Genomic DNA, 109622 nt, shown 5'->3' with positions numbered 1-109622 from the left:
AATAAGCAGTCTGCAGGATTAACCTGTAAAGGGAAGTCAGACCTGAGGGGTGTCAGGATTTGGCAGATGAGGCTCCTGGAGGCCACATCTGGCATGGAGTGTGGAAAGTAACAAAGAAGTGGATGAGGGGGACATGGCTGCAGACTGGCAGCTGCTACAGTTTGGAGATCCTCAGCAGTAGTGGGTGGATTTGTTTATGACCTATTTGCCAGTGCAGAATAGAAAGGAAAGGCAACATCAAGATTACCCCCCATGCTTCTTGCTGTTAACAACTTGGATATGGATCTGTAAAAAAACTTATCTAGAGAAGGTTTCTTACTGCTTAAAATGAGGTCATTGTCAATTAAACGGTATAAAAGGCTTGTTTTCTAGAAAAAAATGTTGGCACTGAAAGTTGCAAGAGGCTCCCTTTAAAAATGGTGATCCCATCCACCTCCACAGTTCTTCTCTGACATTTTAATTGAGCCAGACCTTACACCAGATTGCCACTGACTTTCCGTGTACCTCAGCCACTCCCGCTGTTTCAGCCTGTTGAGGCAATGCATCTTAAGTGAGGGCTATTTCAGGGCTTCAGCCTTCCACGCCGTACACTGTCTCACCTCCTCTCTGCCCCAGGCTCCCTCCTGGGAGCGAGGAAAAAGCCCAGGCGCGCAGGGGAGGTGTGGGTGACATGGCCCTAGTAGGTGGCTGGAGGTGGGACAGAAGGCAGCGGAGCTTTGCGCCCTTCTCCGCCATGGAAGCAGCCACCGACGGGGTGCGTGTGTGTGATTTCACAGGCGTCTCCTACACTCCTCCCAAGTCCAAGCTCTCCTAACCCATCGTGTGTGCGGCCCTGGGAGAGAGGTCGTGCCAAACGGGCACGTGAAAGGTGACGGGGCAAGCATGGCACAACGAGTGGTTAGCTCAGGAGAAACATTTCAGGAAGCCTCCCTTGCCCCTGGATCTTGTCGGGGAAGGCAGATCGAGTCGGGTCAGACGGGAGAGCGCTGCCTGCCCGCGGTGCGTGGGGTGCGGTGGTGCCCGGGTAGTGGTGCCCAGCCCCGCTTTCCCCGGGGAGGCCTTGCCCCGGTGCGGGTTCTCTGTGCCCAGGGGTCCCTGCGGCCCTGTGCCGTGCCGTGCCGTGCCGTGCCGTGCCGTGCCGTGGCGATCACGGCGAGGCTCCGTGGGCGAGCGCAGTGCGGGGCTGGGGGAGGGGAACCGAGGGACATATTCGGGTGCGAGGCGGAGCCTGAGCATTTTATGAATGGGCTCATATGACGTCAGTGAGGGCGGGAGGCGAGGCCCCCTCTCCCACCAATCCTGTGAGGTCCCCGTACCGTGGGACCAATCAACGTGCGGTCTCCGGGTGACGGCCATGCTCACCGGCCAATGGCGGCAAGAGAGCGGTGCCGACCACGTGGGGCGCAGGCCGCAAGTAGTACGGGGGCGTGTGGCCGCTCGCTGCCTGCCCCCCCTTCCCGGCGCGGCGGGGCCGGGCGGCCCCAGGGCGGGCGGGCCCGGCCGCGTTGCCGGGTTACCCGGTGGCTGAGCGGCCCCTCCGCCAATCGCGGCGGGGCGGGGGCGGGCGCCGTGACGGCTACGGGGCGGCGGTGGCCGGGAGGGTTCAGTCCGGCCGCGGCAGCCTCCGCAGCATGGTGGCTCCCGCCGCGCTCCCGGCCGCCGGCCTCCTCTACTGGGTGGGCGCGCTGGGCGCTCTCTACGCGGCGGCGCTGGCCTCGTACCGCCTGCTGTCCGGGCTCCGCGTCTGGGTGCTGGGCAGCGGCGCGGTCGCCGTGGGGCCGGCTCTGGGCGCCTGGGCAGGTGAGTGCGCGTCCCGGCCGCCCCCGCCGCGGCTCTTTCCCCAGTGCGTCCCCCCGGGCCGGGGCAGCGACCTCGCGGGGGAGCGGGCTCGGCTCGGCGGGAAAGGGGGGCGGGTGGCGGGGAACGGACCTCGGCGGGACCGGGGCAGTCTGGCGGAGCGCCCGGGGGGCGACAGCCGGGTCCGGGGCGGGCCGGTATGGGGCAGCGGCCGAGAGGCCGGCGGGTTCCGCTGCTCTGCCGGGCGCTCCCCTGCTGAGCCGGGAGCCGGTCCCAGGCTCCCCGTGGAATCTGCGGGGCCAGAGCGCTCCGGTTGGATCGGTCCTGAGAGAAACGCCCGCGGCTGGGACTTGTGCGCGGGCGGGCGGGCACGGCGTGTTTGAACTTGGTGTCTGCGGGGCGGCCGGGCGCGCAGCGCGGCTCCGGGGCCGCGCAGCCGGGGCCGCTCCGCAGTTCCCAGCGCGGCCGGTCGGTGCGCGCCGCCCCCTCCGCGCCGGCCTCGCACCTCATCGCTGACGTCAGGCCCGCCCCGTCCCCGCCGCCCCCGGAGCAGCGGCCGCTCCCGGCGCGGCGGGATTCGGCACCGCGCGGCCCCTGCCCGGCTCCGGGAGCTGCGGCGCTGTCCCGCGGCCGGGGCGCGGGCGAACGGCGGCGGCCGCGGGTGCTCCGGGGGAAGCGGCGGGCTGGAGGGCGAGGGAAGAGCCCTGCCGAGAGCGGCGGGCGAACAGCGGAGCGGCGCGAAACTTGTGCCAGCCCCGCTTGCCCCTGCTGCTCGGCCCCCCGTCGGTGCCCGGCCGCTCTCGGGAAGGGGCTGCAGCACGAGTGGCCCTCCCTGTGGAAGGGGTGACAGTAGCGGTGGCCGGGAGGGGGTGGCGACAGCATTTTGCTGGCATCTCAGAAATACAGGAGCGCTGAGGAAGTACAGCAGAGGCTGTTACCAGGGTATTTGCAGTGCTATGCTGCTCTAACTTTTCTTAGTACTTCGATTCCTGGTCACAGGAGCCACGCTGGGGAAAGACAGTTTCTTCTATCTGAGACTGCCACTGCCACTCAGTAGCCTTTAAGTAATGGCCTTTAAGTAATGATGAGGTATTAAAAAGGGCGTCTTTGCTGGTGTAACAGATCAGGACAAGGGAATTTTCAAATCCTTTCTTGCCCCAGGCAGAGGGGAGCCTGATCGGGAGTTGATAAGGTGGTCCACAAATATAATTGCCAGGTGTAAGAGATGTGAGTTTAAGATGAGTTGATGGTTTAAAATTCTGTAAGAGGTACTTCCTTCCCTCAAGGGGAGTAGGAGGACATCAAGCACTCAGCTGCTGCAGCTGCTTCCAGGTGTCAGACCTGTAGGTAGAGCAGCCCTGCAACAAGCTGGTCTGTTGCTGGGCTTATGACTGTGCTCCCCCATAACCTCTGCTGCAGCCAACACAGAACTTGTATGTGAACATATGGTTGGGTAGCTGAATGTCTGCTTGTGTGAGACACCAGTAAACCAGCACTGCTACTGGCAGCATACATAATGCCAGAGCACGTAATGAGTTCTGTGTGCCCAGGCTTGAAACGCAGCAGCAGTGCCTTGGACAAGCTACAGCTTTATATACAAGTGACTGAGGCTCAGGTCTTCCTTTCGGCTGGAGAAACCTTATGCCTGTTAAAAATGTGGTTGGCACAGGATACCCAAACCCTCTTTGGCTTTCTAATGCTGGTTTTGAATACATTACTGTATTATTAGTTGCCTGCTGACTTGTGGTGCATCACAGAAGACTTGATGGCCACTTGCACTTGTTTTGCACTGTTTCAAACATGGAAGTTGGCAGAGCTTGAGCAAAATGCTGGCTTATCAGCTGGAACCACGAACTGTAGATAACAGATCTTCCCACAGTCACATCCTCAAAGATCCAGAGAACCGTAGTGCAAGTGTCCTCTGTCACTGTTTTGTGCAAGTGCAGGCAGCAGCAGCAGCCCAATGTATGTAGCCAGTGGCTGCTCACAGAAGTGGTTCTTTCTCTGCCATGATGGTGATCCTCAAGGCAAGGAGGAAGAAGAGCATTGGCAGCACAGCTGAATTCCCTGTTTATTGCTCTGCTCTAAAGTGGGAGCACTGCTGCACTGTCAAGGAGAATGGAGAAACAGAGTGATGGTGCCTGCTGTCACTGTAGGAACACATGTGGCCATCATGAGTTAGCTGTTGTGTATCCTCTATGTGCAGCTGATGCAGGTGAGGTGCTGCTTTATTGGGACAGCTGCTGTAGCCTCCAGCTGAAATGAGGAGAGGTTGTCAGTCTGAAAACACATTGAAGGGAGTGGTTTGCCCTGAAGTACATTGTGGCACCAGCAACAGGCTGGGCAGGCTCTCTGTTTTCTGTCGTGGAAAGGAGGATGGAGGCACAGCTGCAGACATGTTGGGTCACCTTGAGAATTAGCAAATTACTAAGTTGTACTGTAGGAAGAAGAGCATTTCCTCTTTTTCTGATATTTTAAAAACCAGTGGTTTTGATGCTAATTGGCTGCTGTAGTTATTGTGTCAATGTGTTCTTTCTAGTGCACAGCTAGAAAGCATCTTTATAAAAACCCTAAAGCACAAGTCTTTTTGGAAGGAGTTCTTACTGCCCTTTAACTGTTCTGCATGTCTGAAATTGGGTTGCAAATTCTTAACTTGTTTTCTCAGAGGTTTTTTGGATATGTATATGCAGTTGCTTCTGTCTATGCTCTATCTAATTTCCTGGTTTTCAGAAGGAGAGGATATAAGGAGGAAGAACAACTATGTGAACTGGTAATGTACTCCAGGAAAATTAGGTTTGTACTACTTGAAATAGCATCTCTTTTGACAAAAGGTTAGTTTTTCAACAGTCACACTTATGTGTGAAGGTCCATATGCAGCTTTTCTGGTTTTCTGTCCGTATAACTTGCGACTGGCTTGTTTTTTGGCTACTGTGCAGTGAAGTACAGTGTGGAAGTTGAGTGGTTGTCTCGGTGTGAGATTTCTGGGTGTATCTTGAGAGAGTATACAGTGAAAACTCCTGAGTTGAGTGTTTTACCTTTAATGCTACTTAATGCTACTCATAAATCAGTAAAAGATGAGAATAACAGCTTCCTTGATTTAAACAAATGGCGCTAAATAAACCACAGACTCAACAGGACCAGAGTGCCAAGGAGTCATTCTGAAATCACCAAGAATACAGCAAAGATGTGGCTGCTCCCCTGCCTTCCTCTAGGCAGACAGTTCTGTTGCTAGTGCTGATTGTTGTGATCCATAGTGGTATTTCCTTAGCTTGGATGAGACTCCTGTTCTTCTCCCATTGATGGTAGTGGCAGACAGCCACCTTGCTTTTCTGCCATTGAAAATTTGGTGTATTCTGGAGTACAGAGTGTCTGGAGCAGGGAACTGTCTGCTGCTGTTATAGCTCCCATTTGGAGAGTTGCCGTGTCTCCTATTTTAGGAAGCTGCCTCTTTTTCTGGAAAACATGAAATTGTTTTTCTGCTCCTTCGCCTCAGTAATTTGGTGAAATGAATTCAGAATCCCATGGTAATTTAGACTAGGAGGGACCTCAGGATGCTTGTAGTCCAACCTCCTGTTTGGAGCAGGGTCAGTTGTGTGATCAGACTAATTCAATATATGCAAATAATTAACTATATTCAAAACACTGTGTCAGTGTAAGTTGGATTGATCTGGTGTTGTGAAGCATCTGACATCTTGGTTGTGTCAGTTCTTGGTTATGTGGATACTTAAACATTTTATTTCTTTTTTCCCTGTCTCAACATTGCAGATATTTTGATGATAAATGTGGGTTTTTTCCCAATTTGCTGTAGCTGAAGCAGTGTGTTAACTATAAACAAAGTTTATTTTGGTTGTGTGTTTGGCCATATGACACTAAAAGAAAAGTCCTGTTTTCTTTCAAGCCTCACAGTGGCTTAGAAAAGCATCCACTTCTTTCCCCATGCCTTTGATAGAGTCATGGTTGAATAATCGTACATTGAGTGGGTACAAGATGTCTGATAGTGGTGATGCTTTCTCATGTGGTGAATACAGCTGTACAGTTGTATTTGGGCCAACAAACGTTTGTGAAGATGAGCCTGCCTTAATTAAGCTTCTTGGAGTTTATTCACTAACATGCAAAATTAACTAAATGTGGGCAATTTGCTCTAGATTTCTTAAAAAAGAATTTGTGAGAGGTCATTAATCAGGATGTTAATGGTGCTCTCAACTGCCTCTAACTTTCTGTAATTTGATTTTAGACAAACCCATCTTATTCAGTCTCAAACTGTTCTTTCCCTGTGTAAATATTTAATAAAAACTCCCTTGAGCAGCAGCAAAGCAGGGTGACCCTCTCTGCCTTGTTGTTGTCTTCTTTTACTTAACAAGGGCTATGTGTACTCCAGCATCTGAAAATAGGGGCTTGTGTACCAGGGCCACGGAGGGAGGCACGAAAAATGTATGTAACTGGGTACATGAGTAGTGGAGTAGATACTTACTTGTGTCTGTATGGTCAGGTCTTTAAAAACTAAGAATATGGGTCTGATTCCCAAACTCTTATTGGCTTCTAAGTTAGGGTAATAAGCTCTATAAATCAGACCTTATAAATAATGTTATTAAATTAATAAGATGTGATGCTTATGTCAAGAGAAAGAAGTGACTAGCTGGATTTTGTGCTTGTAAATCATTTGAGTTAGATTCCATTTGTAAGATTATGCTTTCTGTGGTCCCTGGAAATGGTGTTTTATAAAACAGACCTTGATCCTTATGAAGTTCTTACAAGGGTATCCTTATAAGAATATCCTTAAGGGTATCCTTAATGAAATAAGCCAGATGGTAAATTATTTTAATTACAGTTTAAGAACTCTGTACAAAGGATATTCACTTTACTGCTGACCAGGTGCTAAATTGTTGATGACTTTGATCAGCTTTCACAAGTAGTGTTGTTTTTGAAACTCCTTGGCATTGAGTGAAATAGTTGTTATCTTAAAGCTTCTTAGTTTTTGGCAAGCAGGTGTCAAGCTCTGTTGCACAAACTAGTGCAGTTTTGCTTTGCAGGTGTTTCACAATGTGCAGTGATAGATAGTTGACAGACCATGTCACAAATCACTGTTGCAGATTTAAACAGCCATCCCCGAGCAGTGTGTGATGAGGGTGCAGTTAGCAGGGAAATGGAGGAGAAGGGAGTTTCAGCCTCTCTTAGTGTTGCTCTCCCTGCAGTATGTGAGAGGAGAGGCTCTACTCAACTCGCTCTTTTCCCTGTACACGAGTTTTTGGCTGGTATGTGCAGAGCTTTAGGGGGAGTTTTTGGTTATCTCTCATTCTTTAGCTGAATCACTTATTCAGGGATTTATCATCTTCAGCACTTCAGATCCATGGTGAAGGTTTTCTGGCCTTGTTCTCAATTCTGGATGCTACCCTTATATGAAATAAAGCATCGCACTTGTTAACGTAAAAAGTAATGTTGAGAATGTGTGAAAATATGGCAGTTTGCTTGTAACTAACTCGTGATTGTGACAACTCAAATGAAATGTGCAGCCTGAACTCAGAGCATGTTTGTTTTCTTGTATGGCTATTTGCAAAGTGCTCCTGAAGGGTTACTGCACTGAAGAGTGGCTTAGAGAACAGTCTGTTGCAAGTGTCCTAATCTGCCCTGTACTTCCCAGGAGTACTGTGCTCCAGTGTATTATGGCTTTTTCTTTTCTTACTTGCCTTGTGGTGTTTCCAAGTATCTATCCGAAATTTTATCTAGTAAAAAAATTAGCTGTCTGCCTGTAGTCATCAGTCCTACTCATAGCTTGTAATTGAGAAGACTCTTGTCAGTGTATCCCTCCAGCCTGTGCATTGTTGGACTTAGCAAATGATGCTTCTCCAGAGCAGCCCAGGAGAAGTGGGATCTCTGACCCTGTTTCTGTAGGCTCGGCAGCTTGCACTGTGCGGTGCTTGAGGGGGCTGGAACCCCTTCAGAAACCTTGCAGCTCGTGGTGAGTCAGGGAGGCTCTCTAGTATTTTTTACATAGGCTACTGCTATTAACATACCCTAATACATACCCTATATATATATGAATACCCTAAAATCAGTATTGGTTCCTGGACAGTATAAAGAAATGAACCATGCTCTGCTGTTTTCTACAGTTTTTCTCTCTCTCTGGTGCTTGATTTCTTCTTTCAGGTGTTTTCCTTTGCACTCTTCGCACTATGATGTTACTGTTTAAAACCTCTGCTTAGTAGGATTGCTCAACACTTACTGCATTGAGTACTCCTTCTTGCACTCTCTAGTCAAAAGAGTAGAGGGAGAGCAACTGCACAGAGCTCAGATGTCCAGAGTCCCAGTTCTGCTGTGTCCTTGCTGATGGACTTCAGCCCTTCCCTTCTGGCTCGTGCCAGCAAATGTGTATGTGTGGGCATGACCAGCCTCAGCATCAACCAAACTCACAAATCTACAGCTCTGCAGTTTGATTCAGACTATGAACAGACTTTGCCATGTTTAACTGGAGGAGCAGTTAAACTGTGGAGGAGGGTGAAACGCTGTAGTATGGTTTCTCCACCTGCCAGGAAAAAAAAAAAGCTAATGTTGAGTGGAGGACAGATGTTTGCATTAAGGTGAAAAGAATACCCATCTCTGGTAAACAGCCTGAGAGGGAAATGCTTGACAATTTATTAGCCTGGGGGGTGAATAGCTGAGTTATTTTAAGCTAGCTCATTCTCCCGATCTTCTGGGTGTTTTAAAGTTGGAATACTTGTAATGGAAACTGGTTACTTAAAACTAGAGAATTTATACAAGGATGTAGTCTAGAGTAATATGTTGCTCAGGTTTCTTTGTTTTGCTCTTTTGATCAGTGTGCTTCCCTGCCTTTGGGAAGGTTACCTGTGAGGTGCCCTGGTGACAGCAAGGAAAGGCATTGTGTAGAAGCAGTGAGCACACAAGTGCCTTCAGCAAGGAGGTCCCAACTGGAATTGTGCTGGGTGCTAGTGCCAGTTGGGTAAATGTACTCCTGTATAAGGAGCAAGTAAGCTGGTAGGAGGCCGTGAGGGTCTGAGAGCAGAGCTGAAAGTGTCTTTTGGGAAAACTGCAGTAGTTCTCCACCTGGGAATTGTTTTTTGGTAGGCAGGTGAAACATGTTGCTCTTGGTCTTGTGAATATATTAATTCCTAATACTTAGGATGAGGATGACCATCTCTGCAATGGAAGGGATAATAGTAAGAAAGTATATTTCCTGATTATTGTAGCAGAAATGCCAAGTATGATTCTTCAGGCCTGTATATGAACACAACTGTGGGATAAACACTGTAACTATAAGGTAAAGCATCTCACGTGTTGGGCTTGCATGGTTTAATCTCTTACCTAAGTTGCTGCTTCTAGCTTCAGATGACTTCTGATGCTCACTTGCTGATAAGCTTTAGGAAACCTGGGTTCTTAGAGAAAAGCAAAATATTTTTTAGATTCAGTACATTAGTATCTGAAAATGCTAGAATTAGGGCAATTTGAGTTCTTTCCCCTGTAGTATATTTAATTGCATAAAAGAATTCTGCCTTCAATCTGCTATTTTTTGACTCCCGATTTAACCTTAAAATAATATATTGTTTTTCAAATCTGTGCAAGTTCCCAGATTCCTGGAATTAAAGTCTAGAGCAATGCACCATCACCCACTGGGTGAGTCATTATTCGTGCTGAAATCCTGATGCCCAATATAAACATCTTCAGCTAACATGGAAGGAGACCTATATGCAATATTTCCTACTGAGCTTCTAATTCACTCCATTGCCCTCAGCAACAGATTGTGACACCTAAAAGCCTGGGCTTTGGCTGTAGGTTTTGAAAGAAACCTCTTGTTTAGCAGATCTTAAAACTGGAGTTGAGATGTCCTGAGCCTCAGGGAAAATACTGCCTGTCCCATTGTTTCTTGTACTTCTTTTCCCATTTTTGTTACCCTCCCTCTTTCTTTCACTCCTGAGGGTTCTCCTGTATTTCTCTCATGATTTAGTTGCTTGTCAGTTGTGGGAAATGGCTGGGTGGCTCAGGTTTAGGCATGCTCCATGTATGTGCAGAACTTACTGTCTAGTTGACTGTACAGATTTGGTTTTGGTTACGTGTTTGTTTTTTTCTGTTTTTTACACCTCCCTTCTATTTTCTCCTCTTAAGCAATTGTGAGCCACATGTTCTGAAAAGGTGTATTCCATCAGTCATGCCAGAGGGATAGCTGTGTCTCCACTTCTTGAGGAGCTCTATACTTACTGGATGAGAAAGAGCAGACTTCAAGAGCTTACCTCTAGGAGTGTTAATCACAACTTTTCCAAAGGATTTTCATGTATGTTAGAAGACTACCACAGAAGCAGAAAGGAGGAAAGCTGTAGTGAGAGAAGGGGAATGGGAGGTGATAAGCTCAATGGGACAAAGCTTTTTGTTGCTGAGGGGAGGAAACTCTTGTGCAGAGACTAAAGAATCTGGTCTTCTTACTAGGTGTCTAGTCCCTGCTTTTAGATGCAGAGGTTTGTGGATGTGTGGGAGGATGCATGTAGATATGGAAAGTGAAGGCATGGATTTCTCTAATTCTGCAGCTGCCGCTACCCAACCAGCACTTGCTTATGCTTGCATACTGCATCCTTGTTCCAAGAGGCCCCACTTTCATATTGCTCATCTGTGACTGGCTGATCTGTTTCTCCAAAACTCTTCTGATGTTCTGAAGTCTCTGGAAGACCTGTTTCTCATAGGCTTCTGCCCCTTTGCTCCCTTTCCCAGGATTCTTATCCTGGCACCAAACGTGCTTGATCTATAAACTTGTTATTCACTATTATTTTGCATAAATGTCTTTTTTCCTGAAAGAGGTGTATATGCCCAGTATTCCTGGTGTCTCAGTCCCATCTGCTAAAGAGCTCCCCATCCCCAGAGTGTGGATTCAGCATGGCTCACGAGTCAGATCTCTAACAGGAGGGAGAAGTAGCAAGGATAGGGCAGTAAAGGGTCGCTGCATTGCTGGAAGAAGCCACTACCCTGTCTGTGGTTGAACAAGGGATCAGAGTTAGGATGTCTTGCAGTTTGTTCCTACCCTCAGTTGTCCTATGTGTCCAACCCAGTGTTGTATTGCATGGCATAAAGAGATGTGTACTCTTATCAGCTTACAGGTGTGCTTAAAGGCCAGTTACCGGTCCTGATACAAACTCTTTACCTCAGTCTTTTTGTCCTGGTAGACCCAGATCTATGGCAAAACTTGTGGGCCTCTGCAACTTTGTATTTGTTCCTAGATTTTGACCTAGAACACTCCATTTTGTGGACTGGTTCTTCACCTTGGGTGTTCACTTTAACCTCCAGAATCTTGATCGTGTACCTTTGCACTTGAATCAGTTTGCTGACATGCTCACATGGTGTCAGTTTATAAATGAGATGCCTTCAGTCACAAGAGTGAGTTAGTGTGTGTTTTTACATCATGTATTTCTTATGTAAAAGTTTGGTGTGGAGAGAGAAGGGAGATGGGGAGCTCTTGTCTTGCTGTTTTCCTCCTAGGCTGGCACTGATGTTGGTCTGTTTGTGTGGTGGTGTGGTTAAGGAGTGTGCCCTGCAGAAAATTAGTCATTTATGGGGCTATTTATGCTCCATAGACTGCTTTGGTCACATGAATTCCAGTGCTGGTGCAACAGAAGGGAAACTTGGCAGCATTATCAAACTGTTGAAGCTACATTTGAGCCCAGTGGTCAACCTGAGTTGCTCCAAGACCAAACTGCTGCTAAAAGAATTGCTGCTGCTCTGGTCACTGGCTGGGAGCTCTCGCTGCTTCCCATACATTGCCTCCAGTCGGTGGTGGTGGTGAGGTTGCTTGTGTCGCTGACCTCTAACTCTGCAAGGAAGACCAGCTGCAGTCAGCTGGGTCAGCTTCCTTAGCTGCCTGAAAACCCATTGGCAAGCAGATGCTGAGGAAGCAGGTAGGCATGGATGGGTGGGGGACGTCCTGCAGCTAAACTGTCTGTAACTGAGCCTAAAACTGCAGGAGGAGCCTGTTGTCAGTTCTGTTGCTTAGCCCCATCTTGATGGGCTACTCCAAAGTCTTGTTTTGTGTGGTTCTTTGTGGGTCAAGATGGGTGGCATGTACCTCTTGTGTGTTTAAGAGGATTGTTTATGAGCTGTAGAGTATGGTTTTGGAAGTCCCTGCTAACAGGGTTTAACTAATTCCTTTCCTTTTCAACCACTAGGATAGTGGTGTTGTATTGTTTTGATAGCTGGAGTACGAATTTTAAGAAATAAACCTCTTTGTCATTCCTTCTGCAATAGTTCAGTATTCTGTTCTTCCTGTGACCTTGTCCTTGGGGACAGATTGGTTGTGCTTGGCTATATTTCAAACTCTTATTCTGGTAATAACCAAATTCTTGATGTTTCACAGTGTTTGGAAATGATGGGGTGGGAATCTGTTCATCTGAAAGTCTTTGTAAGCCAAGAAGTTTTAGTAAAATGAAAGAGGTGGATTTTCAAGCTGCCAGCTATGCAGAATTTTGGTAGTGTGTCATCCCAGCTGGATTTGTCACTTAGTTGCTGTTGGTGGTTGTGGTTAAATCAAAGTGTAGAATTTCCAATGTAAGACACTGCCTTGGCAACATATGAAAATAATGTATTTGTTCAGAAAAATGTTAGTGTGACATTCCGGCACAGACTAGCTTGTTTCGGTCACTGTTAGTGAGCTTTGGATTGAAACTGCTTTTTGTGCACTAACCTAGAATTTGTCTCCTCAAACTTTCAGCACAATTCTTTACAAAGTGAGGAAGCAGATTTGAGTAACACGATACCTTTTTTCATAAATGCATATTGTTTTAAAATAGCCTTTACTGTAGAAGATGGTTTGTATTTTCATCTTAAAGCTTTACTTCAGGGGGAATTAGTACTTTGGCATGCATGTAAGTAAGGAATACTGATCAAAACTTTTAATGCCCAGTGTGGTACTATATGCATATATTCTTATTAGCTGTGGATATTTTGCAGACTGAAGTTTTGCCCTTATTCCTAAACCTTGGAGCAGTGATCATGTTGTTAAAAACCTTTTGTTTGTTGGTTTTTTACCTCTCCTTCTCTTCTGTAAGGTGTCTTAGTTCCTTTGATGCAAGCTACTTCCTCTAGCCACAATGGCCCATTTTCAGCAGGAAAGATGTACCTAAATTCAGTGCTGTGACAGTTTGCATGTGCAACGGGCTGCTTGGCCTCTAAGCAAGACTATGCTGTGCCCCAGCTGGCCTGTGTGTGTCCTGTACACACATCTTGGTGCTTGTGGGGACAGCAGTGTTTTGGTGAGGTGGCACTGGCTGAACATGTTGTAAGAAAGGTTTACAGAACTTGGAGGAGGGTGGCAGACATGCTGGAACAGGTCCCATTGGCAGCCGGGGAGCTTTGTGCAATTTTGAGGGGTTTTTTGAAAGAGAGGCTAGAAGGACATGTGGATAATAAAACTGTTTTGTCACTCTGGTTCTGCTCTGTAGACTAAAGATGTGGAAAGAACATCCTCCATTGCTCTTTCTAGTGTCTGACTTCTTAAAGGAGGGTTTTATCTTGGACCAGAGAGAGAAGTTAAATAGCTGGCCCCCAGTCCCACTCAAAAGGGGAATTGGATAGCAGTAGTGAAAACCTTTTCTGCTGTGAAACCTGTAAAGATTTCTAAACCAAAGAGTCCTTGAGAAGTTGGGATAGGAGGCCTGCAAGAATGGAATGTCAAAAATGGAAGGAAAGCAGCAAGTAGAAGAGAGATGGGGCAGGAGATACCTGAAGTCAAACAGGTTGTTGTGCATGCTGCTTTCCAGAGCATCCAGGCAATTGGTGGAGGCTGTTCTCCCTTTATAGCATTGCATCTGTGGGTAGGGGCTATTGCTGAAAATTCCTCTGAGCTACCTTTTTTCTGAGTCATAACTGCTTGCTTGGGACAAGCTGTAGACTCCTGTCACCACTTGCTTGAGTGGACTCTAAAGGAAAAAGGCATTGGGGAGATTGCAATGAAGACCTTGGAAAAAGGTTGTGGTGGACCTTGACAAGGGAGTACTGCATTCTTGGTATAACTCTGCATAGAAATCTCCACTTTGCCAGGGACAAGGTACGTGTTAAAGGCAAGGTCAATAGTGCTGTGTCTGTGCTAGTGTTCCCTGATGGAGCTGGGGCTCAGTGGGACCTGAAATGCGTGTGTGGTGCGGGCTGGCGCAGAGGTCGTTCGCTCTGCCGGGCGTGTGTGCCGTGCTGCCTTGTGTTCGGGACAGGAGCACGCAGGGCTGCTGGCAGCGCCTTCAGGGCGACTCCTCTGCTGCGGGTGGATGCTGTGTGCAGCCGGCCGGGGGGACCCGTGGGGCAGGCGGCAGCGAGGGAGTCGTGGAGTGCTCTCGGCTGGCTCTCAGCTCAGCTCAGCTTGGCCCGGGCTGGGCGCGCTGGTGGCTCCGCTCTGGTCCCGTTGGCAGTCAGTCGCTCGGGCATTGCCGGCGGCGGGGATCAGCGCCCCGAGATCGTGCATGCTTAGTGTCGCGCCGTGCGGCGGGCGTGCTGGGATCAGTGTCCGGGAACAGGACGTGCTCCTGGCACGCCGTGCCGGGGCTCCCGCGTGGGCGCGGGGCAGCAGCCGCAGGGCGCCGGCGCCCCCGGGCTGTCTGTCCGTCCGTCAGTCCGTCCGTCCGCCCCCGCCGCGGCGCAGCAGCGCCCCCTGCCGGCCCGCACGGCGCGCCGGAGCTGCGGGCGCTCGGGGCCGCCCCGCACCCCTCCCGGCGGGACCGGCCCCGCTCCCCGCTGCCTCCGGTGGGCGGCGGGGGAAGCCCGCCCCGCTCCCGGGGGATGCGCTGCCCGCGGGGGAAGGCCGCCCCCGCCAAGGGTTAATGCCGCCTCACCTCAGCCGCCCCGGCCGCGGCGGGAGGGGGCGGAGGAGGAGTGGTGCCGTCACTGCGGCGGCTCCCGCGCCGTTACCTAACCGGTGACATAACGCGCTCCCTCCGCTCCGCTTAGGAAGCGCTTGGGGCCAGCACGGGGGTCGGCTTCCAGAGCCTGCGGGGCGGTGGCGGGGCCAGTGTGAGCCGCGCTCGGAGCGCATGGCTTCCTCCGCCCGCATTGCCGCTCTTCCCGGAGCGCCCTGGCTCCCCGCCCCGAGGGGCGGCGGGCTGCCCCGTCCGTGAGCCGGGCAGCCGTCGGCGGGGAGCGCTCCCCGTGTCCTCCTCCTGGAGTTTCCCGGGCGGACAGGGGCTCGGCGGGGCCGCTGTTCATCCCGGGGCCGGGGGTGCGCGGCCGCCTCGCGTGACAGGGATACTGGCAGGGACACTGGCTGGTCCACGTGCGGCCGGGGGGGCCGGGGCAGCCTGCGCCAGCCCATGCAGTGCCCGCAGGCGCTTCCTCTGCCTCCCTGCTCTGCCAGGGAGAAGAAAGTGCATCGAATCAATCGTAGCTGAAACATTTAAGGAGGCTTGATGGGAGCCTCGTTTCCATGGGAAAATCTGGGGAGTTTTCCACCGGGGGAAATACTGCAAGTTTTCAAGGGCTCGGAGTGAAATATAGAAGGCGTCGGTGGGCGTTTCTTTATTTAGAAACGGGAAAAGCAAAGGCAGTGTTGCCCGAGTTCTTCCTTAAATTTTTAAGGCAAACACCTATTGCAAAACAGTCAAGGATTTCTAGAGCGCTTTAACGTAAGAGTCTCCCTAATGCTTGATGGTAATTTATCGAGGGCATTTCTCAAGAGACAACTATTGTCCTCTAAGTTGGTTAACCTAGGCGTGTTAACATTATTCATCTCTTCCCCCCCCCCCACCCCGATGGATAGAAATACTTAATTAAAGCGAATGTAATTAAGAGCGTGGGATGGAAGGGACCTCTGTGGAACAGTAATTACCAAATATGCTCATTTTAGCTAAAACTGTATATATATATATTTAGGGTCAAAAAATAGAGTAGCGTTCAGATCTGCTCGGTTCCCAGCCCTGCACGGTCGCCTTTGAGCGCTGCGCGACCCCCTTTTTTATGAATGGTGGGCTGTGCTCGATTGAGCAGCGGCTCGGCTGGGCTGGGCTCGCCGCGCGGGCTGCGGGCAGAGGGCGCTGCTGAGCGCTCACTGCGGACACGGCGGGGCGCGTCCTGCCCTGCCCTGCCCGGCCCGGCAAGGTGCGGCGGGGCTGGCCGGCTCGGGATGCGCTCGCCGCGGCTGCGGCGCGCCAAAGCGACCCATCGGGTCACTGCCAGCTTCAGCAAAACTGCCCTTCTGTGTTGCCTTCCAGTGCAAAGGCTAGAATGCAAAACGCGGGCTTGAGAAACAGCATACTGCGGATAGCTCATTTGTTGTAGGCAGGGTATCTTTTGAAGATAAGTTCGATGGCTTTTCAACAACTTTAATTTCTGGAGGTTGTTGTTTTTTGTATGAACCTTCTATTTGAGTAGATTGTTTCTCACCATAATTAGGTAACTTTCAAAGATAGTAGAAATTTAAATTATTCTGGTGCTACTTCTCTACATTTTTAAGGCTTGCCTTTATAAGATCTCGACATTTGAATAAAGGCTTGCCAGCTATGGCATCTTTTATCTGTGCTTGTCTTTGCATCTTTTTAAGAAAACATTATCTGCTAAATATACTCTTGAAACCATCTTTGCCTCAAACAATCCAAGAGAAACTATTTCCAGTACATCTGAGAGGATTCCACTTTTTAACAGCAATGAAGGTGTTATTTAAAGTTAGGGCTTCTAAAAGGTTTAGAGCCATTCCTAGCATAGCATAAACATGCTTATGATCTTGGAGTTCGTGCAGTCATGCTTGAACCTGCGAAAGGGGACACCCTGAAGGGTGTTTTGCTCTCTTCCCAAAAGAGCTACTTTAGCAGCTGGTTCGAGTAAGATTGCACAGATTCTTCATTCCAGAGTAGCCAAGGGAAGGGAGGAAGGATCTTATTTGATGTCTGTTTGTGTCTTGGATAGCAACAGGCAGCTTAAATGGTCCAGTCCACCTCTTTTTGCCCTTGGGAACTGAAGGTTTGGGTGACCTGAAATCTTGGATGTTTCCAGTCATGAGACCAGAAGCACAACATTCTACTAGAAGATCCAATATTGTCTCTAAACAACATGATGTTGGTTCTTGCCTAATGTGAACTACTTCGCTAATTAGCTCAGGTGGCTTCTTATTCTAACCCTTCCGTTTTATTATCTATTTTAAGTGCTGCAGACTTGCACCTGTAGCAGTCACATTAGTTTCAGTCTGCATTTACCATAGACAAGCTGACCACAGATCTAGTAAGGGTTGTCAATGTCCTGCAGTCCCACAGTTGTGCAGCCTCAAGTGAGGAGCAGTGGGCTGGGTGAAGTGGGAGCAGCTCTTTCGGCCTCTCATGATGCTAATGTTTCTTACTTTTGTGTCTAACATGACACATATTATGTGGCTGCTGTGCTCTTACTTAGTCTCAGTAAAACCATGAGGAACTGGTGATGGAAACTGGTCTGGTCTGGTCTTCTTCTTGTCATTGCTCCTGCTGTGCAGATGTGAAGCAGATGTACATTTGTACACTTGTTTCCTGCTGTATATAGATTGAAGAGCCTGAATTTGCACTCTGCAGTTGTCATCCTCCTGCTACCTTCACGAGGCCTTGTAAAATTCCCAGTGTGATGCTTCCCATTCTGCTGTTTAGCGGCATGAGATATGGAAGTCTCTGTGCTTCAACTTCCTTACTTTTGAGGAGGTCACACGTTTGGGTATGAGTTTTGTTGCCACTTCAGCTGTTCTGCAGAATCCTTATTTTCATACCTCTGTGTCCCTAGAGCAAATGCTACCTTCTTAGCGTACAGCTTGTTTTAATGTTGCTTCTAGCCAAAATGAATAAAATATCACTGGGTGTCTTCCTGCTCTACTTCTGAGCAGTCAGGATCTCTAAGGGAGAGATAGCTTCTGAATGAAATCTCTCCAAGTCTCACCTCTTTGCAGTTGGATTCCTTGTTCCCAGATAGCCTGGAGATCTTACAAATTCTACTGACATTGCCTTCCCCATGCTTGTGCTGGAGGGGGAGGAAGTGAATACATTGTATTGGTGGTGGGGAGGCAGACCTTTTCTCCTTCAAACAAGAAGTAGAAAGTTGTCAAGCTTTCCTGCTTCTTGAGTGGTATATAGCATGATGAAAACTCATGAAGAGGGAAAGATCACAGAATTATCCTTACACAAAGCAAATGCTTTTGCTGTACCCAGAGCCATCTTTATACCTGCTCTCCCACAATCTGTTAGTGCACTATAGCAGCTGAGGTGTAAAACTTGGGAACATGATACACATATAGGAATTTCTCCTGAGCCCTAAATGCTGGCCATGACTGATAAATGGATGGTCTGAAATAGGAGGTAAGAGCTCTTATATGTCCTCTGCCTGTGTTAAGCAAAGGACTCACATTCTGCAGGGCAGCAGGTCAGGCTCATGGATTTATATAACAGATAAGATATTCTGTTAATGACCACATATTCAAAACATAAAGTCATTTTTAGAGCTGTTTCGTGGTGTCCCCTCCCATGGGCCCCTGGGGGTTAGAAGTTAAACAAAAGCAGTTTCTTGGGTAGTTCTGACTTTGGACTTACCTCTGGCATTTTTGGGAGGGAGCAGGTGGAATTAGAATTTAAAAGGGGGCAGTGCTAAACTTACCAGTAAGCTTGAATCTGTTACATGGGAGGGAGGTCCACATAGCTACTGCAGAACATAAAGGATCTACAGATCCAAAGGGCTGGAAAATCCCTATTCTATTTAAAAAACAATTTTAAAAAGCCCTGGCATTTCAGGAACTCTTCTTGTTTTCTAGAATTTTTTTAGCTGTTGAAACAGTCGCTTAGCAGAAATGTCTTAACAGTTGTCTGTTAGACACAAGAACTTCTAAAAAGATCTCCAAGAATGGAAACAGCTTTGGGAAGGATTAGACGTATTAGCTTTGTGGGCTTTTCAAAGTCTTCACAAAAATTCACCAAGGAAGCCAAGCTGCTTCGTATTTCAATAGAAAATCAAGAGGTCAGAAAAATCTCTATACAGTGTTATATAACTTCCTTGTCGTATACAGTGCAGGGCAGGTGTGTTTGCTGACGGATGTATAGATACAGATTTTCTCTTTACATGTAAAATCTGTCTTTTTCTTGGAAGGTGAAACTTAAAAAAGGAGTGACTTGTGTGGGTAGTAGGCTGGTGCAGAGAATGGGAAGGTCACAGTGCAGGGATATTAAGTATCTTGAAACACGTTTTAGTATGGCTTAGGCTCTTAAATTAAAGGTTCTGGGAGAGCCCTTGCAGCTATTGCATCACTTGCTAAAAATAGCATCTATACTGCATAAGGCAGCCTGTCTGCAGTGTGGATAGTCTTGAGAAATTAGTGCTTCTTGTAAATGATGTTCAGTCATTTTTGCTTCTCAGCTAAGCACGTTTTTAATCTAAACTGTGATAGAGAATGAAGCAAAAGGTTTTATTTTCTGTCTCTGGGGGTGGGATGAGTTTCAAAATAGCATTGTCCACAGTTCTGTCTGCAGCATGTTTCTAAAAATACTTTTTGAAGCTTACTGAAATTACAGTTTAAAGGCACTGATAAATATGTTCTTATATTGTAATTGTCAAGGGAAGGGAAGAAAAAGAATTGCTTTATGCAGCATGAGGTATTATGCTCTTGTCATCAATCACTTAAAATTTAGCAAGGTTTTTTTTTTAATGGCAGTTACACAATGCAAGTGAAGTATAATGCTAATCTGAATCCTTACTAAAAAAACACCCCACAAACCCCAAATCCCTTGTCTTGAAAAGAGAATGTATATTTTACAGTGCTTTTTTTCCTTCTTCTATTTGAAATCTTAGTCAAGATACACCAGCAAAGGAGTGTGTTTGTATTCCAGTGGTGTTGCTGAACCAGACAGGTCTGCAGCACAGCATTTTATTTTTAGACTCTAGGTTGCCATTTTTATCCTGTAAAAAATATTCATCAGCGTCAGGGTGACAGGCCATCAATTTTTTAAAATGTGTCAGACCACGTTTTTTCCACCTCTCTCTATTTCTCCTTTTATGTCCTGCTGTATACATTTCTTATTTTTGGGGAAAGGGAGAGGGGGAATGAGGGTACTGATTTTAATTAATGCATTAGATTTTTCAATTCACAGATCTTTAGCGTCACACGGTTCATTCATCTTCAGTGCTCGACTGCTTACGCAACTTTGCTTATTGTCTTCAGAGGGTGAACTGCTCTGGTGCAGCAGCAAAGGCATGGAGTGGGCAAAACCAGTCTCCTGCTGGACTGCTCACCTCAGCTGCCCTCTCTGCTCACCCCAAAATACCCCCATGTGACAGTGCTGTGGAGAAATAGTTTCATGTATGGTGTTGGAGTGCTGGTCAGGTATAAAATTATTTCCTGGAGAAGCTGTTCAAGGTCTCTTTTGCAATAAATGTATGTAGGCCAGCTGAATTCTAACAATAGAAGGTAGGAGATCTCTTCTGGTCTGGGATATTGAGAATTGTCTAGTGCATGGCAGGAGGGGCTTAAAGCCACACAGTTTTTGGATGGTGAAGCAGTAGCTTGCTAAGTGTGAATCTACAGCACAAATTTCATGGCAGGAGTGCCACATTTCAGTTGCTTTCTAGGGTGCTGGACTTCAGAACCTCCATAATACAGCAGTCCTGTGTATATGTGTAGAAAACCTGAGGCTTTCTTAAAGAATTGTCCTTGAAGAGCCATCTAGATCGGCAGGGAACTGTTCTCATCAGAGCAGTTTGGTACAGCTGCTGGCCCCTTCCTTCTTTCCCTGCGTGCAAACATGGGAATCTTTCTGTAGCAGTGACAGGAACTTGCTTTTGAGTGGCTCTTGGCTGCTTTTGGGGGTGTTGGAGAAGAGTTGTTGCTTGTGGGAAGTGGAAGCCAGGAACAACTTGCTGCTGGAGCCAAGTTGGCTCATGACCCAAGAGGACCTCACCTATGGGGGTGATGGGTTTCACAGTGGTCTGGTTGCTTACTAAGACTTTACCTCAATCATGGGATCTCAAATGCTAGAAGGGGGGTGAGAGAAAGGGGTGCATATACTCTATTAGTAGCTGAAGGTCTAAGACAACCCTGTTCCAACTAGTTTTATTTATAATTTTAAAAGGTTTTGAACTCTTTGGAGCACTGGTACCCAAGATGGCTTGATGGGGCAGGGCCAGGCTTAACTGTTATGATAATTAATAGTAGGTATTCCCAAATGTAAGAGCAAAAAAAAAAATTTAGGATGGTTGGTTACTGATACTTTTGAGGTTAGAAGTGGAGATTCAGTGTACTTAAACTATATATCCACACATGCTAAACCTGCTTTAAGGGGGAGAAAATTGATGGGATTTTGATCATATTTGGAGAGACACTTTAGGTTGAGGCCTTCCTAAGGAAGGTTCTAGGATACAATTGTGCACATTTGTGTATGGGAAGATAATATACTGAGCTTGTGGTGTGACTTGTACCCTCCTTAAATGTGTGTAATTAAAAAGTTGCTTATCAAAGATGGACTTTATCAGTCATATCAAAGATAGACTTAATCAGTCATACTTCTGCTGCATGAGATAATGTAGTACTATGCCTTTCTCAGGGTTAAAACTTGGTTTTCCCTATGCACAGCTAAGTAGCTGTTCTGATTTGTATCATCCCTTCCTAAATATAGTACATTTTAATTTTTGCATATTAGAATTTGGAAACCCCAAGGAAGTGGCTTTTTGGAAGAAAGTACAGTGGTAGGTGGTATTCCAGAAGAAATTAACTAGCCCACATGTTTGATTTCCTTTATCTATTTTGACTATGATGGGTTTGAAACCACATGGTAAATAATTGGTTACGGATTCAAGATTGGACCTAAAATATCATAAATTGTAGTGATATCTGGATTGAAGGGGCATTACAGGAAGAAGGAGGTGAGGCAGCAGCATGTTAGTGACTGCATGAAGTGAGCACAGGCCTGGTGTGGGTGGTCTAGAATGAAAAGGCTTGTCCAGGTGTGGGGCTTGCTCATGTGTGCCTTCATCAGTAAGGTGCAGTGGTGGCCAAGGTGATCCATGCAGACCTAGGTTGGCTAGTAAGCCCTTTTTTTATCCAAAAAAATGGTGAGGAGCACAGGAGTGTGGGATTGGCTCCACCCCAGCCAGCCTGCACCTGGCTGGTGTACTGGCAGCAGGCAGGGTGAGCCCCGCCTGGCTCCCACTTGGGACTGTCTTGGCTCTCTGCTTTCCTTCTCGGGGCTGTGCTGCAAGGAGGTTTGTTGGTTGAGTGCAGGGCTGGGTGAATGTATGACTACAAGGTGTTCTTTGGCTTTTCAGGAGGCCAGAAGGCTCCATACTGGAGGCATCCATTGGTTCTGTATGAGCTACTTAGGTTTGGATGGGCTTGTCAGCTGAAAGCTGGCAGGCTGTGTTATGTAAGAATATACTCCTGAGAGTCTCCATAGCTCCCTTTCTTCTCTTGAGACCCCCTACTTGTCTTCCCTAAAAAGTATAGTATCTTGGGCACAGTGATCCTTGTTGCAGACTTAGAGGCTGCAAATGTTTTTTATCTTTGGCACAAGGTAGAATGCTGATGAGAATGGTAAAGGAGTGTCCAAGCAGTTCTGTGGCTTGGGATTCACTGGAGCTGGAAGTTAAGAACAAAAACAAAACAAGAACGAAAACAAAACAAAACCAAAAACAAAACAAGCCCCCCCCACCCCCTTCCCAACAAACTGTCTCTACAGCATCAGTTTTCTTAGTCTTTCTGTGCTTCCCAGTGTGTCTGGTTTTGGTATATTGTTGATGCAGTGAAATTCTACTCTGTCACTTGCATTTGGAATAAAGATTTTAATTCTGGGAATAGGGAAGGAGCATGGTTTTTCTAATACATGGAATATAGCTAGATAATTTTGGTATTTTAAATGTACTTAATTTTAAAAATCAGTTTGCTGTCTTCAAACCTGTAGTCCAAGGGGATTCTTGACAGAGTCTCTGATGAAGGGATTTCCTAAATATCTAATCTTACAAATTTTGTTATATCTGTTAGATTTACGTTAATTAATGTATAAAATAACTTGAAAATCCACAACATCAATTTAAAGGACAGAGAGAAAGTTAAGCTAAGTGACCAGTGACATTGCTTGCCATGACCAAAAGGTAGTGGGGAAAGCACCAAATCCCAAAATAGCAGATGAAAAGAAGTTCAAAAAGAACAGAAGGAGATGATAGTGTCCCGTGTAGGATGTAGTTCAGCTGGGTGGCTTCTTGTTACAGTCTGTATTACATGCTAAAGGTTTACATGGATTTGACAAAAAAACTAGTCAAAAGTACCTTGATAGCTTTGTTTCCTGTGAATTTGTCCAAAATTGCCAGCTGTAGTCCACTTAATTGCAGAGCTGCAAGCTGGAGACAGGATGATCATCCTGGAGAGATATCACAATACTTAACTTCTTAAAATCTCTCATCAGTATCTCTTGCTGACCACTACCAAAGACCAGTTTTGGGTTGGCTGGATCTGTGTTCTGAGCTGGAAGGTCTGTTCTTCTGATAAAATGGTTACACTGTGAGAGAGCTTGTCTACACTATCTTGGTTTTTTTTTCCCTCCCTCTCTTCCAGTACAAATAGTTAGATGCATGCAAAAGGAAAGGAACAGGTGGATGACAACATGGGGTTTTTTCCCCTAGCGACTTGAGGCACTGGATGTGCCATGCTCATACAGAATGATGTATTATGTTTGAAATATATCTAAACCTTAATTAAAACATTTCTTCAAGACTGTGTTTTTTATAACTCTGAATAGATCAGGTCCTAGTCATGAAGCTGTGAAAGGTCAAACAATGTTTCAAAGGTGCAGAGAAAAGGTTGTATTTAGCACTGCACGAATTTCGTGCTCACGGTCTGATCTTTAAAAACCCATTACTAGGTGCTGTTGGTTCTTTTCATTCCCGAAATGGAGACTGGTGTCCTCCCTGTGAATAGGGAGGTGCTCGAGTAAGATGATTTGAGTTACTGGCAGCTGGATAAGGGGTTCAAGAGTGAGCCCTGTCCGGGTTCTGATGCTTCGTGGAACCAGAGTCTCTGTTCTTTTAGGACCACTGTGCGTTTGTCTCTCATATAATTTTTATTTCGTATCTCTAGCTTCACCTAGCCTCTTTCTCATGAAGAGATGAACAGACACCCTTCAGAAGTCAAATTGTGTGTTGAGATGGTGGAAATGGAAGGATAATTCCTATGATGCCTTCTCACGATCTGAGGAAATGTAGAACCATGCAGTTGACTGTATCGAAAACAATAAAATTACAGTCAGGCTTATTTTGTTTTCCATTTTCTTTCTGATCCATTAAATGGATAGTAGTGAATAGATTCTTGGTGAAAGTTTGTAGCTCTGTTTTCAGAATTAGCTCTGGTTTCGCCCACATCTTAGAGCTCCTCCAGCAGGTCAGGTTCTTTACCCTTATTCTGCTCTTCAGAGTCAGAAACAGGACTTTTTTCCTCCTTTGAGATATAGTGTTTTCCAGTTGGCCACAAACAATTAACTTATAGTGTCATCCCAATGTTAGCCTAAACTTTTGGTGATTACTCTGTGAACTTATGGAGAGCAAACAAAACCCTTTCGAACTCATCTCCCAGAACAGCTAACTCTTAATCATTTTAGCAGCCTTTTTTTTTTTAATCCTTTTTTGCGGCTGTTCCCATTTAAAGTTAATGTATTATTGTTTTCTATTACTATAGGAAGCACCTCAGTGGTTATATAAGTTGTCTTCATAGCTGCATCAGAAGGACAATTTATAGACAATTCTATATGCAGACACTGCACCCCAGATACCCTTTTTTCCATTCCTTACAATGGTCACTTCACCTCTAAACAAAATTAGTCTCAAGTGCATATCTTGACATCTGGTATCTCCATGTCATTGTGTAATACCTGGCAATATTTTGTTTTATTGCTGTGGTGTGTAGACCCATGTAATTCTTTGCAGTGTGACACTGTGATCCTTTTCAGGACCTAGATTGTCTGTAAAGTTCATAAAGAGTTTTGTTCTGTGTGTGGTGATCACTGGTAACAGTGCTGAACAGAATTTGTGCTGAGATCAGTCCCTGAAGAGTATAACTAGTAAATTTTTTTTTTTTTTTTATCCTGATAAAGTTCTGGTTTTTGGTCTGAACCATTGTAGCTGCGTCCCCAGGCAGCCCCTGATGATAGTCAAAGATTCTTATGTTTCAAAATATAAAATCATTTTCTTTTGCCTCATAGGTCTGGAGCATTATTCTTGTCTAAACTGAGTATACCTTTTAGAAGTTTGACACAGTTTGCCTTTTGATTAAAAATGGATCTAATGCTGCATTTTATACCAATCTCCACTTTTTCTATGCTCACAATTATTCTGACACCTTGCATAGCTTTGACTCGAAGTGAAAATGCCCATAGCTTGCCAAGATCACTTGTTATCCTCTTCCACTTGCAAGTGTTGGTTCTTTGTTGCCACATCAACTAACGTGAATTTATTTTCTGCCTGCTACAAATACTTAGTGAAAGAGGAAAAAAAAAAATCTCAAATTTCTTTTAGTGACTTCTGATGTAGAATCTTCTTTCAGCATTGCAGGCTCTAAACCCAGAGGCCCTTCTTCTGCCTGCTTAATGCCTTCTCAGAAAAGTGACTTATCTATGCATGTTTCCAGTGGCAAACACACTGAAAGCCTTCAGATGGTGCCAGTCCTGAGCTATCTGATCTTTAAAATGTTCGTGTTGTATTCACCCCGTCCTAGAGGCAGGAAGAACCAGAAATGGTAATTTGAATGACCTCTATGCATGTGTTTTTTTGGCCTGGTCGTGCTTGCCGTGACAGTCAGCATCTGTCACGTATTTCACAATGATGAACAAACGAGAGGTTGTTTTTGCTGAATATTAATGCTATGCAGTAACTCTTACTGTAGTGTCTTACAGAGCACAAGGCAGCTATAGCCTTTGCAAATGCTTAACTTGAACTGGCTTGAGCAGGTGATCTGAACAACTTCCTTGCTACTGCAGAAAGTTAAAGTCAGGGCAATCTTGGTTTCACCTGACATTTTCTGGATCAAAAGACTTGAAAGCAGCCAAGGGGTAGGGTGGGGGCTTCTGAACAGGATGACAGAATTCCCCCTCTCCTCCCAGCCTCCCATGTCCATAACACAGCAGCTCTTTACTAACAGGAAGAAAGTCCTCATGGCAAAGACTGGAGTTTGAGTGCGTGAAAGACAGCCAGCCTGAACTGAGAGAGCTCCCATAGAGGCAACTGGAACTGGAATTGCTTAAACATTAAGTGTGACTTCCATGAATTCTTCAGTATGCTTTTCTTCTTGGGATTTCTAGATTGCTTCTAGTTCTCAAGTCTAAAGAATCTTGAGAGCGCACTGCCCAAAACCCTTTTTTTGCTGTAGTTCTGGGTGAAATGGGAACTTGTCAGTGCTGTGATATTTATAGAATGTTTTTCTACCCACAATCCTAGCTCCTAGACACAAGCTGTTACCAAGTAAGTGCTTGGTTTTGGGAATTGAACCTTTTTCTGTAGCCTGTCTTTTCAAAGCCTGACCATTAGGTGTTAGCTCCTCTGTGCAGAAAAAAAACCTTTATATGACCAAAAAAAAAATACAGAACTTCTAGGATTGCAGCTCTGGTACAGATCTTTCTGACAAGGCTTCCTATTTCAGCTGTGAAATTGAGAATAGATGTGAAGTTTGTCTTATTTTTTGCCCAGAGTTTTCTGTTTTTATTTAATAAAAATGCGGGGAGTTGCTGCTGTCTTATTAACTTGCAGCCGGCATGCTTATCTTCTTTGTTCTTTGTTAAATATGAGCTGGCATGTGTTAGACTGCGTTAGCGTTCACTCTTTGGGACTTCAGTGGTTTCTAAATTTGGCATTGCTAAGCCGGTGCCCTGTTTGCTTGAATCAATTGGGGCTGCTATTTTTAGCAACAAAAGGGAATTGAAATAGCAATTTTCTTTCCATGTAATGGATCCCCAAGAGGAATACTGATGCAAGCTCTCTGTCATCCTGTATTCTCCCCCTCCCCAAAAGCACTCAGACGAAAGGCAGCTGTCATGGTTTGCGGCTGTATTAATCTTTAATCAATCGAGTGTTTTCTGCATTCAGGTGTTCAGGGAAAAAAAGGGTCACGACTAAGATCTGCCTAGAATAACTAAGCACTCATGCATGGTCTGTGCAGTCAGAATTTGTGGGTAACGGCAGGGATAGACGAAGCAGCTAAAAATAGTATATGCTTCCAGTGTTTCTCCAGTCTATTTTTGATGCTTGATTTTGATAAGGTTGATTGGAGTCTTACTAAAAATAGCCGTTCCTAGCAAGCTGAGGACAAAAAGTAGAATATTTTTAACCAGCACTAAAGTACTTTTGTTGGCTGGAGATAATCTAGAAGCTTGGTATTGGTCAAATGCCAGTGATTTATATAAATCTGTAATAAATGAAGCACTGCTTGATGCCAAGCAGGGATAGTCTTTTCTCCCCTTGCCAGCTTTTGTTTTCCCCAGGAGCTGTCATATTCTTAATATAGCCTCTGTGTTTCGTAGCAGAAGAATCTCGAGTCTTCAGTTATTTATGGGCTGTACTTTAAGCCTGTGCTAAGGTTAGCTGTGCTGTGAAGTTTCCCTCAACTGTATTGCTTTAACAAGACACAGAGGGTGCTAGCTGATGTTGATGTGTGCTGCAGCTGGGTACTGTGCTGTGACAGACCCTCACTTGTGTTTGGATTCAGTCTTGCAGGACAGGGATGGTTCTTCTGTTTGAATGGAGGATGTTGCAGACAGACTAGCTCTGCAGTGGCCATTTTGACAACAAATTTGAACACTTCTTAGGGGATCAGAGATGTAGCTAAGCTACCCTCCTTGAGATCTGTTAGTTAGCTTAGTTTTTTGACAGGAAGGATGTAGGTATTCCCAAATTGCTGGACCCACTTCTGTCTAGGGAGAATAACACTGCTAGTGGCCTGAGTTCTCCCTCCTAGGTAATGACATGCATGAGTGCATCTGCAGTGCTCTGAAAGATTGCCTGAAAACTTGGACTTTTCTGAATGAAAACAGGAAAATGGCTGAACCAAAAAGAATATGTAGCTTGAAGAGACTAGTAGAGAACATGCGTAATAGTTGCTAGCTTCATTGTGCAGGTAGTCAAAGCACTGCAAGGAGTATGCCTGGTGCTGTTTGCTAGAGGCAATATGGATAAAAGTATTCTGTGCTTTATCACCATTAAGCATCTCAAAAGTTCATTTTGCTGTGGAAAACGTGTTTGTATCTGAAGGCAGGCTTGATCTCTTTAAGCTTTTTTTTTCACTGTAGTCTAACCTTGAGTTGGGGAGTCACGAATCTATAATCTTGTTTCAGCGTGATTGCTCTGCAGAACTGCAGTAGAATTTTCTATGCTTGCTGTTGCTCCCTCTCCCTGTGTCAGCACTGGTCCTTGCTCCTGTCGTGAGACGAGATGATTTCTACATGCCTGCCTCATACTTTAAGTGCACCACTCTTTGCTTTTGTTTTAAGATGTCCTGGCTGCATAAGAAGCAGGTAAAAATGTTCTCTCTGGGCCTTGAATGCTCTCTTCAGTCACAGAACAGACTGCCATGGGCTGCTGGGTTCTGCTTTCCCTTGGCTCTGGAATGGTGGTCCCTTTTTTATGAGCAGGGAATCTTTATCCAGTATACCTCTTAGGAGGTTGGGGATATTTTTGGCAACCTTTTATTTGGTAACACAGTGGCTTTTTTTTTTTTATAAGCAGAAAGAACATGTGAGTTTTGCACACTGTTGGTGGCACTTTATCCCTTGTATTTAGCCATGGGCTGTGAGGTTTCCAAAGGGTGCAGGTGCTATTGGAAACATTTATGTATTTACCCCTCTGTAAGCCTTCTGGAGAAGAGTCTACATTTTTATCCCCTAAAGTACCACTGGTTGTTTTAATCTTCTAGACTAAAGTCACAGTCTGGTTGCACGTGTTCTGTAGGCTTGGTGTATGGCTTTTTTAATAATGGGAAAGCTCTTCTCTTTTGGTGCAAGATGACACATATCACTGACTGGTGAGGTTTTTTAACTTTGTGAGACTTTACCCTGAGCTTGGTACTGGCCAGGAAATGTTGCCAATGCTTATGAACGACATTATACCTGTTGTATATGTGGCTAAAGCTGTGAAACACTAGGAGATACTTTATCTAGGTGGTACTAAGGTGTAGTGAATTAGTGAGTTGTGTCTGTCCATAACTGTTCCAGTAGTAGAGGCTGTGGTGGATGCCTGTATCTTAAATTAAAGAGACCACTGTAAGAGGTCAAGGAGTGTAATAAAACTCAAAGTGGGAGAGGAAGAGTGTGTGGGGGGGGGGGTGGCGAGGGGGTGTTGTGGTTTTTTGGTTTTTTTTTTTTTTCCCTTTCTTCTTTCCCCACAACCACATAGGAAGCAAAATTCTGACACAGTCATTTGGGCAAGGATGCTGTACTGTCCTGAGGTGAGGATTTTGGTGATTTAGGGAAATGATTACATGATGTATTAACGATAATGCTGTAATAAAAAATTTAACTGCTGATCTGTGATCTTGTGCTGATGGCTTGTATATATACAATGGCAATTGAAATATCTACAGCCTACATATGGCATAATCTCCTCCAGCAGTCTGAGCAGATGATGCCCCATACTGCTCTCATTGTTCGGAGACCTTGATACTGCATTTGAAGTTCCTTTTTGCACCCTATCGCTGCATCCAAAGCATGGGCAGATTCACAGTTGTTTATACTAATGTGATGTACACTAGTGGCTAGCACGAGTAATGATTTTAGTTTTATCAGTTTTCCCACTTCTTGTCTACCACTTTGAACAGTGTAGGGTCAGTTGGAATATAAGACTATTGATGCAAAACTGAAATGAAAGCCAGGACTGGAGGATGAGACCATACATGTATCTGTCACTCATTATAACAATGATTATGCCAGTCTTACCCAAAGTGTCATTTCCTAGAAGAGCAAGAGATGTTCCGTGCAGTGTGCTGGACTCACTAGGGCCAGGCTTTGTGGACTCTGACTCAGAACAGGAATTTTTAGACAGGTTTCTTTTGAACTTAAAAAATATGATGTATATGTCAGCTCTCTACTAATGCATATACTAGTTTCAAAAAAGTTTCTTGAGATGTTTCAGGTGAGGCCTAACTATTTTGTGAAATACAGTGTGTCCAAAGCTGCTGAAGACTGGCCAGTGGAACTTCCCAGGGTAGAGCATCTCGAGCCCAATGCGAGTGCATGTATTGGTTTATTAAGAGTGAACTTAATATTCGGAGAGTTTTCAGAGTATGTCATGTTACTGGATACCTTTCCTTATTTTTTTTATCCCCCGACTTTTGGGGCTGTGAGGGAAAAGGCAAAGATGGGTATTGACTTCTGTGTCTAAAATCAGCCAATGCTGCAATACAAGCTTCCATTCAGGCAAACATTTTCTTGGTGGGCTCACACACAAGTCGCCTGGGCACTCTTCTTGCTTCTCTCCTGGAGACAGCAGATGGCTGAAGTGGGAAGCTACTACAGTTAGTCTGACTACTGAGTAAATGTGTATAATCACACTTAGGTGCTGGTGCAGCTTTCTTGTATAGACAATAACTTATTTCTATCCTACTTGCTTTGCTTTCTTTAAGCTCTGCCAACTGCAGTCAGTTTGTAACTTCTGTTGGAAGGCAGTCTGTAGAAGAAACAGAATTCAAAAGCTTTATCCACACTTGGAGTCAAACTAGCTTGGGCACATCAAGTTGATAGTAGAAATTTAGTTAAACTGACACAGCTTTGGAGTGGTTGAAACTGCAACATTTGGCTCCAGTGTGGAAGCTAGAGATGAATGTAATCAATATGAGAATTTTAAGTGACTTGCTAATGTACAAACTTTAGGTAATCCAAAATGTAGGGGAAGATAAGGTGGTTGAATCTGGGCTTCTGTTATGTTGGTCCAATCAGTTGCCTTTACACTACTGCTTTTCCCTGCTTTTACAATGTAGGCTCTAAGTTTTGCTTTCTGCTCTGGCAGATTGCTGTCAGGGCAGCCTTTCTGACCCTTCAAACAGCTCACTAGGATCCCATAAATGGGCAGTGACCAGAGCTGGCTGGACTGGGTGCTGCTGGTCAGTAGCAGGCCAGGTCTGCTTTAGTGCATGTTTCCCATCACGGTCCGTGAGTGCCGACCTTGACAGCCTCTCCACCAGTGCAGCTGTAGCTGGGGAATCCATTTGCTCTGAATGGGAGGGAACTGAGCCAGGTGGCTTCTCTCCAAGGGCCTTAGGAAGAGAAGTGTGGCCTGGAAAGAACGGGGTTTAGGTTATACATTGGAACTAGTCCTTGTACTGTTTGTTCTTCAAGATGACGTGGGAACATGGAGCAGAAGGCAGTTATCCTTCTCCACATGGAACCTCTAATTAAATGACAGTGTCAGTGTCGTCTTGTGAGGAGTTCCCTTATTGCTAAAAAAAACTAGCTGCATACTTTATCCTGATGCCTATGCCTTTACCTGCAGCAGAAGTGAAGCAGTAATGTGTATCAGCCAGGGATCTGTTTCTGTAGGTGATGGCTCAAAAACTACTTTTTTCCTGATGGGATTTTGTAATTTTTATCTACATCAGATTTGTTTAAATTTCTTATATTCTGTTCTGGAGGGTACTTTAACCTCTGGACTACAGGTTATTTTAATTTGAAATAGGGCCTATAAAGGGAAAAAAATTCAGCCTGTTACTCACACTTCAGTTAGGAATCTTTGATCTTCAGCTTACATCTCGTGCTCCAGCTGATTCCATTACCATTTACTTAAGCAGTGGATTCAATAAATGAGTAAATATCCTTGACTGAAACTACTTGTACTTTACTAAGCTTTTAAAGCGCTACAGGTGCTTTTTGGAGTCCCTGCCTCATGGAGCATGCATTTTTGGCTCCAGCTGCTAGAAGTGGGACAATTTATGGTGTCAGAAAACAGTATTTTAAAATGTTGAGCTTGTTATCTGGGAATAAAACCATTAAGTCCGTAAATTCTGAACTGGAAGGAGAACAATCTTTAAGTGTTTCAGGGACTCCTCTTTAGGTGCCTCACTAAGTATAATGAAAGAAACAACCACTTTCACCGAGTCACTGAAGTTGAATGTTTTCCAGATTGAGTCAGTTTAGAACTTGTACAGCTACTGTTGTGATCCTAATGGGTAGGGGTCCTGGTACTTGTTTTCACTGTATTGTTTGCTTCATTGTTTTGCTGAAGCAACCATGACTTGTGTGATAATGCATAATGTGAATCCAAGGTTAGCAAGGCTGAAACTGAAGCTTTAATCCTTGAACTAAAGGGGTGGTGCTGTCCTGCAGGACTGTGGTGCATCTGGCTGAATGGGTAACAATATTGGTACAGGTTTGGTTGAAGGCAGTGGGCTCCTGGGAATGTATTCTTGATTTTTTTTTTTCCCCTAAAGTCTGCTTTTTTTTGGTCATTTTGGACTCTTGCTTCACCATTCTATACATGGCTTTGTCTCTGTGACAAAACTGTCACTCACAGTTGCCTTATGGTGGCTGGATAGGAAGTGGCAAAACAGTGTGACACAGACACTTGGTTTCCTCAATAAAATTCTGTGGTGCTGAAAGTGCAGCAGCCAGAGCTCTGTTTGGTAGCCAGAGCGTCCCATGTGTGCAATATGCATATCCTTATCACTCTGGAGCTGTGGCATCTTGAAAATAAACTCTGAAACTAGAGAAGGGATAAACATACGGCATAAACATATATGCATGTGCCTTCATCTGTGGTCATCTGTGAATGTCACTGAAATCAGGGACATGACTGGATCTTTCCTTCTAGCCTTTTATTGAATTGTTGCCTGACCATTCAAGCTGAAAAAGAACCTTCGCCGGCAGTTTCATCTTTGGTTATTACATCCACTTGTTTATAGATAGCAGGCACAGAGACTGAAGTGGTTACAGCATTTCCTAGCTGTTATTACTCAAACAGAAATATTCTGGCTGCAGTTTGCATGCCAGTTGTTAGAGGGGATCTGCAGGCGGTAACTAATCAAATCATCTGCAAACACATCTCCTTCCGGTGCTCTGAAGGGAAGTTATTGCTGAATCCCAGTGCCAGACAGCACTTCATCTGCTATGAGTTTCAGTCAGGTAGAGGTTGACCCGGGAGTTTAACCAACACTCCCAGTTCACTTTCCTGAAACATTAAACAAGTCCAATTATTTGGCTGTGGCTACATTCAGTGCTAAGCAGTGGAAGCACAAACCTAGCTGTTCTGATCTGATAAAAGGACAAACAGAAAAAATCTGGTGTATTCTGTGGCTACTTGGAGAGTGAGAGCAGAGACCGGTAAATGAGGTTATACAGGAGACCAAAAACATAAGGATGTTGAGGTGTAGGTATTGGGTTTGGTGAGAAGAAAAAGCTGAGGGAGAAAAGAAGTGGTGCTGAATGTACTTGCTTAAAAAGCAGTTTCTGTCTGGAGGAATTGCTATTTACTAAGATGATCAGCTACTAGTGTGGCGAGAGCCCTGGAATAATCTGTCAAACTAATGGCATGTTGAGTCACTCACAGCTTCTCAGCTTGTGGAAAAGAATCCTAGAAAGACTTGAAGCTTGACACAGATCCAGTCACCCACAGGTGAGAAAGTTGAAGCTGTAGAAGCCAAGCTTGCAACTGATGCCTGGATCAGTCACTCATACTTGCTGCTGGTGAGCACAATGGTCATAGTGTTCCTCCAGCAGATTTGAGATCCCTATCAGGCAGCTCTTGCTCCTGTCCTAAAATATTTTCTTGGATGCTTACAGGCTTGGAGATACCTTTTCTTTTACTGTGTACTTAAAACAGTTGGTTCAATAGTCATAAATGAGCTTTTTTTTCTTAGTTAAATGACTTGTAAATCTCTCTTAGTCCACAAAACTTCTGAAGAAGTGTATTAGGACAGATGACTGGTGTGAGAAAGGGTACTGAACCTAATTCTTGAAATGTTAGGCTCCTAAATCCACCTCTTTGTCTCTCTTCTCACCTATGGAAAGGTTCTAGTGCGAGTTTTTCAAGAAATTTAGTAGAAGTTGCGTACCTATTCTAGAGACTTCGATGTGTTTCTGTCTGGAATGAGTATTTTAATAACCTACAAATGATCACACGCATTGCAGTTACTTCTGTGAAGCAACTAATGTAGATTTGTCTTTTTTTTTTTTATTGCAGTGGTCACAGGAGCTACTGATGGGATTGGAAAAGCCTATGCAGAAGAGGTAAGAATTCTTACCACTTGGAAGTCTGTCTTGATTCTTGGCAATATGTCAAGCTGTCTCAACTCTGTCAAGCATCATGTCATATCTCCTCACCTTATCTTAACATAGGTATCTGTGGAGAAAGAGGTCTCCTGCCTTGCCTCCCTCTGGTAACCAGCCAAAAGTTGTATCTCGTTTTGTTAGTTTCTTTTATTTGTGAATTATGTTTTCAGCTCTTACCTTGTCCTTCAGTTTTTATCTCTTCTAGTTTTTAAAAGAATTTGAACTTTCTGAGCCCTTGGTATTTCCTTTTGGTACTTCCAGGCACTGACTAAATGGCATTTATAGCTGCCAGCAGTATGTTCCAATTATTTCCTCTAGTTCATGAAGTCTCAGAAGCTGGGTTTTACCTTTATCTCTTTTACTGTACTTTTGCTCTTGATGGATATGTGGGCTCCAAATAGATTTCATATACTGGAATGTATTGCTTAAGACAGAAAGTGCCTGTTAGTATGGGGTAATTTAGCCTATAAGCCCAGAGAATATAATGACAAATAGTGCTGACTACAACAATTTATAGCAAAAATAACTTTGAACTCAGCATTAGTATCAAAGTGAGCCTGTCTGTGGTCATTTTTGTGTTCTCTGAAACACCAGCATGACTTTGTGAGATCAGCTGTGAGAGATTCCCTTTTTCTTGATCATTTGTTTTGAAAAGCCCACAGGGAAAATGGCATTCCTCTTCATGGGTAGTCCATGTCCTTTTGATTTTCTGTCATCCTTATGTGCCTTGCCCTGCCACCTGCACCCCCAGCCCCCAAATTCCTTTATACTTTACAGGAAGTAGGACCTCATACTACTGGTTCAAGAAAGTGGAGTTGGTTGCAGAGGGAACTGAGCCTGGTGCCAGCAGCACCTGATACTGGCATATTGCTCACAGCTCACACATGCCAGATTATCCTGGTTACATGGCACTGAAGCAAATGGTGCAACACCTAATTTTTACTGTCTAGAGCAAGTGGAAGGAGGTCACTGTGCCCACAGCAGAGCATTATCAGGAGGAAGTCCTCTGCTGTGGGAGACACCCCCTGAACATCATGGGAGATGAGTTTCAGGATCTGTATGTTAAGTTAGTGGGTGAATAAAACTCCAGCTTGCTTTGTTTTGTAATATCTCCAAGAGCTAGGCTGTGTTCAAGCATGAACGTGTGCTGCTGGCAGACTACAGCATTCAAACCCACATTAGGAAAGCTGTCACAAGTATGAGATACTGTTGGAAAACCATGTCTGTTACAGCTGCCTTGCAGTGGTTGCTGTAGGCACAGAGCACCCCAAAGGGTACAGATACTCATTCTTGGGCTGTAGAATAAAACACACTCTTCATGAGTTGTATTTATTATTGTTACTTATGCATGTGTTTAGAAAAAACCACAAATCCATCCTTTGACAGCTTGAATGGATGAAAAATACACAAAGTCAAGTGTGGATGTAGGGTGAAATGTGGAATACCTGAAAAGACTTCTTAATCTTTAAATTAGCCATCATGATATCTTCAGAAGATTGCCAGCATAGGCTTGATTTTTCTACTAAAAATTCCCTTCTGGCTACTATGAATTCCACTGGCATATGGCTGCTTGGGCCCTGATGGCTGTGATTATGATCATGCAGACAACTTCCTTTTCCTTGGAGGAATTTGTGTGAATTGTAACTGTGTTGAGAATTGCCTCTTTGAAAGTTTGATATGGTCTCACTGGAAACTGATGGAGGAGCTTTGAGTGTGTGGATTCTTGGGTTATACTCTGCTGTGTAGATTATTTTCCTTTTCCAAGCAAAGAACTGTTTTTACACCTTCACTCTTGCAGTAATTAAGACATTTATTCTTTGCCCAGCACTGATATCCTTATCATTGCTAGATCACCCTTTGTGAAAGGTCTCATTTCTTGAGGATATGGTCAGGAGTCACTGTTTGTTGCCCCTCTATCGTTATTTTCTGTTTGCTTTTGAAAATCATTAGTTAAATTTAATCTTAGATGTATTTGTGGGCTAATGATGAACTAGAGGTTGTGATCCTATTGCATACTCTGCAGTACTCTACTATGCACATCTGTTTAGTATCACAGTTTCAGATTCTCTTGCTATGCCTACTCTAACAAGAGCTTTAACTTTGCTTTGGTTGGCTCTTAATGTCATTCTCTTCCTGGAGGGAAAGGGTTTGAACAGCAGCTGTATTTTGCTACCGCGGTAGAAAATGTGGTGGTCACTAACATGGCATTTAAGGAAATCAAACACCTTTATTCATCAGCTCCATTACAATGGTGATCCTTGCTTGCATCAATCCTTAGGCTAGAAGAGTATCTTCCCAATGTATGCTACTCTGGGTGAGTTTTTGTGTGAAGTTTTAAGGTCTTGTCATTCAGCTGTTTCAGAACCCTAAGGACATTGACCAAAGGGACAAGTATAATAGCAGGTCATCTACAAAGCAAGGGGGTCTCCCTTGATTCCTATATAAATATGTAATTAGTAACTGGGGTCTCGGGGATCGTTATCTCTCTTTGGATAATTGTGGTTCCTTTCAACCTAGTAGGTGGAAACCAACCAATGAAGGCAGAGTGCTCAACAGAAACTAATCCAGTTGTATCAAGCAGCTTAATTGAACTTGCTCTCAAATGCTGTATCTTTTCCAAGTTTGATTACTTCTCTAAGTGATATCTGTTCCTAGTTACAGGGTCTTATGTTGGGTGTTTTATGTACTCTCTACTTAGAACTCCACTTGCAAATGGATTTCCAGATTTCAGATGTACTTCTCAGAGAGCATCTCTTTGGTGTGAACATAGCAGTGGTTTCTGTCAAGCTTGCTCTTGTGGTGGAAGTTCTCTAAATGTGGTGAGGCTCCACTGACTGGATGGATTGGCATCACTTTACTTTCTTGGTTTTCGTGACAAGTACAGCTGGATACTTTTCCATTAAGCCCAGGTACCTACTGAAGCAGTCTGAGAGCACAAGGGTTAATACTGCTGAAAGAGAGCAAACCTTTCTGTTAGTAGTCTGGAGCTTACATCCATGAGGAAGATCTCTGGGGCTTTTTTGCCTCATGGGACCATAGTTATTTTGCATTCTGAGTAGATTACTGTTAGATTGTCCTGCCAGGTTAGGTAACCAAGGCCTTCGCTGCCTTGATCCTGTGGAATGAGAGTGCTATCCCTTCTTCCTGGTGCCTTCCTAGCTTCCTGTGGGCTTTATGTAAAATGTGTTCCAGTGGGCCAGGTGCTTATCTGCAGGTGGATGGATATATTCATCCCTTTTAGACAGCAGTCCTTGTAATGCCATGTCATTTCCTCGAGCAGAAAGTTTAAGTTACCTGTAAGCCTGAACTTGGCAGCTGTTTGTTAGTGATTCCTAGGGTGTCTTTGGTTTCACCACACCTCACTCATAGCTCATGAGATCTAGTATGAGATTTCTCCTGCTTAGAGACGACATGTGGGAGTAAAATACGGAGTTCACTGGTGAACTCTGTCATGCCTCTCTCTGACAGAATCACTACTGGTTTGCATACTCCTGCTAGAAAAGTAGATGACATTAAGTCTCTTCAGGTTGTTGCTGTACTATGCTGTGGTGTTTCGCAGTCTTTGGGTCTGTGTGTTTGGTTGGTTGGTTGGTGTTTTTTTAAATTCCGTTGAAGACCCATTCTCATCAGTGCCCAAAGGCAGTGAAGGAGTTTTATTGGAGCAATGACAACACTTGTGTTTTTTGTATATGCAGGTCTTAAGTGTCTGGAAGGCAGTGTCACTTTGAACTGTGGATATATTGTTTCTACTTACGGTAGTCACAAGCACTGTTTTCATTGCAGAGTAATTCAGATATGTAACTGTCTTCCTGCAGACCATTTTAAACTTGCATTGGTAGATCTGATTTGGTGACCAGGGTATGCTCTGTCCACAGCTTAAGCTCCACAGGTAGCTTCCCTAAAAGAGTTTTAGACCTTTATACCTATGAGTAGTACAAAGTAGGAGTACTTTGTACTACTTACTAGAGGAACTTTGTACCTCTTACTAGAGGAAGGAAATACTGAGTTGCACCACAGGTGTTCAAGTGACCATGGTTATCTTAACTTGGCATGTTAACTTCATAATGGATAATAATGTCTTTGCTCTGACTTGCAGAGGTAGTGTAAATGTTTTGTAAAATATCTGCTGTTGGTTTTTTATTTTATAAATGTGCCTATCCACCTATATTAGATGACTGAGAAGATAACAAATTTGGTGTAAAGGGAATTAAGTAAGAAATAACATGGAAGTATTTGTCCAGGTTTTCCCCTTCAGGTCTCTATTTAAAATTGTATTTTTTTTCCAGACCTTCTGGTTATATATTGTTGCAATGTTTGAATTTTGCAATTCCTTTTATTAGGATACTAACTTGGAAGTGATTTATGACTATTCTAATATCTCCTGTTTTGTTTTCCTGCAGTTAGCAAGACGTGGAATGAAGGTGGTCCTAATCAGTAGGTCGAAAGAAAAACTCGACCAGGTTTCTAGTGAAATAAGTGAGTTAAAACTTCTTCCCTAAACTTCACTGCCATGCTTATAAATAAATGCAATTGCACATGAATTTCATACATGCTAATATATGCAGCTCTGATTTTGAGAAAGGTTTGCTGTTGTGTACAGTGCAAATGTTACACATATAAGTGGCAAAGGCCTTGCAGATCAATTTTACAGCTGTTCATATTTAACTTCTGAGAACAATAGGACTTAATTCTGGAATAAGTACTCCTAAAACTGTTAGTCTTCCATAAGAGCAGTTTACCAGGCCCAACTGAAATACCGCCTATTCACTACTATTCACATAGTAGTAGCTGTCTAAAATCTTAATAAGGCAAGAAACATGTAATCATTTCTCCATCTGAATATTCCCTCAGTTTGAAGCAAGTTTAATTTCATGGGCTCCAGTCATAAAGGTGATTTCTTTGCAACTATAAGTTGCTGAAAGCATTTTCCTTACGTTACTTAGTGTCTTACCAAGTATACAGATTTATTGTGGACAGCTTGCCTCTTCTCCCTCTTTTTTGTTTTGTTTGAATAAACTACTCAAAGATTAGATTAGAGACCTGTAAGCTCTTTTGAGGTGGTGAGTGTTCATAGTCATAAGAATACATGGAATGGGTTAATGTGTTTAAGAACCTGTATTAGAGATTGTGCACGGACACATAACAACAGGATTGTTTCTGCAGTAAGTGTGTAGTAAATGGCTGTAATGGAAAAATAAGAGAGCAACTTTAGTATTTCAGTCACAAATGGATATTTGTACAGGATCAGTTAGGAAAAAGCTTCCTCAAGTCTCATGCTGACAAATGATTTTCCAATCAGAGCAAAGCAAAATCTAACCCACAAGAATTCCTCTTCTAATCTATCTCTCTTTTATTAAGGCATAGTTCATGCAAGGTTATTAGTTTGTGTAGAGTATGTCAAGATAAAGTGAGAAATGGAACTGTATGAAAAGGTTTTGATAACCAGGAGTAGGAGTTGTGTACTATAAAGCAGGTTTCTCAGAATAATGATGTTTGATAAAGAAACATTTAAGATGATGCTTCTGTGTTACCCTCCTTTGTCTTGCTTAGGCTTTCTAAAATGGTTTGTGTACATAATGCATGTAATGGTAAGAACTGCTATCTTTCCAAGGTCATAAATGTATAATTTTGGCTTAAGTTTATTAAAAAATTCAGTGAATTTGTTATTGACACTGCTTTACTGTAAAACATAATCCCCTAAGTCAAGTGTCAACACACTGTCCTGTACTAAGTTGTAAGGGACTGCTAAGTGAAAGTATGGATGACCGAAAAACTCAAGGACTTCAACTCACTGAACAGTAGCTGTTGCGCTAGATCTGTAAAGTCAGGGCATACAGTTCTATTGATAAAAACATCACTATCTCTGATTTTCAGGGTCCAGTGTAAGATGGCACATGAAAGTGTTTTCTAGACAGAGAATCCTTCCTTTCTCTGTGTCTATTGAAGTTGTAGAGACCATTCCTTCTTAGAGCAAAGTTGTCCTTAAGTTCTGTCTTCCACTGATTTGGAAGTAATTGGCATTGTTCATTAGCATCCTGCATTCAAGGATATCACTGCAGTGTCTGGACCTATCTGTGATGCTCTGAGCAATATAGTGACAGTGTAAATGCAGCAGAATAGGTGTCACTGCCTGGGTACCTGTGTAACTGCTGATGCTGGCTGACAATATGTGAAGAAGCTACCACAAGGTGGTCTTTTTGGTGGTTCACTGCAATAGCTGGATGATAGTTTGCTGCATGTGTGTGGGCATGTGCAGTCACGTTTCTAGCAACGTTACATAAAGTTGTTTTGCTAAGTAGAACTATAACTGAAAGAAGTTTCTACAGATAATCTTGTTCTGCAATCAAACACCTATGCATAAAGTGACAAGCTTCCTGAAAGCGGTCATAGCCCTTTCTGTAACAGTCTGGATATCTCTTTCTCCCTGGGAATTAAGCATGATGCTGACAAGACAGATAAATCTACTGCTTTGAGCTTCAGCACTTACATGATAGCTGCTGGGGGAGGTTCTCAGATTTAAAAAATAGGTACATGTACCTATGTGAAGCAGCCTGTAATACATAATTACTGTTAGGCCTCACCCAAACATTTTTCTGCTTCCTTTCCTAAACCATTCTGAAATGAGATGACTCATGCTGGGTTTTCAGAATACTTCTTTTGACAAGACTGAGCTACTGAAAAATACACCTTGTTCATGGTGGCATTATGCTGAAGGATTAGGATAGTCTGCATAATCAAATCTGAGTTGCACTTTCAGATCCTGCTGGGTTTTAGCTGGACAGAATTGTCTTGTATTCAGTCTCATGTGGTCTCTGTAGTCTGTTCAGATGTTTCATATATATATATATATAATATATATAAATATAAGATGGCTGACTTTCTTAATGCTAAGGCTGTAATTACTTGAGTGGTTCCCTTGGAGGCTTTTAAGGTAGCTTCAAACTTCTTTATGGTGGTCCATTGTTCTTCAAATTGGCACAAGCTTGCCCTTCTTGAGTAATGATTCTTAATCATCTTAAGGAAGAATGGCTGTTTAACTAATGCCAGTTCTTTGAGTTGTGTGATTCTGTGCATGTTTTCAGTTTCCTCCTCCTTTTCACTAATCAGTCTCCTGCTTATCCTACTGAATGGATAAATGCACTCTGCCAGAAATAATGAGAGGGCTTCTGAGGATCAGGTATGTTCATTCTATTTTAGAAGACTTTTTCCGCTCATAGGATAGACTACTAGGAGTGACATCTATTTACAAAATGCAAGTTGTGTAACCACCATCATAAGGGTGGTTATACATCTTTCTGGAAAGATATGTCTTTCTGGATGTTAAATGCCAGCTGACTTGGAGCTGATTTTTTTTTTTTTTTTTTTTAATGTGCATATGCACATTAAAGTGGCTGAACTGATGTTACAGGAACGCCAGCTGTTCTGAACAAGCAGCTCAGTTTGAGCAACAAAAATTAGTGGGTTAATTTCAAGTAGTTAAAGACTTAGAAGACTTTTCACTGTGTTTTCAAGCATGTTTTAAGGCTATTTTTTTTTACAGAGTACTTTGGTATTGTTGGATTTGCCATGAAAGAGAAATTCTGCTTCCTGTTCCCTAAGAATAAAGTATAGGCCACTGACTGAAGAAAATACTTTTAATTTCCTCTTCAGTCATCATGGACAACCTTTATGAAGAATTTTTTAAGTTTTATGGAAATATATTTGATCTTTTAATCAAGTTGTCACACACAAGCACAGACTATTAAGGTCACCATAAAAAATGCTTGTCTAGTTTAGTTCATGCTGCTTCACTGTTCCAGCACTTCTCTGAAGTGTCTGTTGCGTTGCATTGTTAAACACTTCTAAAGGTTCAGGGTGGATCAGAAAGAAAATTTCTCTGTGAATGGAGACAATTGTTTGAGTGCCACATAATGAGTCTGTTCCTTGATTTGGTGTATTGAATAATGAGCATGGTCCAAGACATCTCAGGTGCTCTGTGCCAGCAGTTGGTTCTCAAACCATGGATTTACATGCGGAAAAGCTTTGGTTACTGCACTGATAGAATTGTTCTGAGGAGAATTGTTAACTGCTTTGCTGTAGAAACTAGGGGCTGCAATATGAAGAATGTAGTGTGGACCAGATAAGGAGGGAAAAAACTTCAGAGTTTGTCCATAGGGAAATTGTCAAAAGAATTTGGTATTGGTGTCCATTGTTAGCTGGTAGCTTCAAAGTTGTGCATGAGCTGAAGAGCCAGGAAAAAAGTGGCTCCTGTAGCTTGCTAGTGTTTCTGCTTGCAAGTCTGAGTAGCTGCTTACTTGTAGGTAAGTGCATATGGAAGCAATGTGGCAAATTTTGAGTTTGTCATCAGTTATTAAACAATTAAAGGAAATTCCTGTTTACTGCTTTAAAGTTGGTGGTTTAGTGTTGCGTGCATCCAGGTGATAAAATTGGCTCCAAATAAATTGTTTAAATTGAGAAAAGTCAATTGTTTTTCCAGTGTGGTCTCACAAATGAACATTTAATTGGAATATACTGTAGGCCTTTCATGCTGTTTGAAAACTAGTGACCAAAACTTTGATTCTGCTGCGTATCTGTAACAAAGTACAGATTTTTTCTATAAGGATATATAGGGGTTTTGCAATTAAAGTCTATGTAGCTGATTATTTCATTCCAATACATTTCCTCAGCCCAGTGTGTAGTGTATCTAAGTTGCTTGGTCATGGTAGTTTATCTTGAACTACTCTCTAACCCTAAGATTTTGGGTATTGTAAACTGATAGCTGTCATGCTTATACTCAGGATCTGTTGTCTTCTTACTACTCTGCCATGATTTTTGAGTACAAAAATGGGATGTGGTGCCAAACCTAGAAATGTTTCTTCTCCATTTCCTAGGCAGGTGGGTTTTACAGTTTTTTTTGCTTTCTTCGTAGCCAGCTTGTGGGCAGCATTCTGAAGCAGACCTGATGCTAACCCCTGTGCTTGTGCCCCATCCCTTACCATGACCACTGCAACAAATGGGCCATACCCCCATGACAAAGCTGAGCCCTGCAGATACTCACCTGCACCTCCCTTGGAGCACTTGGCTCCTTCATCTCTGCCCTGTCACTTGGATTTCCTCCCTGCTGCACCCCAGTAAATCCTCCTCACATTTTTGGAGTTGGCAAGTAAGAATATTTGTGTTTAATAGAGGAGGTTGAAATGCAGACAAGCCCTGTAAGGAAGGGGATGTCTTCTTACTTTTCTTGCACAGAAATGACAAGGTTTGCTTGCCTGAGTGTTACTTGAAGACTAAGTGAATCCGGCAGTTATTTTGACCTTTTGTGATCTATTTCAAGGTAAATTAATGTGTTTGCAGCCTTCTATCATCTGAGCCAGGTTTAGTTTGACATACTTGAAATCCCCGTATATTTCTTGAACTTGACAAAATGGCTTCAAATATTTTGGACTTGTTTTGATGCACTCAAGTCACCTTTCACATGAAGTTGTAATGTAAGGATCTGTGGTTCAAAATGAGCTCTTAGATTTCATCGATGAAGAAAGCTTCCTTTGGATGAAATGAGGGAAGTTTTCTTGGTTTTGTCTTGTGTGAGCCACTTACTAAAGGAGCAGTTGGCAGACACTGTAGAGAGCTGACAGGATTCAAACTGAACTAATTTTTATTAATTTGTTAATAAATTAAATAGATGAACCCTAATATAAAGGATAGAGCAGTTGGGAAAAGAGCTTATTTTTAATTTTTTTCTTTTTTAAGAAGAATTTTGCTTCTGTGAGTTTGTCTGCATTTTTTCTCCCTTTAGTCCCTATTTTTTATCATCTTCTCTTGAATTTTCTCCATGATATTTTGCCTGGATTAATTTAAAGAATTGAGCAGAATACTTGGAAACACTTGACAGATGTCCTGCAAGCTACAGGATGCAGTCCTAGAACTACTGCACCTCTTAGGAGAGTTTTGAGGCAGCAGCTTGGTAGGGCAAGCCACAAGTAAAATGTTCTGCAGATGATTAGTGATACCCTTGAAGAAGGACTTAGTTACCATATCAACTGTCAGCATATGGAGTAACAGACCACTTGTCACAGGTGCTTTTAGGGATGAAAACCAGTTTAAGGAAGTTTACTGGTCAGTGTCATGGATTCCACATAGAAGTCAGTGAGCTGGCAAGCTCTAGGAGATGGTGCTTTTTCACGCCTGGCAGGCCTGAGTGAGCCTCTTCCAGAAAGAAGGTGCTCGCTGTGAACCTCACTGCCAGTGTGTTTCTATGCAGTATTAGTAGTTTGTAAATGTAGAAAGTCCAGGGAAAGAAATGTGTAAAGGTTATTTAAATGGGAATTAGGTGCTTTGGGTTTCCTTGTCTGAATGTAAATACAGCAGAAGTAGCCTCTTCCTCTCCTCATATACTCTATATATTGTGCCTGTAGGTTCAGGGCTAACTCTGGGACCTAATGGTTTTTTGAGCCTGAGTTTTACTTGTTAGGTAGTTGGATCAATGGGCAAGTGACCTCCCTGGTACTTTTGAAACACAGACTTGAACAACCAGGAATTGTCATCCCTGCAAATGTTCAGGGTCACTGCTGCCTCTTGCCTGGCAGTAGTTGGGTTGGGGAATACGTTGCATTTCCTGTGATACACAGAAACTTAATTCCTATCTCTGCTAACAAGCTGTTTGTAACATCAGCCTTTAGGGATGCCAAAACAAGAGCCCTTGTGCCAATCTCCTGGGCCATTAAACACCCTCTGTTAATGTGAAAGGTGCAATCTGCTGCTTATCACTTCTAGTGTAAAATAAGGCGAACATTACATGAAAAGATAAGTATTGGATTGGGTGAAAGTCTGTTTTGCAAGTCTGGTTTAAGTCAGTTGGTGGAAGTTCTATTACCAAGAGACTTAAAATGAGGCCTTTTAAGAGTCTCTGCAGGGAATATTCTCTTCTCTGGCATAAGGAAGGACTGGATGATGCAAACAGTGCTGTCCTCCTTCTGCAACTTCCTTCTATTAATATATATTTTGGTCTTATGTCACTTCTTTTAGCAGGTTAAGTTCCATTACATCAAGTCCTTTTTTTATCTGTCAAAGCTGTAAAAATCCCTGATAGACTTCTCTGCTGAAGAAATGGTGATAATGGCTTTTATGTTTTTTCGGGAATATGTTGTGGTGAGGAAAAAAATGCTAGTTAGTAGCTCTTTATAAAGAAAGGAAACTCACTTTATTTGTTTTGCACAACAAATTCTTTCTAAAAATCCTTGAAGATGAGAAAGAAACAATTTTCAAAATGGTGTAGCTACTGGATAAAAGTATGCCTGTTCTGCAACTCCTTAAGCGTGTGCCACACTTCTGGTGCTGAACTGCTCTTACTTTGGGCAGTAGATGTGGACTAATTAACAATGTATTTTCCCTTACAAGTAACACTTTGGAGAGCCCTGAAAACTTTGTTTTGAAGTGCCTGTCTTTGGGATACAGCAGACATTTTACTGTGGATGCTGAATTGGGGGCATAAAAGATAATGCTGAATTAGCCTAGAAACTTGTTTCCATTTTAAAATTTGCTTTAATTCAAATAAAGTGACTGACTCAAATGTCTTGAAATTGACCTGAGAGTAAGGGCACAATTTTTTTTGTTAATCCATAATATGACACCTTTCAGTCTCTATAAGTGACGCTAAATTCTTCTTAAAAAGTGTTTTTCCTGGTCTTTCTGAAATTCATTCTGTTCAGCCAAAATCTGCAAAGAGGTGTTTTTTTTAAAAATCATTGCTATTCTACTAAGTATATGGCTGAAGAATTTGTACTTTATTTTGCAAAAAGTGATGCAAAATTGATATGTATACCTATCGAGTGTACACACTGTCATAGACAATAATAATGAAATTAAGGGAAGGGAGATGTTACAGGAAGCACGGGAAATAGTCCATATGGCCTTCCTAAAATGAGTTAGTAAATTAAAAATAGCTCTCTTCATGCTTAATAAAAACAAATGCATCAATGAATATTAAAAAAAAAATCCTTGGCAGGGTGGTTGAATAACATTGGGGAAAGACGAGAGAAAGAAGGGGATTTTGAGATGCTGCCTGCTACACAGCAGCAACCTTCCCACACTTCACCCTGCGCCCCAACCAACTCTCAGTGCGGCTTCAGCCACAGCGGTTATTTTGAGGCTGTGACGAGGAGAGCTATTCTGGGAATCACGACTCCTGAGAGCACGAGGGCTGCCGCACGTGTGGTGCCTGGGAGCCTCTCGTGCCTCGCCCCGCTGGAGCGCTGCAGCGTGGGGTGCGCGTGGGGAGCTCCGCGGCTGAGCGCGCCCGGCTGCCTGCAGTCACTGCCGCGCTCGCAAACATCGCCGTGACTCCGGCGTGCAGCCCCTCAGCTGGCAGCCTCTGCAGCTGTTTGTCACAGCCTGCTTAATTTGGTGGTTTGCAGTTAGCTTGGTAATTAGAACAAGCTTGATTTAGAAAAGCTTACTATGTTGAGCATAATATTTGGGTGAATGGCCTTATTGATTGATCCTGTGCGTTGCTCAGAATGTGTTTCTGACTTGGTTAGTGTGTCTTAGAAATTGTAATATGTTTTGACACAATATAAAATCAGGGGAGCAAATGGAGGCAACTATTAATAAGGTGTGTTTTCTCTCTGTTTTGTAATAATAGTACTGTATATACACATAAAAAAACTTATATGCCCCAGTGGCTCAAGGGTTTGTGGACTTCGGCTTGGAGAGACATCTTCTGCCATGTCATCTGTGAAAGCTGAGAAGTGAGGAACTGACTTTCATCTATGTCCATGTATATCGAAACTTAAAATTGTTTAGCAGAATACTTTAAATATGGTATCATTTTTTACCTGCTCTATAGTTCTATGTGATTAGATTTTTTTAGTATTCTCTCTTTTTAAGGAGGCTGTTTCTATCAGATTACATGTGCAACTATTATTGCAGTATGTAAGGAATTCTGTGGCAGTCTTGCATGTGTACTTGAATGAAAGGCATCAGAACCTATTCCTAGTGCTTGACCAAAAGCATATGCACATGCTTTTTAAAATGTATAGAAACATAGCAAGTACTGTTAAATTGTAGGCAAGCATCTTAAGCTATGCAGGAACAGCATAGCCTTCCTTTGCAACAGGTGCAACAGAGCTTCCTTTTAGCTATTTCTTAGGTTATCAGTATTTGGCTTCAGAATTTTACACCCTTCACAGTGTTTAGAGAAAGCTAGCTCTTGTTATACCCAGTTGATTTTAACATGCTTCTGCATGGTGAATATATCACTGTGTAATAACAGTCTGCTATCACCAGTCTGGAAGTTCTTGGTACTGCTGGAAAACAGATTCCATCCATCCATGACACTGTGAATTACTTCTGTGAGCTCTGAAAGTCCCAAATTGGATACCTTCCCAAAATTAATGGCTCTCCTTTAAAACCCACCAAATACTTTGTAAGCTCTCAGCAGCCACTCTATAGTCTTACATTCTTAATCTCTGCCCTGCATAGATACAGTACTAAAAAGCAGGAGGTTTTAATGTCTTGCTTTCATCTGTCAGCTTCTTACCCTATACTGGAAGGTTGCGAACTCTTGTTTTGGGAGACTGGGTGCTGGATTAGGCTGAGTTTTACCACTGCAGTGGTACTGGAAAGATGGCATCTTTATTTGTGGATGTAGTTGATTATCCTTACTTAAACAAATCTGTCTTCTCCTGTATGATGAAAAATGGAGAGTTATTTTTCTACTGCTTAGAATATGTCCATCGTGAAGCTAAAGATCAAGTGAGACTTTTTATGTTTCTGCAAGCAGTTGCATTATACCACATCACTGTGATGGCAATATTTATATGTGGCTTTAAAGCTAAAATGGTGAGATGCTTCAATTCTAGCAAGAGCTTATAATGTCCTCTCCCTGATCTTGGAAGAACCACACCCTAGTACCTGCTTACAGTGTGGATCTTGTATTCTGAACTTCTCTGTTGCAAAGTTGACTGTATTTGTCTCAACATTCTTGGTGCAAATTCAAGCTGCTATGAAACAGGTGGTTTAAGACCTAATGCTATTTTATTAAGGATGAAGATGTTGTAGTTTTTCAGTGTCCCAGCAAGACTTTGTATGACAGACCCCCTGAAAACTGCCCCTGCTTCTCTTGGGTAAACTGAGCTGCTTCTCCTGACCACCAAACTGGTGTATGTTTGCTGTCACATCGAAGTACACAAGCTTGCTTCTCTTGGTGAATCTTGAAAAGTTTCAAGCCCAGTTTATCTGTGTCTGAAAGCTTCCTTAGCATTTTCTTAGCCTGTCGACCAAGATTTCAGTTTAGGGGGGCTGTTAATTTGAATTACTTGCAAGCTTGAAAAGTTAATAAAAATTAATTTAAAAAAATTTGAAGATGCTTGCCTCCTAACCATTTTACAGTTCTTTATTTGTTATTATTTAGGGTGTAACTCACCGAAATTTCTAGCTTTCTGCTTTATTTTTTTAAATTACAGCATGATCCCTTTTTTCCTGGTGTTCTAGGTAACGTGGTGCTATTGTGCTAGTGAATCTTTTTAGTAGACAAGGTGTGCCCTACTTTGCCTGGTAGTTAAGATTAGCATTTTCCTTGCATAGCAAGACTGGATAAGTTTTCTGTAAGTTAGACATGTCTGGCCTTTGGAATTAATTAAGCTTTTGCTTCACCTACTGGTGTTCTCTTCTTAGATGAGAAATCAGGCAAGAGTTGTGTCTTGTTGGCTGTTCCTAAGGATGGTTGTAAATGTCTTTATGCTTATTTGGATAAGTAACACCTTAACCAAGGTTCAAGACACTGTTTGGAGTCCTGTTCTGAGGATAGTGGAGGTAGTGTGTCCTTCAAGGGATTATATGTGAAAATGTTTGTCCTTCTGATAGTGTGAAGAATGTCGTTAAATAGTGTATTAGTTTCCAGATTGTCTCATCCTGTATTGTGCAGGAACACATAGAATAGGAACTTGCCTCAGGAAGTCAGTAGTTCTTCCACCACTGAAAAAATGGGCACTTCTTTCAGTGACCTTATATTCCCCTTTCAGTGTATATTTTATGTGCTGCTTTTGTTTGTGTGGCCACTGTATCAGACTGTGCTGCGCCTCTGCCTCTGCAGTCTGTGTTTTTGAGTTGCTCTCTGGATCTTAGGAAACATACATCCCAGTATCTTCTGCAGAAGTTAATTTCATCTTTTTGTCTTGTACAGTGTTTATTCCAGCCTGCTCTATCACCATTGTGACTATTGATTCATTCAGCCTTTCCACAGCAAAAGTTTTTTCAATGCTTTTTTCATGGTCAAGAACTTTCTTCTCAAATGATGGTGTGATTGCAGAAGATCATGTCTGCTTTTATTGGTTTACCAGGATACTGTTGAGCACAGTTGGTGTCTTGCTAAATTATCAGATGTCTCAGCTAAGGTAGTACAGACCCTATAAATTAAGTGGACATGTGAATGCTTAGGTTAAAACTTATTTGTGGGGTCAATACTGACCTCACATGAGTTTTTTAGAAAATGAGGTGATTTAAAACACTGATGTGTCAGAATTGAGAGTTGTGAAGGAGATGTGCATTTCCTTTCCCATCTTATGGGTAGGTGATGACTGACTGCTGCACAACTATTGACAATGTGGTGGTGTAATATTCAGTCTCCTGCTAAGGACCATTTGAAGTACCAGTTCCAAAGACAAAACATCAGATCCACTTTTCAAAATACCATCCAGAATGCTGGACTTGCTGGCAGGTAATAGCTCTTTCTGATCCTTCAGCTATAACTGCAAAAACTGGCTTGGTACCCTCCTTTCGCTCCCTGTGGCTCTCAAGTACCGCCTGCTCCTCAAGCTGAAAGCTCCATTAAGGAGTTTCAGATTTTCTCTTGGACAGCAGTAGCCCAGACACACTCCTAGATATCCTGGATAAGGATGTAGCCTATTTGCTTCTTTCTCTATTACTCTACATCTCAGTGTCTTTTTGGCAGATAAAATAGAAATGTGCTCTACTCTCTCTTCTAGCCCATCTGTTTGAGAACATCTTAATCCTTAAGATCAAGGAAATTCCCTTTTCCATTTTTTCATGGAGTGCAGAGCACACCTGCTCTCCTCTGCACCTTGTGCTCTGAATACTAGACCAACTTCACACAGAATTGACTTAATACTATTTGCAATGTCATTTGACATAGAGCTGTTTTCTCAGGTGTATCTACCAGTCTTTTCTCTGAGGTGGTGGATCATCCCACCTATTGCAGGTTCTGGGACAGAGCACAGGGTGTGCAAAAGTTACAGGACGCCAGAAGGCTGTTGTGAAATGGGGAGGGAGAGTTTGGTCGGCTGGTGGTATCTGCTGGGGCAAGACAGCCTTGCATGATTGCTTGAGCAACTGCACAAAGACCTTGTCCTCTGGCTATATCAGTCGGCAGCCTTCTTCTTTTCACATGTTTTTATACATTGTGCTGTGCACCCTCTGCCCACAAAGGGTTCTGTAGCCTTTTATAGGTGTATTGCTTAACTACTATATTTGTAATGCCTTGTTGCTAATTTTCTAAATGCTCATTGAAGGGTCTTATATGAACAGTAGTGTGAGCACTTTTTAAAAAATCTATTTATTTTGTAAGGTCTTCAGATTTTTGTCTTTACCTTGTCCTCTTAGTATCTCTGTAGTGATTTCAGTAGGCTTTGAAGATAGATTGGTAACAATCCTAACGAAGAGTGTTTACTATAAGAAGGACAGTACCAATTGAGCAAATCTGTGAGAATGGTGTTTGGGTCCTTTAAGCAACTTGCATTTCATGAAGCATCTGAGTGGCAGTGAAGACAGTAAAGACAGCTGCAGATCCCACAAAACGGTTAAAAATGACACGTGTGTGCAGTGTGTGACTTGGGCTTTGCCCATCCAGTCCATTTGCACGTATGAGATGAGCCTCTAACATTGCCCTTAATTCTGTCTCCTGTAAAAAAGTAAATGTGTGTGCTAAACATTAGAACAGCTGTGTTCAAAAATAGACCATTTCTATGCCCCCCCTCCAGTGTTGAACTTGATTTTCTTCTGACGCGATCACAAGACTGCTGCTGCAGTAGGGGCTTAATGCTATTTACGTCGTCATTTGACATAGCAACATCTCTCAGGGGATTTTTAAACAATGCAGCTGTTCAGGAGAGATGAAGAGGTTGAGGATGGGGAGAGGGAAAAGGAGCAGAAATAATTTCATATGCCATTAGGGATATTGTGGGGGGGAGGGGAGGCAGGCAGCAAACCAGTGAGTTCAGTAGATTCATGATTCTGCATGAATGGATGGCAGGATCATGGGAGTCGCGGCTTTCCCTTGAATGGGAACGAGCATCATGGGAATCTGGCTGCTTCTAATCTTTTTTGTGAATGATTCTTTTCCTTTAACATGGCACTGGTTTTTATGAATGGCTCTGGGGGCAAAGTGCTGCAAAATCTTTCTTGAGCTGTATACAGGTCCCTTAAGGAACGCTGGGGTGGGAGTCGGGTGCGGCAGAACAGAGATGCTGCGATGTTAAGTTACTATTCTGCTCTTTTGAAGTCTGAGAGGACATTGTACTTCTTTTAATTCAGTGTAATTTAGCTTGATGAAAGCAGAGTTGCTTTTTATATGAAGTGTTTTTATTACTTGCCTTCTCTTTCAAAATGTAGTTGCCTAAATGTATTTTTCCTGTTCTAGTAAGGATGGAGATGACAGCACATCAGAAGGGCTTTGGAATGATCAAATTTCAAGTTCTGCTCTTCTTGTTCACCCACGTTCCCTTTTTGATACATGTTCAAAAAACTAAAGATTCAAAAACTTGCATGGGACCTGAAGTGAAAATGGAAATGGAGGGCAGTTAAGAATTGTTTTGCTTTGTCTGAAGCAACTCATTTGCCATTTGCTTTAAGTTGAAAAAAAGTGTTCTTGTCAAGCTGTACTTGAACACTGTTGTGTACATGTGTTTCCAGATTTCTCCATTTTTGCAGTTTTATGCAAAGCTGTATAATTTGCTTTCTTGCCACCTTTCTTCTCCCTTACAAACAAAATGTGCTGAATTGTTTGAAAATTTATGTTCTCACTGAAAGTAGCTTAATGTCACAAACTTCCTGTGCAGGTAATGTTACAATTCAAGGATTCCTGTTGCAGAGGTGAAAATGTTCATGTGTAATGCTAGCTACTTAAAATAATGTTTTGTAAAACCTTATAACTGATACACTCTTAATGTCTGAATGGTAAACTATTTTAAGCCTGGTTGTTTTTTTTCTAGGGGAAAAGTACAAAGTGGAAACAAAAGTCATTGTGGCAGATTTTGGAGAGAGAGAAGATATTTACAATGGAATCAAAGCAGGATTGGAAGGCCTGGAGATCGGTGTTTTAGGTTTGTATCTGGTCTTTCTAAATCTTTCATTGTAGTGTTTTGTCTTGACATGCCTATTAACTTCTTCCCACATTGAAGTCTTTTGAAACCAATTCACAAAAGCTATTATTGGACTAAGGCTATGTTGCTGCATGCTAGATATGCTTTCTAGCTTGCTGTCGATACACTACGTGAGACGGTGCTTGCCTGTGTGCCTAATTTCTAGGAATTTGTGATGCTTATTGAATGTGTTCCATGTGTTATTCTGTGATTGTCAGAAGCCCTTTAGCTCATGACTGCATGCACCATGACTTGAATACTTGGCATTGTTGAGCCTGGAGAAGAAAAGGCTCTGGGGAGACCTTGTTGCGGCCATTCAGTATTTAAAAGAGGCTTGTAAGAAAGACAGGGACACTTTTTAACAGGGCCTGTTGCAATAGGACTTGCAAGGAGCAATGGCTCTAAACTAAGAGAGTGTAGGTTTAGATTATATAAAGAAGAAAAGGTATCAAAACATTGGAGCAGGTTGCTCAGAGAGGTGGTGGATGCTGCATTCCTGAGTACGTTCAAGGCGAGGTTGGACAGGGCTCTGAGCAACCTGACCTGGCTGAAGACATCAGGGTGATTGGACTAGATGACCTTTAAATGTCCCTTCCAACCCAAACTATTCTGTGATTCTATGACTTCATGCCATCTTAGATCTTAAGCAACCTTCACATACTTTAGTTTAGGAGATATTCAATTTAGGAGTAGAGCCCTGTAGGAGAACTGTGAACTTTTAATTAATAGAGCCTTTGAAATTCAGTCATTACAACAGAACATCAAGTAACTGTCTCCTGCTTCAAATGTCTTGAGCCTTTTCTGGTCATGTTGGTAAGCTGTGTTTCTTTTGCTGATAGGAGTACAATATGCCTGAGTATGGTTTGCAACATTGCAGGAGTGCAGGTGTTGTGGGAGTCCTTGAAAAGACAAGGTGATCCCTCCAGTTACTGTGTTAAATGTAGCACTGAGGTGATTTCAAATAGGTGTTTTATCACAAGCTACGAGGAGTTTCAGCATTCTTCAACCTTCCGAGCAGTTTATCGGAATCTTTTTTGAACAGTGGGGTAATGGCAGTTTCCTACCAGTTTTCTGGTTTTTTTCCTTGGAAGCACATATGCCTGTGCATATCCTGTATTTATATGTTTGCTCAATATAGGGATGAGAACCTGTGATGGTTAAACTCATAAAAAATCATGTGGCTCAGACATCTACTAGTACATGTTGTCTGCTAAAGCACTCCTCGCTACAAAACTCGTTTTATTAACCTGAAGTGCAGTAATTGGAGCTGCAGCTGTGAAGTATTTTAGGTATTTTTCAAAATAAATTTATTATACACATGATAATATACTATATGAACTTGGCTGCTAATAGATGAATCATAGATGAAAATGTTTGAAAATAATGTTCAGGAAAATAGTTTATATAAAAATGCAGTTAAAAGTAACATTAAAGGATAAAGCCCAGAATGTTCCCAACTACTTCTAACAGACTTGGGTACATACAACCCATGGCATCCTGTATTTAATTGCTATAAAAATTCAAAGCTATTGGAGTAACTTCAACTGACATGGATGTGGTCTGTGTAAAGAGTAGTTGTGACATAGCTGTGAATGCCTTGTTTCTTGTTTCTGAAGGAAATAAGTTCCAAAGAAACTTTGAAGAGTGAAATTAATGTACATTCTAATGTGTCCTGTCAAAATCCACTCAGGGAGTGTAAGGCTTGCAAGCTGCCTGTCACGTAGCAGTTGCTGCAGAATGGTAGATCGTTGAAATGTCTCAAAACACCAGCAAACCTTTTAATGTGCAAGGTACATATCCACACTGGAAGGGTTTTTATTATTTCTTAGGCTGTGATGAGGTTATGGTGTTTCAGAAAATCACAAAAATCTGACCTTTTATAGCCTTGCACAAACTGGGCACTAAAGCAGTGTGTGTGCCTCAAATTTTGTGTAAGCGTATTACAGGAACACAAAGCACATTCCTCAAACAGAGCCTGCTTCTTGTTTGTATTTGCGTGAGCACCTTGACTAAAAACATGGTAAAAATAGCAACTAAATGCTCTAGAGTTGTGTATTCTCCTCTGCTTTTTTTTTCTTGCAGCCATTGCCGGTGCAGGTTTACAAAAACCTCTCTTCTGACTAATCACTATCAGTTTTAGTAGATCTTGTGCTCAAGATCACCAGATTGCATGATACCTAGGTATTTTCTTTTACCCAGATATAGCAGTTTTAATAGAAACCACTTGCCAGTTTAATTTTTCCACACAGAGGATGGCTACTCCAGAAAGACAGTATCTTAATTTTTTATGGTAATTAATTTCATGCTTTAGCGCCTTATATTTTAAATTCTGTAGCATTTGTTGCAGTCCAGAATGTAGCTTTTGTTGAGCTGTGTTTTTCATGTTTTGTGTGAGGGAAAACATGGATTTAAATGAGAACAGCCATAAGGGCTGAGTTCTCAAGTTCCAACATAATTTCCTCTTTCAGGTCTCATCTGGAACAGCAGGTATGAGAAACATTGGTAGCACAACACAGTTGCCAGTGATCAGTGCTGATTATTTTTTAACCTAATACTTGGAGACATAGGAGTCTCCATACATACTGCTCAAGAATGAGCTTCTAATTATGGAGTTGCACAGAGTCTAACTAAAGTACTTACAGATTGAAATCCTTGTAAACTTCTTATTTGGAAGCCTCTTCTCACCCACGTAGGAAGGCTAAAAGAGTTTGCATAATGTTTTGCTGTGTGTTCAAAACAGCGTCTGTCAGTGACTTCGAACATGTGCTAGCTACAGCAATATGTTAAACATGCAGAGGTGGGAAATCTTCCTTTTGCCATTCTTAAATAGCTCTGATTCTTGAAAGGAGTCTATGCTGGACAATATCCTACTCTGTAGCTATCCAAATTTTTTTCTAGTTACAATACGGTGGTATAACCCAAAACTTGATTTTTTTAATGGTCTGTTACAAATTTGCAGCAGAGATGATTGCAGAGAGTGGAAGGGTGCATATCTGGGACCAAGTCTGCAGTAAGGGGTGTGAATTTCATGTGACTGTCTCTGTAGCATGAATCATATAAATGTTCTAAATTTGGAGAGAATTACCAAGGTTAGTCCCATAACCCTGCCACCATTCATAGCCAAAATCCTTTCCAGAGAGATGGAACAAGAAATAGTTTATTTTTGGATGAAAAGAAAAATAAATTTGGTTCACTCTGGCAGTAGCAAGACTGGATCTTCTTACTCTTTGAAATTTCTCACTCTTTCTAAATATAGCAAAATGCCTGCTGGGAATTTGCCAACTCCCTATTCCCCTCAATTCCTCACCTCAATTTTTAAAGGTTATCTAAAAGTTAAAAATTTGAAACACACAGCATGACTAATGAACTTCCATAAATACACTAAGATCTAGACTAAAAGAGCTTGAGGGAATTCCGAATGAAGTTGGCGCACTTTGCCAGAATCTCTTCCTCCTGTTTCTTGCACATCCTGCATCCCTATTGATACTTAAATTATCTTTCAGGCTGGATCTTAAAACGATAGCTTTTGGCACAGGTGGAGGGGCTATTTTATTTTATTTTTTGAAAAAGGCATCGGTGCCTTTTGACGACGTTTCTCCTCCCCGTACAGACTCCTGCCTGGAGGTGCTCAGTGCTGCCGAGTATACACAGCACTTTGGGAATCTCTGGGGTGTAAGACACTATATAAATGTAAAATGTTGCCACAGCAACCACATGTCACGCGATTCACTTGCCTAAGATGAACAACAGATACTTAGGAAGCAGAGATCCCTTTTGGTTGCTGCTTTTTGTCTCCATATCAGTGTGCTCTACGGAGTTGGAAGCTGCAGAGCAGCACTGTTTTCCAGCAGAATTACAAGTTTTCTCCTGTTGGGGCTGGGATTTAGACAGCAGGTATTGGTTTCACCTCCGAGAATAAAATCGTGCGAGTGAGAAGTATTGAAAAATAATAAAAAAAAACCCAACAAAACCCCCCACTATCTCGGAGGTTTCAGTCGCTCGGAGCAGGTGCGGAGTGGCGGGGAGGAGTGTTTCCGCGGGGAATCTCCGTGCGGGGCGGAGATGCGGCGGCGCGCAGCGCGCTCCCCGGCGGCGGCGGCTCTCCTCCCGCGGGCGCGGCGCTCGGGGCGGGGGACGCGGGGCTCGCCCGCTGGCCTCTGCTGCCACCTGCCGGCCGCGCCGCGCACTGCGCCCGCCGCGGGGCAGTGCGGCTTGGCTCCGCTTTGGCTTGACGGATGGATTTATCGGGAAAATCTGTGAAACAACTTCACCTGCTGTCCCGCCAGGCGCCGGCAGCGGCTCTCTGCCTCCACACCCCCTTGGTGGCAGTGTCCTGCCCTCCGCGCTGTGGGGCGCGGGTGCGAGGTGCTAAATACGGCTTGTAAACAATGGGAGAATGAACACTAACACATTCAAATAGCCTCTCCGTGCGCTCCGGCATTCCACTGCGGGTGCGCGGGGGTGTTTGCAGTTGAGGAAACTTGGCCAAAGCAGTTAGAATGTCTTAAATGCAACATTTTAAGAGTATTGCTTGAAAACTGTCATTAATCAGGGAATATCCAAGTGATCTAACTCATGCTTTTCTTTCAGTCAACAATGTGGGAATGTCGTATGGTTACCCTGAATATTTCATAGATATTCCAGACCTGGAGAAGGTAAGTGCTTTTGTGGCACCTTCTAGTGTGTTACTGTGGTTAGCAGATACTGCAGAAGTGTTTAGGTTTGGTTAAGGAACTCACATAATGAGGTTTTCTGATTAGAATTAAGTGTTGAAAAGCTTGGAGATTTACATAAGCAGCATAACAAAATGCTGATGATGGAAGTCTCACATTTTGGTGCTGTTCTTTATATACTCTTCCCTGCTTCTGCTCCTGTCCATGGTGTCATCTGGCTATTGTTCGTGAGCTGCTTTAGTTCGTGCTGGGGATGCTTCTTATGTGACTGAAGGGGAGCAAGCAATTTCATGGCTGGAAGCTGCATATCCCATAACACTTACAAAACTTTAATATGACCATTTTAGACAATTTACATGTCTAAAATGTCTTTACATGTCGTTTTAGACAATTTACAATGTAGGGACTATCTTGGTTGTATTGGATACATTGAAAACTCTGATTGTGAACAGTTTCACTGGCACATGATTTTGTTTCCAAAACCCCTGTAGCTCACTGGGTTTGCTGTGGTTTTGTGATTTCTGCTTAAGTATTGCTAAATATATCCAGTGTTTGGTTCATTTTCAAATAAGCTTCATAATGTTTAGCAACAACTAGAAAAACATCCCAGTTTTTAACCTGCTGAATAAAATTTAAGTCACTAAAACACTGTTACAAAATGGCAAAGAATAAAATATGGTACTTAATTTTGAAACATGTCTAAAAGGTAAGAATATATTAAAGTTCATAAGTATTGCAAATAGCATTAGGAAATAGTGTATCAATGTGATACACCTGTGTGGTTCTGGATTAGTGGGAGTCTAACCAGAGATGAAACCTGACCAAGAGCAATTCACAGACTTTGCTTTGAAAGCCCATCACTGTTCCTGATACTTACACAGGAAGGCAAGGAGAAAAGGTAGATAATTTATCCCAGCACTTAGACCCAGAGAACTTATAAGTACTGCTCAAATAACTTAAAATGAGTTAACCCCAAAACTTTGTTTTCTTGCAGATGATCGACAAAATGATCAACATTAACATCATGTCTGTTTGTAAGGTAGGTTACCAGCACTTCTTGATAGTTCAAAACCAGAAAACAAGATTCAGCTGTTGGAGGGAATTACTTTGACCTGCTAGACCACAGGTTCACTTTTCATCTTGGAGACACCCAGAGGTTCTGGTTGTCATATTAGACTGCTCTGATTGTTGTGTGAAATGTAATGTTTTACAAAGATCCCTATTAGCTATTTGAAGGAGCAAGGTAAGTAAACAAGTACTTAAAGCTTCTTCATGATTGTTCTTCCAGTCCTTCTTGTAAATGGTTCATTCTTCTCCCCCTGCATCTGTGTTTCTTGGAGTGGGCAGTCCTTACCTCTGCATGCCTAAGGTTTTTGTACACTGTAGTGAGAAGGCACTTAAATATTTTCTGCAAAATATATGAGCAAGAAGGAAAACCAAACTCACGGAAGCATGCGTTAACTTTACTTCAGAAGTTACCTTCACTTTTTGATATTTAAACTTAAGGTTTTATTGAGAAGAAATCAACATGGCTTCAGGCTAGAACATATGGCTGTTCTCTTGCTTATTAACATGAGGCCCATTCAAAAATAAGATTTTCATCCTAGTATGTCGAAGCTTAAAAAGGACAGAGGGCATAGCTGCTTATGTGTCGCAGGGACTTGGTTAGTGTGTTACCAGTGTGTGCTGATGAAACTCCTTGTGACTATTCACTGCTAAACTTCTTATGCATAACAGTGTATCTCTGTTAGCTGAGTGTTAATCTTTTGCCTCAAAGCTAAAATATTAAATGTTTCAAAGCTAGCTTGAAAGACTGGACTTTTTTGCAGCTGTTCTGATTAGGTCAAGTACTAAATTCAGTACAGTGCTTTTGGGGAGGCTAAACTCTGTTTTGTTTCCATGTGAGGAGGCACAGCATCTCCTAAAACAATGCTTTAATAAGATTCTCACACTTAATTAAAACACAAGCAGTGAAAATGCAGCCATTGCATGACTGAATGGGAGTTGGTAATGTTAGCTTACTGCTGCAAGCTCTTACTTTTGTGTCTATTTTATTTGACATCTCAGAACTACCTGTTGTAAAGTTAGAAATGCTATAACAGTGAGTCTTCAGAAACCTTTCTCCTGGAAAATGACCGTGAGCCTGACAAGTATAGATTTTCTAGTTGACTGAGAAGGATTGTGGCTCGTGGTGTCTTCTTGTCCCCCTGCAAGATTTCATCAGAGAAGTCAGTTATTAATGGGCACCTTTGAGAGTTTATCTTATGGAAAGTTTCTCTTATACAAGTTACTTATGTTAGCAGAGCTGCATCAGGTGTACATCTGAAGAAGTGTTGTGCACAGACCTCTTCTGCTGAGGTGTGAGGTCTGTGCTGTACCAGCAGAGGGAGTGCACTATTCAGTGATAAAAGAATTTGGGGTGTAAGTCTTCCTGGGAGCATTTTGTTAGAGTAGAAAAGTTACAGATAAACTACTTCAGTATATATTTCTGAAGATGGTAGGGTAGAATAACAGTTTAACTCAACATATGCTTAAAGTTCCAGAGATCCACACAGACTGTATAGTTTTCCAGAATGAAGTAATGCTTCAGTTGTAGTGTCAGTATTCATCAACAATCTAACAAAATTGTCATACAGTTTCTTGTAAAATTTGCATCTTCTCAACCTCTTCACATTCTAAAATGGCTATTGTTGCACATATAGAAACTTACTGAGGATCTGCTTGCTGTGTGTTAATAGTGTTTTTCCTACTGTTTGAAAACTTTTTTCTTGACTACAAACAACTCCTGCTACTGGATTTATTCAGAGTTTGAGCATAAGATTCCAAGCTTGAAAATGTTTTCTCCTGATGGGTCTGTTGTGTAATTAAACAGTAGGCATGCCAGATGCTTACTGTTCTGGGGAGAAGAGCACATTAGAGATGTGTGCCATCTGTAAGACACTTTTTCAGGAGAACCCATAGAACTAGAGAATCATGATATGAAAAAAATAATTGAGGAATAGTCTGTTTATCTTTTCACTTAGATTTTTAGGATGTAATCCTGTGAATATTTAGTTCAGTTTTTGAGGTTGATACCATTTCTTACATATATGTGGGTTTTTTTAAAAACAATCATATTCTCTCTTCTCGTCTGACTGAAAACATGAAGTTTGTGATGGAAGAGAGCAGAAAGGTCTTAAGCAAGGAGCTGAAGGTCTGCTGAAATGTGAAAGTACAGGAGAGGCAGAGAAGGTTTTGTTACTACCCATTCAGGCTCTGCCCATAGCATCTCCAGATCCATGGCAGAGATGTACTGTTAAATTCTAGAGCATTATCATCCACTTTCTTGCCTTTGGACTAAACTTTCTCCCTGCCTAAAAGACAATGATATCCCCTGTCCTCTCAGTAACCTGCACCATGTGCCATCAGTAGCACTTGTTGGACAGCTCTTCTGGTGTGCGTCAAGTAACTCCAGTTCTGGCTGAAACTCCTTAGACTTGATGTAGGAAAGTAAAGATATTTAGCACAGATTGATTCTGCAGAAATGTTGAAGTCTGTTTTGTTGCCACAAGTATAGGCAATTGCTCATTGTTTTACTTTTTGATCCATCTTTTTCTTCAGTGGTCAGCTCATTGGATTTCCTAAGGCATATGCAGGATATTAGAAGGGATACACTGAGAGATAAGACTACATCTTCACCTCACAGGACAAATTTTCAGCCTAGTTGGTACTGCTGTTCAATATTTTTCCCGGCTGTAAAGTATCTAATGTTATGGAATTTTGGCAGGTGTTTGAGAACTTGTTTCTGTCAGAGCTTTTAAAACACATATCTTTCCCAAATCCTGTTGCATGCTGCCTGCCCCCATCATATCCTTAGAGCACTGTTGGGTTAGATCACCTATGAACGATGCAGTCATGCAATTTTGGGGTTCACTCAGTCTGGCATGAAGTGTTGATTATTGTGATGTCCCTTGATGTACAGTGATGTACCTTGAAAGCACCCTGTACATCACTGAAGATAAGCCATGTAGAACTGCTTAAAATATGTTGGAGATCTCATGTCTTTTAAAATACAGGTTAAAAAAATTTACAAAATACCACCCTGTTCCCCAGCCACAGTAGATGTTTTTTAAGCAGTCTGGGCAATATCACATTTTTATGGTGATGTGCAGTGCAGGAGTTACTCTGGTCTTCATCTAATATACAAAAAAAGAAGTGTTATGGGTCATGAGGCCATAAATAGGATGAAGATTTTTCATTTGTGGTGTTTTCTCATGAGAGCTTGAGACTTCCTACAGTCATATACAAGGACTGAATTGACAAACTGAATGAGGAAGAAGATGAGGTAGTATGTGTAGTTTCATGGTTCTTGTCATAATCTCATCTTAAGCTTCTGGAGGGATTTAAATAGCAGAACTTTAATGATTGTTGGTAGCAGTTCAGTTAGTGTGGGTTTGTATTACAACTTTTAGATAACTCGTTGCATTCTGAGTCAAAATATTAGTGGCGTTCAGTGAAATACCGCATAAAAATCCCTGGGTTTTTCAATAACTGGCAAGTGTTGAGAAATCAAAATTAATGTTGTTCTGTATAGTTCTAACCATAGTTCCTTTGTATTAACTTTATCCTCTTGAGTCAATACATCTTTGTATTATACAGCCTTTAGTTTCACTTGGGAAAACAAACTTGATTTGGCTATTGGTTTAATGTCCTGAAAGCCAAGGGTGCTAGAATTGCTGTCCAGTGGAAGAAGTGGGCAGGTAATGAGCACAGAGAACAGCTTCAACTACTTCAAGGATCCCTTGTTTCTCCTTTGAAAGTTGCAGGAGTTACTTGTTGTGGAAGGAACCACAAGTTTGTTATTTCCTTTGCAGCATCGCAGTATGCTAACTGCATTGGGAGTGAGGCATAAACTTGTGTTCTCTTGAAAAAGGAGCAGGACTAAATAGCTGAGGGAGTGCTGGCTTAGCGGTTGATTAAGCCAGGAGCTGAATTGGTTTGCAGGCTATTACATTGTGGGGGAATGCAAATTTTAGGCTTACAGGCCAGGCTTCGCTTGGAAATTGGCATTAACAGAGAAAGGGGGAGAGTAAATTATGTACATGCACATCCCTTGTGTCGGTGGCAGTCTTCATGTTGATGACTTTACTCATGTTTTACTCATGACTGACTGTCAATACAAAAGGCTAATAGGCCTTACAACATCAAGGATTTTTGTGGTCATATTTGAGACACTTTTAATTTTCTCAAGACTTCAAAATACATAAATACTTAGTGTTGAACTGAGAGATCTGGTGTCAGCTGCCCTCCTAATGGAGGAGGAGTGAGAAGTGAGTTACACCAGGTTGTGTATCCCAGGCAGGACATGGAAATAACTACCACAAATTCTGAAACTGTGAGTTCAGGAAAGAAACAACAAAACCGACAACCAATATAAAATTGAAAGGAGGAGCAAAAGTTAGTGTATTTGAGAAAGAGGGGAAATATTCTTTTCTAGACCTGTGTGTAGAAAGAATTAAAGCCTGGGGAGCAGCAATCCTGAAAGACAGTAGGAAATGACATCTCTCTCTCTCTGTCTCCAGTGAGTGTTCAGATGGGCTAGTGCAGCCTAATACCACATCTGTAAAGGTGCCTTACCAGAAATCAGGCGGTAGTTCCTTGTCCCCTGCTGAACCCTATGTGAATTTTCGTGTTTGCTGTGGGGTCACAGTAAGTGGAATATAATTCTGAGGACAGTGGCAACACTGACTTGTGAGATCACTCTCTCTCTATGTATTCCAGTCTAGTCAAGAGGTTTCTTTACTTTTGTATTCAAAGGCATAATCAAAGAGGGGGTTGATGATTTAGCCAAGTACATAATACAGGTTTAAAGCAGAGAGGGACAGTTGCCAATGCTTGGAAAAGGAGCAAGTGTTCTATGAAGATGGTCACGAGTAGCATTCAGATGGTCCAGAGGGAGGAATTCAATGCTGTGGTTTCCCACCTTGGTGACTTTGAACCTGAGAGTGTGATACACAGAAAACTGGATCAAGGGAAATGTGGCTGTGATCAATATTTTTAAACAATAGTCAGAGAAGCACTGGGGATTTTTCTTCAAAGTACTAGTAACTTGGGGAAATTCAGGTAATCCTAGAGTTCTCTGGCTTTCTGTAGATTTGGGGTTGACACAAACACGCATTTCACCTCTTGGAAAGAGAAAGTTCAGCCTTATTGTTTCAGCAGTCTTTGTCCTGTGTAATGGGCAAGAGGCAAAATATGCTTATTTTGAGAACTTTCCCTTTTTAACTTGACTCCAAAAGTTTGTGACTCTAAATAGGGAAAACTTTCTCTTTTAAAACTGTTGCTCAGAGGAAAGTCACTGAAAATGAACAGGGCTTGTTACTTTCATAGCTCCCTTTGTATGTCCCGTGCCTCCCTTATGGCCACATGGGTTACTGTGTGAGTTGAGGTGACATCAGGTTTTCTTGCTAGTTTTTACAAATAAAAATCATTCTTGTTTGACTTGGGCTACAAGCTGCATGAAGAAGTTACTGTTTCAAGAGAGACACATTAAAAAAGCTCCATAGATACTGAGAATATGCCTCATGATCAATTTAACTACCAGTGCATGAGAACAGTTCCGTAGCTGTTCAGTGTACGGTCTGCGGGCGAGGGTGCCAGTTAACTTTGTTAAACAGCTACTGCATTTGTGAACTTGTGTGAATCCTCTGCCCAGGCACTCTGAGTTGTCTTACAGTAGCAGTGATACTTTTGTACCTGAGTGGGTGCACCACAGGGATTTCCTGATCTTTAAAAAGTTCTGTTGCTCTGAGTTGTTAAAATTTCACCCCAGATTTGTGAATGAGGGAAGCTTCTTTGCTGCATAACACAGTCGCAAACTTGTCCAAGTTCTCTAGTCTCACCCTTTGTTGTGTTTGTATAGCCCTAGTTACAGATCATTATACCCTTTCAAAGTGGAAAGAATGACTTGCAGTCATAACATCATAGCATACATAGTCAAGAGTTTGTCCCTAAATATACAACTGTGGTATTAGATTTTTGGCTTTGTATAACAGTTGTGGGGCCTATAAAGTCTGAAGGATGACTTTTGAATATTTACCTCAGCTTTTCCTGCTGTGTTTTAGTAGTCTGAGTGAGCATCACTTGAAAGATACTAAGATTTTTTCATGTTATAATTATTCTTTCCAAAAGCTCTCCTGAGCTATTGCTTGGATTAGATTGAGAAAAGACTACAACACAGTGATAACTAAGAATGGGAGGTTTTCTTCTGAAAAAAAAAATCACTGGAAATCCATGGTTATAAGTTCCAGCTATTTGTTAGTCCTCTAATAGCAGTTTTTAATTGTAGCACCTGCTTTAGATCATAAATTAATTACAAGTCTATGCATTCTTGTAGTTGCAGGTAGGAATCTTTGCTTTGGTAGACTCAAAGTGGTGTTACTTCGTCCAGAACTAGAAGGTAGAAGGCAGGTTTGGTGAGGAAGAGTGGAAAATGCAACCAGTGCTTGCCAGGAGTGTAATAAGTGCAGTTGCAGATAAAAGGCCATCAAGAAATCATAGCTGCCTATAAGGTTATTGAAATGGTCTGTAATCAATCTCTGCCTTAAACTAGTAATTTGCCCTGAGCATCCTGGAGCTTGAAATCTGGATGGTTAGGTATGAAAGAAATTTACTTAAAAACAGTACAGCCCTCCAAACCAAAGGAACTATGCCCCAAACTCGATGGTAGCATTATGTGTGTATGTGAAATAATTGTAAAATAAGCAAACAAATAGACTGCAACAACCACTGCTTCATGGTTGTGTGCTAAACATAACTTTTTGCCAGACTGTATAAAATACCAAATGTTAATAACTTTTGATGTTGAGGGGTCTGTCTTAAACAAATTTCTCAGATGCACATGCTCACTCTGCTATAATGCAAATTTTCAGAAAGCAAAACCACTTTGTTTTGGATGAGCTGGCAGTTTTCACATAGCCTAACTACTTGTCTGGAATTATCTGAGTCTTCAGAGTCTTGGGAACATGCCCGTTTTCAACTGTAGGAATCATATTTCTGTGGAAAGTAGTGTTCCTTCAGAAAAAAGATTATATGAAGGAAACCTAACCATGTTCAGTAATCACCAGCTGAAGGCACTCTTTTTAGGTTCATTCCCAACCTCTCCTTTAGGCTTCCTGACACTTCCTTCTATCTGTATTAGGTTGCCTTCAGAAAAACAAACACTACTGTAAAGTTCTCTGACATCCTACATGCAGATTCCTATAGGTTGATTAATGCTTTGCCATTTATGAAATACACACAGTACAGAACTATCTCTAAATAAAATCTAGCTAAAATTTTGGTGCTTTATCTAGGAGATATTTATTCAGTTCTAGATGTTTTGGTTTTGAACTTTTTCATAATGGCATGCCTGAGATTACAGCTATTGAGGATGAGTACAACCCAGTTTGGCTATTTTGGATAAGGATCATACAATGCAAGCACGTGTGGACACCACTGACACCATTATTAGTGGTAAAACTACATTTCTGCTATTAACTGTTTTATTCTAATTAATGCTGAAAATGTGTTACATGTGTGTACAGTGTATAAAATTGCTAGACCTGAGTATGGCTGCAGAATACCCTGCCAGCATTTTTCCAGTAGTGCTCTTTGAGCATGCACTTGGCTGGGTCAGGTGAGACTGACTCAGAGAGCTGCCTTCTGTTATCTTGCTCTTTAAAAATAATGGTATTTTTACGTCAAGATACTGAATATTCATAAACGTCTTCTTTTCCCCACATCACAAGGTGTGAAAATACTGATAGAAATTTTTGCCCTATTTCACAGAATTTTGAAATACCCTCAAAATAAGAATTTTAATAAAACAAATGGAAGTGATGTTGACTGTGAAATCCAGTTTTGCTATCAGTATTTTTCTGTGGAGGGGAAAAAAAATTGCCTGTCCAGCTGAACTTCAGAAACAAACCATTTAACACAGTTGGTGGTGAGAGACTTCTCAATTTCTACCCAAATTGTTTACCTATTGCTGTATTTTATCTGTCAATGGCTTCATAGTTTTTTATTTTATATAAGTCCACCAATTATTGTGGCATATTTTTCTGTGCTCTCATTTGGATATCAATAGTAGCCAGCAGGTTTGTGATAAACTGTTAAAACTGCTTGGTGGGTTGCAATTTGGGTTTATACCATGAATGCATTTGTATGGATTTATGACAAAGTTTCAAACGTGGGGTTCCCTCTACACTACAGTGGGAAATGGTGTACTGGATTTTCAGACCATTTATGGGTTGCCTAAGGGAAGGCAATTTCAGTCCACATCCATGTGCCAATCTGTGGAGATGACAGGCAGCATTACACTGTCCTGAGAGGCAAGAAACAGTATGCTGCTTTTAGCCAAGGGATCTGTGGAAGAGATCACAAAACTTGCGTCAGATAAAAGATCTTCCCGTCTTGAACTAGTCTTAAAATCAGCCCAAACCAGTCTTTATCCTTTAAGATTAAAATAAATAGTTGTTTCTACATCTCTTTTGAAGCATTAGTGTATGAAAAAGCTCATGTATGCTTAAACTTAATACTAGGGGTTTTTTTGAAGCTGCATCAGATCTGTTTAGCTTGGTGATGCTTATCAGCTCTGAATACTTAGTTTGACTTCTGGGGCAGTGCTGACAGCTAAGTGTGTCAACAGCTGACTTCATGAAAGTAAGGCCTGTTCAACCCCTGCCTGTATAGTCCCTTATCGAAAATGTCACGCAGTGTGGCTGATGGCAGAATCTATTCCAAGGGAGAAATGCCAATAAAATGCAAAACACAGCCCTTCTCTACCATTTGCTTTGTGTGTCAGCTGCAATCAACTGAGATTGTTTTCTTTTGTGTTGTTTCTCCTTTATTCCTGACAGGGTATGTTTTATAATTCAAAAATGAAAACAAACAAACAAAAAAAACCTCAAACCCAGATTGAGTCATATGTAAGGGCTAATGCAGTGGTGATAATAAAATGACTAGCTTCCCACAGTAAAATGTGTTTCTCTGTAATGAAAGTGCTTACAGGTGTTTTGTGTGCCTGTATATGCTGATTTCTTTTGTGTGTGTGTGTTTTTCTTCCCATACTATTCAAATACTCAGTATTTTATCTTAAGCTGTCAATGTAATTTGGGATCAGTGGGAGTATCATTGTTGTTTGGTGTGTGCTGGTTTTAGTATTTCATTACCCACCACCTGAGTTCTCAAAAACCTTCTTGGAAAACCTTTTAGGTGTCAAAAGTGGTAGCAGTTTATATTTCTTGTCTGATCTGTCTTTGGTGTCAGTGACAGTTATTCATAGGGTTAGTTGGGGCAGGATAGAATTTGGCACAAGCAGAGTTTTGATACCATTTCATGAAGGCAGAAGTTTTGGATTTAAATTGTATTTTAGGATGGTAGTAATTAGTAGTGGGGAAATTAACTATTTTACACTAATTAATATTTTGTCCAAGTTTGGATCGATGTTTAATTTGTTTCCCTTGTCAGAGATGCTCTGTCTGCAACTGGGAAGCTTGTTTTAGAATTACTGCTCTGGAGAATCCTTCAGCCTGCTTTTAGATGGATCGCTCAGAGTCACAATGAAGGCAGGAGTTTACAGAGCAGTGAGGAGGTTTACTAGGTGACTTTCCTCATGGGGGTGTAGGTTTTTTTGGTGTGAAAACATCTGTCTAATCAGAAAAAATATTTTGGAGTCTTAAAATATTTTCTGTAGGTAACATAATGTAGGAAACTTATGTTCACTACTTCTGTCCAGTGCTTTTGCTGCTCCATAATTTATTTTTGACTTAAACTCAACAGTTCAGTAAGCCTAGCTAAAATGTGTTGGATAATGTTCTGAGTCTTGGCATAGGTGGTAAATTTGTCGTGAGGAAGAGAGGTCTTTTTTGTGGGAAGAGAAAGATGGTACATGTACTGTAGTACTCCAGTGTTTCAATATTCTTTGAGGCCATGGATGCTGCAGAGTGGTGAAGACATTTGTTTTATTTACTCTTGTGCTGCTAGCTGGATGGGTTCACCAGATTCAGTGCACACACTACTTGACAGAGCCAAGTTATCCAGGTAGAATAAAAATAAACTGCCTACGCAAAGTATGGTCTCTGCTTCCCCGAGCCTGCTTGGGGTGGAGGGGGGTGGCAGCTGCTTCTGGGAGGAACGGAGGCTTCCCTCGGTCTCTGGCTGTCTGGTGTCTGCATTCTCAGCCATCACGAATGTTTTCCTTTTGCAGATGACACGATTGGTGCTGCCCGGCATGCTGGAAAGGTGAGTCACACTAACACTATCCAGACAAAGTCATCATTATTTATAGGGGAGAATCCTTTCTTGAAAAATTCATTACTGTGACTAATCAGCCTAGTCTCCATGTTTTAATGGCAGAGTAGTGCTGGGTGAGTCACGCTGATGGTGCATGAATCATCAGACGGTGGAAGCCTTTTCCACTCGATTCCCTTTTTATTTTTCCTCTCCCTTCTCCACTGTTGTGGTGATTCCTTTTAGAACAGAATTAAAAAGCCCATCTGACTCATCAGCACTAACTCAACAACCTGCTATTCTGAGGGGGTGGTTACAGTTCTTGGGAATAACCTTCTTAAGGCTATTTCTCTAAGTCATTGTAAGTAAAATGGATGCAAAGAATATGTTCTCATTATACAGTAGGAGGTATATTGAGGAAAGTCTGTGATCATTTGGAAAAGTAGAATTGGAGACCAGCTCTTTAGAATAACACACCACTGTCGCCAGGGAAGACGTGTACTGACTTCTCAGCTAGCTCCCAGGTGAAATTGAAAGGTTCACAGATTCTATTTAGTCCCCTCAGGCTGTTTTCCAGCTGCCGTTGGCTCTCCTGGCTGTTTGCCATCTCTGTTGGGGTGCTAACCCTGCCTTGTTCGGTCAGGCTTGAGCCATGCTCACAATACTGGGGAAAACTGTAGAACCATGCAAAGGAATACGGCAGGAGGAGTCTGTATATGGGGCAAGCCTCCAAATCTGGCAAACATGGTGAAAAAAAGGGTGTATTTTGTATCATCCCACTGTCTGTGAGTCTTCATTGCAGAGCAGAATTCAGTTATTGAAGTGTTGCGCAGATACATGGCAGATGTTTCACTTTCAGAACAAAGCTTCTTCCTGGGTACAAACTATCAGAGCTAGTGGACAGTATGGGAGTCAGTGTCTAGCACATCAGGGTGATAGTGAGCTTAGATTTTTACTTAACCAATCAGGAGATATGAATAAGTTTATTTCATGTAAAAAGACTTGAATTAGAAAGAAAGACCCAAGACTGAGCTCTGGGGCAGGAGTGTTAATATTTCCCAATAAAGCTGGAGTAGAGGATGAGGATTATAGTACAGTGGTGATAGATATTCAGGGCTTGTAAGTCAGAAGCTACTCCTTGTACTATTGATAGATAAAGGGACTTGGTTTTTTGGTGAAACCACTGCCCTCTAAAGGTGCCAACATGACGAAAACCATTATGCTTTTGAAGGGTTTTAATGTTGTTTCATTATTAGGTTTTGGAGCTTACAAAATATCAACAGTTTCTTGCCTCAGTTTCTTCTTTGTTTAAAGAAATATTGTATCTATCCACGTAGCTGACTTATCTCTTCAGCTTCTCAGGACAGAATGATGTATACTCTACTTATAGAATGTCCCATGTATGTTTTTCTGTTACACATTTACCCGAGTGAGCTGATTTCAATGAAAGGCAGCAAACCAGGATCCTGCTGGCTTCTGGTTCTGACTGCCCTTGAGCACACATCACCTGTCCTCTTAATTCTCTAACTGCATGACTGCCTCAGGAATTCCAAGGATAAGTGTTCAAGAACCCTGAAAAATAAAAGGTTAATAGTGGTTAAAGAAAAATAAAGTACACATCTTGAGCTTTTTCCTGTATGTAAGGAACCACTTCAAAAGACTGCTCCATTTGGATGACAGCCTTGGTTTCTGTCCCAGGGAAACATATTTGAAACGGCTTCCATTTTTTGTTTGATTTTTGTGAAGTTGGTTGGGTTTGCAGTGCACAGAAGCTGCCAACTCCTGCACAGTCATGGCTCACAGTCCATGAACACCATTAGGAGTCTGTAACCACAGGAGGACATGGATGTCTAGCAAATCCAAGGGCATGAATGAATTGTAGCTGGACTCAGCTGCTCTTTAGGTCAACCATATATTTCTCACATGGGACCACAGGCTAGAAAAAAGTGCTCCAGGCTCTAAGAATAAGGCTAGACTAAGAGTCTCATTGTCATTCCTCACTTGTTCAAGGAGGAGGGCATGTTGAGTAGATAGATGTGACGTAGCATGTTGGAGCATCTTGCAGCTCACTCTAGTACATACTTTTGCAGATTTGAATGTTAGTTTTATGGCAATATATTGCAAAATAAATACAAAAATACAGCGTGCTTTGCATCGAGGTCTGATAAGAGAAAATAAAACTACATCCTGGTGTGCCTTTTTTATTTATAATAAACACAGCAGCCTTAGATGAATGCCACTTCTGGTAATGGCATTTAGATTCTCTGCTGTGGCTTTTCTGCTGTGCTCTGAACACTTACAGTGACAATTTATTATCTGAAGCTTCCTATTACACTTAAATGAGCAGTTCCTGTGTAAATACTCAGGCTACTGTCTGAGGTGGGAAACTCACAGAACTGAAAATCAAGGCTTGATGTCTTTGGGGGAAAAAAAAAAGCCACCACCACCAAAAATCAGTTGACTGTTGCTAGACAAATACCAAACTATGGTATTTATTGCCAGGGAAGTAGCAAGTGCATAATTACATTACAGAAGAAGCTTGCTCTTTCCACTTGGCATGCAGCTGGAGCAGGCGCTGGTTGCCACAGCAACAGGGAGATGGCTAAATATAGCCTCCCTGGTGCTGGACCACTTAAGGTAGAATGACTGGGAGGTGTGAGGGTGTGGGCCTGGCTCTCTTCATCTTGACCATCTTGTTTTCTTTTGTTTAATTAATGGTGCAGTCAAATTAGATGGACCCAGAATTTCTTTTTGCCACACTAATGCTCAAGTAATTATTCAGATCCCTCCCTAAAAGCATTTATTCTGCGATTGCTCTAAGAAGCAAAATTGTAATAGGAGTAATTCAAAATGTTCCCCCTACACACATGCTTCTCAATTTCATTTTATGTGGAGGTTTTAGGTTATGAGCTTTTAAGGCTAGGACTGTGGGTTTTTTTTTTTTTTAATGCAAAAATACAAACAGCAAAACCCCCAGTGGCACTGACTGCTTCAAAGAGACCAATACACAGAGCTTCTGCAAGGGGCTGCTATTAATGTTTTGTGTTTCTAAAAGGGTTTTCTTTACTGTGTCAAATCAATAATTCACTCCATCTAGGTGATGGTCACGACTCCTGGTAGAAAGCTGCAGTGTAGCCAGACACTGCGAGACCTGTGCTTGCAGCCTGAATGCCAGCCTCTCTCCTAAAGCTTCAATTTGTTTTAAAAGTGTGAGGCTCGTGGTTATCCATATCTGTGCTGATCCTTCTTTGAATCCCGTTAAACTTTTGTCCTCAGTTAAATTTTGTGGCAAGTACTCCCTAGTTTGAATATGGGAAGAACACTTTTCTTTTATTGGATTTAAATTTCAGTCTTTCATTTAAATAAATGTCATCTTGTATTCTGAGAGGATAAATCAAGATGTTGATCTTTTTCATTTGTCAGTTTGTATTATCTTACCATGGCTGCTCTTAATAGTGTCTTAAATAACTAAATTAATGTATCAGGGTGGGTTTTTCTTCTCTTCCCCTTTCTTAAATCATCAGCTTCTTAGTATTTCTGCTCTGTATTTGGAGGGATAAAAATGGTCTGAAGACTGTAATGCAAGATTTTGGTGGTGGTGAAGGATCTGTCCCTCCTACTCCCAATATCTGGTTGTTTGGCTAGTTTTGGTGACTGCTGCACAAAAGAGAACTCCTTGTTCAGGTTTTTCATGGAGAGGACAGTTGATTTAGAGTCCTACAAGATTTGTGATTAATTCACATTATTTTCTTTTAGTACGCATTGTTGGTTATTGATGCACTCTTAAATACTGATTTTTCATCTGCCATTCCTGTAGTCTGTTCACATAGCAGCCTGAGCTTTTTAAAAAGTTCCTCATAGTATTCTCCAGTCTGGTAATCTCTTAAAAACTGCATAAATACTCATTTCACTGCTAATCACCATTTGAGCTCATGAATAAATATCACAATCACCACCTGTCTTGATACGAAAAACTTGTAGCATCCACTGTTAACCTTTTGCTGTCTTGGAAATTCATGGTCAATTTGTGGTCTTATGCTTTCCATGCTATGTATTTTGATCCATATTACTACTTTATTTCTCCAACCAAGCCTTGCAGGGAAGTCCTGAAAAGTACAGTGAACTTTGGCAAAGGTGTTTGAAATCCTGAATGGCAGAAATTATTATTTTCTGTCACATTTGCCATCTCATTCCTCATAAAAAATCTGTCACAGATGTAATTCACACTTGTATCATGGCGCAAGCCATGCTGGTTTGAATCTATTGTTGTAATTTCCAAAGCATTTATATTGTTTTAATTTTTAATGGTGACTTAAATTAGTGTTTTATTTTTAAGATGGTTACTTAAATCACTGTGGCAGCAGTGGTGTAGGGTATACCTGATTGAAGAAATATGATGGAAACTTATGTGAATCTGCAGGAGCTGAGCTGTGTGATGCCTACCTGCATGAGTATTCTCACTGCAGTGAACATGGCAAACCTATACTATGTTCAGGTAAACTGGTTTGAATTTCCAACAGGGTGAAAAGAAGCAGAGATGTGTCTTTCACTAGGTTGAACTGTCTCACAGCACCTTCTAACACAGTAATTGCCCTAATTTGCATGAAGCTTTTAAAATTAATTCTTTTTTCTACCTAGCACTAAATATGTCTGGTTTTGTTGATAAAACTAGTCTCAGGAATAGACATGGCACAAATCACTCTGTATTAGGAGGTCAGGAGTCTTCCTGCATGTGCTTTAGAACAGCTTGACAGAGCAGGTGGCCACTAATTTCTGTTATCTTTACCAAAATACTGTTGATGAATACCTTCAGTGTTACTGTAAAACAGCTGTAAACCAACGTTCATTTTCTGTGTTTATCCACTGAATATCCTCCATATTTATTAAACCACTTCTGTATTTGAGCAATAGATAGAGATGCTTCCTATCTTGAAGATCCATCCTGCAGTAACATTCAGAAGATGAAAGGAATTATCAAAGCGTAAATCATACAAGAAATCTGCGTTGCCATTGCTGCTATCTCATCCCAAGATTTGGAAGCTCCTCTTGAACTTGTGCCAGCTTGACTCAATGGTTTTGCATAGTTTAGTTCAGTGCATGTGTATATATATGTGTATACAAATACAGCTTTGATTCTCGGGCTGTATTGACCTTGGAGTTATTCCTGATTTATACCAGATGCTTGGATACTTACAGGGAATTTAAATTCAGGATTTGTTTGGGGTTTTTAAACAGAGCTTAATCTCAGTTGCATTCTAAAAGGTTTTTTAGGCTTGCTTTAATTTTTGGAAACATGGAAGATGTTTCCTTTATTTCATGATTTTTACTTCCTTTCAGATCGAAAGGGATAATCCTGAATATTGCATCAGCTGCAGGAACATCTCCAACTCCCCTGCTGACTCTTTACTCTGCAAGCAAGGTAAGTGTTCCTTTCCACACTGAAATCAAGGGTCAAACATAAGGCAGCACTTACCGGAATAAATGTTTTGGTGTCCATCTAGTGGTGCTTTCATGAACTAAAAGTACAGAGTTTCTGTCTTGAGTTTTTCCAATAGTGGAAGCTGGAAGGTTGAGAGATGACTGAGTGCAAAGGTTTACTGGCTTGGAAATGACTATTTTATGTATTTCCTCATGTGTTCCATTTTTACATGGAAAAGGATGGTGGTGTATCAAGCAAGCTTAATGTGAGGTTGAGAAAGGACATTGACTAGGTTTAATACACTTTCTTATTTTGATTTTGAAACTTCTTTCCCCTAAATTCTGTGATGATTCTATGATCTACATTTCATCTTAAGTTCATCTGCTCTGGTTTCTCTTTGTGTCACTGGGAAAGTTTCATCTTTTTGCAGCTGGTCTTATGTTTTGTTTTCCAAATATACTTTCAGTGGGTTCTAAAATGTTGCCCTAAAATATCTCCAGTGAACACCATAAAGACAGAATATGGGTACACAGTATGGAAACGAAAGATATGTGATAAAACAGGATGCAAGAGACATTTACACTGGTATTAAAGCAGTATGGCACTACAGCTTTTTCAGGCATACCTGGTAATTACTGTAAATACTTCGAGGATCTCAGAGTCTATGCAGAACCTCGACAGGATGAAGAAACGTTCAGTAGTGTCATTCATGTCAGAACAGACCCATGTTTTCTCTAGACTCTCAGTAACATCTTCATATTCCCAGAAGGGAGTTGATGCACTCTATGTTATTTCTACTAAAGGAGGAGATACTTAAGTTTAGGAGCCTGAAGTAGTGTTAGCTGATAAAATTACCCCTTGAAATAGCTGTTTCCTGAGAGGACTGTTCTTTGTTTTAATACAAATGGTCACTTTTGTTGTGGCAGTGCCTTCAGCTTTGTGGAATGAATTGAGCTTCTGATTTTAGTGATAATATATTTTACGCTGATTTGGTTAGTCCTTTCAATGGGAATCTGAAATATTTCTTCCCCTCCCCCTAAAAAACTAAATTATAGGTCAAGTAATCTGCCTATTCTCAGCACTGCCCATCTTCTACCACAGCAAGATTAGTAAGCATGAAAGTGACTCCCCTAATGTCACCATAGAAAGACTGTATCTGCAGTTTCTAGGATTTTTTTCCTCATCTATATAAAGGAGGTTTAAAGCATAATATCCTTCAGGTGTAAGTCAATGACTTTGGCTAATTATCAGGAACAAATGCAGTCCAACTTCTTAACCTTCCTGTGGAGAATTCCCTCGTTTCTAATGAAAAGAGACTCTTTTAAAGGAATCATAGTGCTATATTTTGACGGGTTTACCTATCTACCTGCATTAATGCTAATGAGAAGTGAAATATGATTATATTATTTTCAACCTTGCCCCCATGTCTTTAGTGTTTGGGTTTGTTATCAGATATATGGGTATCTAAGGAGAAGAAATTTTCTAACATGCAATGCCTATCTGCTTATTGAGGGAATGTTTACTTAAAGAGCATTTGTAAGACTCGTAGTTCAAGGTTGTTGGGGGACTTAAGCTCGTGGAGGTAAAAACCCAACTTGTTTTGAAATAAATTTTTCAAGATGAAAAGTTCCAAAGCTTGCTTCTATACTGGAAGTTGCTTTTTCTTCTCATAAAAAATGAATATTTTCTTTATAACAATCTCTTTGCGACCAGTAGAGAAGACAGTTTCTTACTGTGTCTCCATATTTAGAGCAGTAGCTAACATCAGGACTTTTTGCATGGAGGAATAGTTAGAAATTTGAGTGATCAAAGCACTTAATATAGTTCTTTTTAGTAGATTATGAGTATGCTCTGTGCAGTTATTAGACATGCACCTGGCAGCTGTGTTCAGGAAGTGCACTAAACTATTGGGCATGTCCATACAGGTACCTTACTGTTGCAAGAGGATGGTCAGCTCACTTGAATAGTTGCTGCTAGACCAGACTTCAATCTTGTTCATGTTGAGTACTGAATTTTGTTACAAACTTATACTCAGGGGAGAGGGAGAAGGAAAGAATAGCTGAACAACAGATCAGCTCTTTATGGTTTAAGGAGCCTCCTTTTAGCTTATACATGCAACTTGAAGTAGAAGAGTAAAAGGACCTACCTGCTACAGAGCAAAATTTAGTTTTATTTCAGATCTTCTAAGTATGCTCACAGGAGTGTCTGTAGTGTGGGAGTGTTTCTGTTGCTTCTTGTATAGGCTGAGTTCAGTAGGATGGCCTTGCTAGGAAAAACACTGGGCACTGCCAACTTTAAGTGCTGGTTTCAGTTAGGACTTGTGTTAAACCACTGGTGTCATGGTGACCAAAGGAAAACTGTAAAGGAGGTGCAGTGCTAGAGCTTTGCTGCTTGTTTTGAAACTGGTCTGAAGCAATCCCTTCTTAAATACTTGAACTAATTTACTTAGTATTTTTTTAGCTTCAAGCATGGACAGGGTAGTTTAATTCATTCAGTTGAAGGTAATCCATTCATCGTACTTGGTTGTATCACTTCACCAAAACAAGAAATGGTAGCAGAACCTGATATTTTGTCTCACTGGACTGCAGAAGGGTAAAGTGGGAATCTATGCTGATTTGAACTGCTAAGTAGCCTTGGATTCTTAGGACAATATTTCCTGGCAGGTTTAAGGAGGTGGCTGTATCAGCTTTGAGGGCATCTTGAAGGCAGGTGCTAACATCCACCTTTTAAGCCCCTTAACTTCTTTCTTTGAACTTTTAGTCTTGCAATTTCTAAAACTTCCAGAAGCTTGGAAGAGAATCTGTGGAGGTGGACTTGAGGATTAGGAAGAAGTGTCACTGTAGGGTGTCATTTTTTTTAAAGTGTAGAGGCAGAGGACTAAGTGTTTAAACATTGTGCTCTAAAAACAAGAGGAGCCCAATTAAATCACTCTTAAAAAAAATCTAGGGAGATGACATAAGTAGTGAACATATACTCTTCCTTTTCCTCTTTTAACTAGGCTTTATGTAACAAATCTAGTTCCTTTTTCTTCTAAATTAAAAAAGGGCTTATTTGTTTAGATTCAACTTTGCTTCTGTAAAAACCCTTGATAAGCGCAGATTTTCTGTTTGAATGGCATTGCTCTTAGATGCAAAGTTTCATTGAAAACCTAGGGTTTTCACTTTGAAAACAGGAACTCCAAATATGCTTACACAAAATTGTCAAACTAGAGTTTCCATTGTAACATGTGCATGCTGCATGTTTCCCTTCCTCTCTCTCCAGGCTTTTGTGGATTTCTTCTCCCAGGGCCTCCATGCAGAATACAAGAGCAAGGGCATCATTGTGCAGGTGAGTAGTTTGTTTCATGTAAGTGTGGTTACCACAGCAACATTGGTGTCTTGGCAACAAAAAGGAATCAGCATATTCTCTTATTCATGAGTGTGTGACACAGATTAAGGATAAGGATTTCTTTTGATCCCATTAGCTGCTCTCTTAAATTACTCTGAAACCATGGGTCTTGAAGCAATAAAAGACATGGTTTGTTTTTGTGTAGGTTTGATTTGGTTTTTTAGCTGATAGTGCTAATTGAACCTTTATAGATAAAGTATTGTATAAAATTGTGGACAACACAGTAGAATACATCTTTATGAAGCTTCATCTACTGGATGCACTTGTGGAATGCATTTGTACAGGCATTCCATGGGTAACAACTCAAATTACTTGAATAGTAGAATCCCTGCAGTGTCAGTGAATCAACTGCTAATCTAAGCATAGTTGAAGAATGAACAAAAGCCTCAAAGATCCTTTGTGTGTAACTGACTGATTTAATTTTCTGTATAACTAGTGAGTCTTGCTTCATACCCCTCCTTGCCCCCCTCAGTTTGTTTACCTTCCATGATTTTAATTATTTTTGGTGTGGCACAAAAGCAAACCAAGCCACTTTATCACAGCTTTGTAGTATTTTGCTTTAATATCACTTCTCACATACTCTTACTGTTTGCTTCCAAAGCTGAAAGGTCCAGCTTTGGTCACAAACAGTGAACTTTCCATTGCTGATTAAATCTCTCCTATCCAGAGCAAGAGTCAGTTTAGTAGAGGTGGTATGAGATCTTACCTGTACTCTGAAGACAGTGGTATCTCTTTCTGAAATTGGGGCTGTGTCCATGCCTGTCATTCCTCTATTCTGTATAATGGTTCTCAAAACCCTCTGAACTCCAGAGGCTTTATGAAAGGTAAGGCACAAAGTTGCCTGCCTTATTTGTGTAATTATCGTACACAAGAGCACAACCCTTATTACTGGGTAATACTGTAGGGAAGTTGTTACCAGATTAAGGCTATGTTACCTTTTTGGTGTGCTAGATTATTTTTTCCTTTTAAACATAGTTAGCAAAACAAGAGCCTCTCACCAGGAAATGTCCTGTCATGTTTCCTGAGAATGGATTGCATTAAGAAAAAAGACAATTGTTGGGTGAGCTATTCCCATACAGTCACCAACCCTTTAATGGGAACCTTCTGTAAACTTAGGCATAAACCTTTTATTAAATATCTGAAGGGATGCTGTTTATTTTGGGATCTGTTGGCAATGGAGAGGAAGCTAGCAAAGCTGGACCCTGAAAGCATTCTAACTGCTTGCCTTTAGATCTGCACTGGTAAGATTATATCTTGGAGTACAGCTCTGAAAGCTTAAGTTCTCCCATGAATGCTTGATTTTGTGTCCTAGCACTCTGGGATGTACCTTCAGCTAAAACAATGTGCAGCAATGAAGGATGCATAAAAAAGTAGCACTCTGAACAGACACAGGTTCAGCATACAGGGTCATTTTGTGTGCTCTCAGTTCTTGACGTGGATTTAGTTGGGAGTAACTTTCAGAGTTTCATGTCTCCTTGTTACTTTCTCTTCTCACAGGGCTTCAGCCCCAAACTGTCCTGCAGTGGGTCAATGTTTACCACATGGCAAGTTCTTTACAGCTTCTCTTCATTTTTGCCCTTCTTTATTACTTCTATATTCCCCAGTGTCTTTCAAATTTTATTACATGCAGATTTAGCTTCACTATCAGACAGCTGTTCTTCCGGACTTTTTATCTACATGCAATGTGGCCCTCTCAGGTCTGTGATCAGAGTCTCAAAATGAAACTCAAGGAACTTGTAGGGTATTTCCCTTTCCTACATTAATAATACCAAGTCTTCTGGGAGGACTTCTTTCCTGCTGAAGTCCACCTACAAACTGTGAGACACAGGCCACTTCAACACACAAGCTTCACTGACGATAAAGATGGTGTGCATGTTTTCATTTTTCCCATTGTTGTGGTACAACATCTAACCTTTGTTTTCTGGTGTTTTCTTAGGCAAGGCTGCTCATACTTCAGTGTGAGAGTGCTTAGGGACAGATGCTTGCAGGAGAAAGAAGTGTTACATCTTTAAGATGTGTTCTTTCTATGTGCAGTTGTCTCCTCCTTCCCAGATTTTGTCTAAATAGTACTTTTAGCAGTTTGGGGAGAATGAAGGAGGAGTAAGAACTGTTTGTTTACTACTGTGGAGTACCTATTGAGACTGAAAAGGTGAATAACCCAGTAACTCATGCTTGGCTAAAGGCATTAAGCACAGTATGAATGTATATAGTATAGGAAAGATTTTCTAGCTTTTGAGTATAGAAAAGCTAGGAAAAGGGTTTTTGATGACTTATATTCAAACAAAGAATTAAATCTAACTTTCTGTATCTACAGTTATGTTTTCCTGTACAACTCTTCATAGGGTGTGGTAAACTGTCTTTGTGACTCTGGTGTTGGCTTAGGGTACTGAATTCCTGACAGCACTGCTTTGTATCCTTTAAATGTAGATAGTGAATTGCAATTGAGTTATGTGGGCCTGATTATCAATAGCTGTCACAGCCTCAATTTGTTATGCTAATTTTATTGTAGTCCATGTCCTTGTCCTCTTCTTTCAGCCTAAGTCACTATAAGCCACTAATGAATATTACAGGTGCCTTCCTGTGAAAACTAGCTGACCTATCTCCTTCAATCCCTTAGGAAGACTGCATCCCTCTTAGATTTTTTTGAAGTTCGTCTCTGTGACCTTCAGAAGCATAACACTTTTAATTCCAGACTTGCCCTTCCAGCTAGATCATCATCACTGAAACCAGTTAACTTTTGCCATGCCAACACCTGCAGAGTACCACTGTGTGAAAAGCAGAAACAATGTGCTGGTGGGATTTTACCAATTTCTTAATATCAGCCTCAAGTATGTGTCTTGCTCAAGTGGATTGTCTTCTGTGGAACTGTTTTCTTTCAGAAGATAGTGTTTTCTTTCAATATAGCCATCTTTGGATTAAAAATACAGTCTGCCAGCTGACAGGTCTGCTGAATTTTACATAAACATCACAGTAATAGCATGGGTTAAAACTTTGTGTGTGTTTACATGGGGAAAAGAGGCAAAAGAAAAGAAATGAGGAGGAAGATGACAAGGACTTTTCTCAAGACTTTCAGAAAGATCTCTCCATAAAAGATTTCTGTAGACTCTTCCGAAACTTTTGCTCTCTTAATATGTCCAAAATACTGCTTGGTTCTTTGACCCTTTTACTCCCTTTTTAAACTTCAGTCAGTTATTGGCATTGTCCCTCTATACTTCATTAATATGTGTAGCAAAAGTATAGCAGTAGAAACTCTGTTTTCTTTTATTGTATTCACTACATAAAATATCAGACCACAAATTCGTGAAAATGTTCATTTAAAAAGATTGCCAGAAAGTTTTCTACCCTAACCTCCTGCTCTCCCAGCAGTTGGATTGCCTAGCAATTAGCAGTGGGATTTCTACTGGCACTAGGTTATGGGCTAACTGTGGCTTTATCCATCCACATCTTGGAAACCTTCAAGGGCAGGGGTGCTGTGAGCTCTCTGGACAGCCTGTTTGAATGTTGTGCTGCTCTCCTAGTAAAAAGGCTTTCTCCCTAGTGCCCAGTCTGACAGTCTACAGGCAAAATTGACAGTTTTTCCTCTTGACATTCGATCAGGCACTACCAAGAAGAGTTTGGCTGTTCTTAACTACCATTGAAATCATTTTAGGCAGGTAAGATGTTCACCCTCAACAATGAACAGGCCCAGCTCTATCTCCAGGTATTCACAAAAGTGTGCTGTCACCAAACTGATTTCTAATGGCATTGTCTTCCTTCCTCCTAAGCTTTTTAGCTTTGATATTTAGCTTTCTATATGGGTCAGCTTTGCTTGATGTAACTCATCCATTTCCCCGTTATGTTCCCCACTCTCCTTTTTCCTGCATAGGAAAGGGAAGGAAACTTACTTGGCAACATCTGAGAGTTCAGGTCTTTTTATTTTTTTTTAAGGTAAGGTAAAAAATGTGATAAAATTGGGTAAACAAGCTATTCTGACTTTGGAGGACTTGAGATCTGTCTTCTTACATCCAAATAATATTCAAGAACCCAATTTTGAGTGCAAGCCAATTTTAATAAGCATCAGTTGTAAGCAGTAGCAAATGTTTTAAGTGAGCAAGACATATTGTACTGACATAAGCTACTTTTAAGGCATGTTTTGAAACTGTAGTGCAGGCTAAGCTTTCTGTGAATAAGGAGAGTTATTTGCCCAGGTAGTGTGGGTTATATCTGAATGCAAAATGCTGAAAGGCTTTAGGCAGTGAATATTTTTTAATCTCTTATGCCTGTTTTAGATACAGTTCATGAATGTCTGAGTTCCTTGTGGGAAGGAAGAAGGGGTGAAGACTAAATAGATTCGTGGGGTCTCTTGATATACATTCAAATAAGGTCCACTTAATAGGAAGATGGTAAATCTATAATGTATCTGAAATTAAATACCTGTCTATTTGTTTTTTGGAGTGTATCTGGGAGAAGGAAAATGTTGGAGTGTAATCCCATGCTTCTATGTGTGCTGAAGTCTGTGGATCAGTTCAGTATTGCTACCATATGGTTGCTTTTTCAAGTATCCCCATGCACTGTTGTTTGCCCCTTCATGCTATCCAGTGGTTTAGCTGGGTAATGCAGTTCACTTTTGAAATCAATTTTGAGTAGAGGAAGACAGAATAAACCATATCTGTTGTGCCTTTCTCACTGGGGATGTTACAGATATAATTTGGTGGTGAATAAGAAGCTTAGAATTTTAATTTTTTTTAAAGTACCAAACTAGAGATTCATCTTAGAAACGTAATCTGAAAAGTAGATAAGGTTCACATTCAGGAGCTGGAATGAGGTACCTATGCTGTTATGGTAGCAGAATAAGTAATTTTGTTCTCCAAGCATTTGTAGCTTTTGGTGACTTTAAAGGCAATGGTAGCTTTCACTTCTGAAATTTAGGTCTCCATGTTTTTCCTCCCCATTTAAGAGTGGACTCATGCAGTATATTACTGGAAGTCCTATTTATAGACAGAAGGGTACGGTTTTGATGTTCTAAGGTGAAGGAATGAGTAGGCATACCAATGTTTCCTGTTTCTGTTGAAATGTGCACAGCTATGGTATGGATACACACTCAGTGAGAACTGAACGAGTCCTTTCCCCCCTGTGCTGCACTGCTGAGAGCGTGACAGCAAATGTTTCTGACGTCAGGCATGTGTGGTCATTGTTCTTTAAGAGACTGTCATGGGGAAGCAGGTTTACAAACTGTAACTTGCCCAAATACACTGCTTTTTGAGATGGTATTCTTATTTGGAGATGCGTTAGTGTAGTAGAATTGGACACACACTTCTCAGGTACCTGCTGTAAAGGTAGAGCAGTGGGAGCACTCACTAGATGGGCAGTAGTGAGTGGATGTATTGAATCACTGCTAGAGCCACTGATAGTGTCTTAGGAGGTCCTTGTCAAAGTGGTGATAAAGTTCCAACCTTTCTGAGCCTGTGGGATACGGTATGTATAATAGCTGTTTAAGTGGCTATAGACCAGGGCTTTTTGGATTACTTTTCTAGAGGCAAAAATTGAGGACAAGTTGAAAGTATTGCCAAAACCATGACTATGAGGAAAGAGCATTGCCTCCTACTGTACAAAGATATGTGCATTTCCCTTTCCTTCTCCTGCAGCATGAGATTGGGATAGGTGGAATGTGGTTTTGCATCCTCCAGGTCTATCTTGCCCTACCACGGACATGCCTTTGTGCTATCAGTGTCCCTCCATCAACATAATTGTTGGTATGATCAACATGCTGCTTCCTCTTGCCTTTGCATTATGGACAATTCTGAGACCCAGCATCACTTTTCTGTTGCTTCCAAACATTGCTATAAAAGCCCATTAACTGTGCTGTGTTTCTTGATACTTTCTTCCGTCCTTGAGGTCTTTCCACAGTGGTACTGATAATCTCCTCTGTCCTCTGTGGAGTTACAAGCTCAATGTTCCAAGTCTTCGGGGTGTTCTCTTTTCTCCTTCCTCCTTCTCCCTTTGTGTTTCTCTCTGTGCAGGTCCCAAACTGAGGAGCTGTTACTGTAAAATCTTTCTTGGCTTCTGCACCTTCTTCCCAAGTAAACTTTGGGGCTTTACTACAGAGAAGCAACAGTACAGCATTTTCTATTAAACAACTGGAATGAAGTCTTGGACTTGCAAAGCAAATTGAAGGAGTAGGTTTTCAACCCTAGCCTTGCAAGAGTGGTTTTTCTAGGGCTCCAGCTGGTAATGTTGACTGTCAGCAGACAACTGAACTATGTCCAAATATGACCCACGGGTTATCTGATTGAAAAGTTTTTGATCTAACATTGTGATCCCATTGTGATCTTAGAACTGAGAGAAAGGCTGGCTGAAGCTAGAATTCAGTATACATGTTATCTGATTTCCAATTACTTTAGATCCTTGATGGATCTGTAAGTTTATCTTGAAAGTATTCACTGCTTAACATGAGTTTTCCTGTGTGCAGAGTGTTCTACCATATTATGTGGCAACAAAAATGTCCAAAATTCGCAAGCCGACCTTCGACAAGCCCAGTCCTGAAACGTATGTCAGAGCTGCCCTGGGCACGGTGGGCCTGCAGTCCCGGACCAACGGGTGCCTAGTTCATGCACTCATGGTAAGTCACCTTGGGAAACAGAAGCATCTGGGAGTGTCCTTTGTGTTTATTATGGAAAAGGAGTAATGCAGGCTATAAAATGCTGAGATCTCACCCTCTCCCTTTTTCTTTTTCTCTTTTTTTAGGGATGGATCATCTCTTGTCTGCCTACATCTACTGCCATTAACTTGATCATGAAACAAAACAAACAAGTACGGGCTCATTATTTAAAAAAAATGAAGGAGAAGTAAGTTGGAGGCAACTTGATCTCACGAGTCTAGGACCTCCTGCAGGTTCCATACCATGCTGCATCATCAAGTAGACCTAATGTTTTAAACATCTCCAATCGTAGGTGTGCTTTCTAACAAGCAAAACAATCTTGTTTTGAGGATACAGGTGAAAAAAAACTGTTGACTTCTAATACTGATTAAAAAAATAGGCTTTGTTTATAGATACTACTGTGAGGGGGGAAGTGCTTCAAACTAAAATTGCACCGTGCTTTAAGAAATACTTTCATGGACTTGATCAGACATCACGCTGTTGAGGAGCATCTTGGTTATGTAGTATCCATCATATCTATTATTGTGCTCATGGGTAGAGGACAGGAAAAGAGTAGTTCTCATATATTTCCAGACACCTGGGCAGGAGAGGAAAGGGAGTACATTTATTTAAAAAAGTAACCTAGCACTGTTTCCAGACTATTGACCTCTCGAAACTCAGATTTTGGATACTTGCAAGGATTCTACACTATCAGCCAGGTCATGAGTGCTCCCCTGCTTACATGGTCCAGTGTGATTTTTTGGTTATGAACTTGAGGGAAATAGGCCAAAACCCAAAATAAATGTAATAGCTCATCTATAAATATATACATAAAATAACATTACGGAAAGCATTTAAAATCTTGGGTCTTGAATATGGATTCTAACTTTTCAGTAATATGTAATCTTCACAATTTGTAATAACATTTTTAAAAGTTCAGTGCCTGCTCTTTGTAATAGGTGGTGATAACACAATGTAGATAAATGTCACAAGTTACATGTTATTTGCTGGTTGCTATGTAAAAGATTATGGGTACTTTAAATGCAGAGCTTGAAATTAGTTGCTCTCCTTGTTAGCAGTGGTGGTTAAATTCTTTTTGAAGTATGTATCAGTCTGTCTCTTTGGTGAGGTCCTTTGAAATGTGAATCCTGAATATTTAGACAGCTTTAAAAATGAGAATCAGGAAATGTCTTAAAATGTAGAACAGTTTTAATTTAATTGCATTAAAATTAACTGATTTGTTTCATAGTTCTGTTCCAAAGTGGAATGCTCCAGTGAATCTCAAGTTAGCTAACTCCTGGACATGAGAAGTCTGCATTGCTGTTGTCTGTATTTACCTACTCTTTATTTAAATATTTTAGTCTCTAACATTCCTTTTTATAAAAATAAAATGTATAAAACTTGCAAGGCAAATGAATTTGCAAGCAGGCTACCACTGTTTTCTGTGGTGACTTCCTATGGTTGAAGAGGGGAGGTTGTTTTCTGTCCTTCAAAGAATAATTTCAAGCTCTGATTTTGAAGTAAGATGTGTTGCACTGAGACATGATTTGGGGCTAACATTTCTGTACATTGAAAAAACCTGAATACCGATGCAATGGTGCTGATCAAATCTGAGATGCAGATCCTATCCCATAGTTTTCTTAATTTTTTGGAACAGGGATGGTGAAGTTGGTGGTATTTGTTCTCTAAGAGCACGTGATTTGGTTTGCTGTGGATCTGATGTGAAAATGTTGGACTAAAAAAATTGTATGTTTTTGACTTTATAAAACAAATAAAATGAAAATTACTCTTGAGTCTTTAATGTATTGGGTTTTTTCTTTAAAAATGTTTGCCTGTACATTCAAATGTTTCTGATTGTCCTTTATTGTGAATAACAACGCATTGAAAATTACTTTACTTGTCCATGCCAAAACCAAAGCTTTTATTAATGTGTGTTCTTGGCTGTTGTCTATCCCTTGTCTCGGGTGCTTTAGGCTTTTAGCATCTCTGGCCAGTTGAGGTAAGTGATTGTCCTGCTCTGCTCTGCACTGGTGCAGCCTCACCTTGAATGTTGTGTGTGCAGTTTTGAGTGCCACAATATAAGAAAAATAAAGGCATTTGAAGAGTGTCCAAAGGACGTCTGTGAAGATGGTGAAGGGCCTGGAGGGGAAGCCTTATGAAGAGCGGCTGAGGTGAGTTGGTTTGTTCAGCCTGGAGGAGACTGAGGGGAAACTTCATCTAGGTGCACATCTTCCTCACAAGGGGAAGTGGAGTGGCAGACACTGAACTCTGTGGTGACCAGTGACAGGAACCAAGGGAACAGCATGAAGATGAGTCAAGGGAGGTTTGGGTTGGATAGTAGGAAAAAGTTTTTCTCCCAGAAGGTGTTTGGGCACTGGAACAAGCTCGCCAGGGAAGTGACTGTGGTACCAAGCCTGACGGAATTCAGGAAGTGGTTTGGACAACACTCTCAAAAAGCACATGGTGTGATTTTTGGGGCTGTTCTGTGCAAGGCCAGGACTTGAATTTAAGTTGATCCTTGTGGATCCCTTCCAACTTAGGACATTCTATGATTTTACAGTGCTGCTACTTTAAAATCAGTAGAACACAAATTTTATTAGAACTGTTAAGCTATTTATAAATAATTATTTCCAAATAACAATTTTCTAACTGTTGAAGGTGTTTGGAAAGGTATAGCAGAGGGAATGATATGCACATCCAAGTGGCAGAGAAGCAGGGGTGCCCAGGTAAAGGGTTCTTGGAGCCCATGGTCCCCCTTGATGTGGTGTTGGCAGGCTGGGTTCCCACTCTCATGCTTCCTCTGAGCTCTTCTGTGTGCCAAGATGCAGCAGAGAATCACTAACCTGATTTTTTTATGTAGATTTTACTTACACCTTAATCTAAATTGCCTGGACTTTGATTTTGAATGTCTGTTCACCTCGGTGATTGAAGTAATGGCTATTTAACAGCTGTCCACGTCCCTGGGACTATCCTGTACACCTGTCAGGAACAGCAGGTGGGTTCTGGTGGCATCAGTCCCGTCCCTGCGCACCGCAGCTTCCCAGAATGTGTTTGTTACCGGCGCCGTGCAAGGCCTCGAGTGCACGTCCGCTCCCTGCTGGGGCGGGCTGCGCAGGGCGGGCGGCAGGCGAGCTGGGTGCCGCTGGCTGCCAGGGCCCGGGCGGCAGGCGAGCTGGGTGCCGCTGGCTGCCAGGGCCCGGGCGCCTTTAATGGAGCTGTGCCGCTGTGTGCGCGGCCGGCGGGCGGAACTGCGGCCCCACGGCCGGGCTCGGCTCGGGCTCGGGCTCGGGCGCAGGCCCGGCGCGGCGGGCGGGGCTCGGGGCTCAGGGCCGGGCCGGGCATGGCGGACAGGCGGCAGCGCGCCCGGGTGCAGGGCGGCTGGGCCGGAGGCTCGGCGGGACGGCCCGCAGGTAAGGAGCGCCCAGAGCCGCCTCGCCGCCGTGTGCGGCACCCCTCGCTGGGACTGCCCTGCGCTGCCCTTCCTTCCCCACGGCGGGCATTTCTCCTTTGCGGCCCTGGGCGCCACGGGGGAGCACCGGCAGCGGGGCCTGTCTCCCCTGCACTTTCCCTCGCGGGCTGGCCCCGCTTCCCCCGTTCTCGGTAACTGAATTGCAGGTGTTCGAAAACAGTGTTTAAGTAAAATTGACGCGTGTGCCACAGATGGGGCGATTTTGGCTGCAGGGCGCAGGGTAAGGATTGTTGCTAATGCGCACCGCGAGGTGAGCGCGGCGTTCGCCTCTCCGGGCAGCTTGAGTGAGACGAGCAGTGTTGGTGGAGTTCTTTAGGAGCAGCCAGTCACTTTTTATTCGTGAAACGCATGGTGTGCCTTCATTTAGCTTTTCACAGTGAAATGAAGAGAAGTGGTGGAAAGGGATGGAGTTAACATCACAGGGTTTTGAGCAAACATTGAAACCAAAGAGTGCAGAGGCAGAGGAGCACTTTGAAGGTTTCCTGTCTTGCCAGAGGAACTGGTTTGTTTCTGTAAATTTGGTCAAAACGTGTTCCACTCACCTGATTGCAGTTTCCATAAAGCTCCCATCTCTCTGCAGACTGAGCATCCTAGGCAAGCTGATTTTTTTTTCAATCATGAAAAAGTCAACTGTTTTGAGTTGTACATGTGGCCTCAGAGTTTTCTGTCACAAATGCATTTCATTCCTCCTGTTCCTAAGAGGATTAAAAAAAAATATTTTCCCCATCTTTTGAATTATGCAGAGTGAAGACTTTGTCTGTGTTTTAGGCCCATATTAAAGCCTGTTTGCATGTGTAGATAAAACACCTGAAGTGGTGTGCCTGAGTTGCTCTTCCACTTTCTTCCTGGGTTAAAAATCCTGTTTTATTAAAAGTATTTTTCTTTTTTTTTTTCCCCTAAGTAAAGGAGTACAGAGGCAAGCAGCTTAGCTGCATGGAGCAGTGTCTCCTGGTGTGTGATAGGTGTTCATAGATGTCATCCTTTCTGATAAAAGTGTGTTTTCAGTTTTGTTTTTCCATGAATAACAAATGTATATATATATATATATATAAATTTCAGTTCTGGAGCAGTTTTATCTCTTACTTAACTCTTATTTTAACTCTTAGGTTTGGCAATTTCCTGGAGTATCTGCCAAGCACAGGAGAATGCTCCAAGGAACTATTCCATGAGTTTTTCATAACTATATATTTTTGTATGGTGATATTCAATTAATGTGATCCTTTTTTCTTTGTCTCTTTGCTTTAGCACCTAAGGCACCTGTGGCCAGCAGCCTTGCCCCTGCAGTTGCCAGACCAGCATGGAGGCAGAAAGATCAGCCTCACACTCAAAAGCAATTTGTCTTTGAAAAGCCATCAGAGGTAAAAATGACATAGTAACTAGCAGAATCTCATCTGTTATTAAACTTCAAATGATGGAAAGGATGAAAATTATTTGAGAATATTGTTCATTGTTTATAATCAATTATAAACTCATCTGAGCTGAACTTTGAGCTTTTACTAAGCAGAGTTTGCAGTTGTTTTGCATGTAGGGCAAACAAAGTTACAATCCCTATGTTTAGCCTGTTCATAACTACTCTTTTTTTAAGTAGCCAAAAGAGTACGTTCTACCAAATATTCAGTGTGCAATGTCCTAAGCATGATTTGAGCTCTTCTTGTTTTCCCCAGTTGAGGTAGCTGTCTTGTTACGGGGAAGAGCGTGGGATTTGTTTTATAGACTTTATGTCCTGTCAGCTGATGAAGGATATTGTGCTCTATGCAGAGTGAGGGCACTTCCTTCCTTGGGAAAAAAAATGATCATGAGCATTTCTTTCTAAGCTAGACTTATTTGAAACTCTGTCGTCTTGGCATGGAAGCACTGAAGATGGTCTGGGAAGATTCTCTTTTCTCTGTGGCAGAGACCCGCTGTCTGTATAGTACTGTATTTTGATCCTCTTGTTGGCTCAATGCAGTAACTCCTTGCAAATCAGAACTCCACTGAGCTCAGAGGAGAGAAGCATAAATCCCTGAGACAACCAGAATGATAGCCAAGGCTGGATTAAACTACTCTGTCTTTTAACAAGATGCAGCTATCTCGACTGTGCAGACAGCTTTACAGTGTTAGCTCCTGCTATGTCTGATCTCTCTTGTGTTTTGCTCGTTAGACTGAGGCCTGGGGCTTGTTCATGCTTCTTAGGGTTGCCTTAACTTTTTGCTTTCATAAGGATACTTTTATAAATATAAAGATAAGAATTTTCTTGACTGCAGTTGATAAATAGCAAGTATTATAATAATCCAAATAATTTAGAAATCAGTGTCCTTTAGGGGGCAGTTGATAGCTAAAAACCAACCTGCAATGGTAGCTGCATTTGAGAGTTTCTGGGGTTAGGAGGGAGTGGGTGAGCTGTTACTACTTCCCTCTTTCCCTGAGGTGTGTTTTTCTCATTGGTTTATCAGTGTGTGGCTGTACAGAGTCACTAGAGATGACCGTGAGTTCTGTTTGACTGGAGAGTGCCAGCTACTTTAGCATTCACCGTGTACTGTCTTGTTACATTTCAGGTGGAGCGCAGAGTTCCTGAGGCAGGCGTGATGGAGTGAGTACCCTCCTGACTTCTCTGTGGGCTTTTTGTCTTGTCATGGTGGGTAGGAGTAGAAATTGTGGACTTTTAACCCTTTTATCATGAGCTGAATGTATTATCAGGAGCTTCCAAGGCTGTTGACTGGTTTTTGAGCCTTTGGTGTAGCTGGGAAGCCAGTAATTATGATCAGTTGGACATTCTGGTTCAGCACAACTGCCACTGTGTCTCCTTTGGTTAGCAGTGTACATTTTCCTGGAACAGTCCCAGTGTCAGCTGTGCTGAGAATTATTTACTCTGGAATATATCAGAAATATAGTTGGCATGGCAGCTTCTTTCAGGGATTGGAGAAGTAGCTGATAGTGTCATAGTGAAGCTGGGTATTTGTATGTCATTTACTCTTTGTGTTGAAATTGGGATCTTCTCAGGATAACTTTGGCATGAAGTGTGACAAAGTGTGGTGGTGTATGGTGGAGTTAGAGATACTGAAAATCAAACTTACTTCAGTTTGGGTATCTTGGTAGAATTTTCTTACTCAGTGTACCTATAAATGCAAAGATAGTGATCTGAGTACAGTTTTGTATGATTATCTCCTTTAGGTTCCCTGTGGTATCCCTCTTTTATTTTTTTCTAAGAGCCCTAAAATGGTGTACTGAGCCTTTGGTGAAAGGAGAGACAGGAAGTACACACAAATTCATTTGCTTCTGCAACTCACCTTGCTGCCTTACTCTGACCTTTATGTCCAGGACATTATTTCTTCCTTTTTTAAACTTTCTTTTCCTTTTTTAAGAAAACTTTCCCATGTCCAGGCCTACAGCAATTCTAGTTTGTGCTGCTCAGTCTAAAGTAATTTCTTGTTGTTTTTCTTTCTGATGGCTCTTTCCTTTCTGCATCCACAGCAAGCCTGGTGTGTATGAGCTCAGCAAGGGACCAACTGGCATTTCTAGGTAAGTGCATGAAACATTATTTGCTTTTACAGAGTGCTGTGGTCATACTTCTGGAAATACTTCTGAGTGTCAGGTGGCAGAGACTTAGGTGGTTCTGAGCTGAAGAGGAGAAGAATAAACCTCTTGATATCTGGTGTGTACTGCACGTGGTGTTCTTTCTGGAATAAGGACAAGGGGCTCTGTCCATTTGTGTCATAATTCACAGTAAGTTGCTGCTTCAAATTTAGATCAGTATTTCAGTAGAAGGAAGTGTGTGTTGCCTGTGTTGTACAGTTAGGAGCTGCCCAAAACTTGTAGCTGTAAATTGCAATAGTTTTAAATTAATCCAGTAAATGCATTTAATTTTATGCGATTGTGGTAACTTAAGGATTGTCCCTTCTGCTTATATGCCATGCCTTAATTATTTCAGCTTCAGGACACTTCAAAACAAAACCTACTTGTTCTGTGATTTCTACTAACTAAAATGCATTTTATCATGCTGACTTAGTTGCCATATCACTAATAATCTTGCTCTTCTGAATTTGATACACTTTTAGTAGTAGTGAAAAAAATACCAAGGACATAGTCATTTTTTGTGCATTTATGGCAGTTAATTTATTTTGATTTTTGTATTATTTTATTGTTGTGCCTTCATCTTAGTTTCTTCTGTAGAGACACAAACAAATTTTTAAAGCATTTTGAAAAGGAAAAGCTTATACCAGCTAGAAAGAAACAAGATAGAAGATACACAGCCAGCTGGGTTATCCTGCATTTTCTGGACTTTGTTTTCATGATACGCTGATGGAATATATGTGTTTCTGGAAAGTTAATAATTAGATTTGCATATTTTTTTAGCACCTTTACTGTATCCTCTTATTGTGACCTTTTTGGGGCTACTTTTCAGCCCACCACAGTGGCTATAATTCTTGGATGACTGTTAGTACAATCAAAATATTAAATGTACATATGGACATGAAAAAATAGGAGACATTAAATACTGTCCTTATGCTAAATACTTGTCCTTATGGTTTGAAAAGAAGAATAGGAATGGCAGTAGGGATAAAGGGCTATCAAATTCTAAGTGATGTGGAGATGATGAATAAAGAGCAATTATTTACTTATGTTGTTTGTAATAATATGTAATAATATGTATCTAATAATAATTACTTATTATTACGATAATCAGGGCTATCTGATTTATCAGATGTGAAGTTAATAACAAGCAGAAGGATGCCATTTTTCACAGCATATCACTGATTGTGGGATTTGTGGTGTGTTGTCCGTTGCCATGTGTTTTTACAAGTTTTGAAAAGCAATTACATACGTTTGGTATGGGTAAGACTCAACAGGAGCCCTTCTGTTCTTTCCTTCACACCTGCTTTTGGCTGTGGTCAGAAGCAGGGTAGTGGGCTTTGACTTTTGATATGATGCATTACAACCATTTTCAGATCCTTTAGGAATCCTGAAAATTAAAATATTTTACCAAAGCAGTTATAGAAATCTGTATTCCTTCAATTTTTCTTTATCTTTTTTGTTCCTAGAATTCATTTGATTCCTGGCTTTATTGACTCAGAACAAGCTGACTGGATGTTTGAGCAGCTCCTCCAAGACATACCATGGGGTCAGCGAACTCACATCCGACAGGGTAAGGAGTGTGTAGACCACCTTTTCAGCTCATTCACAGGTCAGTTCTATAACAGAATCTGTGCATTGTTTAGAATTGGTTTTCATTTGCTGTGTTACCACTTCTTCAAGTTTCCTTGCAGGTTTTCTGTGCATATTTGAAGACTACTGCAGCTTACTTTTCAATCTCTAATACCATGTTACTATTGCCAGCTAAATGAGATCTTTCCAAATTAAAATTGCCTGTCTTAAAGATCTTGGAAACTTACTGTTTCTTCTGTCATCTCCAGTTCTTTTTCTCACTATTTTTTAAGATGTTCTGGTCACCATCCCTTCATACAGTCTGCCAGTGATGCTGCCAAAACTGTGTTCTTGGAGAAACTTGTTTCTTTCATGAGATATATTTTTTGCCTCTTTTACTTAAAATCCCAGCAGAGATTGTTCCTTTTCTTTTAGCGTTATTTATTAGCTCCTGCAGTAGGAGAAGAGGCTGCTATTCTGGATTTGTTCACTAAGGGGCACCTGTTCTAGCTGAATTTCACTTTCAGTCAGGAATGGGTGTAAGATAATGTATCAGAGTAGTTACTGGATGGGGCTGAAAAATGTCTTCAACATGTGTGCTTCTTGGCTGGTTATAAAAGGACAGTATAATGGAGAATGTTACCTGTCAAGCATGAGAAACAGTTGCCAATATAGTCTTTTGAGAAGCCAAAAGTATTTTTAATCTGTTGTTTGTGTTATACCACAGAGCACACACATATTTGACAAAATACTGTATCCAGCCTTGCTGCATTTTTTTTTCTGTAATGGCCCATGGATGCTACAGTCCCTTCTACTTCACCCTTTCCAGTGGATCCGTCTGCATCTTGCAGCTTATGCCAACATATTGGGCACTAGATCCAGGTGAATATAAAATAAGCCAGATTTATAAATAAGATTTTAGTTTCTTTAGCTCATCCAGTCCCTGCTCTGTCTGGCATAAGGGTAAGAAAATGGATGTGCTTCTAAGATTTTGGCAAAGTAATTCCTCCTGCAGATGCAGACCTGATTCTGAATAATTTCATTCCTTCATTTGAGTTATGTGAAGCTGAGGATTTTAAGGCGCTGCTTTTTAACTTTAGGTGAATGGACAATCTCTTTTTGATCAAGTTTCTTGTCAGAACTGCATTGTCTTTCCAGTTTCAAATCCTTTGATAAGGCAACTGAGAAAGTCTTCCTGTTTTTCTTTTTTTCAGAAGTATCTTTTGAGGAACCACGGCTTACATCCTGGTATGGGGAACTTCCTTACACGTACTCCAGGATAACAATGCAGCCAAATCCAAATGTATGTGTATGTTTACATGTATGGTTACATGTATGTGTTTATTATCATCTACAGAGAAATCCTTTGCAGAGATCGAGACAAAAATTCCTTCTATTACTTATTCTAGTTATCTAGAGTATCCATTAGCATTTCATTTGTCATCAGCGGCAGTTTCTACTGGAATGTGGTCAGTTTTATAAAATACACTTTATAAGTGGGTTGTACTGCACACAGTCATACTGAGTTTTTTGTTGTAAAGATACAGTAATATTAATTGCTGAAATAGTTACATTCAGAAACACTTAGGTTCAATATTGCTTGAATGAGAGTTTAGGCATATTTTGATTCCTGTGTGAATGCTGTGAAATTGACACATGCAACTGGTCTGCTCAGCAACTCCAGATTGTAGCATGTAATTTCCCACACTGTTTTGGAAGAGTTAAAAACATTTTGAGTGACTCAGTGATGTTTTGTTCATGTTTTCTTTCCTCTCTCTCTCTCTCTTTCTCTCTTAGCCTGTTGTCTCATCAGCCTGTCTCTTGGTATTGCTTTGTTTAAAAGTTCCATGGCAGTAATTAGGTGTCACTGTTGAAAGCTGGATAGCATGAGATAGAAGTGTTCCAAGTTCCAGAACTGCTACCAAAGTGGGATACCTTTAGCAGAGCTCAGTTTGGGAAGAGTTGGAAAGGCGTTATTTAACATGATGAGTTGAGAAGATTTTGTTATTTCAGAAATACTGTAGTAAAAAATTCTATGACCTACAGAACTTATGGTGGAAAACCAGGCATTTCTTTGGTACTCATTTGTGAAATACTATTTTAAGTGGATTTTTCTGAGAGCTGGATGGCTATGGGGATTGGAAGTGCCCTCACATAATCATTCTGTTGTACACTAATGATTTAAATCCAGTTCAGAACTGCCGGTTGTGAAATCTATTGCTGCTCAGAGACTGGGTAGAGCTCATATACCCTGAATTCAAGGTTTCATTTCAGTTTGCATAAAGTTCTGAGTTAGCACTCACTAGGCCACTGTCTTGTTTCTCTCATCCAGAGGGTACAAGACTTACATGAGCCACTCACACTAGTTCTGTCTTTTATTCCTGAATAATTCTGCTTTTTACTGGAAGAAACTCAAGCAGAAAGTGAGATGCACCGGAGAAGTTGCATAGCTGGAAGCCAGCCCTTCCCCAGCTGGAAGCTGCCCGTAGGCAGATCTGTGTGTACACTGCACATGGACACTGACATTTCACTCAGCTTTGCAGGTGGGAGTACCTGCAGCTTAGAAGTAGGGAATGGTGTAAAGAGCACAGTACTTACCTGTAGAATAGGGTTTTTATCATAGAAATATCCTGAGTAAAATGTAATTTAGTGCGCAGCTTAGCTAAAACCAATTACTGCCTTAAACACTTGGTCTGTAGGAGTAATTAGCTTTGTGCCCCTCCCTTTTTGTTTGGTAAGAATTGGTGTGATTGCAACACTACTATATATAATCCAGTGTTTGTGCCTAAATGAATCTTAGTATTAGGAAATGTTTCTTTGTAAGCAGTGATAGAGTTGGTGACCCAGTGATGTTTCAACAAAACTACTTCCACTGCTGCAGGTTTGTAGTGGGCTTTCAACTACATTTTAAAATTCACCATATGGTAACATTTTAGTAATACATATTTCTGTAATGGGAATTGACGAACTCAAGTCCTGGTTGTCACTGAAGAGTGCTTTCAGTAATTCCTGTGGGACTCTTCTGCACATTCAGGCAGCCCAAGTGCAAGCAAACTCTTTTTTTTGGGTGTTATTTACTGCTTTCCCTACATGTCCCATAACTGCAAGCTGTGTTTATGTGTAATTAATTACTCACATGATGCTTAGTCATTGAAGGCATGACTTAGCTGGAAATACCCCAATAGAGAAAGATGATATTTTGAGGCTCCTGCAGTGTAACCAGTAAGTTAAATACCTGTTAAACTTGGGGAATCTTGGAAGGAAGGTAGTGCAGCTTTGATTATTAGAGGTGGATACAAGAAAATATTTCCAGCTGTCTGTTGCTTCTTCTGCCAGTGGTGCCCTGGGAGATTAGGAATCAATTTACAAAGATAAGTTTCTTGTCCTTTCTTGATCTCTGTTTCTGCTTATATAATGGGCAAAAATTCTGGCCTACATTGCTTTGGCTTTTTTTTTTCCCTTCCTATATTTGTGTAGTTCTTAAAAGCCCTCTGACAGATGAAAGTCATGATGTAAGTTTATGGCATTAAGTAACTGGACTGAGCTGTAATGGAATGTGCAGAGCTTCCCTGGGCTGTGGGCTCACCAAGATGTTAGCAAAGGATGAAATCCAGGGCCAGTGACATTGGTTTTGTGACCTACTGAAAAGTTCACAATGTCAAAGTCAAAACCCTGAGAGGTGATGAGTTGAGCTCAACAAGCTGGGCTAACAGAGTGAGGATAGAAGGCTTCCTTAGGCCAGCCATTTCCTCTTGTTCTCTGTCAACAGCTGCAGGCAATTGACAGCAGTGTCATTTAGTCACTGATTGACTCCATTAGTATGAAAGGCAGCCTGGCTTCAGAGTTTTAAGAGATGATTTAGTATTGAGAGATGGGTAACATGCGCATATTTTGCAGAAAGCCCAGCCCATTCCTCCACTCTGCTAAAAATATAATCAGAATCTCTGTGAGTCATTTGTTTGATTTTAAGTTTATTGTGATTAAGGTGCAGTGTATTTTGTTTCTTAGTAGTTTTCGCCTTCTGTCTCGCATTTCCTGCCCCTGCCTATGTTAATGGCATTTGCATTTACACTTCCCCTCTGTACAGTGGCATCCTCTGCTGACCATGCTGAAGGAGCGCATTGAAGAGCTCAGTGGCTACACCTTCAACTCTCTTCTCTGCAACCTCTACAGAAATGAGAAGGACAGTGTGGACTGGCACAGTGATGATGAGCCATCACTGGGAAAAAACCCCATCATTGCCTCACTCAGCTTTGGTGCTACTCGGACCTTTGAGATGAGAAAGAAACCTTCCCCTGTGAGTGTTCATATCGCACTGAGAGAATCTTGTAACTACTAATATGTTTATTATTTTCCCCTCTTTAAGACAAGTTAATTGCTAAAGCATTTCATAGTTAATGAAAGCACAACTCGTCAAGTTCAGTGGAATAAGTGTAGGGATCAAGAAATCTCTTGCATGGTCTGTGACATCCTGAGGATGGGGATGGGACCACTCTAATAACGTGCAGCAGTGTAGTGTAGTACTGCAGTGAAATTGGAACCTGGGCAGTCTTCTGCCCAAATAAGGGCCCTTCCTGGTACTTAAAATTTTGAGATCAGTGATGCTGGAAGTGAACTTAACTGTGCAAGTGAATCAGAGTGGCTACCATTTCCTTAAACTCAGGCCAGCGTTATGTAATGCAGAGTGTACATGGGATGAAGAGTAGTTCTGACTGCTCTTGTAAGTAAAAATCCTCTTAACAATGTTTGCATTTTGATGTGTGTGTTAAGATTGAGGGGCAGTGGATAAAGGGAAGAAACTCATTTCTTTTCCTTAGAATACCATGGAAACTGTCACATCATATTTTCAGACTAAACAGAGGTCCTCTACTTTGATAAGGAGACGTGTGGAATATCCTTTCAGGAGTTGATTGGTGATTCAGTAGTGAATACTCTTTCTAGATAAAATGCTGTGCTTGGGAATGCTGTGTTTACAAGCCAGCTTAAACTTTGCAGTTCGTATTTGTCCAAGTAAAAGATTCACTTGTGTTGAGAATATAGGCCTTATTTTAGGGTGTCCTGGTTCAAATGAATTTTCTGCTTGTGCTGTCTTTGACAACTTTGGAAGGAAATTCTCTATCTGCTTGTGTTGCTACTTATTCTGAGTAAATAGTACAGAAAACAGAGGCGATAATTACCATTGCAAGAAAACTCTATGCTGACAACCTGAAGTCTGCCCATCAAGAGTGGGCTTGGGTCACCTAGTTGTGAACAGCAAAGGTCAGAAACTGAACCAGAAAACAAATAGTTTGTATTTTTCACCAGTTCTCCAGTTTATAAATTCTTTGTTGCCTGAAGTAAATTTTGTCTTGATCCCTGAGCATGAGATCACATAACCAGTGTATTATGTCAGTGGTCATAGCATGAGAAAGTATCCCTGATACTGTGTTGATAATAAAATGTCAGCTGGAAAGTTCATTCCTCTAAAAAACCGTAAATGGTGCTTGGATTAATTCTGAAAGTGCCTGTGTTCCTTATCGATGAATCAGAATAAAAGACAGGTAAACTTCAGTATAAAGTTCAGTATGTGCAGGTTCTATCTTAAAAATCAATCCTAGTTTTTGAGTAAGATGCCTTTTTAATATATTTTCTGGAAAGACACCCACTATTAGCAAAGGTGAAATTCAGTCTGTGCCATTCATACTTGACTGCCTTGTTTGATCTGTACTGCACAGTGTCTTCCCTTTTCTTCCAGGGATGGATAGTTTGCTACAGATGTATCCCTCAAGTTCTCCTAATTTTTTTTCTTTAGCACCTTTGACCTGATATTTCTGATTGGCTGAGTCTTGATACCCGTGAAGGGTATTCCTTGTGCATGTGTGACATACCTTTTTTCTGAGGTAGAATCCCCATGTGCAGATCTTTGAAACAGTTGCTATTAAGTGCATCCTGTGCCTAAGGGAACTCATACTTAATAATTGCGTGGTACACACTACGTGTTCTTTGCACATTCCCAAAGCCTGCAGTTTCCTCTGAGCATCCTATGACAATAGATGCTTTGCCAAGTGGGAGTTACAAGAAGCTGTGATGGAAATTACAACCTTTCAGGCTTTCAGAAGTAATTTTCATGCTCTATTGTACTGTAGCATTCTCGCTTTCGTTAAGAGAAAGTTAAAACTGATTGTAGATCTTTGAAGTTTGATCATTCCTTTGTTGAAAAGCAAGTTACAGTAAGAGGGTTGTAATCTAGGGAAAAGGAATTCAGATTATCAGTCGTCACAGGCATTCAGGCTTTCCCTGGTTTGTGGTCTGCCAGTATCAGTACTTTGAGTTTTCCAGAGTTAGTCTTCATTGAGGAGAGAAATAGAAACTAAATCCTTTTCCTCTCAAAATTAAATCTCTTTGAGGGCAAACGTTCTGCTATTTCAGATTCTAGGGTTTCAAAGGCCTTAATTTCCCTCTGTTCTTGTAAGTGCTTTTAAGTATTTTGAGGTGAAAGATATAATGAACATACAAGATGAGAAATACTGTGGTAGAACATCACTGTGGATAAATGGTACTGGGAAATTAAAAAAAAAGTGGTTTCGTGTGTGGGATCATGTACTGAGTGCAAAACAGTATGTACCACGAGTGAAGTCACAGCTTGAAGGGCAGTTGAAGACTAGTAGATCAGAGACTTTAGTTTGTGTTGGTATCTCTACAAATATTTTCTAGATTATGTCTTGAAATGTGGATGAACCTGATAGTGAATAAAATCTTATTTCTCTAACTGAAAGGTGACCGGTAGTGTTGATGGGTTGGGTTTTTGGGCATATTTATGTGAATTTTGACAGTTGTCTGTTAGTAATTTAGTAGTGTTTATGTAAGTCACTTTGAAACAAGTCACACAATGTGAAATCCTTTTTCACTTGGCAAAAAAAAAAAGTTAGATTTAAGTGTTTTTTTATTATCCTGAAAATTGTTCTAGGGTGAGGGGAAGGAAAGGTTCAGTCCTCTGTTTTCTTTTTGGTGAGCACTGTACTGAATAAGTGTTCATCATATAATAGAGGGTAAAGGAGTGTAGAGACATGCATAGACTATTTGTATCTGCTTAAACAAGCATCCTTTGTGGATGTAGAAATAATTCTTACTGGGATTTCAGCCTAGTGCATGTGAAAAAAGCTGCAAATACATTTCAGGTGGAAATTCCTCACTGGAATAAGGAGACTTCATGGGAATTAACATGACACCAGAAACTTTTATTTTACCTGCTGGAATCTTCCTTTTTGAGCATTTTTTTTTCTCTAAATACAGCCTTTTCTATTTATTTGGACCACTTACATGATAGCTGATACTTTTCCTTTGCTCCAAATAGTTTCTAGGGTTTTTTGGATGCCTACTTCATAGTTCAAAGTCTACAGTGATTTGGTTTCTTCTATTCTAGATCCAGTAAATTACTTTATCTTTTCTCATGCTTCCTTGCCCCCCCCCCACCCCCATCGTTGTAGCTCCTGCCTACACTGAAACCAGGAGAGAAATGCTTTGCTTCAGAGCTGTGATTCATACACAGTTCACACAGCTATAGGTTGAGTCAGTGAGTCTTCTCGTGCTTGCCTACATTCTAAGTGTCACTGCTGTGGCACTGTGACCTCCTCCCATTCCCCACACAGCCTCAAGCCCCCAGTCCCACTTGGACGTGACTTCATGCTCCCAGTCAAGAGAAATTGATTTCACTCTGTGGGATGGGTCTTTCTGATACAGCCTCACTACCATTTTTTTACTATTGCTTGTCACTGCTCAGCTCTGAGACAATGCCAGTTTATCTGATTGTGTCTTCCTGGAAGCTGAGTGGGGGATGTTAGTTCAGCAGGGAAGGGTGATGCTTGATGTGCCGCTAGGCTCTCACCTCTCAGGGAGGTGCCCTGTGGCAGAGGTGTGGGTGCCGTAGGGACCAGTTTGGTGGTTGTCCAGCAAATGCCTGGGTGAACTGTGGAAGGAATTAGAAAGCCAGCTGGGAAGGGAGGGAGCTTCACATGTGTTAGATAAGAGCAGGATGCTCCTCATGTTCTAAGAATCAGCCTTTGGATGGATCTGTCCTTCAGATGAATCACTAAAACACAGTCCTTTTTTCTAGCAGAAGGTAAAGATCTCCTAGTACTTCTGGAAACAGCAGAAAAATAATCCTTTGTGTATTAACAGACCTAACTGAAGATGAATGTGGGAATATGTGGAGCATAGCAGATGCAGAGATTTGGATCAAGATGAAGAGGGTTGAACTTTCAGATTGGTATGAAGGAGATTCACAGACAGCAGTGGCTGCAGAAGGGGAGGAGGTGTTGTCCACCAGTATTGACAGGACTTGAGAAGCTGTAGACAAGCAGAGAGGAAGAAGGGACTTCTCAGCTGTAGAAGGACTGAGGGTGTTTAAAGATAGGCCTGTGTAGACAGGCCAGGGCATTATGTGAGGAAAGGGCAGTATAACTGATGCTTGTTATTACTGAATCGGTAGAGAAAAGAACTGCAGTGACAATTTTGTTAAGAGGTAGTGAGAATACACACATTAAAATGCAGAAGTGTTGATAGATGAGACTACTTTGTTGTGAGGGAGGGTGTTTACACAGCTGGTGACAGAAGTAAACTGGAAAAGAAGGATACAATCAAGACAAAATCTGAAAAATACAAGATTTGAAGTTTTGCAAGGGTATTTCTCTTGGTAATAGGTAAATAGGTGAAGCAGAAGACTAGAAGCCAACATTCTCCATGAAAGCTGCTGACTTTTGCCATTGAAAAGGATTTTGTATCATTTGCCTATATAACTGCATTGTTATTTATACATTCTTCTACAGAAAGTTTCCATTTACTTTTCCTTGTAATAGGAGATTACTCTGTCCAGAAACCAGAAACCTCTGTCCAGAAACCATTTCCTACTACCATAGCAATAAACTTTCCTGAGGCTTAAGAAACAAACTTGGGTGATATATATAGATTTATACTAGATCTTTTCTCTTTTTGATTTTGATACGATTTCAAGAAAACAACCTCAGTGTAGTGCAGGAGTTCTTACAGATTTTGTATTCACAGCTTCCCATCAACTCACACTGAGCTTTCCTTACTTACTAACTGCAGTTAGTGTAATTAAGGATTTAAAAAAAACAGTTTAACCACTGTATTTGGATAGTGTAAAGCCTGGATTGTTTTAAGTGTGTAACTCAAGATTATGAAAATTCTAATATACTACAAAACAGAACAGTTCCTTTATTATACCTATTCTGGCAAGCAGCTGGTTTTGTAATACATACATAGAGTTACAAAGTGAACATGAAGAAGTCATCTGAAGCATTTCTTTCCATGTTTGTTATCAGAAAGTCTTTTCCACCTTGAATGTCAAAAATAAATTTCCTTCATAAACTTCTTGACTGCTGAAAGTCAAGTGAGTTTTCTATGTGTCTGACATCAGCTCTAGGAATAAAAGTTCTGAAATGAGCTTTGTTTGATGGTGTTAGTAATGATGTCAGAAAGTAAAAAATTTTGTCTAACTTAACTGGCTTTGCCAAGCAAATCGACATAAAATCTCTTTTTCTAGGTAAAACTGAGCTCAGAGATGTCCCATTCAAACCAGAAAGTAATTGCTGTTTTTACATACTGACTTTTCTAAACCAAAAGGGTGTTTTCTCCTCAGTCATTCATCTTAGCAGAATTCCTTTTTAATTAAGATGAGCAAGAGATAAAAATAAGCCCACTGTTGTCCATCCACAATGTGAAGTGATGTAATCCTCTGAAATAGAAAGTAGGCATGCAGTGCTATTTCTTTGCTTTTCATCAGCAGTCATGTTTATAATACCTATTTTTGAATTTTTTTCCTTGTTTCCACTGAAGATAAGAAAATGTTTCTGGCATTACACCTTGCTTTTAATAGAGCATGGTAAATGGCTAATAATTCTCAAAGCTTAAAAATATCTTTTACATGGTCCTTGCGAAGAATAAGTGTTAATGGTGATTCTGGGTGCTTTCAGCACTTCTTGATTGCAGAGATTTTGTGAGGTTAATCAATCACCAGTACAGCCATAGACCCTTAGGCATCCCCAGGAAATGCAGAAGTCCAGAGGACAGCCAGTGAGTGCTGCCAGTTTCACCAGCAATATTGAATTGTCTTGTTCTGTCACAGGGAAGAAAGTGGCAGTGTGCAAATAAATAGTCCATTACATCAAGTGGTATTTTTTATTTTTGGGGACTGATTTGATACCAACCAAGCTGTTTTGCATTTTAGAAGGTGAAGTCCTCTTCCTATCTGCATCTTATTTATAGACACACATGCTCCCATTTGATTTTCTGAAAATCGAACTCTGTTTTAGTCTAGGACATAATTTTCCCAGTCTTTGTTACTTTGTCTCATTATTTTGAGCTTTTTAATAAGGCATGAACTTTTAAAAGGACAAGCCTCCTTCAAATTGGAGTACTGCACCATTAAGCTTCAAGGAACTTAGTTGAGATTTTTGAGAATGTGAGGTTTGTAAAAGCATTAAAATGTGTTTGATGAGAGCTCTTGGGTCTATATAATGGCTCTCAAAACACTATGTCTGCCTTTTATGATCAGTTAGTGTTTTCTTCTAACTACTGGGTTTGTGCAGAGCCTTGTTAGTTTTCCTGAATGATTCAACCCACAGCTGAGGCCTGGAGACCTTGTAACATTTGTTTCTGTTTCAGAAATGTGGGTCTTGTGTCAGTGTGAGGTGGTTTTACCTGTACTTCAGCCTTAAATCTTACTGTGATAATTCCATTTTCCCACTCTCAGTTGTCCTGTATTTTTTCCAGCTTCTTTGTGTTCTGCTTCTGTTACAAGTGACACGAGTTGTGACCTCTCATCTCTTATCTCCACAAAGTACAGTTTCATTTTGCGTAACAAATGTGACAAATGCTACTTTGGTAGTAACAGGCTTTGTAGAGTCTGGAGTAATTGCTACCTTTGACTCAGTCTGAAATAACTGATGATTGTCTCCTCCTAAACGTTCAGGAAGTGTGACTTTAGGAGTCCACTAAACATTATAAGAAACTAGAAGAGAAAGTACTGGCTAAAAACCTGAAAAATCTAAAGCTGTCTAAGATGTATTGTCTCTTACAGGAACACTGTCATGCTTTGGCAACTCAGACCTGGCGTTATTAATTATTTTTTTTCATCTCTTTATAGTAATTGTGTATTTCTGGCTCTTCTTTTTTTTTTTTTTCCTTTACCTTTCAAGAACAAATAACTTTTTGTGATCTCTTAGGGAAAAAAATAGTATCTTTGCTTCTAGAGGGAGTGATAGAATAGCAAACATACTCAGCTGTTTGCTGTATGCAGTATACTCTAAACAAGGCTAACCTTGTACAGTGTAGAGACTGAGAACCTGTCATACTCTTTATTTTAGTGAAGGACATTCATTATCCACTTTACATTTTCAAGCTATGTCTTTTTGTAACTTAAATCAGAGACCTCTTGAATCCCTCCCATTTCAACACTAATTAAAATAGTTATCTAACTCTCCCTCTCTCTAAAATAATCCCTGTATTTTGCAGGTGATTTTCCATCTGAACCTTCTCTGAATTCCTCATTTCAGAGAGTTGCTGTCCATTCTTCCTAGACAGCTTTCTAAGCTAGAAATAGAGTTCTATAAAAGGTAAAATACATACTGCCATTCTGTATTTGGGGGGCATCCTGGTTTTCCTGTGCACATTTCAGTATTAGTGAAATAACTAGGCAAGATGATAAGTGGAAGTTTTTAAGGTTTGTAGCAATTTTTCTTCTGCAGCTGTTAAAGGCTAAAATGAGAAAATATTAAAGGATTATATAGTGCATTATAATACCTGCCTGTGTGGCATTTTGGAAGATAGTTCGTATCACATATCGTATGATTTCATGAGGTTAATGTCATAACTGAAAAAAATAACTGTATTGCCATAATAGACTTCCCTGAGCAATTTGACTTAGCAGTGTATGAATCTAAAAGTTAGAAAGGATAGTGCAAAGCAATAGAGAGTTGCTGTTCCCACTGATGTGTGAGACCCCTGCTGGGGTGTCACTATGTCTAACTGTTATATTTGAGTTTTAAAATAGTTGCACATAATCTAAAGGCTTAACACAAGTTTGCAAATTATTTGTCTTTTAGTCTAGCATTTTATTTTGCTTAGTGGTGATAAAGTTTAAGACAACTTGTTTTACAAGGTATTATAGGAAAAGGAGATTTTCTTTATTTAATAGGAAAAGTTCTTCTTCCAGGAGGTAATGTCGTAGCAGCATATATGGTCCAAAACAAGACATATTTAGAATAGCAGGAAGATGTTATTTTTGATGAGGTAGTTAACTGTTGGAACCTAGGGTGCCTATTTGCAGAATGTCTCCACACTGAACTGTTTATTTTAAGATGTTTCCATAAGGTTTTCAACCTCAGTGCAGAATTTTGCTCTAAATGCAGGAAATGGTTGTTGAACTTTACCTGTGCCATCCAGGCAGTGAGATATAATGGCTTCTTTCATCATTAAAATGCTTGGCTCCTGGACTTCATATGAAATACAGATACAGAGAGGGTTACTTAAACTTCTTGATCTTGTAAGAGCCTCCTCCTCGTCCCTCACAGGCATTTCAAGCTCTGCTGTAGAGCACTGGTTTTCTACCAAATGCACATGCCTGCTTCTTCAGTGTCTAATGTTTCTTTTTTAGGAAGAGAACGGAGACTATACTTACGTAGAAAGACTCAGAATCCCACTTGACCACGGGACTCTGTTGATGATGGAAGGAGCAACCCAGGAGGACTGGCAGGTAAGAACTCCTTGACACCATTTATGTGCTTTGCTTGCAATGGAGTTTCCCAAACATGCTGAGGCACTCCCATTAAGGTACAGGACATTATGCTTCCAATGGCACAGTTATTTTCCAAGGTATTAGTATTGCTTTCTGCCTTAGAATATCAAAGCACCCACAGAAACAGTGGGTTTGCTTTTATGTGCCAAGTGATGCAGTAGGAATCAGCTCAGATGTTCCAGCATTAAAGTTCAACAATAAAGGTTACAGCCTGCAGTGGAAAGAGCAAAATCCAATATAGAAATTTGGAATATCGAAAAGTTATAATTTAATTTAAGAAGTCTCCAGTAATATACAAAGACTTTTTGTTTCCAGTGGCTCTGAGCAGTCAGAACCTGATTTTTTTTACCTTTCCTAAGTGTTTAGAAATATGAATAAAAAACCATCACAGGAAATAAAGGTTTTATTCATTGTTTGATTACTTGTATTTTAAATGCACAAGCTCATACTTTTTTTTCTTTCTTCCCCACTAATGCCACTTACAGCATCGAGTGCCTAAGGAATATCATTCTAGAGACGAACGGATAAACTTGACATTTAGGATGATTTATCCAGAACCTGATGGAGTTTGGAAGTGAAGAGACACTTTGGACATTGGTGGATACGCACCCACAGCAGATCTAGAGCCTCAGATTGCTACAGATTTAAAGGAAGCCTTACAGGAACAGAGTTCTTGAAATGATGGGGGACAGAGTTGATGTTACGAAGATCTGTGGCAATGAGAAGCTGCCTGTGTTATGTGGACAGAAATTATATGTTATTAGATGATACCAAATCACAGGCTTTAAGTTTGTGAACAATGATTCTTGTTAAAAGAACACAAAGCATGTGAAAGATTTGAGAGGTCGCAATTGGAGCACACAGATTCAGTGAGCAGATGGTTTTGTGCCTTGTCTTGTCTCTCCTTTACTCCCAAGTTGTGATCTCTGTTGGAAGTAATGATAAGATGGGATTCTTTGATATAAAGCCAGCTCTGTATGCCTGTTCAGAAATGAGAAAACTGCACTTGGTGTTGATCCCTGGGTATTACTCATTTCACCAAAGGGTAGTGCATTGTTTTTTATCTGTAGGTTGCAGAGACTTTTCCAATGAAGCAATCAGTTTCGTAATTTTAATAACTACTTGAATTATACTGGTGTCTAGTAGAACAGAGGGTCAAGGCTCTCATCTGCCATGCACTCTGTGGTCAGACTTTAACTGTTTATCCATGTAGACAGGACAAGGCAAAGGCAAGCAACAGAGACACCAGGTGACCCTGCTCCTGGGTCAGTGCATGTTGCATTAAAGGATATTACTCAGAGTTATTTCTTGAACCTCTGCTGTCACAGATCAGCAGTCAGCACCTCAGACCTGGTTCCAGGTTGACTTGCTGGAATCCTTCAGGTTTGCCTGCTGCAGCTCACCTGCTGCTGGGAAGGAGTGGGCTGATCACTGCAGTGTGGATGTTAAGTCAGGAGTGCTGCCTGCGTGGTTAAGTTCTCACTGCAGCTAAATCTCATCACTGGATCAAATCATAGGTTTGGTCCATCATCACTGCCTGCAGTAGGATCTAAGCACAGGTAAATACCCTATGCCTTGGAACATGTTAGCATTGTTAAGCAAGCTAATGTCCCTCTTCACTGTAAGAACAAACCAATGTTGAGGAAATACCTGTCTTTTCTTAGCCAGTATTTGTTGTGGTTTAAATACTCAGTTATGCCTATGTTTTAATGTTATGGATTACGTAAAGGACATAAATGTTGAGCCATTTCAGTCCCTGTGGTCTGAAATTAGGCAGAATCATTTCTTAGAAGCAGCTTCTCTCTTCTTAAATCACCATACATTATTCTTCTAAAATTAATGTTATTGGAAAACTTAACTTTGTTATCTAATGATGTTTTCATTTTCATCCCAGTTTGTACAGAAATGTTTTTGGAGTATATTTAATATTATTTCCTTGCATTTGAATATTTTATCTAGACTCTGTGATGTATTTCATGGCAATCACAGTTGAAGGAGGCAGACACTTACTTTGATGTTTACTTTCTTTGGGTCACTGGAGCTTTGTGCACATCCCTGTGTATGTGTCCAGGTTTGGCAGTCCTGACAGAGAGTGGTTTTCCTTAACCAAGGGAAAGTGCTAATTTCTCAAGGTATTCTGAGAAGGCAACACTTTTGCCTGTATCAACTCATACATGCTCCATTTATTTTCACTATGTTAAGAGCAGCCATGCTTGCAAGAGAGTGTAGGAGATGGGGATGAGTTGGAAACTTTTAAACCCCCAAAACTCAGCCTATGGCAATTGCAACTCATTTGAATTCAGTGAATCTATGGCACATAACTAATGACAGGGCCCTGGAGGCTGATACTGTTGTGGAAGATCAGTTTTTCACTTCCGTTCTTGGTTTCAGTTTGTAATGTTAGCAAATTTTGGTTTAGTTTCTTTACTTCCTTTGATTTGGGAAAAGACCAAGTTTTCCTCCCCAGAAATAAAATGATTTATGGGAGAAATGTTCTATCCCCCAGTGCTCCTTTTTGTTGCTGGAGTCTACTGCCTTCTGCTTTCTCTCACGTGTCAGCTTCCCTGTATCCAAATCTGTTTGACAGTGAGGAGAACGCATATGGCATCATTCCCCAGCCTGTCCTGTGTGTACTGGCTGCAAAAGGAACAGTTGGCCTAGAGGTCAAGTTTCTTTGTCAGCTGGGAACTTGTGGGTCCTTCCTTCCTCTCCCCACCTCCTTCCCAGAAAAGTCACCTTGCCAAGTGGCAGCAAATTGCAACCTCCTGCCTGCCGAGACAGCAGGAAATGGCTTTGAGCAGAGGAGATTCCAGCCCAGAGCTCCTCAGGAGACCTTTCTGCAGGTCCATTTTTCCTGTTGGTAGAAATTTGTTCCTGAATGCTGCAGGCACTCTTTTAGAGTTCTCAAAATGGGTGTGTGCAGAAGTGAGATTTGAGAAGTCTTGAGCCTGGTGGTGTTCCCATGGCACTTGAAGATTTTTCCCTAGAGACTAGGGCAACTTGCATATTTCTTGTACTACTGTTCAGCTTTTTCTGCTGTTGCAGTCAGGTGCAGAGGGCAGCATGTTTAGAATGGTAAATACGCAGTTAGGTTCCATTCTTTAACTTAAAGATAGGTGGAGGAACCTTTCCCCTAGTTACATGGATTTGAAAACAGTATTTCTAAAAATGTCATCCAAAAGGCTTATTTTCCAGTTATAAAGCTTTTTCTTCCTTCTCAGGACTGTTTTGACAGTACAGTATGCTCAGCCAAAAACTTTTTGAGAAATGATTTAAATTCAGAATACACTAAGTTAAAGTAAAATATATTGTTTTTATGTACACAGAGGATTCAAGGGCAGGGGACTCACCTGGGGATTTCGTTTTTGCAGTTGGCACCAGATTCTGTCCCTCTGAGGTGCTGCAGCAGCTGCCAAGAGCTGCTTTGCTTACAAAACTTGTGTCTTTTTTTTCTTTTTTTTTTTTTTAATATGAAAGATACAAACTGTGGGTTTACTTTTTTCCTTTTCTTTGAAATATAGAATGGTTTGGGTTGGAAGGGACCTTGAAGATTTCAGCAGAGTATGTGTGTCTCTTCCAAAAAATGCTCAAAAATTGCATTCTTCAAAACTCTTCATCGTGGCTTTCAAATAGATGGAATCTGCTAGTAACCCCAGGTAAGATTCCCTTCTCCAAAACAGCCATTACCTTTTCCAAAATGTAATGGCCCTCAGGTTTGATGATAAGGAGCAGATGAATGGAAGCTGTCTTCAGTAAGGATGGTTTGTAGCCTGCCTTCCTGAGGGAACATGCAGGATGGAGCTGTTCTGAAAAAACCCACAACTGGGGCCATGTGTAACTATTCATTTATTTAACAGCTTTATGAGCAATAATATTATTAATAAACCACTCTGGTGTCAGGCATCATTCTTCCCCCATGCTACCTATAATCATTTAATCACAGAATACTTGAATATTCAAGCACAAGCTCTTGGTGAGGTTGGAGTAATCTGATTCAATACTGCACTTTTTGGGCCACAGTTGGTTGATCTAAACACACACCATTTAAAATCAATAGCAAAGTTCTGTCACTTCTCTGCTTTGTTCTTGTTGGTTTGTGTTTTGTTGGGTTTTGGGGCTTTTTTTGTGAAAAAGAACTCTTTAGGATATTCAGTTTTTATTAGCTTTAAAGCCATGGATAATTTTACTCCCTGCCAAGTTAATTCTACCTGTGTCTTTTCCACTTGTCACAAGTGATAGGGTTAGTATAGCTACAATAGTAATGTAGAAGGAGACAGGGTACCAGGAAGGGGTTAAGAAATCAGAATTTTTATACTGTAGTGTTGGCAAAATACAGAGGATTGTTCTCCTGGGGTTTGGGATAAAAGATGTATGTATGATAGGTGCTCTGAATCCGTAACGCCTCCTCCTCAAGTGCTGCTACTATTGCCTTAGCTCAAAAGCATTTAACACCCACTTTGCCTTTTCTGGTCATAAACCTTTTCAGAGTGGATATGAAATCTGCCTCACTATGGTTTGTTTTCAAAGTGCTTCTTTTCCATCCTTGAGGTTTCCATGGCAA

At 41.4% G+C, this 109622-nt stretch overlaps 2 protein-coding genes across 3 annotated transcripts; both read left to right on the top strand.

Moving 5' to 3' along the window:
* Positions 1 to 1459: 1459 nt before the first annotated feature.
* Positions 1460 to 85471, top strand: HSD17B12 (hydroxysteroid 17-beta dehydrogenase 12). Its single transcript, XM_085062632.1, has 11 exons — positions 1460 to 1800; positions 33892 to 33938; positions 38381 to 38456; positions 52184 to 52294; positions 56924 to 56988; positions 58001 to 58045; positions 68234 to 68268; positions 73594 to 73675; positions 76937 to 77002; positions 83511 to 83660; positions 83786 to 85471. Exons 1-11 carry the CDS (start codon positions 1632 to 1634, stop codon positions 83888 to 83890), a joined length of 951 nt encoding a protein of 316 aa, XP_084918758.1. The 5' UTR covers positions 1460 to 1631; the 3' UTR covers positions 83891 to 85471.
* A 1525-nt stretch (positions 85472 to 86996) lies between these two features.
* ALKBH3 (alkB homolog 3, alpha-ketoglutarate dependent dioxygenase) lies at positions 86997 to 108949 on the top strand. 2 transcript variants are annotated; one of them, XM_085062629.1, is made up of 9 exons: positions 86997 to 87088; positions 88393 to 88505; positions 89682 to 89716; positions 90598 to 90645; positions 92166 to 92269; positions 93483 to 93571; positions 96356 to 96565; positions 104921 to 105019; positions 105547 to 108949. In XM_085062629.1, the coding sequence occupies exons 1-9, from the start codon at positions 87019 to 87021 to the stop codon at positions 105637 to 105639; spliced, it is 861 nt and encodes a 286-aa protein (XP_084918755.1). In that variant the 5' UTR covers positions 86997 to 87018; the 3' UTR covers positions 105640 to 108949. The 2 variants fall into 2 exon arrangements, with proteins under 2 accessions (XP_084918755.1, XP_084918756.1); XM_085062630.1 differs by lacking the exons at positions 104921 to 105019; positions 105547 to 108949 and adding an exon at positions 104676 to 104827.
* The last annotated feature ends 673 nt before the right edge of the window (positions 108950 to 109622 follow it).

Source organism: Lichenostomus cassidix, chromosome 5 (genome assembly GCF_008360975.1).
Source record: "Lichenostomus cassidix isolate B80296 chromosome 5, HeHo_3.0, whole genome shotgun sequence".
Lineage (NCBI taxonomy): Eukaryota > Metazoa > Chordata > Aves > Passeriformes > Meliphagidae > Lichenostomus > Lichenostomus cassidix.
The sequence above is the reverse complement of the archived record's forward strand: the minus strand, read 5'-3'. Positions and strand labels throughout refer to the sequence as shown.

Coding starts and splice junctions, on each gene's coding strand:
- HSD17B12 (XM_085062632.1), top strand. CDS start 1,632: ATGGTGGCTCCCGCCGCGCTCCCGGCCGCCGGCCTCCTCTACTGGGTG. Junction 38,457..52,183: donor CCAGGTTTCTAGTGAAATAA/GTGAGTTAAAAC, acceptor TTTTTTTTCTAG/GGGAAAAGTACAAAGTGGAA. Junction 73,676..76,936: donor CTCTTTACTCTGCAAGCAAG/GTAAGTGTTCCT, acceptor CTCTCTCTCCAG/GCTTTTGTGGATTTCTTCTC.
- ALKBH3 (XM_085062629.1), top strand. CDS start 87,019: ATGGCGGACAGGCGGCAGCGCGCCCGGGTGCAGGGCGGCTGGGCCGGA. Junction 88,506..89,681: donor TCTTTGAAAAGCCATCAGAG/GTAAAAATGACA, acceptor GTTACATTTCAG/GTGGAGCGCAGAGTTCCTGA. Junction 89,717..90,597: donor CCTGAGGCAGGCGTGATGGA/GTGAGTACCCTC, acceptor CTGCATCCACAG/CAAGCCTGGTGTGTATGAGC.